Below are 141,175 nucleotides of genomic sequence, written 5' to 3' on the forward strand. Positions count from 1 at the left end.
AAAGGGGAAGCGGACTTGGCCCAGTGGTTAGGGCGTCTGTCTACCACATGGGGAGGTCTGCGGTTCAAACCCCGGGCCTCCTGACCTGTGTGGAGCTGGCCCATGCACAGTGCTGATGCACGCAAGGAGTGCCCTGCCACGTAGGGGTGTCCCCCACGTAAGGGAGCCCCACGCGCAAGGAGTGCGCCCTGTAAGAAGAGCCACCCAGCGCAAAGGAAAGTTCAGCCTGTCCAGGAATGGTGCCGCACACACAGAGAGCTGACAGAACAAGATGACGCAACAAAAAGAAACACAGATTCCCGTGCCGCTGACAACAACAGAAGCGGACAAAGAAGAAGACGCCACAAATAGACACAGAGAACAGACAACTGGTGTGGGGGGGTAGGGGTGAGAAATAAATAAATAAATTAATAAATCTTTAAAAAAAAAAACAAGGACTTAACATAGGTGGTAGGTAGATAAATAATTCCCTTTTACAATAAAGAAGGCTTTTTCAATCCTAAAGTCAGAGATAAAACAATACAAAAAAGGTTTTGGTAAATTAGGAATAAACGTGGACATTTTTAAATGATGTCACCAGTTTCTTAAAACTATAACAATTACCACAAATGGAGAAATTTTAAATGCATTCTTTTTAAGACCAAGAATAAAACAATGGTGTCACTTTTGCCATTTTTATTAACAATGTATCGGAGGGCCTAGCAAATGCATTGCCATGGAAAACAAAAATTAAAGGAATTTTTGAATGAAGAGGAAAAAACTCTCATTATTTGCAGATGATGCCATTGTTTATATCTTTCAAGTTCACAGATAGACGATTAGAAAAAGTAAGGGAACTTAGCAGATGTACATTAAATGTACAGAAATAAATTACATTTTTATACCCTATCAACAAAAAACTAGAACACAATGTATCTTTTTATCCAAGTTACAAGATGAGCATGGGATATCTTGTGATCTCAGAAAATATAAGGAAATGTTCAAAGAATGATGGGGGCATGTCAAAAGGACACAGATGTCAACATTCAAGTGGGTTCCACTGGCTAAGTGGAACAGTAGTAACAGATTATAAGCCAGAGAATAACTAAGAATCAGTGAGCTAATACTGACTAAATAAAGATAAGGTAAAGTACTTCCTTATATTAAGATGTCAACTAATATATGTAGAAGGAATGATTAAATTAGAATATCACCATGGCAAATACCATAGTAATAACTGTTTCAGTTAAAAACCATCCACAACTGTCCATGTGATGGCCAAGCCCTGGGCCTCAGCAAACTTGTGGCTCCTACCCTCTGGTTTCTTGGACTTACCCTGGCCACTGACAGGGAGGTGAAGAGGGTCAACCACCACACCAGGGAGCCAAGAGTGCCTGCAGCTGCAAGCAGGAGAATTGCCTCCAGCATCCATGTAGAATCTAAGTTCCCTCTTGATGTAGACGGGGACTGGACATGACCAACCCAGGGTCCATTGGCTGGAGGAATAAAGTATGGATTAGAGTGGACTTACTGATAGTCTATTCTGGAACTATTGTGATTAGTAAGGGAAGAAATTGTAGTAGTGATGTGGAGAGGGTGGCCACGGTGGCTGCTGACGGTAGGGAGACGGAAGAAGAGATACGGTGGGGGTGCATTTTCAGGATTTGGCATTGTCCTAGGTGGTGCTGCAGGGACGGATGCTGGACGTTGTGTGTCCTCTCGTGGCCCACTGGGTGGCCTGGGGGAGAGTGTGGACTACAATGTGGACCAATGTCCATGTGCTGCAGCGGTGCTCCAGAATGTATTCACCAGGTACAGTGGATGTGCTGCGATGAAGGAAGAGGTTGTTGATGTGGGAGGGGTGGGGGGTATACGGGGACCTCGTATTTTTTTAATGTAACATTTAAAAGAAAATAAAGAAGAAGAAAAAACCATCCACAGATGCCAAAACTAAGTTTTACATAGTCTCAAAATATCTCCCAAAAATAAATAAATAAATAAACAAAAGAAAAACCAATAAAAAAGAATAGAAAAAATAAAAGCAAAGTAAATAAAATTAGAAGGAAAAAAAAAAACACACAAAGAAAAATATCTCCCAAAAAGATACTATTACAAAGAGAAAAACAGTTGCTTTGACCAAGTGATCAAAGTTAACATGACCAATAATGGAGTAAATAGAAATAATGTGCCTACTGATATGATGCATTGAGATAAATATAACATCAATTCCGTGAAATTCTTGCAAAAAAATCATAAACTAAATTAACCGTAAGAAAATATCAAACAAACCAAAATCAAGAGACATCCTATAAAATAAATGGCCTGTATACTTCAAAATGTCACGGTCTTAGAAGATGAAAAAAGATTAAAGACAGTTCCGGATCGAAGAAAACTAATGTAATGCAAAATCCTACATTGGCTACTGTATCAAGAAAAAATAAAAAGGTTTTTTTCTCTTTGCCATTAAGGACATTAGTAGGACTACTTGAAAAATTTGAATGAGATTTAGATTAAATAATAATACTACATCAATGTCAGTATATTTATTTTAGTAATTGTACTATGATTATATTTATTTAAATATAGTCCCTCTTATAACTGAAATTTATTTCTTGATTTGCTATTCTGTTCCATTGCTCTCTTTCTATTTCTACACAAGAACTACACTAGATTAATAACTACACTATATTAATTACTGTCATTTGGTAGTATATTTATTTCTTCCCCCACTCCCCAGTTCAAGATTTCTTTGTTTTGCCTAGATTACTGCAATAGGTTGCAAACGTGACTAACTCCATATTCTTGCCCCTACACCATTCTCCAAGCTGCTACCAGAGCCAGAAAACATGCCCAATGATGCCTCCTGGAGAAGACAGGCAAGACAGTGAGCTGGCCTGATGGGCAGGCACAGCGAGCTGACGCAACAAGATGATGCAACAAGGAGACACAAAGAGGAAGGACAACGAGAGACATGACAAAGCAGGGAACCGAAGTGGCTCAAGTGACTGAGTGCCTCTCTTCTACATGGGAGGCCCCCGATTCTGTTCCCAGTACCCCCTAAAGAAAAGACGAACAGACACAGAGAGCAGACAGCGAGTGCAAACCAAAAGGGAGGGGAAATAAATAAATAAATCTTAGCTAATAAATAATAATTAATTAATTTATAAATTTATTATTTATTAAGTAAATAAATAATAGATAAACAAATGAATAAAAGGTAAAACTAATGAAAAGCAAGGAAGTGATTCCTAGCGAAGTCCGACAGTGGGCCTTTGTGGAGGAGGGCGCGGTTTGGGGTTACTCAGGGGCCTGCAGGGGGCCCTCAGGGGTGCTGGAAAGTTCTGCCTTCTCGACCAGGGTGATGGTTATACAGTTTGCTTTTCAGTAAGTCACCAAGCTATAGATAAGATTTATTCTCCTTAAACCTTTTAGCAACTATTTATTTTAAAAGTTCAAAAACAAAAGCTAGGCACACTTGCACATGGAAAATATTAAAAAGGTAGAAAGCCCACATGTAAAAAGATCATTGCTGGGGCAGAGGGAAAAGGGGGAGGATTCTGGGTATATGGGAGTCCCCTACATTCTCTATGTGACTCTACTGTGACCAAAAACTTTTTCAAAGACATAATTTTTTTTTAAAAAATGATGTGAGACACTGAGGAAGAAATGGAAGAGACTGCCTTGCCACTGTACATACAGGGCAACACCTATTACAGTGATGAAAGGCAAAACGTCTGAAAAAATTTTATGATACTTCTCATTTTTTTAATACCCCAAATAATTTTTCACTTTATTTTAGTTTTTCTAAATTATTATGGATTTTATTTCTAATCTTAAAACCTATTATTACTCTTCCATTTTCCTATTAGTTGAATTTGGCAATATATTAGACATTCTTGAAGAAGTTTTGGATCGCAGAGGGATTCAGCTAAGGCAGAGGAGGAGCCCTGATGTGGGGTGTCACTGATGGGGAATGCATGGGTGGGAGGGAGTTCTCCAGGGCATGCATATAAGGTATACAGGTATTTTCAGATGCTCATTGCATGTTGACATAGTGGGTAGAGTTTCGCACAACTGAGGGAGTACTGAGTTCCCATCCAGAGGAGCTATGTCGTACTCCCCAATGGAACAGCAACAATCCCCCAAGTGCAAAGGCAAGGACCAGCTGAAGAAGGATGGTCCAATGATGGGCCCTTGATACTGATGACAATGCTTATGAGTCTGTGTGATTGAAATTTCAACTTGGCCTAGAGCTGCAGGATGCCTAAGAGTTACCTCCTGAGAGCCTCCATGTTGTTCAAATGTGGCCACTCTCTAATCCAAACTCAGCATGTGAATGCGTTACCTTCCCCCCAGTGCATGACATGACTCCTGGGGATGAGCCTCCCTGGTGCCAAGGGATAACTACCAAGCACCAGCTGGTGGTGCAACTAGAAAAAGACCTTGAATAAAAGAGGGAAACGGTAAAGACAAATGAATTTATTTCGCTAACAGACTTCAAAATGAGTCAGGAGGTCATTAGAGGGGTCGCACTTACACACATCTCAGCAAAATCTCAGAGACAGCCAAAATAAATACATCCCCAGGTAGTGGTGCTCCTGAGGGCTATGGAGACCCCCAGGTCCTATGGCCATGGCAGATGACTGTGGAGTTCAGTGCCTTGCCAGTGGGCCCTACATTGGAATTTGTGCTCCTGAGTGTGATGGAGTTGGACTCAGATGTGACTTCTCTACACATTCCTCTTCTGTTACTTTTACTGGACCTGTGGTTGATGCTGGGGTTGGTATATGCCCAGGAGACTTGAGTCTCTGGACTGTCCATGTGCCAGCTGGACCCTGATCCTCAGCAGAATTGCAGCACCTACTCTCCAGTTCATTAGATTTGCCCAGGTCAGCTAACAAGGAGGTGAGGATGTTCATCCACCACACCAGGGAACGGAGAGTGTCGACAACTGAAAGCAGGAGAATCGCATCCATCAGCCATGTGGGATCTAAGACCCCTCTCAACTTAGGGGTGGAGTGGGCATTGCCATCCCAGGGCCCTCAGGATGGAGGAATAAAATATGGATTAGTGTGGATTTACTGGTATTCTACTATAGAATTGTTGTGACTCTAGCTATGGAAGAAATTGTATCATTGATGTGGAAAGAGTGGCCATGGGAGTTGCTGAAGGCAAGGAGAGGGAAAAAGAAGTGAGACATGGGGGCATTTTCGGGACGTGGAGTTGTCTTGAATGATATTGCAGGGACAGAGGCAGGACATTATATATCCTGCCATAACCCACTGAATGGACTGGGGGAGAGTGTCAACTACAACATAAACTACAATTCACGCAGTGTAGCAATGCTCAAAAATGTACTCATCAAATGCAACGAATGTGCCACACTGATGAAAGATATTGTTGATATGGGAGGAGTGGGGGGTGTGGGGAGTGGGGTATGTGGGAACCTCTTATACTTTTTAATGTAACATTTTGTGTGATTTATGTATCTTTTAAAAAGAGATAACAATAAAAAAATTAAAAGTAAAGCCAATGCTCCTCAAGGAATTATCAAACTAGTGGAAGAGGAAAGAAAACAGGGAATCTCCTTCAACAAGGTCATTCACTGGGGTAGCAGCTGATGCGCATTGCATGTGTTTTCTTAAAGGTAGATGTGATAAAAGAGCACAAGATTCGAGGAAACTGGAGATAAAGGAAGAAGATACAGGGAAGAAAATAATTAAGATTTGTTCCTCCTGTGTTTTTCCCAACAAGTCCTCAGGCGGGATGTTGGGAAGAGTCAGCACAACAAGGAGAAGTTCCTGCCAAAAAGTAGGGGGTCTCACAGATCAGGACACGGTGAGTGGGAAGGGTTGGGTCAATCCCAAATATATTCTGATCTCCAGAAGCGTTTCAGAGCTGCTTTTCCAGAACTGTGCACAGGAAGGAGCTCAGGTGCATTGACAAAACATTAAGGTCATAATCCCCATATTTCCTAATACTTGACTGAACAACTTAAATACTTAGAAAAGGGCAGAGCTCTGGACGGAGACTTGAGAGCTCCAGCACAGCCTGGAGCATGTGCCCTTTCTCTGTGCAAGCCATTCACTTCTCCAAGCCTTGATGTCGCCATCTCTGAAAAAATGACATGGCACCAAGGAGCCCTGGGCTTGTCTGTGGTAGCCCACGCAGGGCAGTCTGCTGGGGACCCACCCCAAGTCTTCCCTCAGCCCCGCCCGACCACTAACCACTCACCTACTTCTAGTCCAAATCCCATCATCTCCTCCTCCCCGGTTCCAATCCACAGCGGGGTTCTCTGCCCTATAAAATTTTTGGAATTCAGAATAAAACTCTATTTTACGTCCATTAAGAAGGCATTTGGAGAGGGGCTGTAAAAGAAAAAGAAGCACAGCTACAGTGTTGAAACTTAATAATACTAATGAGTACTTACATATGCCCAAATTAGTGCATTTCATCTTCAAAATGGCATTTCTCTTGGGAAGTGGATGAGGCTCAAGCAATTGAGCTCCTCCTGCCTACCACACGGGAGGCCCCAGGTTTGGTTCCTGGAGCCTCCTGGAGAAGACAAGCAAGACAGCAAGCTGGTGTGACAGGCTGACATCAACAAGATGATGCAACAAGGAGACACAAAGAGGAAACACAATGAGAGGGACAACAAAGCAGGGAGTGGAGATTACTCATGCAATTGAGCACCGCTCTCCCACATGGGAGGTCCCAGGTTCAGTTCCTGGTGCCTCTTAAAGAAAAGATGAGCAGACGGTGAGTGCAAACAACAAGGGGGAGGTGAGAGAATAAATATATAAAATAAATCTTTTTTTTTAAAATGACATCTCATCTCATCTTCAAAACGACCCTCTTGCAATGCCCTTTTTGAGAAGAGGAAGCTGGTGCTCAGAGGTGCTAAAAAATATATATCAGAGGCAGGTGACTGCAAAGTAGGGCATAACTACTAAAACTATGCTCGACTGCCACATTACAGCCTCAGAATCGTACAGTCCTGGCCATGGGCCACTTGGGTACAAGTCTGCCTCGAGGCGCAGAAGGAAAGCAGCCAGTGTCTTCTCCACCACCACCCAGAGGGAACAGGCCTAAGGGCCCTTCCCCAGAGCTGCGCCCCGACGCGCCCTCAGGAAGCTCAGCACCACTGAAATGGGGGCATCCGACCTTGAACGCAGCCCTGGCCTGGCCCCTTCTGAGAGACCCAGGGCCACGGCCAACCCATCTGCTCCAAAAAGAGAAACTCCGCAGAGCCTCTAAGCTCCCGAGATCCCGGTCCACGTTTCATGATAGGCATTTGGAAAGCAAAGCCAGTCAGTGAGCCTTTCTGGGAAACGGTTCCCCACGGCATCTGCTTTCAGCCAGTGTCAATGTGTCAGCCCAGCCGAGAGAGGAAGCTGTCGCTTCTCCACTGTTGCTGAAACTATCGGTAACTTCTCCACTGTTCCCAAAGCTGTCACTTCTCCACTGTTCCCAAAGCTGTCACTTCTCCACTGTTCCCAAAACTGTCACTTCTCTGTTTCTGAAGCTATTTTTCCACTGTTTCTGAAGCTATCACCTCTCCACTGTTTCTGAACAGTTGTCACCCTTGAGAGCCTTTGCTTTTTGGGCCACTTCAAGCTGTTGTTGCTTACATCCTATTGAAATCTGCCCACCCTGAAGTTAAGCCTCCGCCTTACAGTTTCTCTGGATTCCTGCGCTTTCAGCAAGATTCCCAAGGGAAGGGAAAACAAAGTGGGCTCTTTCCCTGCCCTTGCACGCAAGCCTACATTGGCAGTACAGGGAAAGGGCCGTGGTCTGAGAGTGAGGATGCCCGGTCTTCAGTGCTGTTCTGCCAATGGGAAACTCTTCAGCCTGGCCGGGGCCCTTTGTCTCCCAGAGCCTGCAAGAGAAGAGGCAGCACAGGAGAGCACCCAGGCACCCTGCCCTTCCAGCCAGAGGGAAGCCATCGCCCAGCCCCACCCATGCTTGCCCAGCTCTATAAAGGAGCCTGCCCGGAGCGCCCCAGGCATTCCGGGCTGTCCACCTTCCTCTGTGATGAGGCTCTGTCACCCTGGCTTAGCACTCCTCCTCCTGGTGACCTGGGTGCCTTCAGGTAAGATGATGGACACAGACCTGAACAGGGAAGGGGGCGGGGGGTCTCGTGAGGATGAAGGCCCTTCAAAACCCCTCGGAGTCAAAGCCCCGTGGGGTCACCTCTATCAGATGGGCCAGCAGGCTGGGCACGGAATGCACTTCGGGAGGTCCCAGCCCCTGCCCGCTCACCCATCGCTACGGCTCAAAGCTCGGCGTTCTCTGGCAAAGCTCGAGAAATGGGAGCCGATTTTATGACACGCATGTCCCTGTTGAGTCACACACCTTCCTCTTTCCTCAGATCAACCTTAGACTCAGCCCCTCTCCCTGATGAGGTAGGAGGTGAGGGGCATGGAAGGTCAAGCACAGAAAAAGAAGGGGTTCACCAGGGAGGGGCATTAGGCTTAGGATCCATCCCAACCTACCGAATGCTGATTTTCCTTTTCCCTGTGTGATTTTTTTTCTTTCAGGGAACGCTTTATTTGGAAATGACGGAGTAGAACTCCACACCTGTACTATGTTGGGCGGCAGGTGCTTCTTCGGCTGTAAGCCTGGGTGGGAGTGGGTTGCCTACTGTCATAACGTGTTGTCTTGTTGCGTAGAAATGAAAATTCATAAACCCCCCCAGAGCAAAGAAATATGACCCTCACGTCACGGGTCAAATTAAAGGACATATACACATGACTAAAAGGACAAGAGTCTCAATTTGCAAAGATCGGAGAGCTCATTAACGAGCCACGGAGAGTAAATGGGGCCAGTTTCTGACCATTTGACCGGCATGGTAGTGAAATGCATCTCTGGTTCTTTCTTCTGTCCTCCCATCTCCAACTGCGAATTCTTATTTCAGATTCAAATTCAGTTGACTAATTCAAAGCCCCAGGCCCAAGGGTATAGCATATCCTGAGCACAGTCACAATAGTTTACTATGGGCCAGTCACTTTTTTAAGTGATTCGCATATACAAAATCATGTAGTCCCCACAACCAATCTATTGTTTTTCCCACTTTGCAGATGAATGAACTTTTCCAAAGTCATGCAACTGGTAAGAGTTAGTTACACAAACTGGGTTTGTACCTAGCCAGTCACAATCCAGTGTCTTTATTGCTAAAATGCTACCTCTCAATTATTATGAAGTATAGGAATCTACCTGGAAGCAGGGATTATAGATTCAATGCAGAATCAAGAGTCATCTGGACCCCATGAACTCTCCCCTGGCTTAAAGCTACAATGCTCCTGGTTGCCCACTCACATTGTGGCTCTACCCTGTGGTTCTAAAAGATCAGGACCAGTGTCACCCTGAGATCCCACATACCAGCCATCCCTGTGGCACCAGGAAGTCGTGTGGAAGCAACGGGCCATAGGTACCAAGACCAAACCTCCACCTCTCTGCTAGCAGCCTCGTTCCACCAACACTTCCATGCCACCCACTCCAGCACCACCACCCAGGGGCAGAGATCTTCATCATGACCCTTTTGCTCTCTGCTAAGACCAAAAAACAGCAGCCAGGTTTCAGGAGTTCCTTCTCCCAGGTATGTGCCTAGAGGGGTCACCCTGTACACCTGCCCTGGAATGCTAGACCCCTTTCCCCGACGACCTGCGTTCTCAGACCCCCATGCCTCAAATCCCCAAAAATAAAATATTCCAGCCAAAAGAAGAAATTCCTTTTCCTGATTTCAGAAAGTATCACTCGTTCACAAGGCCAGCCTCCCAGGACATCTACATTTTAGCTAGTCCTTTGGTTAGGTCTAAAGAGGTTCTAGATGGATGGAATACATATACTTGCTCATTTAAACCCAGTCTCTTACCAAAAAAAGAGAGGGGACGATGCAAAAGCTCACAAAAACGATAAATGCGAGGAAATTAATAAAAATTAAAAAACAGAGAGAGAGAACTTGGTGACGGGAGAGAGCAAATATTCCAAGCAACAATTCGGTAGCATTGCTGTGGTTATAAATAAAACCTAGCCCAGAGTTCTCAATCTCCAAAACTAAGAGGAAACTCTGGAAGTGGCATACTCTTTCTGAGAAGAAAGAAAACTCTAGTTCTTTCAGAGAATCCAACTTTTCTTAGCTCAAAAACCATAGACACTTTTCATAAGGGGCAGCACATATGGCACATCCAATCTAAGAGGGAGAATATACTCAATAGCAGCAAATGCTGTAAAAGAACTGATAGAGCTGCTTCTCCTAGCAACCCTTGATAACATTAAAAGCATAACATTGAACACCTGGAACCCAAGGTAGGCTGTGCGCACAGAAAGGAAGTGAACAGAGAAGGACATGAGCCTAGAAATCGTCGTTCTTTTATTTAAGAAGCTTTGAGTATCAATATTGTACCAGCCACTGTTGAAGGGTTGGGGTGACTAGCCCATATTTTATAGGGGTTTACTGTCTTAAAAGGGTAGAATTGTAGAATTTAAGATTTGTAAGGAAGCTCTGAAGAGGATATTTCCATTTAGAGAGCACCCACAGGAAACTGGATGCAGCACTTCCCATGTGTTAACTCACCTCCCCTAGCCCAAACCTTCTGAGATTGTACATGGAACACGCTTACCCCACTCATGAGTAGGGGGAAACCAAGGCGAGAACAAAGATCTCCAGATTCCCAACCCAGTGCCTTTTTGGTAAATTGATACCAATTACTAACAAGTTTTAATTCCAAGATAAGTAAAGGCAATGTGATAAGGAAGTAAGACTGGGAAGGTTGGGTGTTAGCATCCCAATTCTATCTTTATAAGACACTGTGGGGGAAGCGGATTTGGCTCAACAGATAGAGTGTCCACCTACCACATGGAAGGTCCAGGGTTCAAACCCAGGGCCTCCTGACCCACATGGTGAGCTGGCCCATGCACAGTGCTGATGCACGCAAGGAGTGCCACGCAGGTGTGTCCCCCGCATAGGGAAACCCCACGTGCAGGGAGTGCACCCCGTAAGGAGAGCCGCCCAGGGCAAAAAAAGGGCAGCCTGTCCAGGAACGGTGCTGCACACAAGGAGAGCTGATGCAGCAAGATGATGCAACAAAAAGAGACACAGATTACAGGGGCCACTGACAAGAATGCAAGTAGACACAGAAGAACACACAGCGAATGGACACAGAGAGCAGACAACTGCAGGGGGAGAGAAATAAAATTAAAAAAAAAAAATAAGACACTGTGTGCACACTTCTCGTTGTCCCTTCTTCCTAGGGACAAGCCAGTTTATGTTTCAGTCTCCCTCGCCTTAGGTGTGGCCATGCGATTTCGTTCTCTCCAGTGAAAAGTGAGCAGAAGTGGCAGGTACCCCTTCAAGCCTGGCCTGTACAAGCACCCCGTATGTGCTTCTATGTGCTCACACTTGAAAAGACACAAATTGAAGAGGGCACAACCACCACCGACCTGGGTTTCCTAAATCACACTGTGGAAGGCAAATACCCCCACAAGCCTAGAGACTCCCTAGACATTATATGAGTAAAAGTAAACTATTTTGTTGAGTTATTTCATATTTGGGTCTTTTGGTTCCCACAGCCCAATCTACCCTCACATGGAAACTCATATTTTCCTCTAGGAGTAAATACATCATCAGAAAGGCCCGCTATTCCACATTGGGGAATTCACTTTAATTAATCATCCTGATGTTGGAATGCAAATACCTCCTCCATTAGTCACTCAAATCATGATGCCAGTTACATTATTACCATCAACTTGAGAAAGACCAGTTCAGAGCACCTTCTTTAGCGTTGTTTGTTTGTTATTTTGATGTGGTTTGTTGTTGCTGCTTTGTTTTGCTTTCTCACAGCACCTTCTAGCATTAGCAGGGTAGAAGGGGAAAAGAAGAACAACACAGGACTTTATATAATTGAGATCCATCTGAGAGTGAAGAGTTAAGGGAAAACTCGAGCATTTTCCGGGAACCTAGAGGAAGGTGCATGAACTCTCTGTATTTTGCCAGCACTAAAGATGGTTGTCATGGGTGGGGTGGGAGGGGAGAGAAATAAATAAAATAAATCTTTAAAAAATAAAATTAAAAAAACTAAAGATGGTTGTCAGGACCACTGGGAATCTCGGCCTATTCCAGTAAGTGCCATTCTCCTCATTTGAGGTTCTGCATATTCACCTCTCAAAGAAGAATGGCAGGAAGGAAAGACAAAGAGGTTCTAAGGACAAATCCTTCCTTGCCTCTTCTAGTTTCTGGTGGTTTCTAACAATTCTTGGCATTCCTTGGCTAGCAGCTGTATCACTCCAATCTCAATCTCCATCATCACATGACCTTCTTCCCTGTCCATCTCTTTGTCGTCACATGACCTTCTTTTTTCACTATTTTGTTTCGTGTTGTTTTTAAAGGAGGTTTAGATTACATAAATGTTACATTGAAAACACAGGGGATTCCCACATACCACACCCTTTCCCCCTCCCACACTTTCCTCCATTAACAGCATCCTTCACTGGTGTGGTACGTTTATTACAGCCGACGAACAAGCACCAAAGCATTGTTACCAACCAAGGTTTATAGTTTACATTGTGTTTTATACTTTGGACTGCGCAGTTTTATATGTTTTGACAAGGTGCATAATGGTTTGTATTCATCATTGCAATATCATGCAGAACAATTCCAATGTCTCAGAAATGCCCCATGTTACACCTATTCTTCTTCCTCCCTCCCCTCAGAACTTCTGGTGACCACAATCTTCACTTCAATGTTTCAAGTTCTTCCATTACTAGAATAACAGTAAGTCTATTTTACTAAATAGCTGCATTCCCCCGCACCCCTATGTTGTTTGTTCTTCTATCCTGAGGATTTGGGGATGGCGATTCCCACTCTGCTTCCGATTTAGAGAGGGCTTGAATGCCATGGGGCAGATGGATGGAACTGTCTTGCTTACAGTTGCAGATACTCTCTGCTTCTAGGAATAGGCATTGTCCATCATCATCCTTTTGCTAGTTGTCCTGGGTGAGTCTGACAAACTGGAGAATAGGTGTTGGCTCCAACTCTGCTGAGATTCAGGGATCACCAATTCATGAACACCTGGAAGATTAAGTCTATGGGACATATACTTAATGGGTATAGTGCTAATTATAGGTTCAAATAAATGGGGCAGAAAATCATGTGTAGGAAAATTGTAAATATGTCAGACTCTGATATATTAGGGGAGATAGGTTATCATATATTCCAAGGTAAGGCTCACTGATGGGGTACCAATTTCCTGGGGTTGTCTGTCCTGCCTAGAGTGTCTAAATGTCTCTAGATCCCAGGGAACACCCTTACTTGAGGCATGGTTTACTGTGGCAGACAGTGAGATCTTCCTGAGACGTGCATAAGCATAACCTCTGGAATGACTTCCCAAATCACTTTGAAATCTCTTAGTCAAAAAAGTCATTTGCATTTAATATTTCTCCCTTATGGTCTAGGTCTTTCTCCAAATGCATCACTAGTTGACTCTGGGTAATAACCTCTCGGTGCCAGGAAGGCTCATCCCCGGGAGTCATGTCCCACAGTGGGGGTAAGGCAGTGAATTTGTATGCTGACTTTGACTTGGAGAGAGGCCACATTTGAGCAACTAGGAGGCCCTCAGGAGGTAACTCTTAGGCAATATATAATATTAGGCCACGTTTCAAATTCACAAGAACAAGGTTCATAAGTACAAGCAAAAATATCAAGGGCCTGGCTCTATCTTCCTTTGCTAGGCACTGCCCATGTGCTCCTGAGATTCTCACCCCTCTATGAGAGAATGTGGCAGGACTCCCCAGGATGAGAATTCAATTTTCTGTCATGACTTTCTTATAAGAACACCAGTTACTGAACGAATTTAGGACCCACCCTAATCCAGTATGACCTCATCTTAACCAATTACATCTACAAAGATCCTATTTCCAGGTAAGGTCACATTCTGAGGTTGCAGGGGGGCATGAATTTTGAGGAGACATTATTCAACATTTCATTTCCTTTTGGGAGGTAGGATACCATCTTTACCCATATTCTCTTATAAACAATGAGGAGTGTCAAACCCAGGAGAGGATTTTACTATGAAAATCAACATTTTTCTGGTTATTGGGTATTCTCCAGACTCCCACTGGAGCATATGCAAAGAAGGATAAGGTGGCCACTAGGCTCAAGATGTCAGAGATTATTTGGAGAAGTAGACCGATAAATAATCACAACATAATCTGACAAATCTCATAATAGTCCATGAGGCAATCTGCAGGCTGCCCCATGACACAGGAAGTTTCTGAGCTGTGGGGAACATTGAAAATCTTGTATGCTTTGTGTGGAAGCATAGAGAAAATTATAGAAAAACTAGTCCATGGGGAAATAGTAGCCAGCCCAGATGGAATGAAAGCAGAAAGTATATCCACCAACTCTGTGCTCTCACCTGGCCCAGGATCTACACATCACATATAAAAAAATACCATCAGCTGCCAAAAAAAAAAAAAAAATCATAGGGTAATTGCAATCCTTTGTCTCTCCAGTTGCATTAAAGGGATGTAGAAGGAAGCAGATGTGGCTCAACTGATAGAGCATCCATCTACCATATGGAGGGCCCAGGGTTCGATCCCCAGGGCCTCCTGACCCATGTGGTAAGTTGGCCCACATGCAGTGCTGCCGTGTGCAAGGGTGCCATGCCACACAGAGGCACCCCTGCGTAGGGGTGCCCCACGTTCAAGGAGTGCACCCCTCAAGGAGAGCCACCCCATGTGAAAAAAGCGCAACCCGCGCAGGAGTGGTGGCCCACACACAGAGAGCTGACACAGCAAGATGGCACAACAAAAAAGAGACACAGTTTCCCAGTGCTGCTGGATAATGCAAGCAGACACAGAAGAACATACAGCGAATGCACACAGAGAGAAGACTATGGGGCGAAAGGGAGAGAAATAAATAAAATAAATGTTTAAATAAATAAATAAATAAACAGGTGTAGATCTTGAGCCAGTGAAATCCCTCCCCAAAGTCCATTTCCCCACCCTTCAATATTCACCTATGCAGAAGTATCTCAGACTTTGTACACCAAACTTCAGACTCCTCTCTCCAGCCCAATCAACAAAACTTTCTGTCTTCTTGTCTCTCATTCCCATGTAACCGCCCTGAGTCTTCCCTTTGCTTTTCTCACTAGTCAATTCTGAATTTTTCATCTCAAGAGCACCAAAAACCATGCTGGCAAAAGGGGTGAGAGAGGGAAGAAAGTAGAGAATGCTCTTGTATTAAGCACTTCATCAGTGGCATCACACCAGGAACCAGGTCAAGTTTTCTCTGGGCATCAGTCTGCGAGTAACAGGCCTGAGATGAACCATCAGATCACAGAGCCAGATCTCTGCACAAGGAAATAGGTCATCTTGCCTCACCTGAGACTGACCTATGTCCACTATCACTGATATCTCAGGCACTGAAAAAGGAAGAATTCTATTAGCAAGAACACCTGCTCCCTACTCTGAGATGTCCAGAGTTCCATCAAAAGAGCAGAGGTCTCTTACGTTTCCCCAGGGCATCCTTTGGCAAGGAGCACATGTCACATGGCTGCAACACTAGCCCATTGTGCTGGGCATAGGCCCAGCCATCCCAGCAGACAGGGTTTGGCTTGGTATGGCTAGGGGGTCACAAGCAGACCCCAGAGTTCAGGCCCGGCCTGTTGGCAAGCAGGCAGTCCCAACAGTACTGCAGCCTCGCCCACATTCTTTCCCCTCCAGAATTCCTGCAACGGTAGTGAGCTCCACCTGAGGCTGCTGGGCAGAGATGTGTCAGGTCCAGGTGGGGGTCTCATACCCACAAAATCCAGGCAATAGCCCCTGCTGCTCAGGTCTTCTCCACCAGCCACCAGAAGAGAAGTCCTCCTCCATCAGTCAAGAAGTACTCCTGATCAACGTGCTGAAACAATCTGCTGGTCGTTTGATTTGGAGACATGAATGGTTTCTTCCTTACAAAACAGGAACCCCTGGCTCGTCTTGTGGCACCCAGGCATCTGTTTCTAAGGGCAAGGGCAGCTGCACCTTCATTGAGCTGGGGAGGGTAGCAGTTCCTTAGGCTCCCTCCCCAAATGCCCTAGCTCTTAGAGATTTTGCAAGGCAATGCTGAGGCCATATGCCAATGTAACTCAGGCAAGGCCATGGTCAAGACCTCTTACGCAGCCTAGACCCCGAGGGGAACACAAGGAACATTATGACTACCAGATGTCCACAAGGGTCCCCAATCTAGGTTTCTAGGGTTTGTATGTAAACAAGTTTTCCAGTTTTTGTCTCAACTAATACCCAGTCAATTAAGTGACCTAACATTCTAAAATATCTCACAGCCTAAAGTGCAGGTATAGAAAGCACCTTTCCAGAATAGCTCAGAAATTTTCCCAAGACCATATAACAAGTAGGCAAAGCTGGGAATTAAACACTGCTACAGCAGCTGCTCTGCTTCTGGTCTGAAAAATGAAGCCCTTGGGCTGTCTGAGCGCCCCGCTAGCACCGGAAGTGGAGGAGGCCAACCTAGGGATGAGGAGGTAGGGTCAGGCTAGAAGCAGGAGCTCGCGGGAAATCGGCTTCTCATATAAGGTCATGAGGCAGGGACACTCCAGCTCGTAGGCCGAGACTTTGAAAGGCCCTTGCAGTTTGAACCTAGTCCGAGAAGCTCCCATCACCATGTCCAGGGCAGGTGATTTCCCATCTCCTGCTTGACTCTCTCCAGTACCTGCTGCTCCTCAGGCTCATAAGCTAGACAAGAAGGTATCTGAGATGAAAGAGAAATGGAAGAAACTTCCATTAACAGATCTGAGGTTAGGTCATTTCCAGAAGGAGAGTCAAGGTGAAGTGCAGCTGGCCCAGGAACTTTTGTCTGCATCTAACCTCGGTGGGCAGACTGACTCCTGGGTGCCTGGTCAGCTACACCCAGAATCCTGACAAACACTAACAATGTCCTGATGGCACTCAGTGACTCTAAAGAAGAGCAAACAAGAGTGAAAATGTGTCTGATGCCCCAAGGACTATCCAATAGCATTGATCATTCTGTTGAACAAAACTTTTCTTGAGTGAGGAAAGGCATTCATTAGACTTGGCAGAGCATCCCCAGAGAATATACCAATTCTCTTCTACTCTCCCTCTCTATTCAAAGCCCTATCAACTTCATCAAGCAGGAATTCTGCATGGAGTAAATAAATAAATTGCTGTCTGACTTTCCAAGCAGCCATCTTGGGAGATCGGTTACTACAACCTAATTGCTTCTGGAGAAACTGGTCAAATCAACTTTCTGAAGTTCTATTTGCTGGGTTGATTTCACCCCAAATCCTGAGGACATGAACCAAATCCATGGCAACCTATATATAAAAATTCCCTCTGGAGGGGAACAGGTGTAGCTCAGTGGTTGAGTGCCTGCTTCTCGTGTATGAGGTCTCAGGTATAAGGTCCTGGGTTCAATCTTTAGCAACTAAAAAAAAAAAAAAAAGTCCCTCAGGATCACAGCCTAATATTATCTGAACACAGGTCATGGTTTTCTTCACCATCGCTCCAATCTGTGCTGAACCTCTCAGTTCTGCAATTCCCTGCTGCCAGCTCAGAAGCCTTTGTCATTCCAGAAAACAGCAAGAGGTTAATATTAACCCCAAGTCGGTTTATTCTGCTCTCTGTATCCTTTAGGAAGATGGGAAATAACTCAATCCTACAAGAGAAAGAGAATCCTTAACTGAGAGAGAACATTGTTTCTCCTCTCCATCAAAAATGAAGGTCTGGGGAAGTGGATGTGGCACAAGTGATAGGGCTCCCACCTACCACGTGGGAGGACCCGGGTTCCATCCCCAGGGCCTCCTGAGGAAAAAAGAGGAGAAAGTGTGCCTGTGCAGCAAGTCAGTGCCCGTGTGGTGAGCCAGGGCCTGAAAAGCGAGCCAGTGCCCACGTGGAGAGCCGAGTGCCCACACAGTGAGCCAGTGCCTGCACAAGTAAGTCACGCAGCAAAACGGTGACACAACAAAAGAGAGACAAGGGGAGAGTCAAGGTGAATCACGGCAGAGACCAGGAACTGAGGTGGCGCAATTGACAGAGAACCTCTGCCCACATCAGAGGTGCCCAGGATCGAATTCCTGTGAATCCTAGAGGAGAAAAAATGAGAGAAGACCAAAAGAGAAAGAGATACAGAAGATGACACAACAAATGGATATAGACAGCAAAAACAGCAGGGCGGGGGGAAGGGGAGGAGGAGGAGAGAGGAAGGGAGAAAATAAATAAATCTTTATTTAGAAAATGAAGGCCTGTGCTTGCTACGGCAGCACATATACCAAAACTGGAACGGTACAGAGAATATTAGCACAGTCCCTGTGCAAGGATGACACGCAAATTCGTGAAGCATTCCAAATTTTTATACCCAGATTTGGGGAATGAACTATGGACTAAAGTAGACTTCCTGGTATTCTACTATAGGCTTATTGTGATTCTAGCGACGGATGAAATTATATCACTGATATGGAGGCGATGGTCCCTGGAGGTTCTGGGGGCAGGAAGAGGGAAAAGCAGGTGTAATACGAGGGCATTTTAGGGACTTGAGAATTGTCCTGAATGACATTCCAATGACAGGTACAAGCCATTATAAAAGTTGTCATAATCTACAGAATTGTGTGGGAGACAGTGTAAACGACAATGTCAACTTTAATCCGCACTTAGCGGCAATGCTTCAATACGTGTCCATCAACTGCAATGAAGGTACCTCGCTAATGAAGGGTGTTGTCAATGTGGGAGGTATGGGGAGTGGGGTTATGGGAACCCCTATATTTTTTACGTGACATTTGTAGAATCTAAGTATCTTTTTAAAAAATGTAAAAGATAGAATAGAATTTTTTAAAATGAAGGCCCGCTTAAGGTAGTGCCTTCTCTCTCTCTCTCTCTGTCTCTCTCTCTCTCTCTCTGTCTCTCTCTCTCTGCCTCGACTTGATGTTTTCTAAAATGGGGATAAAAAGAAGAGTACTGCAGAGGATTGCTGGGAAGCTTGAGAGAGCTAAATGCGCCTGGCCCCGAGACTGACATACAGTAAGAGCTCGATAAGGACTAGCCGGTGAGCAAGCCCTCAGTGATCAGGAGTCAATGCGGCTGCGGCTACTGCTACCAGCGATGGTGCCACTCAGCCCCGCAGACTCTCGTCAAGTGCTCATCTCACGGCAGCCCAGCGCAGCAAGGGGCCAGGGCGGCCGCCTGCAGAAACCCCTAGGATGCAGGCTCACCGGCAGTGAGAAGGACCTACCCCAGAGAAACCTGCAGCTGGAGAGGACAGGCCTGCGGTCCAGCTGCTGGGGAGATGCCTCTAGACAAAACGTCTCCCCCAACAAGGCCATCCGAGCTCCTTGAGCACCACCCCACCCGCCGGCCGGGAAGCCACGTGGTCCCCAGGCCAAGCCCTGGACCGAGGTCAGAGAGCCGGGGCTGTTGCCCGCTCATCCGCTCACTTTACTGCCTCACTCTGCCCACTTCCTGCTTCGTACCCAGCACAGAAACCAGCATGTGAGGTCCTCAAATCGGCAGAGCAAGCCAACAGAGGGTTCCATCCCTGCCCAGAAGCTTAAGCAACAGACAAGACCTAGCGGAACTATCTTTGTCAAAGCTCCAGAAAACAGGTAAAGGGGCAGTGCCATGTCAAGAAAAAAGCATCTGAAAAGCAGCAGGATATTGTAATGTGCCCCCACCAGCTCAGCACAGAGCCAGCCCACGCTCCCAGTGTGAGTCCCTGGTACCCACTGTGGAGGGAGAAGAGTGACCCTCTTGCACATCCTGAGAGCACACGTGTCTGTGCCAGTCTGATGGCAGCCTAGAAGACTGAGCCAGGACACTCACTGCAGGCTCACTATTCACAGGCTGCAGTACATACAGGGCCCAGAAATGTGAGAAAACAGGTTTCTAGGGAAGAGGCGACAGTCAGATCCATGTAAACAGGAGAAATTCTAGGGCTACCTGCAAATGTCCAAGAAAAGACATACCTGCAGAAAATATCGGGAAGGCCCGACGCTTTGGCCTTGCGCTGTTCCCTAAACGCACTGCATGAATAAGCCCTGAAGGAGAGAAACCACACAGATCAATATGCAAAGACTGAGGGAGGTGTTTTCTATTTTTTCCTTTTATTTATTTTGTTGTTATTGTTGCTGTTAGCATTGAAGAAAATCTCTGTCATAAATCTCAGAGATAATATTAAAATAGGAAAATGTCCTAGTTGCAGCAAAAGATTACAAAACATTTTTTTAAAAAAACAAAACAGGAAATGATGGCTTATGCAAAAGCACAGGATAAAAAATTAGAAACTATTAATGAGGAAAACCAGTGCTTGAACATACCAAACAAAGACTTTAAAATGGTGCTAAAAGTACTTAAAGAGCTAAAGGAAAACATGGACAAAGAACTAGATGAGATCAGGAAAACAATAAACACAAAGAGAGTATTAATAAAGAGAAATCATGAAAAGGAATCAAACTGAGGTGAAGATCACAATAACAGGAATAAAAATGTCCCTAGACGAGTTAAACAGCAGATTGGAAGTATCAAAAGAAAGAATCTATGAACATGAAGAAAAGAAAATTAAGAGAACAGAGTCTGAAAGAACTGTGGGATATCATCAAATGTTCCAGTGTATGCATTATACATTATTGAAGTCCTATAAGAAGAGAAAAAGGCAGAAAGAATATTGAAGAAACAATGGCTGACAACTTTCCAAATTTCCTGAAAGACATAAATACATACATCCAAGAAGCTCAATGAACTTCATAAGGGATAAACCCAAATAGAGCCACAATAAAGACATATAAGAATCAAACTGATAAATGCCAAAGATAGAGAAACCTGAAAGCCACAAAAGAGAAACAATGTGTTGCGTACAAGGGAGCCCCAATAAGACTACATGTCAATTTTTCATAGGAAAGGATAAAGGTAAGAAGGCAGTAGGACAACATATTTAAAGTGACGAAAGCAAAAAATTGCCAACCAAGAATTCTATATGTGGCAAAATTCTTTCAAATATTAGATAGACTACATTAATAGCAGGAGGCTTTAATACACCACTTCCAGTAATGGATAGAGTACCAACACAGAACATCAACAAGGAAACATGAGACTTGAATGACACTCTAAACCCAATTTAGACCGAACAGACATATGTAGAACACACCACCAAAAACCAGCAAAATCCTACTGCATAAGGATCATTCTCCAGGAAAGAGCACAGGTTCAATCACAAAACAAGGATCAATAAATTCAAAAATATTTAAATACAGTGTATCCTTTTCAACCACTATTGAATGATGCTAGAAATCAATAACAGAGAGAAAACTGGAAAATTCACAATATACACTTAAGCAACCATTGGTCAGAGGCAAAATCACAGGGAAATTAAGAAATATCTTGAGGTAAATGAAATAGAAAACACGGCATACCCAAACTTAAGAGATGCAAGGGTAGTGCTGAAAGGACATTTATAGCACTAAGAAAGACCTAAACAATCATGCAAATGGAGGATCTAGAAAAAGAGGAGCAAATTAAACCCAAAGTGGACAGAGGAAAGAAATAACAAAATTTAAAGGGGATGTAAATGAAATAGAGAGTTAAAAAAGGAATAGAGAGAATCAACAAAGCCAAAAGTTGGTACTTTGAAAAAATCAATAAAATTGGCAAACCTATAGCCACACTTACAAAGAAAAAAAGAGGGAAAACACAAATAACTAAAATCAGAAATGAAAGGGGTGACATTGCTACTGGCCCCACAGAAACAAGGATTAGAAGCAGATACAATGAACAACTATAGGGAAACGGATGTGGCTCAACCAACTGGGCTCCCGTCTACCATAGGGGAGGTCCAGGGTTCGATGCCCAGGGCCTCCTGGTGAGGGCAGGCTGGCCCGTGTGGTGAGCTGGCCCACGTGGAATGCCGGCCCACGCAGGAATACCACCCCACGCAGGAGTGCTGCCCTGCATGGGAACACCGCCCAGCATGGGAAAGCCACCCCACGCAGGAGTGCTGGCCGACACAGAGAGCTAGTGCAGCAAGATGACACAACAAGAGACACAGAGGAAAGAAAATAAGAAGATGTAGCAGAACAGGGAGCTGAGGTGGTACAATAGAGTAATCGCCTATCACTCCAGAAGGTCCCAAGATCAGTTCCTGGAGCTGCCTAATGAGAATACAAGCAGACACAGAAGAACACACAGCAAACGGATACAGGGAGCAGACAACAGGGGGAATGGGGAGAATGAGTGAGGGGAGAAATAAATAAAATAAATCTTAAAAAAAAAAATACTATATGCCAGTAAATTAGATAACCTAAATAAAATGGACACATTCCTAGAAATACTAAAACTACCTACACTGACTCAAGAAGAAACAGAACATCTCAGCAGGCCAATAACTAGTAGAGACATTGAGTCAGTCATCAAAACCCTCCCAAGAAGGACCAGATGGTGTCACAGCAAATTTTACCAAATATTCCATGAAGAATTACCAGAAATCCTTCTGAAAGTCTTCCAAAAACTGAGGTTGGGGGAATACCCCCTAACTCATTCTATGAGACCAGCAACATCATCTTACCAAAGACAAACAAAGATACCACAAGGAGAGAAAATGACAAATATCCCTTATGAAAATATATGCAAAAATCCTCAACAAAATAGTAGCAAGCTGAATTCAAGAGCACATCAAAGATTATACATCATGATCAAGTGGGAATTATCCCTGGTATGCAAGGTTGGTTCAACACAAGAAAATCATAGAAAAGGCATTTGACAAAATCCAGCATTGATTTTTTTTTTTATAAAAACACTTTCAAATATAAAAATAGAAGGAAGCTTCTTCAACATAACAAAGAGAATTTATGAAAAACCCACACGTAACAACATTCTCAATGGTGAAAGACTGAAAGCTTTCACTCTAAAATCAGGCACAAGACAAGGATACTCACTATTATCACTGTTATTCAACCTTATACTGGAAGTTACAGCCAGAGCAATTAGACAAGAAAAAGAAATAAAAGCCATCTGAACTGGAAAGGAGGAAGTAAACCTTTCCCTGTCTGCAAATGCCATCATCCTCTATAAAGGAAATCCTGAAAAATACACAAAAAGCTACTAGAACTAATAAGTAAATTCATCAGAGTGGTGGGATACAAGAGCAACATGCAAAAATCACTAGTTTCTCTATGCTAATAAACAATATGAAGAAAAAAAACAAGAAAAAAATTCTATTTACAGTGACAACTAAAAGAATATAATATCTAGGAATGAATATAACCAATGATGCAAAAGACATACACAGAAAACTACAAGAAATTGCTAAAAGAAATCAAGGGAGACCTAAATAAATGGAAAGACATTCCAAATTACCAATTCAATACAATCCCAATCAAAATACCAATAACGTTCTTTGCAGAAATAGAAAAGCCAAGTATCAAAAATATATGGGGGAAGTAGATTTGGCTCAACTGATAGAGCATCCGCCTACCATATGGGAGGTCCAGGGTTCAAACCCAGGGCCTCCTGACCCATGTGGTGAGCTGGCCCATGCACAGTGCTGATGTGCACAAGGAGTGCCGTGCCACACAGGAGTGTCCCCCATGTATGGGAGCCCCACACGCAAGGAGTGCACGCTACAAGGAGAGCTCCCCACACGAAAAAAAGTGCAGCCCACCCAGGAGTGGTACAGCACACACAGAGAGCTGACGCAGCAAGATATGCAACAAAAAGAGACAGATTCCCAGTGCCACTGACAAGAATGAAAGCGGGCACAGAAGAACACATAGCAAATGGACACAGAGAGCAGACAATGGGGGAATGAGGAAGGGGAGAGAAATAAATTAAAAATAAATCTTTAAAATATATATATATATATGGAAGTGTAAATGCCCCTAATAGCAAAGTCACCTTAAAAAAAAGAAGAGCAAATTTGGAAGACTCAAAACTTCCCAATTTTAAAACTTATTACAAAACCACTGTAATCAAAACAACATGGTATTGGCACAAGGACATACATATAGACAAACATAAATGAATTGAGAGTCCAGAAATAAACCCTCTGTCTTTGGCGAACTGATTTTTGACAAGGCTGCCAAGCCCACTCAATGGGGAAAGAATACTATATTCAAAAATGGCACTGGGAGAACTGGATGTCCATTTGCAAAAGAATGATTGTGAACACCAACATGACTCCATAAACAAAAAACAACTCAAAATAGGTCAAAGACCTACATATAAGAATCAGAACTATAAAACTCCTCAAAGAAAACATAGGGAAGCATCTTCAGGACCTTGTGTTAAATGATTTCTTAGACTTTACACCCAAAGCACAACCAAGAAAAGAAAAATTAGATAAATGGAACCTCATTGAAATTAAAAACTTTTGTGCATCAAAAGACTTTATTATAAAAGTGAAAAGAAATATTTATTCCCTACTCAATGAGAGTAAATATTTGGAAACAACATATCCAATATGGGTTTAAAATTCGGAATATATAAAGAATTCTACACTTCAACAACAAAAAGACAAACCAATTTAAAAATGGACAAAAGACTTGAACAGGCATTTCTTCAAAGAGGATATACAAATGAAAAGATGCTCAACATCATTAGCTATTAGGGAAATGTAAATCAAAACAATGAGACACCATTTCATACCATCTAGAATGGTCACTGTTAAAAAAGAAAAGAAAAGAAAATTACAAGTGTTGGAGAGAATGTGGAGAAATAAGAGCACTCATTCATTGCCGGTGAGAATGTAAAATTGTTATAGCCTCTATGGAAGACAGTTTGGCAGTTCCTCAGAAAGCTAAGTACAGACTTGCTATGTGACCCGGCAATCCCATATCTAGGTATATACCCAAAGGAATTGAAACAGGGACTCGAACAGATATTTTTACACCAATGCTCATAACAACATTATTCACAATTGCCAAAAGATGAAAGCAAACCAGATATCTATTTACTGATGAATGGATAAATAAAATGTGGTATATACATACAATGGAATATTATTCAGCTGTAAAAAGGAATGAAGTTCTGATACATGTGACAACATAGATGAACCCTGAAGACATAATATTGAGAGAAGTAGCCAGACACAAAAGGACAAACATTGTATGATCTTGCTGATATCTAATAATTAGAATAAGCAAATTCATAGAGTCAGAAGCTAGAATACAGATTACCAGGGACCAGAGTGGGGCTAGAGAATGAGGGTAAGGCTTAAATTGCACAATTTCTATCTGGGGTGATGGAGTTTTGGTAACAGATGGTGGTGGTGGCAGCACAACATTGAGAACATAATTACAGAACTGAATTACATATTTGAATGAGGTTAAAAGGGGACATTTTACGTTGTAAATATGTTACCAGAATGAAAATGTTAATAAAAGCATAGAACTGTGCAACACAAATAGTGAACCCTAATGTAAACCATGGACTAGAGTTAATAGTACAATTTAATAATAGTATTTTTTCATCAATTCTAATGAATGTACACTAATGTGAGGTGTTAATAATGGGAGAGGGGGAGTTTTACGGGAAGTTTGTATTATTTGCATGATTTTTCTGTACATCTACAACTTCTCTAAAAAAAATTAAAATTTTTAAATTTTAAACTAATCCTGGGGAAATGGATGTGGCTCAACCAATTGGGCTCCTGTCTACCATATAGGAGGCCCGGGGCCTCCTGGTGAGGGCGAGTTGGCCCACGCGGAGTGCTGGTCCACATGGGAAGGTTGCCCCACACAAGAGTGCCGCCCTGCATGGGAATGCCACCCAGTAGGGGAAATCTGCCCCATGCAGGAGTGCCAGCTGAGGCGGAGAGCTGGCACAGCAAGATGACGCAAAAAGAGACACAGAGGAGAGAAAATAAGAAGACATAGCAGAACAGGGAACTGAGGTGGTGCAAGAGAGTAATCGCCTCTCTCCCCCTCCAAAAGGTCCAGAATCTGTTCCTGGAGCTGCCTAATGAGAATACCAGCAGACAACAGAAGAACACAGTGAATGGACACAGAGGGCAGACAATGGGGAGAATGAGGGGGGAGATAAATAAAATAAATCTTTAAAAAAAAATACTCATCCTGGGGGAGTGGATATAGCTCAGGTGGCTGAGCACCTGACCTGCTTCCCATGTACAAGGTCTTGGGTTCAATCCCCAGTACCTCCTTAAAAAAAAAAACTAATCAGCCTCTTTTTTTAAATAACCATTAAATAAATAGCCATAAACTGTTACATAGTCCACGTTTAAATAGATTATGGAGCAGAAGGAAATCAATTTATATGAATGCAAAAAAAAAAAAAAAACAACTTCCATTTATTCAAAATTCCTACTGTTCCACGTGCCGGACCAGTCTTTTCTTGCCAGCTCTTCTTGACATTTCTGTTTCTCTCCTGCCAATTCCGCCCCCCCCCCCCGCCCCTTTTTTTTTTTTTGTGAGCAGGGCACAAAACATTCTTTGTGGATTATGGCTCCTCCCTGCCACCAGAGGGCAGACTTTGCCTGGCTTGCTACTTTTATGCAGCCTTAGCACAGCTGCTCAGGATTTAAGAGGCACAAGATTGCAAAGCCCAGTGTGTTTTCCAAATCCCTGCTCAACAGTCAATTACCTCCTTTTCTTTCTTTCTTTCTTTCTTTTTTTTTTTTTGATGTACCAGGGCAGGGATTGAACTCTGGGGGAAGCCGGCATTCCACCACTGAGCCACATCCGCTCCCCTCCTTTTTGTAGAGGTCCCTTTGGCCGGCACATTTAATGTATTCAATTTTTTAAAAACAATGATTAATAAAGTCGGAGCCCCTTCGTGCCGCAATTTCTCCACAACACCGTCCGCTCTCCAGAATGCTCTGTAACCGGAATTGCAGCACGTGAGCATGCACTAAAATAAAAGCACCGAGGTTGAAGCAGTGGCTGTAATCCTACAGCAGGGGGGAGTCGGGGTCCACATAAAGACTCACGCCACAGGGCACAGCACGCAGCGTCCTGCAGACGGGGCAGAAGGGCGCGCAGAGCAGAGGAAGGCCGAGCCAAGAGCTGGGTCTGACCCGGGAAAGCAGCTCCCAGGGTGCGCGGCGAGGCAGCGGCAAGGAGCACTGCCCCACCGCGGCCTCCTCGGCGGCAAGCAGCGGCGCGCGCAGCGCTCACGACCGGATCCCAGGAATCGTCTCTGCAGAGAAGGAAATCCAGGCTCCTGCAGGGAAAGGGACTGGCCCAGACTGATGCTACTAGACTAGGCTGAGAGGCCACAGGGCTCCACGCCACGTGTATCTAGGGCAGGAAGCCAGCGAAGCTCGCGGGCCACCATTAAAAATCAAAGTTCATTTTTCGTCCTTGCCTATTTTGGAAAATGGACACATGCCGGCTGGTGTAGGAGTAGAAGGAAATTGGACCAGAATTAAATGCAATCCAAAGGTGACCCAGCAGGAACTCAGTCACTGACAATCTTCCCGGAGGGTAAGGAAGGCTGTGAGAGCGCTGGGTCTAGCTCGGCCTGGCTTTTCAGGGGTTTCTTCAGCGTTGCCTAAAGCAGAGCCTGCAGGTGGGATGCCCGGGGAGGCAGGGGTAATGGACCGGGAGGCCAAGTCCAAATCCCCGCGGTCAAGTCTGGTTGCTACAGTTCCTGGTCCCGCCACCAGGGGCCGCAGCCCGTCCTTTTCTCTGCCCCGGCAGGCTGCGCTCAGGTTCTGCGACTCCAGCCCGAGGCAAGAAAAGTAAATAAACGGCGTCCAAGTTGGAAAGGAAGAAGTAAAACGTTAACTATTTGCAAAGGACACGTGCCTATATACTGAAAGTCCTGAAAATTTTAAAAGAAAGCACTAGAGCCAATAAATGAATTCAGCAAAGTGAGAGGATACAAGATCAACAGGCAAAAATCACAAGTGTTTCTACACACCAGTAATGAGCAAGCTGAGGAGAAGGGGGGGGGCGATTCCATTTATGGTAGCAACTAAAATATCAAATATCTCAGAATAAGTTTAACCAAGGATGTAAAAGACCTTTACACGAAAAACTACCAAACTTTGCTAAAAGAAATCAAAAATGATTCAAGTAAATGGAAGGACATTCCATGCTCATGGCTTGCAAAGCTAAATATTGTTAAAAAGTCAATTCTACCCAAATATCTACAGATTCGATGCAAACGCGATCAAAACTCCAACAGCCTTCTTTGCACAAACAGAAAAGCCAATGTTCAAATTTATATGAGGAAACCGGATGTGGCTCAAGCCATTCCCAGATTTGGTTCCCGGTGCCTCACGCAGCACACAACGAACAGACAGAACAAAGGCAAACAACGAGGGGGTGGGGAGAAATAAATAAATTAATTAAGTAACCCTTTATTTTTATTTTATATGAAAGGCCAGCGCTCCTCCCCTGCGGGTCCAGGCTGGCCCCTCACTGTCCCTGTGCGCACCCTCCAGTCTGGCCTGGTGGAGGCGCAGCCACCCGCTGGCCTGCAGTTCCTGGCCGCGGGAAGCTCCCCCCGCGCAAAGGGCGCGTGCCAAGCTTGTCGGTGCTGGGCCCGGATCCCGCTGCCGTGGGAGGCGTGCGTGCCGGCCCGTGAGCGCTGCGTGCCCGCGGGACAGAAGCCCGGCGAGGGGGCCGCTCCTCCCGGGGGCCTGGATTTGCGCGAGTTTGGAGCCCCCGAGGCCGGGTTTGCATTCCCCGTAGGGAAGGCGGGTGAAAACGCGCGCCCGGGCCCTGCGGGGGAGGCCCCGCCGCCGGGAGCCAGGGGCCGCGGTGTTTGCGGCGTGGCCGTGGGCTTGCGAGGACGGCAGGCGTCCTCCCGGGGAGCGATGGGTGACCTACGATCCTCCTCTCCCCGTGGGGCGAGGCGGGGCGCCAGGGACCCCGGGGCCGCGGCGCTCGGAAGGAGGCCCAGGACGCGGGCTGCTCGCGGCGTCTCCCCCGAAGAGGGCGTGCGCCAGCCGGCAGGAGCGCCGGGCAGTGTCGGGGCGCCGCCGGGGTGACCCCGAGTTACCCGAGGGCAGGGCCTGAGCGGGCCTGGCAGCCCCGGCGGGCTGAGTGCGGGCTGCGCGCGGGCCTGCCCCGCCGCCTGGACGCCCCGAGCGCGCGCCGAGGCCTCGGGGTGCAGCTCACTGCCGAGCGCGCCAGAGCCTGGACGCGCGCCGCGCCCCGTCGCGCACCGGACGCGGGAGGCCGCCCGCCAGAGCGCGGGCCTGCGGGGCCCCAGCTGGCCGCGGGAAGCCCTCCGGGCGGAGCAGGCCGGGGGCGCACACCAGGCCCCGCGGGAGACGATGGCCTTCCCCCAGGCCAGAACCCCTGGGGCGGCCTTGCTGCGTCCGCGGGTCCAAGCTGCGCCCCGAGGGCACCCCCACGGGAGCAGCGAGGGCCCGAGCCCCCTGCGTGGGCCACCCCCGAAGACCCCCACGGGGGCGAGCCCTGCGAGAGCACGAGTGCCGGAGACCCGGCCTGCACGACCCCCGCCCGCGCCGCACCGCGGCTGCTCCCCCGCCCGAAGCGCGGGGCGCAGGGGCGGCAGAGCAGAAAACCGCACCAAGGAGAAGGCCTTCCAATGCCGACTGTGGCCAGGCTTGTCCTCGAGTTACACCCTCGAGGAGCGCGAGCGAGCGGCGCCCGAGAGTCGAGAGTCCGGCAGGGCCTGAGCCGGAAAGTACAAAGCCGGAGGCGCTCTCCCCTGCCGTGGCATCCCGGCAGAGACTCCAAGGAGAGCCCACCCCCGGCAGAAAGCCCTCAGCCACGTGCGTGGCTGCCGAGTGGGATTTCACCCTGCACGGAGGCCCGGCGTGTGGCTCAGGAGGGGTGAGAAATGGCGCAGGGGGTCCCCGCTGTTGGTAGCAGTGGTCAGGAGGCCTGAGGGAAGGGTGACGGGGAGTACAGCCCAGAGCCTGTCTCCATCCCAGGCCCCCGGGGAGCACAGCGGATTCTAAACGCAGCTGAGCCTCCTGGAGGCGCACACGGGGGCTCCAGACACACCGCTGGGCAGACTGGTGGGTTTCATTCTCTGTTTTTCACTCATCTGTTTTCCAAATACGTGCCTGTGGTGTTTTGTTGTTGCATCCATTTGTTGGTTTGTTTTAAAAAATATTTTTTATTTATTTTTAAAAGATGCATAGATCACACATTTGTTGGTTTTTAAGATTGTCCAAGATCGGACCCTGTCTGAAAGGGGGGAGGAATTGAAGTGCAAACCGTTTTGAGTGCAGCTCCCCACTGGGGAGGGGGAGAGGCGGGGGGTAGGGGGCTCTGCAGCCTGTAGGTCGTGAGAGGGCAGGGGAGGTAGGAGGTCCCAGTGGTTTGTGAAGGAACCGGGGCATGCTGTGGTGGCCCCGGGAATGGCTAAGAACAGCACCTCAGGAGGGACTTGCTCTCCCCTGGGACCAGCCTCCCCACATGCCCCCAGCTCTCCTCGCTCGAGACCAGAAAGGGGGCTGAGAGTCCAGCTTCCCGGGAGCTCAGCCGAGCAAGCCCCGAGGCTGGGGAGGTGGGTGGGGGAGAAGACTGGCTCCCCCGCACCCTGTGGGGAGAAGCCCCAGGGGCCCGCTGGTGAGCCAGGAAGTCTTAGTGAGCCCCCCCTTACCATCAGAACTTCCCTCTTTCTGGCAACCCAGAAACACTGAAAGATTCTGCTGCAGCTCAAGTTTCCTAGGAAACTTATGCCAGAAAGGAAGTGGCTGGTCTGTAGCCAAGGGTCAGGCCTGCAAATGTTTATTTTTAAATAAGTGAGTTTTTCCTCTAAGTAGATTATTGTTAACAATTATAAATGTCTCCATTTTAAAATTGTTATACATTAATCTTTAAAAATCCCTTTATCCTATTCTCCAGAGATAGCTGTTGTTGATGTTTGGATGTATTTTCTTAGTCTCTTTCTAATATATGTGTATACATATTTATTTTACAGAAGGAGGTTTATACACTGCTTAGAAGTTTGTACCTTATGATTGGATAGCAAGCCATTTTATTTGTGACTGACCCCATTGCGGACGCTGTACACTCACCCTATCATGTAGGTTACCTGGGCTGCAAGGGGGTTCAATCCCCAGTGCCTCCTAAAAGAAAATTAATTTTTTTAAAAAAGAAGGAGAGCCAGTGCAGCTCAGTGGTTGAGCACCTGCTTCACCTGTACGAGGTAACAAGTTTAATCTCCAGTACCTCCTAAAAAAAATTAAAAATTTTTTTAAATAAAAAAGAGGGAGCAGATGTGGCTTAAGATCTGGGTTTGATCTCCTGTGCCTCCTGAAAACAAAAACAAACAAGCAGCAAACAAATGAAACAACCAACTCAGGGGAGCCGCTGTGGCTTAGTGGTTGAGCACTGGCTTCCCACATATGAGGTCCTGGGTTCAATCCCAGCCCTGGTACGTCCGAAAAAAAACAAAAGAACTCGAGGGTAGTGCTTTTAATCATTTCATTAATCATGAAAAATCACCAGGTTGTCTCAATTGGTATTTCTTGACCCTTTGGCAAGTGAATTACCTGTAAGTGTACTGTGCCCATTTTTACTGAGTTTGTAAGACCTCTTTATAAGTTAAGGATTCCAATCTCATTTCTCTAATATCTATTTCCTCAATTGTGATATGAATCACAGGCTTTGGGGGTGGAGGGTAGAAAAGAAACTGCATCTTGGAATTGAGGAAATTATATTTTACAAATATTTTCCCTTTTTTTCCTGTGCTTTTCATTATGAATTTGAAGGAATTTTCTTGTAAGCAGTTTCATTGAGATATATGCACATACCATACAATCCATCCAAAGTTACAATCAATGGCTTTTAGTTTATCACAGAATTATTCATTTATCACCACTCATTATGGAATTTTTATTTAAAAAAATTAATTCCCCCTGTCCTGACATGATTAGGAAGGCCTCCTTCACCCCAAGATTTTATAAAACACATGTTCTTGAACTTTGTTTAAAATATTGAAGTAATGCATATTGATGGTACAACAGGCAAACCCTCAAACAATATAGAAATAGGAAATAAAAGCCGCCTCCCTTCTTTCCTTGCCCCGCTCTGACATAACCCTTACTAACACTTTGGGAGCACATCATTCCAGATCTTTTCCTCTACATTTACAAACTCATTAAATATATGTGTGTCTGTATGGGCAGGGTTTTCCTCTGTGTTTGTGACGGCTTTTGATTGTTCACACTGCTTGGCTGAGCTTTCTCCATGTTTCGCATCAGGTGGGCAAAAGAGAGATTCTCTCACAGGAGCTGGAGGAAGGGAGGGAGGCAGGCGCCCCTTTGTAGCAGACATACCTTCTCCCACTTATTCAAACACTAACCTAAGTTTTGTGTGAAGGGGGCTTACAGTTGTGGTGAAGTTTTAATTTTTAAAAAATATATATGGAAGGGTAAGGGACCCCAAATAGCTCAAACCATCTTGAAAAGGAAGAACAAAGTTGGAGGACTCACCTTTTCTGACTTTAAAACTTATTACAAGCTGCAGTGATCAAAACAGCATGATGGGAGGCGGACCTGGCCCAGAGGTTAGGGCATCCATCTACCACATGGCAGGTTCGCGGTTCAAACCCCGGGCCTCCTTGACCCGTGTGCAGCTGGCCCATGCACAGTGCTGATGTGCGCAAGGAGCAAGGAGTGCCCTGCCACGCAGGGGTGTCTCCCGCATAGGGGAGCCCCACACGCAAGGAGTGCTCCCCATAAGGAGAGCCGCCCAGCGCAAAAGAAGGTGCAGCCTGCCCAGGAATGGTGCTGCACACACGGAGAGCTGACACAGCAAGATGACGCAACAAAAAGAGACACAGATTCCCGTGCCAATGACAACAACAGAAGTGGACAAAGAAGATGCAGCAAATGGACACAGAGAACAGACAACTGGGTAGGGGGGTAGAAGGGGAGATAAATAAATAAATAATTCTTTAAAAAAAAAAAACAGCATGATGTTGGCACAAGGATAGACATGTATACCAATGGGATCAAACTGAGAGTTTAGAAATAGACCCTCCCGTCTATGGCCAACTGGTTTTTGACAAGGCTGCCAAGTCCACTCAACAGGGAAAGAATAGTCTCTTCAATAAATGGCGCTGGGAGAACTGAATCAAAGGGGACCCCTCCCTCACACCATATACAAAAATTACCTAGAAATTGATCGACCAGGACTATAAAACTCCTAGAAGAAAGCATAGGGACAACATCTTCAGGACCTTGTGTCAAGCAGTGGATTCTTAGACTTTACCCCCAAAGCACAAGCAACAAATGAAAAAAATTATGGTCTTATCAAAATTTAAAACTTTTGTGCATGAAAGGACTTTATCATGAAAGTGAAAAGACAACCTACTATCCAGAATATATAAAGAAGTCCTGCAACTCAACAATAAAAAGACAACCCATTTTTAAAATGGACAAAAGACTTGAATAGATATTTCTCCAAAGAGGATCTACAAATGGCCAAAAAGCACATGAAAAGATGCTCAACATCATTAGGTACTAGGGAAATGCAAATCAAAGCCACAGTGAGATATCATTTCATACCCACAAGAAGGGCTACTATTTGAAAAAAAAAACAGAAAATTACAAGTGGTGAAATAGGAATACGCATCCATTGTTAGGAATGTAAAATGGTGCAGCTGCCATGGAAAAGTTTGGCAGTTCCTCATAAAGTTAAGTATAGGATTTTCGTACAAGGTGGTAGTCACACTTCTAGGTATATACTTCAAAGAATTGAAAGCAGGGACTAAAATAGATATTTGCACACCAATGTTCATGGCAGCCTTATTCACAGTTGCCAAAAGGTGATAGCAACCCGTGTCCATCAACTAATGAATAGATAAATAAAATGTGGCATATACGTATAAAGGAATATTATTCAGCCATAAAAAGGAATGAAGTTCTGATACATGTAACAACGTGGATGAACCCTGAAGACATCAGCCAGACACAAAAAGATAAATACTGTATGATCTTACTGATATGAAATAATCAGAATAAACAAACTCATAGTGTCAGAATCTAGACTATAGGTTACTAGACACTGGGTTGAAGGTAGGGGAACAGGGAGTTAATGCTTAAATTGTACAGTGTTTCCTTTTGGGTTGGTTGTAAAGTTTCAGTAATGGATGGTGGCAATAGTAGCCCAACCCTGTGAATGTAACTAACAGAACTGAATTATATATGTGAATGGAGGTAGAGGGAGAAAATTTAGGTTTTATATATGTTGAAAACAACTTTTAAAAAAACAGGCTTGTACAACAGAACAGTGAATCCTATTGTAAACGATGGACTACAGTTAATGGTACAACTATAAAAATGTTCTTTCATTGTTACAAATGTTGCACTCTAATGCAAGGTGTTAATACTAGATATCCATATGCACACCGGCTGTCTCACCTTGGGCATGTCTCTGTTGCATAATTTGCATAATTTGGGGCAGGAAGGAACAACTTCCATGGTGATTCCTCAGGACCATCCTTTCTGCTCTAGGAGATGAGAATTGGACCAGAACCTGCCAGCAGCTTAGCTTCCTGCTGCCATTACACTCCAATTCCTGTATCAATTCACCCCGTGTCAAGGGATTGGAATAGTATATGCAAAAAAAAAAAGGTTTTTAAAATATTGAAGGAGTTGAAAACTGATGACCACACAAAAGCGTGCACACTTAAATTTATGCAGCTTCATTCATAATTGCCAAAAATTGGAAGCAACCAAGATGCCCTTCAAAGGGTAAACCAACTGTGGGCATGCATACAGTGGAATATTATTGAGTGACCAAAAGAAATAAGCAATGAAGCCAGAAAAAGACATGGCAGAATCTTAAATGCATATTGCTAAGTGAAAAAAACAATGAAGCCACAAAAAGACATGGCAGAATCTTAAATGCATATTGCTAAGTGAAAAAAGCAAGTTTGCAAAGGCTACATGCTGTGTGATTCCAACGATATGATATTCTGGAACAGGCAAAGTTATGGGGACAGTAAAAAGATCAGATCAGTGATTGCCCGGAATTTGGGGGAGGAGAAAGGGATGACTAGTGTTACACAGGGAGTTTTTAGGGCAAGGAAAATTTGTTCAGGATGATGCCTTAATGATGGATATATGACATAGTGCATTTGTCAAAACAATGTGTACAACACAGAGGATCCTGGTATAAACTATAGACTTTAGTTACCAATATGTATCAATACTGGTCCATCAATTGTAACAAACATACCACACTATGCAAGATGTTAATAATAGGGGAAAGTATGGGAACTCTGTACCTTCTGAGCAATTTTTCCATAAACTTAAAATTGCTCTAAAATATAAAGCCATTTTTTTTTTTGAAGACATTAAATGGAAAACAGATGAAAAGAAAACTCAGAGTCTGTCATGTTTGGGGAAGGGTTTTGCCGTTTGTGCCAAAAGCTTGACCAATCTCTAGCCTTGGAAATGTCCTCACTTCCGAGCATTGAGCAGCCTTTAAACTAAAATGCAGTCACTTCTTAAGAATTCCTCCCCCCCTCCCCCAAAGAACCCCTTTCTTCCCGCTCTTCTCCTCCTCCATCTACCTGTGAGTGGGATTCTGAGCTTGGAATCCTAATGCTGGATAAGAAAACTCCTGCAGTTTGTAGACTTTCCCTTTGCCTCTTTTTCCTTAGTGCCTTTTAAAAATGTTGGTCTATGAATACACTGGTATTTTTTTTTAAATAGACTATTTTCACAGCTATTTGCTGTAACAAGTATTTTTTAAAAGTCTAGTACACAAAGAAAATTTAAATCATCTAAATTTAAAAGCAACACGTGGAAATGAGACGATCAAATGGCCAGTGATGCCCACCTCCATTAGTCCTCAGAAAATGCAAACTCAGTCCTCAGTGAGATGCCATTTCACAGCTACAGAGTGGCTAAAGTGGAGAGCACTGGCCGTAAGGGCCAAGTCTTGGTGAGGATGAGGAGGCGCTGGAATTCTCATACAATGTTGGAAGAAGTGCAAACGGGTTTTGTAAAAATCGAAAAACTGACAGGATCTCCTACAGCTAAATATCCAGCTCCCCTAGTGCAGGCGCTTCCACGCTGAGGCATTTACCAGCGGCAAGGGGCGCAGATGTCCGCCGAAGCCCGGGCACGTGGATATCCATAGCCGCTTCGTTCTTAACAGCCAAGCCTGGAAATGCCCGCCGAGTGATGAACAGACAAACAACTGTGGGATATTCGTACAGTGGAAATAGCAGCACAAAAGATGATCAAGTGTTGCCACTTACAACAATATGGGTGAATCACGCGGACGTCATGATGAGGAACAGAAGCCAAACACAAGAGAGAGCTGAGTAGTTCCATTTCTATGAAGTTCAAGAGCCAGGGACGCGGCGGCAGCAGAGGGGTGGGCGCCTCTGCGGGTGGGTGAGTAACGCTGGGGCAGGAGTGCAAAAGAGACGCCTCTTCACTGGAGCGGGGCTCCTTACACAGGCAGCACATTTGCAGAAGGATGATGATTTGTGCACTTAAAATCTGTGTACGGCCTGTTATACTTGAACTTTTTTATAAAGTAAGTGACACTGGGAAGCGCGCCCCCATCTCTCTTCATAAAACTGACTTCTGAAACCCAAGCTCTGTTGAGAAAACTTGCAAACTGCATGGGAACCCCTGAAAAACTGAGGAATGGCAGCGCCTGCAGAGCAACGCTGGGCTTCGGTTTGCATGAGGTCCCGGTTCTTTTCTTCTGCTAGCAGCGCAGCACCAGAGAGGGCGATGGCGTCCTTGGTGGGCGCCCAGCGCAGAGCTCCCTCTGCAGTAGACGGCCGCGGCCCCCGCGCTGGCGTCGCCGCCCGGCCCCGGGTCCCCTCCCCACCTCCTAACAAAGCGCAGGCCTCCCGGCCCGACCCTGCCCCGGGCCCGCTCCCGCCCGTCCCCCAGCGGCGGCCGCTCCCAGATAAAGGCGCCGGCGTCGCCCGGTGGCGCCGACCCGGCAGCGCAGACGGCCCGGCCCGCGCCCCCGCCCCGCGCGCCCCCGCAGCCGCGCCCGCCCTGGCACCCGCACGGATGACCTCACGCGGGCGGCGCCCACCGGCCGCGGCCCCCGAACGCGCGGGGCCGGCGCTGGCCCGCCTCGGCCCCCCCGGAGAAGCCCCCCGCGGGGTCGCCCTGCAGCCCCTGCCCGGCCCCGCGCCCTCCCCAGCGGGCCCCAGCCGTGCTCGCTGCTCCTGCTGGGACCCCGCAGCGCCCCCAGGCGCCCCCCGAGGGCCCCGTCTTGGCCCGAGACCCGCGCTGCCAACAGAAAAAAAAGTGGACTCTGTCCAGGCTGGTCACCCCCGTCCAGCTGAGGACAGGTCTTACTCCAGCGCAGGAACTGCTCAGGCACTGTCGCGCTCCAGGGGTCCATTTCCGGTCTCCCGCGGCCCCGAATAGGGAGGGACCCGTGCGTGAGGCCCCGTCTAGTCACCTGTACGTGAGGCCCCGTGTAGTCACCTGTGCCTGAGGCCCCCGTGTAGTCAGTCACCTGTGCGTGAGGCCCCCGTGTACTCACCTGTGCGTGAGGCCCCCGTGTACTCACCTGTGCGTGAGGCCCTGTGTAGTCACCTGTGCCTCAGGCCCCCGTGTAGTCACCTGTGCGTGAGGCCCCGTCTACTTACCTGTGCGTGAGGCCCCGTCTAGTCACCTGTGCGTGAGGCCCGTCCCGGGACCCTGCGTGGCGCGGGGAGCCGTGCGCAGCCCGTCGGGGCTCGGCCCTGGGGATCGCCCGCATGGCCCCGCGCAGGAGGGCAGCGGGTTCCGGCCCCAGGAAGGGGGACTCGCGCTGCCGACCCCGAGGGGCTGCGGGACGGCTCCTGGCCCCGCTGCCGCTGCCCTTGGTGGCCGTCAGCAGCGCCCCTGCCTGCTCTGTGCTCCTGGGCTGCTCGCTGTGCGCCGGGGGAGCCGTCCCCTAGGGGAGGCCTTGGGGCGCGGGTAAGCTCCGCGGCCAGCCTTCAGCAGGAAGCAGCGCCGTAACGGGAGGTGCTGTGCGCCCTGCGCCCCGGCCCGCCTGCCCGCTGGCTAAGTGCGCTTGCGAGGCCGCGGCGGCGGCCGCACCACCTCGGGGTGGACGGGCTGTGGCTGCGACCCCACGGCAGCCCTGGCTCCCCTGCTGGGTGCCAGGCTGTGCTGCCGCCCCCTGCTCCCGTCCTCCCCCCCCACCCTGCCGCCCCCTGCTCCCGTCCTCCCCCCCCCTGCACCCTGCCGCCCCCTGCTCCCGTCCTCCCCCCCTGCACCCTGCCGCCCCCTGCTCCCATCCTCCCCCCCCACCCTGCCGCCCCCTGCTCCCATCCTCCCCCTCCTGCGCCCTGCCCGCCCCCTGCTCCCGTCCTCCCCCCGTCCTGCACCCTGCCGCCCCCTGCTCCCATTCTCCCCCTCCTGCACCCTGCCCGCACCCTGCTCCCATCCCCCCCTCCTGCGCCCTGCCCGCCCCCTGCTCCCATCCTCCCCCCCCCCCCGCCGCCCCCTGCTCTCGTTCTCCCCCCCTCCTGCGCCCTGCCCGCCCCCGCTCCCGTCCTCCCCCCTCCGGATCCTGCCGCCCCCCTGCTCCCATCCTCCCCCCCCCCCCGCCGCCCCCTGCTCTCGTTCTCCCCCCCTCCTGCGCCCTGCCCGCCCCCTGCTCCCGTCCTCCCCCTCCTGCGCAGGGCTCCCTGCCCTTCCCTTGTTCCCAGGGGACTCCACCAGCCTCCTGACCCAAACCGCCAGATGGAGAAGCTCCTGCCCGTCAAGCAGGCATTTGCCACACATTGGGGGTCTGCCCTGTGCCTCTCCCCACCGTGGAGGGCACGGGGCGGAACATGTGCTGCCCCGCAAGCTCCCCAGATGCCCTCCCCTGGACCGCTGCCCACCTCCCAGCTCACTTCCAGAACTTTCTGGAAAGACCGCCAGGCCAGTTTACCCTTCTGTAGACTCAGAGGGTCTCTCGCAGGTTCAAGGTGAGTAGCTGAAGAAGGCCACCTGCAAGGTAGGACCTGCCCCTCTCCCTCAGGGCTTCGACGTGGGGGAGCTGAGGGCAGCAAGCCCAGCGCCCACCCCCGTGCCACCCATGCCCCCTCCCACTCAACACCCCTGCAAGCGCCCTGCATTTCCATAGGTCCTTCTCTATCAGGACCTGGCATACCCTCTCCCTCTAGCTCACACCCTGGAAGGGAGCCTCTATGTCCCCATGGAAGGCGGAGCCACAGGGAAGCAGCTGTGGCTCAATCAACTGGCTCCCGCCTACCACATGGGAGGCCCCGGGTTCGCGTCCCGGGGCCTCCTTGTGAAGGCAGGCTCACCCACACACCGCAGAGAGCTGACGCAGCAAGATGGCACAACAAAGGAGACAAGCAGACACAGAAGAACGCGCAGCGCATGGGCAAAGAGAGCAGACAGCAAGCAAGCCGCAAGAGGGGGCGATAAATAAATAAATCTTTAAAAAGGAAAAAAGGGGGAGCCACCGACTTGCCCCGTAGCTCGTTCTGAGCAAGCTCCAGACCCTCTGCTTCGGCTCTGCAGGCAGGCCCCGTGTCTGGCACGGCACAGTGGGGGGCTCCCCCTCAGTCCCCCCTCTCTCTGCTCAGGGCCTGGGAGCCCACCGCGGGGGGTGACGCGCAGAGAGCCGCCAAACCTCCTGAGCATCTGCCGGACCCGGCGCCCCTCCAGGGAGGCCCAGCACTCAGGGGCCGCGCTTTGTAGATGAGAATAACGGGCCTGCGTGAGAGGGCAGGGCGGCAGGAAGTGCCACTTCCCGGGAACGGTGGAACCCGAAGCTACCTTTGTGGAAGGCAGTTGAGATCCTCGGTTCAAAAATGCTGTAAAGGCGAGCCCCAAGGCCCAGCTTGACCCCGCGCCCCCTCTTTCAGATCTCACATCGGGCTACAACATTTCCTTGACCCAGTTCCAACTCCCCGGTGCCACGCTGCTACTTGGCTGTCACCTCCAGCATGCTTGCTCCAGTTGGTTTCCCCACACAGGACTTTGAACCCTAAATTTCTCTTACAAAATCATCACTTGGAATGGGCCCATCGCTCTGACTCGTCCCAGTCCAGTCAGACCCTGGGATCGCACCCCTGAGCTCACAGCCCCTCAGAGCTGAGCAGATGGCGGCATGCTGGTGGCTGTTACTTCATTAGGGTGTCAGCCAGTCAGTAAATAAGTAAAATGAGGGAAGTGGACTTAGCTCAATGATAGAGCGTCTGCCTACCACATGGGAGGTCCAAGGTTCAAACCCAGGCCCTCCTGACCCGTGTGGAGCTGGCCCCCGCGCAGTGCTGATGTGCACAAGGAGTGCCCTGCCACGCAGGGGATCCCCATGCGCAAGGAGTGTGCCCCATAAGGAGAGCCGCCCTGCACAAAAAAAAGCACAGCCTGCCTGGGAGTGGCACCACATACGTGGAGAGCTGACACAGCAAGATGATGCTGCAAACAGATTCCCAGTGCCACAGTGAAGAATGCGAGCAGACACGGAAGAACACACAGTGAATGGACACAGAGAGCAGACAACTGGGGGGGGGGGGGGGGCGGGGGGCAGGGGAGAAAAAAATAAAAAATAAATCTTAAAAAAAAAAAAAGAGCAGCCTGGGTCAGCAGAGCCAAGACCAGAAGTGCCAGGCAGCCTCGTGGCCTAGAACTGCAGTCCCCGGGGAGAGGCCGGGCATGGCACGGGACAAGACGGGCACGGGGACCGAGTGTTCCCTGCACTCCCCAGGACGCGTGGAATACCTGGCTCTAAATAAGTACTGGCTAAATTATGCTGGAAGGAATGCCACAGGGTGAAGGAAAGGAGGGCCACCACGGCATGAGAAGGAGGGACACGCCGGAGGGCAAGGGCAGTCCTGTCGTCGGGCCCATCCCGCCCGCAGTGCCTCGGCAAGGCAGAGCAACAGGACAGAGGTCTGCACTGGCCCTGGTCAGGCTGAGCTCCTCCGCCATCCTCTCTGGCCCACCTAGGGTCCCTCCAGCCTCGTTTGCTGCCACCACCGATTCTGGGCACTTGCCAGCTCCAGCAGGTTCTCAGAGGTGCCGTCCTCGTTCATAAACCTCCTTGCAGGCCCCCCATGGCCCCCGTGCTCGCTGTCCACCCTTCTGGCCGGCCCGGGGCCGGGCGCCTCGCCTGGGCGCTGCCCCCAGCACAGCCGCGATAACCGAGGCTCCCGGGCAGGGGCAGGGAAGGGCGGGGAGAAGCTGTCAGGCGGGCGGGTCCGCGTGTTACTGTCCAGACGTGCGAGGCCACTTATCTGAGCCGCCCACCACGGGAAGTGAGAAAGTCCTGGCAGCGCTTTTCCCACTGACGCTCTTATCTTGCCTGGAAAGAAAACGGTGCTGTGTGTTTAGACATGCACGCGGGGCTTTAGCAGCTCTTGTACGTCTGCGAGGGTGTTTTTGATTCCGTGACTTCTGGCCATACGGGTGGGTGTCTGTGTCGTTTTTAATGTGTTCACTGGAGCAGCGGTAGATTGGCAGGAAACTCCAGCAGAAGTGTTGGTGTAATTTTATGACTTGAATACAAACCTGAATCTATGTCGTGCATCTGTGTGTGATTGTCGGAGGAGATGGAAATGCCCAGAAGAGAGACAAGCAGTAGGAGATACTAAGGGAAAGAAAGCAGCACCCAGAAGGCCCAACGTGAGAAAGATTGCAGACCGTTTTGGTGAAAGGGTGGACGAAACGGGTCTTTTCAGACATTGATTATGAAAAGAGAGCAAGCCCTTTTGGAGAGCAGTGTCCCAGGCTCAAATGTGGAAATGTGGAGTGTGCTTCTCGTCGATATTAAGTCCCCTTTCCACGTTAGGGGTTCCTCGGGCTGCCTGAACAAATGACCACAGCACAGCGTGAATCTGGTGGCTTGACACAGAAGGCCAGCCTCATAGCCCTGGAGACTGGAAGCCCCCAACCGAGGCGAAAGGGGCGCAGCAATCCTGGGTGCTCTGGTTCGGATCGTTCCAGTGTGCCTCCATCTCCATGTGGCCTCCTTTGTGTCTCTGCCAAATCTCCCACCCATTTTTCTTAGAAAGGTGTCAGTCCTTGGATTTAGCCTAAGGATGATTTCAGCTCAAGAGTCTTAATTCATGTCCCTGCAAAGACCTCAAGTCCAAGTGAGGGCTCGTTCTGAGGTTCCGGTGGACATGACAGGGTGGCTAGTCAACCCATTATACATATCTCCCCAACCGAAATATTTGCATATCTACACAGAGGGCTATGTGCGAGAATGTTCACTGCGGAATTATATGTAGGAGCAAAAAATACAATTAAATGTCAGGTGGGGGCGAGGTTAAATTTATTATACAGTGTACCAAAACCCTGGAATGCTATGCCTCAGTCAGAAAGAACTTTGTGCAAAGAGGGGAATACCTACCAAGTATGTAAGTAAAGAAAAACAAATTGCAGAATGTGTATGTGTTACACCATAAAAAAAGGGCTGTCTATATTTGAAAAAGTAGAGGGGATGATCTGGAGGCCCACACACCCAAAGGACAACGGTGCTTCTCTCTAGAGAAGGGGGCTAGAATTAAAGATGCAAAAGGACAGCGAGCGAAACTTTTTCTTCATGTGTATTATCTGAATTGTCTACAATGGAAGTAAATTTCTGTTACTTACATAATTCTTTTTAATTGTTTAAAGAAAACAGCAGCACTAGAACCCACTCACTCAGTTCCACAGACCCTACGGCCTAAGCAAGAGCAGGGAAAGAAAACAAATGTCCTACTTTCTGTGGCTAGGCTGCGGCTGAAGCTGATTCTCATTCTCCTGGTGAGGTGGGAAGGGAGCAGGAGCAGGCTGTAAGAAAGACACCTAGGTCACAAGACCCGCTGGCCTAACCAGCATCACAGAGGAGGAGGAGTGTGTCTACCTATGTTTTGTTCTGGAAAGTAGCTACCAGTGCAGAGGAACCCAGAAGAGTGGCTTTTCCCAGAGACTTAGATCCAGAAAAAAAAAGGTTCCATCTAGGCCTATCTTCTTTTTCTTTTTCATTTATAGATTGGGAACCTGAGGCCAGGTGAGACAAAGTGACACACACAAATTAAAAGCTAACCCCCCTAAGCCTACAATTACTTCTCCTTCTCTCTCTGGGCACTGGTGGAGAAGACAGATGTCCCACTGCAGACAGCAGTGAAGGTATTCACTCCTCCAGCCCGCGAGTCAGTCAGGCTCTTCAACTCGGCACACGCACAGACACTGCTTGTGTAATCCTAGATCTAACGTCAAGAGTGGGAGAGGGGGAAGTGGATGTGGCTCCAAGTGATTGGGCCCCTGCCTACCACATGGGATGTCCCTGGTTCGGTTCCCAGTGCCTCCTAAAGAGGACAGTGAGCTGGCGCAATGGGCAGGTGTGGCAAGCTGATGCGACAAGCTGATGCAACAAGAGACACAAGAAGAAAACACATAATGAGAGGCTCAACAAAGCAGAGAGCAGAGGTTCCCAGTGCCTCTGAAAGAGGACAAGCAGAACTACAAGCTGATGTGACAAGATGATGGAAGAAGAGAAATGAGGAAAAACTTAACAAGTGACACAACAAAGCAGGAAACGGAGGTGGCTTAAGTGATTAGGCACTTCCCTCCCATATTGGAGGTCCTGGGTTCACTTCCTGGTGCCTACTAAAGAAACAAGGAAGATGAAAAGACACAGCAAGTGCAAAAAATGAGGAGGTAGGGAGAAGTAAATAAATAAAGTAAATCTTTAAAATATAAAGTATAGGGAGAGGATGAGGAACCTATATCCAGAAGGTGAAGACTAAAGCTCTCAGGCTTTACTAACCCTCCCCCGCAAAATCTTTGCCCAAGATGGCACCTCTACTTACAAGGGGAGTACCAAGGCCAAGCAAAGCTACCAAAGAAGAAACCCCACCACCACCCTCCATCTCAGGTCCAAAGCAAATCATCAGAGGGTCCCTGCAGGATGTGAGACTGAACTTTGTTCTTGTGGCTTGTAGAAATGGCATCAATGGGAACATAATATAGTAGTTCTTTCAACAGGTGTCTGAAAATGGGCACACTCTGTCTTGATCTGAATATGTTTTAATTTTGTCCATACTCTTGAGCCAGTGTTTAGCTCAGTATAAAATTCTAGGCCACCCATCATTTTCCTTCAGCACCTTATTCCCGTGCCTTGTGGCTTTGAAGAGTCTGCTGCCAGGCTAATCGCCACACATGGATATAATAATCCATATTTGCACTCTGGTTGCTCAAGAACTGTTTCTCCTTATCTTTGAGGTTCTACAATGTGTCTGGGGGTGGACTTTTTTTAAATCCTGTTTAGGATTTGTTTATTGAATCTAAGGATACTTACCTTCACTAATCCTGGAAAATTCTCTGATTTTCTCTCTTCAAATATTGCCTCTCCTCAATCTTTGCATTTCCTCCTGTTGTCTTAGGTCAAATTCCCCTGAAAGCAAATCCTGAGGCTTAGGGGGGTTAGCTTTTAATCCAGAAATGATGGAGTGGGAAAAGAAAGCCAATAACGTTTTCATTTGTAAGCTGGTTAGCTAAATCGAGCTCAATCCTGCAGAATATTCTATGAGAGCATTACAGAGCATGCCATGGACTGTTTCCATGAAGGACAATTGAGTGAGACATTTGTCTACTTGCTCTTGTCCCCCATTGGTTGAGGGCTGCTGGAAGTGTTAACACCCTCAGACTTTGAACTATGCTTACACGTAAACCGAATTGGTTTTTGCAGTGTTGATGAAAACGGAGTCAGAAGACAAGTGGCAAGTGGTTGAGGAGGGACATTGACATTGTGTATGGAATTATCCATCACAGATGTACTCAATCAGGTGGGTCAAGGGGCTGTAGCACAGGGCACCTCATACATCTTCAGATGCATATTGAAACTTCTCATTCTGTCCTTCATATCTTTGAACCTCATTTTTATATTTCCCAGCTCTTTACTGCTCTGGGCCGCATTCATGGCCATTTCCTCAGACCTATATTCTCATTTGTTAAGTTTCTCTTTAGCTGTATCTAAACTGGATTCTTTTGCTTAATGTTATGCCTGCATGGTCTTTAGTTCTTTCATCTCTCATGTACTTACTTCTTTTCAGATTGTCCCATTATCTCAATCTTTTGGATCCTAATGCTCTTCTTGTCTGTTGAAAAGGCTATTTTCCTGTGTGCTTTGCAGTTTGCCACTGTGAACTTCAGCAAGCAAGGACTCCCCAACCCACCATCTCCCTATCATTCTGTGGGAACCCCATGCACTCTGGGAAGAGGACTATTCTTCCAGCTTTTTTCTTGTTTCTGCCAGACACTCATGGATATCATAAACTTGGGGCCGGTTTTTAAGTTGATTTCTCAGCTGGAGTTTTGGTCTGTCATGGACAATGTTTTTCCCACCTAGAGTCCAGGCAAATAACATCTCCCTCATCAATGGACAGGGGTTTTCTAATTGCCCTTTCACTGAACATGCAGCTTTTCAAGGCTCTAACATGGAACTCCCCTTTCTTACAGCCCTAAGTCCCCACCTCCTGTTAAAACCCAAGCCTCCAGCCAATAATATCTATTTCCTTGTTCTATAGCTCTTCCTCAGAATTTCCCCACCCCCATCCAGACTCCATGGGCCCCACAGCATCAACTCTCACACTTCCTACTCTGACTTTCAATTTCCTCTTCATTCCTAGTACCTGGGAATTCCCCTTATCTTGCTTTGAAGAAGTGATTTTTGAACTTGGCTCATATTAAAATCACCTGGAGGGAGGCGGCTGTGACTCCCACCTACCACATGGGAGGCCACTGGTTCTGATTCCGGTGCCTCCTAAAGAAGACAGCAAGCTGGTACAATGGGCAGACGTAGCAAGCTGACACAAAAAGAGACACAGGAAGAAAAAACATAACAAGAGACACAACAAAGCAGGTGGCTCAAGCAATTAGGCACTCCATCCCACATTGGAGTTCCCTGGTTCAGCTCCCGGTGTTTCCTAAAAGAAACAAGGAAGACAACAGGCACAGCAAGTGAAAAACAACAATAAGGGGGTGGAGAGAAATTAATTAATTAAATAAATCTTTTTAAAAAATCACCTGGGGAAATTTTTTAAACCCCAGGAACTATCCCATACCAATTACATTCAGATCTCTGGTAATAAAAAGTGAGTTTATTTAAATACAAATACAGTATGTAAATAACAGCACAAGCGGTACACGAATGTGTAAAAAGGCAGGGCGGCATCCTCCGATTGCCAACACGCAGGAGCCTCGTGGTGCTCTCTGCTGCCTTTGCTGGGTGGCTTCTGGACCATCGTCCCAACGGTGGAAGGTCGTGGTCTGTGATCATTTCCAGGCTGAAATCAAAATCTGGAAATAATAGTCACTGTCAATTTCAACTACCTCCTTTAGCCTCCTCCATGGGCTCTTCCTTGCAAAGCCCAGATTTGGTGGCATTAGCATTCTGATGTCCCAAGCCACATCCTCCCCGGGGAATAGACTGCCTTTCAAAAGCCGCGAATAAGTTTGCCTGTTTAGTAACAAACTAGCAAACACACTTATCACCTTGCTCTTCAGCTACTGGCATTAAACATACTAATGATGACAACAGCCAACGAGTAATAACTTGGCTCCATGTCAGACCTTGGCTAAGAGATTTACATGTATCGTCTCTCTTAACCCTCACAGCAAGCCCACGTGAAATCAATATGCTTGGATTGTCCCTGGGGTTAAGGTTGTACTCAAGTCATAGGAAAAGCTAGAAGAAACTTTAGCATCACCTAGCTCAAGATGCTTCTTTACGAAGAGAGGAGGCGGCTTGCTGGAGGTCACTGACAGGTGGCAGACCCGGAACTAGAGCCCAAATTTCCAGAACTTTTGCCAGAACCATTCACACCATTAAACGACCATCAGAACCAAGAACTTGAATCCACAGATTTTATATTTTCATTTTTATTGTCTTTACATAAGTGTAAAGGTTAGATAAATAACATATAATCCATGCTATATAATAAATATGTACTCTATAATAATATTAAAATTACTATTATAATAAACTATTTTAAGCATAGATATACAGAAAAATAAACCCCAGTATGACAAGGTCCAAGATTTCATAGACATTAACGCTCAGTTGTACTGGCTTTAGGTCTCTTTTGAAGAACACCATGGCCCTGTCCCACCCCTCCCCAGAGGTAAACGCTGTCTTGAACTTATGATTATCATTTGCGTGCATATTTTACGCTTTTTCTGCATGTGTCTATATTCATAGCTACTATCTATAATTGCATACGTCTGAAGTTTTTACATAAACTAAGGAGGGAATACTGAGCGGTCAGCACGCGTACGTGCAGTCTCCGCACCTCCCAGCAGGTGGCAGCAGCGTCCCAGGCACCAGGGAATAAAGGTTTTGCTGTTCTCAGATTGCAATTCCCTTCTGGAGAAAGGAGACAACATTTGCAGTTTGGGACTGTACATGCGAGACAAAAAGAGTTTTGTTTTTCCCATATTCAATTCCAAGTACCTCCTTAAAAAAAAAAAAAAAAAAAAAAAAAAACCACAACCAACCCTGGAAGCAACAAATACCGAAAACTCCAGCATTTGCTGAAGGGAAGGCTCGGGAGCTCGGGGGTATGCAGGAGGAGCCTAAGCAGAACCGGGGCAGCCGTGCTCCAGGCCCCGCTCCCGCGCACCGTGAGCCGAGGCCAGCCGGCGTGCCTCGTGCCCTCACTCCCCGCATCTGAGATCAGGGAGCGAGACCCCTCAGGGCGAGGGGAAGCCGGAGCCCCGCGTCAGCTCTGTTCTCTGAGAGGGGCTCCCCGCAGCCTGCGCCGAGCGGAGAAGCCGAGCTCCCGCCCCGGGCACGCGCGGGCACCGGCGCCCTGGCGCGTGGGTCCCGGGAGGTGACCTCTGGAACGCCGCCAGCCCTAAACCCACGCCCTGCCCCCTGGCCGGGCAGCAGCCCCCGAGGTGAACGGCCTCGGGCCATCGTCCCCTCTCGGTCACACACAGATTTCACGACTTCTGAAAATGGGGCTGGCTTATTTTAAGTCCCAGGAAGGCTCCGCGGGGTGGCGGGCGGCCGCTCGGGGCGGAACGCGTCCAGGGGTCCCCGTGTGCCCTTTGCCCTCCGCTCGGGCCTTGGCTCTTCCTGCTTGAACCGGCCTTGCAGATCAACCGCGCCCCGGGTCACAGCAAGGACCCCTAAGCACACACGGGCCCCGCTTCCCCGCGCACCAAAACGTGCCAAAGATACGGCAAATTGGGTGAAACAAGAAAAAAAGGAGGCAAGGCAGGGCGGACAGCTGGCTGTTTCTCCAGGGGCGGATTCTGCGCCTGCGCTTTAGCCTAACCGGCGCTGGGCCGGGAGGCGGGGCGAGCACAAGGCGGCTCCGGGCGGTTCCCGGCGGTTCCCGGGGTCTCCCCAGCACCGCCCAGGGCGCGGCCCCGCCCCCGGCCCCGCCCCCTGGCCCCTCCCTGACCTGCCCCCCGGCCCCGCCCCCGGCCCCGGCCCCGGCCCCGCCCCCCGGCCCCGCCCCCGGCCCCGGCCCCGGCCCCGCCCCCCGGCCCCGCCCTGGCCTGCCCTCTCTCTGGCCCCGGCCCCGGGAGGCCTGAAGAGGCTCCGGGAGCTCAGCCGCCATTATCCGGCCCTTATCGCCACAGCGTCCAGGCCGACGGCGGGCCTCCTTCGCTCCGCGACGAGGAGCCGACCCGGGGTCACCCTGACTCCAGAGAGCCGCGCTATCTCCGTGACCTGCGGAAGCCCCGGCTGAGCTCACGCCTTCTGACGCAGAGCGGACCCCGCGCGGCCGCCCTGCCCTGCCCCGGCGTCGGCCCGGGCTCCACCGTTACTCCCTGAAATAGCAACGCTGATAACTGCCGCGGACAGAAGCGCAGTGATGGATTTCCATTCAGAAAAGCACCTCTTCCCACCCTCCCCTGTCTCCACAGACGCCCTCTCAGGCGGACGCGCGCCATCAGGGCGTCTCTCGGGCACAGCCCCAGCCGCCACTGTCCCTCAGCCCCCACGACAGTAGGTGTCTGTAAACCCCCAGAAGTCTGTTTCCAGGTAATTCACACCAAAACAGACGTTATCCTCATTCAGGAAAAAAAGCTTTTAGGATAGAGGTCTTATTTCATTCATCTGTGCATTTAAAGATCCAAACACCACCTTACAAACAGCAGGCTGCGCAGTGTAAACAGACTAGACGGAGTTGGATTGGGTAGGGTTGGCAAAGCACAGAACCAGCAAACGGATCCCCTGGGTGGCTGACCCTGCACTCTGAACAACCCTGGGCAGGTTATTTTCCTTTCTCTGGTCCACGTAGTTACTTTAATCTTTGTCTTTTAACAGGAGCATTTAGTACATTTATATGTAATGTGATTACTGATATATCTGGGTTTAAATCTACCATTGTTGTTGTGATTTTCTGTTTTTCCCACCAGGTCTGTGTTTGTTTCTCTCTACTTACCGTCTCTTCATTTGACTAATTTTATCATTCCATTTTTTCCTCCTACTAATTTGGAATTTGTAAGCTCTACTTTTAAAATGACTGCCCTAAAAATTTTCCAGGATGAAGAATTATTTTTTATTAGAGTCCAAAGTTTAACAATGTGTTTATCCTATTCCAAGACAATAGAACACTATAACACTTTGATTTTACTTATCCCTTCAGCTTATGTACTATTTCGGTTTTTCCAGTTTTTCTTTCAAACCCCACAAAATATTATTGTTGTTTTATACAGTGTATGTTCATTTAAATTCATCCATGTATTTACTCACTTTCTTTAATTTTTGTTTATTCTTGCATTTCAGGCCTTCTATCTGGAATTGTTTTATGGTCTGCCTTCAGTACATCCTATAGAATTCCCTTAGCACAGGTCTAATATGAGAAGATTCCTTATTTTTATTTATCTGAAATGTCTTTACTTTCTCCTTAATCTAAAGAGAAATATTTTTCCACTGTACTTTCCAGTAATTTGGCAGGTAGCTTCTTTTAGCATCTTGAAAATACTTAATTAACTTCTGCATTCCAGAAAGGTTATCTCTTTTTTTCCTCTAGCTACTTTCTTTTTAAGTTTATATACTTTTATTAATCCTCTGGTGAAAAATCTGCACAATCACTGATCAAGTTGCTGAAGAATCTTTACTCCTTTTTGCCAGCAACAACATTGGTCTTTGCAGTCACTCTGGCTTTTTTCATTCCTTTCTCTGTTTTATTGAGGTCTTCTCATACAGGCCATGTCTCTCAAGTCTGTGTTTGAGTTCATTTTTCTTTGCATAATCCAAGGAATCATAAATCATGGCAAAGCCAGTTGTCTTGCCACCATCCAAATGGGTTCTGAGTCCAAATAACAATTATTTATCTGGTGTGGTCTTATATATTTTGGCTAGATTTTCCTGAATATCTGTCTTAGGTACTGTTGCCGTCCCTGGGTGAAGGACTTCAATGACCATATGTTTCCACCGAAGTGGTCTGTTGGTCGTGAGCTTCTCAGTCATTCATGATGACAGTTGATCATCAGGCAGCCAAGAAGGAGAAGTCCTCTAGCTACTTTTAAGATTTTCTTTGCTTTTGGTTTTCTGCCATTTTCCTAAGATGTGACTCATATGGGTACTTTTTTTTTTCTTTTTTCAACTAGAGATTTATTCTATTATACTTGATTTTATAAATTGGGGGTCTCTTAGCTGTAATTTTTTCAAATATAGTTTGTGCTTGATTTCTCTCTCACCTCCTTCTGGGACTCCAATTAAACACATATTTGTGTTCCCTCTATATCTCTTATTCTCTCTACTTTTCATTGTGTTATCTTTTTTACATGACAATTTCTTTTTTCTTGTTCACTATCTCTTTCTTTAATTATGTCTAATCTGCTCTTAAACCCATCCATTGAGCTTTTAAATCTTGTTTTCTATATTTTTCATTTGTAGAAGTTCTTTTTGGTTCCTGTCTGAATCTTCAGTGTCACTTTTGAAACTTGCCAGCAGATACTTTCAAGCTTCTCTCTTATTTTTCAAACATAGTAAGTGTACTTTTTGTGGCATCTTTCTAATTATTCCACTTGTCAGTGTTTGCAGGTCTGCTTCTGTCTGTTCTTTCTCCTGTTTCTCCTCCTGGTACTTGTTTTCGTTCAGTGCCAGGTTATCTGTGTGCTGCTAATTATACTTGAAGAAAATATTTTAGCAATAAATTGGGTCTTGGGGTTAAACAAGCTTTCTCCAAATCATTTTGTTTTTGTTTTTGTTTTTGTTTTTTGATTTTTGCTTGCTTCTGTCTGGTGCCTGTGGACGCGACACCTCTAGAGCCATGTCAAGCCAAGTTCAAGGCTCAAGGTTTCTTGGACCACCCAGGTCATGTGAACCGAGCCGCTAACCCACAGCAGAGCTGACGTACCCTGGGCCACCTTTCCTATAGGGAGGAACCCTTTGTCTCCCCAGAATACTGTGACAGAAATCTTCCACTAGACTGCCCAGCTTTTGAGAGCTTGGAATTTTATTTCTTTCCCCCTCAAAGGGATGTCCAGATTTGCCAGGATTAGTAAATGTCCTCAAGGAAAAAGTAATTTCCAAGTTTTATTTACATTTCTAATTATCTGTGTACACTTAAGTTTGGGCCTGATAATTTGGTGCTGTATGTCCACATTTAGACACTTTTAGAGCTTTTTTAATTCTAGAATTTGTTATTGTGGAGTTTGGTCTGAATAACCTACTTACCACAGCCTGACCTCTTAAACCTATTTAGCATTTATTCAGCCAATGACTTAGTTGTTTCCCTAAACCAAAGAACTTTCTGTCTTAGAGGAGTTTTTAAAGACAGATACTACTTCCAGCTTGTAAAGACAGTTTTTGTGACTTCTATCAAGATGTTTAAAATTATTGTGTCGTAGTCTTTAAATTTTCTGAAAAATGTAACTCCTAGTTTGTCATGTCATTTGATACACATTTGTATTGGTTACCTATTGCTACATAAAAACTACCACAAACAGAAAGGCTTCAAACAACACATATTTATTCTCTTACAGTTTCTGGGAGTCAGGAATCCACCCCCGGCTCAGCTGAGCCACCTACTGCAGTCCCTCACGAGGCTGCGACCTAGATTCAGCCAGATAGCCGTGGGGCAGCAGTGCTCCAAAACGTGTTCCCCGAGGGCGACGAGCGTGCCACAACGTGGGGGGGGAGGTTGCTGGTGTGGGAGGAGTGGGGTGGGGGCTGGGGGGATGGGAACCTCTTTTATTTTATATTGTAACTTTTTTGTGTGTGATGTATATATCTTCAAAAATATACAGCTTACAGAAATGATGGGGTGGGCGGCTGGGGAGCAGGGTATATGGGAACCTCTTAGGTTTTTATGCTTTTTAAATGTTTTTTGATTAACCTTCTTTGTGATCTATTAACTTTAATTTTAAAAGTGTAAAAATAAGATTCAGCCGGGCTGCCGTCTCATCCAAAAACATGTGCGCAGAAGGGTCCACTTCGAGCTCACTCACGTGGTTGTGGAAGGATTCGGTTCCCTTTGGGCAGCTGGAGTGGGGGGCTCAGTGTCTGCCTGGCCGTTGCCCAGAGGCTGCTCTCCTTCCTTGCCAGGTGGGCTTCCCCGACTTGCTTCATCCAAGCCGACAAGGGAGAGAGTCTGCTAGCAAGGCAATCGGAATATTTTATAATCTAATCATCCCCTCATGTTGAGTATTCAAATGAGAGAACAAGTTACCCAAGGGCAGGTGATAGCACAGGGTGTGAACATCAGGCAGTGGCTACAAAAACATCCTTAGGTGGACTTGCCAGAGCAGACACAGGCACCGCCCCTGACAAGAGCTCTGAGTGCCGCCCCCTCCATCCAGGGAGACGGCTTCACGCCCACACGTCAAAGTCAACCAGGCAGGGGAGCCGACAGGCCTCAAGCGGCTGAGTGTGCCCCTCCCACATGGGAGGTCCCAGGTTCTGTCCCTCGTGCCTCCTGAAGAAACAAAGACAAACAACAAGCAAACGAACAGGCCAGCTCTGTGGTTGAGCTCTGGCCTCCCACACACAAGGTCCCGGGTCCAATCCCTGGCTGCCAGTACGTCTGGGAGAAAAACGTCAACCAGGCAAGAGGGTGTCCTGGCCCTAGGTGATTTAACTTCTGAATGCCACCTTTTCCTCATTTGTAAAGCGATGATGAAAGTAGTTCTACTTCCTAGTGGTTTTGTGAGGATGAAATGAGTGAATATGCGTAGAACGCTTAGAACAGGGCCTGCACACATTAAGCACATAGTCAGCGTTAGCAACGCAGTGTTATTGTCGGGGATTGAACCGTGTCCCTCGCAAAAGGCGTGTTGGAGTCCCAGCCCTGGTCCCGGGGCGTGAACCCGTTTGTCAATGAGACCTTAAAAGATGTTACTCATTCAGCTGTGCCCAAACTGAAGCAGGATGGGCCTGAGTCCAAGGACGGCAAAGTCCTTCAGAAGCAGAGAGGAAGTCAACGCGACATTGACAGGACCTGCAGAGAAAGGAGACCCGCCAAGTCCACTGCTCTGCGACGGAAGAGCCAGTGAACCCCAAAGACGCCAGCCGGCCCGAAGACAGCGCCGCCCGCGCTGTGAGTCCGGCCCCACCTTGTCCCTGCGACCAGCAGCGTGCGTCCTCCAGAACCTCCCGTGAGGACAGTCTTAGGAGCTCAGTGGATAAACAAAGGGCCCAGTTTGTTTTGAAGTGAAAGGGAAGCCTGAAACTGTAACTGAAAGTTAAGAACCAGCAAGTAATTATGATTACAAAATCATTACATAGATGCCTTTACTTTATAAAATAGCAAAATGCTAAAATCTGAAATTCTGAAACGAGCTGGAGTTAGCCTAGCCCTGCTGTTGTGATGGCCGTTCTAAGAAGTCTCACCCCTGTTGATGGCGACTCTAGACGTAGCTTCCCCCTAGTGTCTACTCACTGCTGTGATGACTGTTCTAAACTGGCTCTTACCTGTGCTGGTGGTGCTTTCAGGACGAGGCTCACCCTCGCGTCTCCTTGCCGTTGCGATGATACCACTCCACGCTGCCCTGTCTGAGGCCATAAAAAACTCCTGCACCCCCAGCTTGGGGAAGGGGAATTCGAGACCCCCCCCTCCTGTCCTCCTGCTGGCGTTAATAAACCTGCTTCTCTCGCAGGACCATCCCCGTGTGGACTCCTCCTCATCTGCTCCAGGCAAGAACCCCGAGCGACCCCCGCAGCTTTCCCCGTCCTGACCCTGGGAGGGGCCAAGTCTTCCGGCCTCGGAAACCGAGAGCCATACAGTCCTGCCGTCACTCTAACCCTGTGGGGCCTTGGGTTCAGCAGCTGGGAAGATAAAACAGCTATCGCTATTAAATAAATAACCCAAAGAAGTATTTAGACTGTGTAACTGCCTGGTGGTAAATATTAATTAGGCCTCAACTACTCATCTGCCAAGTAGGAATAAAAATATCTACCTCAAAATGTATAAGAAGCCACCTCTCTCTGCCTAGAGGGCCCGCACCAAATCCTGGTGTATATTTCTGTCTCTCTTCCACTTCTCAGCAACCACTGTTCTTCCCTCATTTCCCAAATAAATTCTTTTTCCTGGCCTAATTTTTAAAAAAGTATAAGAAAATGCTTTATGAAATGCAAATGGAAGCAACTTCATTTCACCTCCATGTCTCACTGCACCAGCAACTCTCTCTTCCTCCCTGTGATGCCAGAATGATGAGGGCAGCTCCGGAGCTGGAGGCTGGTCAAGAAAGAGGTCAGCAGGCGGAGGACGGTGGAGAAGGGGCCAATTGGCCTCCCGACCCCTCCCCGCAGACCGCGGGCTCTTCAGGGGAGCCACTCTAGGGGCAGAGCTGAAAAGGATGTCTTTAAAAAGTCCCTCGGGAAGCGGATTTGGCTCAACAGATAGAGCACCTGCCTACCACATGGGAGGTCCAGGGTTCAAACCCCAGACCTCCTTGACCCGTGTGGAGCTGGCCCATGTGCAGTGCTGATGTGTGCAAGGAGTGCCCTGCAGGAGTGTCCCCCGCGTATGGGAACCCCACGTGCAAGGAGTGCGCCCCGCAAGGAGAGCCGCCCAGCACAAAAGAAAGTGCAGCCTGCCCAGGAATGGAGCCACACACACGGAGAGCTGACACAGCAAGATGACACAACAAAGAGAGACACAGATTCCTGGTGCCACTGACAAGAAAGCAAGTGGACACAGAAGAACACACAGAGAATGGACAGACAACGGTGGGGGGGGCAATAAATAAAAAAATAAAAAATAAATAAGTCCCTCAAGAGCCCAAAGGGCTCCAGCAGGACTGGGAGAGAACGTGACGGACCCCTGGCCCAAGCCCCAACTCGGGCAGGCGAGGGCTCTGACCGCAGCAGGCAGGGGGCTGGCCTGGGCACACAGGCGCCCTCTGCTGGCCTCGAAGGGCACGGCTTGCCCTGGGCGTCCCCGGCTCGGGCTGGGTGGCTAATCCTCGATGGCAGCGCCAAGAGAGCCCGGGTCCTGAGCTAACAGGTCGGTCTTGGCTGTGCCTTTAACCCCAGGGACAGCTCGGGCACGTCACTGCGCTGAGCCTCAGTTTCTCCGTTTGTAACGGGCAGAGGTCCCTGCCCTGCCTCCCTCACCAGTGCTCTCTACAGTCGTTCACAGAGGAGGGCGCCGCCCTCCCCAGACCCCTTCCTTCCTCTGCTCCCCCTGCCTGCGGGGCGGCGGCTCCCCTGGCCGAGCGTGCAGAAGGGGCCAGAGTCCACTCCCGCCTGCCCGCGCCCGCTGGCCGCCCCTCTCGCCGCGTCCCCTCCACCACTAGGTCCCTGCTGGGCGTTCTAAGCTGTCTGGAGGGAATGTTTCGGGGTCTGCTTCCTAAACTGAGGAATTAGCTGGGCGTCAACTGGGGCCTCACAGGCAGGCGGAGCTCTGGGGACAAAGGCTAAGCCAGGGCCTCAGCCTCTAAGAAGCCTCAATCCTGCAGGGAAGGAAAACCACTCTCCAGACCCGGGGTCCAGGCAGCAAAGCAAAGAAGCCTGGAGGCTCTAGGGCCCGGGGGTGGGTAGCAGCCAGGCAGGGCCCAGGAGGGGCAGCCAGGCAGGGCCCGGGAGGGGGCAGCCGGCCCAGGCAGGGCCCGGGAGGGGACAGCCAGGCAGGGCCCGGGAGGGAGCAGCCAGGCAGGGCCCAGGGGTGGGCAGCAGCCCAGGCAGGGCCCAGGAGGGGGCAGCTGGTCCAGGCAGGGCCCCGGAGGGGGCAGCCAGGCAGGGCCCGGGAGGGGCAGCCGGCCCAGGCAGGGCGGGGGGAGGGCAGCAGCCAGGCAGGGCGGGGGGAGGGCAGCAGCCAGGCAGGGCCCGGGAGGGGGCAGCTGGCCCAGGCAGGCCCGGGAGGGGGCAGCCAGGCAGGGCCGGGGGAGGAGAGCAGCCAGGCAGGGCCCGGGAGGGGGCAGCCGGCCCAGGCAGGGGCGGCCAGGCCCCGAGGGAGGCCGGCTGCGCTGCAGGAGGTGACAGGGCACGCGGTGGGCGCAACGAGGAGCTGTCTCCACACGCAGGCCTGGGCGCAGCCCTCCCACCAGGGAGCACCTTTGCCTCCAGGAGCAGAACCGAAGCTTCACGGGTCAGCGCCCAGAGGAGCCGCCAGGTGAACACCTGAGGCTCGTCCCGGGTGTCAGCTCAGGGCTCCCAGAAGGGATAAAACAAAACCTCGGCGCCTGCCCCTGAACATAGAGCCCCGCTTGTTTCTCCCTATCCAGCCAAACACCGGGGCCGGTTCCCCTGGCTGAGACCTGCCAGGGCACGACTCTGGCTTCCAGGTCCTTCCTTCCTCTCGCCTGAGCTCGCCGCCACCCCCCCTGCACCATCCCCGTCCCCACATCCGCCAGGCCGGGTGCTCTGAGAGCGGCGAGGCCGAGCTGGGCCCGCAGGCGGCAGTGAGGGCAGACGGCAGTGAGGGCAGACGGCAGGGGCGCCAATGGTGCCGCCGAGAGGAAAACAGAAGGAGGGCAGCGATAAGGAGACAACGTCCCGGGACCTGGGACTCAAGGGCTGGGGAAATCCTGGCCTGGGGAGAAAGCAGCCCCCGAATCAGGATCAGGGCTAGGCTGGCCCAGGGATTCCCTTGGGCACAGGATGACGTGCTCGTGTGGTGCTGGGAGGAGCTCCTCGAGGAGGCTGGCCCGTTTACTCAGCCAGACGTTCACGACAGGCCTGTGTGTGTGTGTTGCGTGGCCGCGCAGACTGGCAGGCGGCTCTAGGCGCAGGTGTCTGGGAGCAGCCAGGTTTGCGTGTTCTGACCGTGCGGGCCCGCTGCCACCTCGGGGCCTTTGCACGGGCTTTGTCCTCTGTGTGGGTCGCTAGTGCCCAGGTGTGCACATCACTCCCTTCGGGTCTTTAATAAAATGCCACCTTCTCGGCCATGCCTACCTGCCCGTCCCACCTAAAATGACAGTGGTACCTCCACCTCTAAGAGTCCTACCCCTTTCCAGACCTGTTCCCAACATTTGTGGAGCCCATTAACAAGAGTTAATGGTGGCCCCCAAAATGCAGCCTACCCCCTTGGCCTCCCACCCCCACTTCCACCCTGCACCCCGCTCCGTGCCCAGCAAACAGCTGCCGCTTGCCCACACCGGGCTTGGGGTGCTCACAGCTGCCGCCCATCCTACCCTCTCAAGATCAGGCTGGGGGGAGCCTCAGGAACCTGACTGTGCTCAAAGACGGAAAGCAGGAGCCCTGGGGGTCCCCGGGAGCATGTCCCCTGCCTGGCAGAGCCTCACCTGGAAGAGGGCCCTCTCGAGAGCACCCGGGGCAGGGGTGCCCCTTCCGCAGGTCGGCCCCGTCTCTTTGCGCCTGGGTTTTTCTCCACACACCCTCAGCATCTGGTCTACCGTATATTTTCCTTGGTGATTGTTTCTTGTGTGACACCTTCCAATGGAAGGGAAGCCCCAGGACAGTCAGGGGCGTGGTCTGCTTTGTTCACGGCTCTGTCCCCTCTGCTTTCAACAGTGCCTGGAGCACAGCAGGTGCTCAGTCAGTATCTGCTGAACAAATAACGGATTGGGGATTCAGAATATCAGGATAGAAGCCGGGCGAGGGAACCCCTTGTCTCCTAAAAGCTGCTGTGTTCTGCGGAGCGCCTCTGGCAGGAAAAGGCACACAGGCCCGGTACAAGCCTCCTTTTCCAGCCTACAAAACCCCAGGGAGGAGACTGTGAGAGTTTTGCTCTTTTAGAAGAGAACTAAAAAAGACGAGCCGTGAATTTTAATTTTGTGTATCCTATTTATTTCAATACACAAACACTCAGCAAATGTTTATTGGGAAGGCAAAAAATCTTTAGCGTTTCACTCAACAAGAAGACCAACAGCCGCAATTCAGAGATTCAAATAAACGCTGTCCACGGGATGATCTATGACTGGCCAATAGGCACATGAAAAGATGCTCGACCTCATTAGTCAGGAGGAAAATGCAAATTAAAAGCATAATGAGATACCACTGCACACCCACCAGAAGAATTACCTTTAAAAGACTGACCCCGCTGAGGTAAGCCCGGATACGCAACAACTGGAAGGCTCAGGCACTGCTGGTGGGAAAGCACCGCAGAAACCGGTTTTGCAGTTCCTTGAAAAGTTAAGCCTACACCTACGTATGAGCCAGTCATTCCACTTTGAGTGTTTATGGGAGAGAAATAAAAACAAATGCCTGAACAAAGACTTGCCCTCCAATGTTCACAGCAGCTTTATAATAGCCAAGAAATTGAAACACTCCAAATTTCCATCGTCAGGTGAACGGTTAAACTAAATCGTGCTCGATCTATACAATGGAAAGCTACTCAGCAACGTTTCTTTTAAGGAACTGTTGATACATGCCACAACATGGATGAACTTCAAAATGAGAAGCCAGACTAAGAGGAGTGCGTAGTAGATCATGCCATTTCTATAAAGTTCTAGAAAATGCAAACAAATCTATAGTGATTGCAAGAAGATGAGCAGGACAGAGGGGATCACAAGGGGGCACCATAAAACTTTTGGGGGTGACGGATGTGTTCATTCTCTTGATTGTAGTAATGGCCTCACAGTGTATACAAGGGGTGAAAGTCATCGCATAGTACACTTCAAATACACGCGGTGTATTTCATGTTAATTATACCTCACCAAAGCTTTTAAAAACTGAATTTTTAAACAAGGAACAAACTGTCAATTCACATAACAACAAGGATGATTGTGAAAATCATTATGTCACTTGGGAGCCAGAAATAAAAGAAAATACACCGTAAGCTCCACTTTATACGAAATTCTTGAAAATGAAAACTAATGCTTAGTGACAGAGACATATATCCTTGCCTGGGGATAAGGGTGGAAGTAGAGCTGGATGACAAACGGTCATAAGGAAACTTTTGTGGGTGATGAAAATATTCACTATCTTTATTTTGGTGATGGTTTCATGGGTTTATATGTATGTAAAAACTCACCAAATTGTACACTTTATATATGTCTAGTTTACCATAAGTTCATTAGATCTCAATAAAGCTGTTTTAAAATGCATCAGAACATCAAAAAATTATGATTGCAGTTGTTTGAAACACAATGAATCAATAAAAATACACATTTCCATAATGCTACTCAGAGAAGATGATTCCAGGAGAGGAAGAAAATAAAAACCTATTACTCTTTGAGGTCACTGAAAAACTTACTCCTTTCTTTGAAAATTAGTAATTTGAAGGGAATGAATTAGCATTCATTCTACTTTTCCAATAGGAACTACATTTTTAGGGGCTGAGTAAAAACCCTACCTTAGAGAAAAATGCTAGCTAATAAATGCAAAATAATTAATAGAGTTAGAAAAACCATTATTTTCCAGTCCTTAATAAAATTACTGATACCATCAAGGATTATCTTTTAATAGTGAAACCATAAAGTGAATTGTAAATGGGCAACTGTACATTCATACAATGCCAAAGTGACACCCAGCTATTACCAAAGCTGGGAAAGTTGGCGATGGTGGATTCCGCTAGGTCCTTGGCTGTGTGACGTAAAAGAATCTGAGGACATGCCAGTTTAGTTAGGCCAGTGGTTTATTGAGAAATGGGAGAAGAGAACAGGCTTATGCCCCTGAACCTGCAGATGTGAACTGCTCTGGGCAGAGAGAGCGTTAGGGTCTTGTGGGGCTCTTTATTAACCTATTATTTACTCCTTTTCCTAATGTTGGGGGCGGGGCCCCAGCTGTTTGCTGTTCTGATTGGTTGCCTTGCCTGTCAGTTCCCCACGGGGCCAATGGTGAGGCCCCTTGAGGGTATCCAGAGGTTTCCCTTGACGTGAAACAGGATCTTGTTCCAATCTCGTTCCAAATGGGGTTCTCGCTGCCGGGCTCTCGTGGGGTCCTGCCAGCAGCCTTCTTTTTTTTTTTTTTTTTTAATTTCTCTCCACTCTCCGCCCTCCACCCCCCAGCCCGAGCTGTTGTCTGCTCTCTGTGTCCATTTGCCATGTGTTCTTCTGTGTCTGCTTGGATTCTCATTAGGCAGCTCTGGGAACTGATCCTGGGACCTTCTGGAGTGGGAGAGAGGTGATCATTCTCTTGCGCCACCTCAGCTCCTTGATCTGCCGTGTCTCTTATTGTCTCTCCTCTGTGTCTCCTTTTGTTGCATCATCTTGCTGCACCAGCTCTCCATGTGGGCCAGCACTTTTGCACAGGGCAGCACTCCTGCGTGGGGCAGCTCACCACATGGGCCAGCTCGCCTCCACCAGGAGGCCCTGGGCATCGAACCCTGGACTTCCTATATGGTAGACGGGAGCCCCATTGCTTGAACCACATCTGCTTCCCTGCCTCATTACTTTCTAGCCATAATGGGGAAAACAGAGCTGTCCAATGGGGAAATCAAATTTTCACCTCCTAGTCCAGGCATCATTCTAACCAGCTCTAATGAAGGCACAACCAGAACTTATGTCTGTTGATATGCAGATATATGAAGTACATCCCCCATGACGTATTAGAGATAAAAACATTAACAATCTATCAAGCTTTTTGATCCAACTTCCAGTTCATAGGAAATTCAGGAGATAGAGAAACAAGCTCAGTGACACAGGGCAATTAAACAAGCCCAGAAAGGGGGCATTCTACAGAGCCATTTGCTCAGGATCTTCCCAAGTCAGGGCTGTGATAAAAGGGACTAATCTAGATTTAAAGAAATTTTGCATGGTTCCGTACAAACCAAACGAAAAGGATATTTGCAGACTACTTAAATTGGATATTAGGTGATATGAAGGAATTAATATTTTTAAGTATGGTAATATTAATTTGGCTGTATTGGAAAATGTTCTTTTCTAAAATGTAATGAATGTTTAAACAAACTAATTCATCAGTTATCTCAAAACAAAAATCCTACCTATGTTTGTGTTAATCCTTTCCAGTATTTACATTATTGGTCGACAAAAGCCCTTCAATCTAGTTTTTACTATAAAATCATGGAAGCCTGAAGGTTTCATGCTACCAGATTCTGAACCCAGTTGTATTAGTCAGCCAGAGGAGTGCCAATGCCAAGTACCAGAAATTTGTTGGCTTTTATAAAGGGTGTTTATTTGGGGTAGGAGCTTGCAGTTACCAGGCCGTAAAGCGTAAGTTCCTTCCTCACGAAAGCCTTTTGCCACGTGTTGCAGCAAGATGGCTGCCGACGTCTGCCAGGGCTCAGGCTTCCTCTTCCTCTTAAGGCTCCGTGGCCCCTGCTTCTTCCAGTCTCAGCTGGAGGCTGGGATAAGGCGCGTCTCTCATGGGGCTCGCTGCTCTCTGGCTTAGCTGCTCTGCGCTCTCCACAAGGCCAGCTGTGAACTGTGAGGTGAGCGGCTCATCTCTCTTTCCAGGGCCTCTGCCATGTCTAATGGAGCCTTCCCTCTTTCCTCACATATCTGCTTCTCTGTGTATTTACTTCCCAGGGCTCCAGCTTTCTCCTCTGCCATGTCATTTTCTCTGTGTCCACTGACATGGCCCAATGAAAGCCTTAATCGTTATTTAATCAAATAAGAGTAAAACCTCTGAATCCAGTCCAATCTAATGTACCCAGAGGAACAGACCAGTTCAGAAACATAATCCAATTTCTATTTCTGGAATTCACAAACTGTAACAAACTGCTACACCAGTGAACACAAAGAAAACACTATCACTTGACATTCCGCACTGGGTGGCAACACGAGTAGTATTGAATCAGCCCCCAAGCTGCCTTCCCACCATCCTGGGAGGTACTCTCCCACACTGAATAGGGCTCGGCACCAATGGGCTATTGCAGAAACCACAGCGTGTGACTTCTGAGTCAAGCTCATAAAAGACATGCGGCTTCTGCCTTGCTCTCTCCTGATCTCCTCATTCTGGAAGGAGCTGTCCTATAACAAGGACACTCAAGAAGCCCAGGTAGAGAGAAACTGAGGCCTCTTGCCAACAGCCAGCACTAGCCTGCCAGCATGTGTGGGAGGCCTGTGGATGCAGATCCTCCAGCCCTGGCCAAGCAGGTCCTCCAGCCCTGGCCAAGCAGATCCTCCAGCCCTGGCCAAGCAGGTCCTCCAGCCCTGGCCAAGCAGATCCTCCAGCCCTGGCCAAGCAGGTCCTCCAGCCCTGGCCAAGCAGATCCTCAGCCCTAGCCAAGCATCAGCTGACTGCTGTCCTGACTGTCATCTAGTCTCAGGTACCACGAGACACTGGGAGCCAGACCAGCCCAATTGCTAGGAGCTGTGACTAAGAAATGGTTGCTGTTTTAAACCACAAAGTCTAAGCATAATTTGTTGCACAACAAAAGATAACTAAAATATGTAGTGATGGGCAAAAGCAGGAAACACGAGACAAAGTGCTGAGTTTGAGTTTCTGCTCTCACTCACTGCTGTGTCACTGGACATTCGTCTTTGAGACTCAGTTGTCTAATTTTAAAAAAAAAGGAGTGAAAATATTACTCATCCCACAAGTTTATTTAAAGGTTGAAACGTATATTAAGTAATTAGTGCAGTTCTAAGCTCATGGGAGATACCTAATAAATACTGGTTCTTGTCCCTTAACAGACTTTTCTCACCCTAACTCCCCACTTAAAGATGGATCTTCTCTGTAAAATGGCCTTGAAAATAGTTACCGAAAGGACTGTTTTAAGGGTCAAATAGGAGTCTGTGCTTGGAGGTGCTTTGTAAATCCTAAAGTACTAACCAGATGCTCCTAAAAGAATTGAAGGGACTGTGCCAGGAGCTTCTGCAGAGCGGGGCTTCCTCTGCTGGGGGCTAAAACCAGAAGGTCAGTGTCACCACAGCCAATCCCATAGACATTAAAAGGATAATAAAGAAATATTATGAACAACCCTATGACCACAAATCTGATAACTTAGATGAATTGGACCAATTACTTGAAATGCACGGTGTTCTAAAACTCACACAAGAAGAAATAGATAATCTGAATAGACCTATATCGATAAAAGAAATTGAATCAACAATTAATAGCCTTTCAAACCAGAAAGCACAAGGCTCAGATGGTCTCACTGGTGATTTTTACCAAACATTAAAGAAGAAATTATACCAAATTCTCTACAAACTCTACTAGAAAACAGTAGTAGAGCAAACCCATCCTAACTCATTCTGTGGGACAGGCATTCCCCTAATACCAAAATCAGATAAAGACATCACTACGAAGGAAAATTACTGACCAATGTATCTCATGAAAATAATGCAAAAATCCTCAAAAATATATTGGCAAATCAAACTCAACAATGTATAAAAATAATTATACACCATAAAATTTATGCCAGGTATGCAAGGTTGGTTTGACATTCAAAAATCAACTAATGCAATCTATCATATCAACAGGCTCAGGGGGAAAAAATCACATCATCATATCCATAGATGCAAGGAAGTCACTTGACAAAAACCAATACCCATTCATGGTTAAATGAATAACTAAATAAATAAAACTCTACACAAACTAGATATAGAAGTGAACATCCTCCACTTGATAAAGAACAATTGTAAATAAAACCTACAACTAACATCATACCTAATGGTGAGAACTGGGTATTTCCCCCTAAGATTGGGAACAAAGCAAGGAGATCCCCTCTCACCATTCCTGTTCAACATCATACTGAAGTTTGAACTAATGCAACAAGGCAAGGAAAAAAAATAAAAAGGTACACAGACTGGGAAGGAAGAAAGTAAACTGCCTTTGCTCTAAGATATAAATACTCTGAAAAAAATACCTCCTAAAAAAAGAGAGAGCTAGCAAGCTACAAAAAGAAATGCAAGAAGCTTAAATACATATTGCTGAATGAAGGAAGTCAGTCTGAAAAAGCTACATGCTGTATGATTTCAACCACATGCTTCTAAGCCAAAACTATAAAGACGGTAAAAAATCAGTGGTTGCCAGAGATTCAGGAAAGGGAGTTCAGCAGCTGGAGCATGAGGACGATTTAGGGCAGTGAGACTCTTCTGTAAGATACTATAATTATAGATATATGACATGACACATTTGTCAAAACCCATAGAGAGGAGCTCAGTGGTGGAGCGCCCGCTTGCCATGTACAAAGTCCAGGGTTCAATCCCCACTACCTTCTAAAATAAGCAAAAAACATAGAATGGCCAACACAAAGAATGAACTCTGATGTGAACCATGGACTGCAGTCAATAATAATGTACAGGTGTTGTATCAATTTGTACCACACTAATGTAAGATGTTCTTAACAGGGGAAATCATGGGGCAGCGAGGGAGAGAGGTATGTGGGAATTCTCTGCACTTCCAGCACAACTTTTCTGTACACCTAAGATGGCTCTAAAAAATAGTATATTGAAACATTAAATTTTAAAAAAGAGGTAAAAAGTGCCAAAAGCAAAATGGACCAAAACTGTGACCAGATAATTCATGGAAGACATTAAAATGACTCAATTTTTTTTTTAAATAAGAGGCTCCACCAGGATTCTGTTTGCCCCAGCAAGACCCCTTCCTCTTCCCTGCCTGTTTATCATCTCCTGCCAGAGTCGAGGCAGGGTTGACTTTGGAAAGCTCAAACAACAATTTCCAAGAAGATAAGGGCATGTGACTCCAGGTCAGAAGACCTTGAGGTCACTGGGGGGGCAACAGAGAGGAAGTAAAATTACCAAAAATAAAAGCTCCTTGGTAAGGGCTCTGAAGACACCAGCCCGGTTGCTTAGCACGTGGGATGGGCGCTCTCTCCCGCCTCGGCGTGGACTAGGCCCGTGTCACAGCTGGCTCTCTTTAGTCCCACCCCAGCCCTTCACTCTGCCCTTAGGTCCCCCTGGGACCAGAACTGGCCTGTGCGCCCGGAGCAGACTAAGCCAGCAGCCCTCCTCCGTCAGGTCCCAGAGGCAGCCAAGGAAAACAGCAAACTCAGGGAGGAAAGAGAACGCGGAAACCACCAGTTCCCTTCCCTAAACCATGGCTTTGTCAAATTGTGCTTGAAAGTTCCTATTTGCAAAAAAACATTTGCTTCAAAATCTGGATTTCCTTTATTCAGTTTTATGATCAATCTTTCCATAGAAGTGACTATAAACTCACTAAAGAAATTCTGAGAGGTAGTCACGCCGCCCTGTTTGTGTCTGAGCTCGTAGCCTTCCTTTCCCCCTGGTTTTCTTTTTCCCTAGCTATGATCGTCCCGTCCACACTTCTGCTTTGTGTTGTGTGGTAAGCAGTGCTCCAAATTGCCTAAAATCTCCAAGGCCATCCTCCTTGGGCTCCTGCTCCAGTTCCCCCTCGCGTCTCCGTGCTGGACTTCAGGCCACAGTTGGACCCCACGGCTTTAGGGACAGCCACACCCTGGCGTCCCGCGAATCTGGGCCCACGTTTGGGTGTCCTGGGCCGCAGACGCAGCTCTCCCCTCGGCGTGACGCCCGGGCAGGGCAGGGCCGGCCGAGCGGGCCCGGGGAGGAGCAGCCCACCACCCGCCCCTCGGCCTGCCCGGTTTTGTGCCTTAGTCCTGAGAGCCACAAAGCCGGCAGAGCAGGGCCGAGAATCAGCTTCGAAAGGGCGAGCGCGCCACACCGCAAGGACCCACAGGGGCCCAGGGAAGAGCGGCCTTTGCCCCTGGCCGACCTGGTGCCTGGGGAGAAAGGGAGAGAGGGGAGGGCACTGGCGCGGCAGAGCATTCGCGGCCTTGCTGCCAGTTCCTCAGACGCAGGCCGCGCTGGCACGTTCCCAGGCCTCCTTTCCTCCACCGCCCCCACGGCCTCCAGGCTGGCCGCGGACGTGCCAGGCCTCGTCCCTCCTCCCAAAACGCTGTTCATCCTGTTTCTCTCCTGTGCCTCAGTTTCCTCATCTCTAGAACAGTCACCTTCTTAGAATGGCATAGTGCACTGAAGTCGCTGTTGACTGTTAGTTTATATTTGTTTGTTATTTGTATATAACATATATTTTAAAATCTATTCTTGGGAAGGAGAATTGGCTCAATGGATAGGGCATCTGCCTACCACATGGGAGGTCCAGGATTCAGTACCCGGGGCCTCCTTGACCCGTGTGGAGCTGGCCCATGCACAGTGCTGATGCGCGCAAGGAGTGCCCTGCCACACAGGGGTGTCCCCCGCATAGGGGAGCCCCACACGCAAGGAGTGCACCCGTAAGGAGAGCCGCCCAGCGTGAAAGAAAGTGCGTCCTGCCCATGAGTGGCGCCGCACACACCGAGAGCTGACGCAGCAAGATGATGCAACAAAAAGAGACACAGATTCCCATGCCGCCGACAAGAATGCAAGCGGACACAGAAGAACAAACAAGGAATGGACACAGAGAGCAGACAACTGGGAGGGGAGAGGAGAAAAATAAACAAAAAATAAATCTTAAAAAAAAATAAAATAAAATCTATTCTTGGAAAAATTCCAAAGCCCTTTGCCCTCTGAGGCAGAAATAAGAATTCGCTGTGACGACTACAGCAAGCGAGATTGGCTTGCCCTTGCGCCCACAGCCATCTGGGACCGTTCTGGAAAGGAAGAGGCATACCAGCTCAAATGGCAGGTCAGCCTTTCAAAACTCCACCGACTATTTACTGCAGGGCTTTTAGCCACGCCAGGCGTAATGGCAGCCGGTCAACATTTTTTATCAACTTCCGGCTGAATCATATTCTCCTTTAATTTCTTTTCTTTCATGAACAGAAACCGTATGGGGAACCCGGAGGCCCAAGTCTCGGCCTGAGGGCACCCACCTGCGCCCGCGGAGCTCCCAGTTTTGGTGGAGTGACTCAGCGAGCGGCCTCCCCTCCGCCCCCACCGCCTCCTCCACGGCCGGGCAGTTTCGAAAGAGCAGCCACAGGGTTTCCAGCTGCTTCTCGGAAGACAGACCAGGTTCTGAGCAGGGCGTTCGGCAGCCTGCAGGCCTCAGGCTGGCGGCGCCCGGGGGGGCGATGGAAGGCTCAGAGGCCAAGCTCTGGTCCCAGTGGGGCGGCCCATTCGAAAGCCAAACCTGGGTCGTGCCGAGGGGCCAGTGGGGAAGCCCCTTCTGGAAGGCCTGAGGTAAATCCCTGCCCTCACCTGAGGTAAATCCCAGCCCTGGCCTCAGGTAAAGCCCGGCCCTGGCCTGAGGTAAATCCCTGCCCTCACCTGAGGTAAATCCCAGCCCTGGCCTCAGGTAAAGCCCGGCCCTGGCCTGAGGTAAATCCCAGCCCTGGCCTCAGGTAAAGCCCGGCCCTGGCCTGAGGTAAATCCCAGCCCTGGCCTCAGGTAAAGCCCGGCCCTGGCCTGAGGTAAATCCCAGCCCTGGCCTCAGGTAAAGCCCGGCCCTCGCCTGAGGTAAATCCCCGCCCTGGCCTGAGGTAAATCCCCGCCCTCGCCTGAGGTAAATCCCGGCCCTCGCCTGAGGTAAAGCCCGGCCCTGGCCTGAGGTAAATCCCGGCCCTGGCCTCAGGTAAATCCCGGCCCTGGCCTCAGGTAAAGCCCGGCCCTGGCCTGAGGTAAATCCCCGCCCTGGCCTGAGGTAAATCCCAGTCCTGGCCTGAGGTAAAGTCCGGCCCTGGCCTGAGGTAAAGCCCGGCCCTGGCCTGAGGTAAATCCCCGGCCTGGCCTGAGGTAAAGCCCGGCCCTGGCCTGAGGTAAAGCCCGGCCCTGGCCTGAGGTAAATCTCCGGCCTGGCCTGAGGTAAATCCCAGTCCTGGCCTGAGATAAATCCCGGCCCTCGCCTGAGGTAAATCCCGGCCCTCGCCTGAGGTAAATCCCCGCCCTGGCCTCAGGTAAATCCCGGCCCTGGCCTCAGGTAAATCCCGGCCCTGGCCTGAGGTAAAGCCCGGCCCTGGCCTGAGGTAAAGCCCGGCCCTCGCCTGAGGTAAAGCCCGGCCCTGGCCTGAGGTAAATCCCCACCCTGGCCTGAGGTAAATCCCCGCCCTGGCCTCAGGTAAATCCCGGCCCTGGCCTCAGGTAAATCCCGGCCCTGGCCTGAGGTAAAGCCCGGCCCTGGCCTGAGGTAAAGCCCGGCCCTCGCCTGAGGTAAATCCCGGCCCTGGCCTCAGGTAAATCCCGGCCCTGGCCTGAGGTAAATCCCAGTCCTGGCCTGAGGTAAATCCCGGCCCTGGCCTGAGGTAAAGCCCGGCCCTGGCCTGAGGTAAAGCCCGGCCCTGGCCTGAGGTAAATCCCGGCCCTGGCCTGAGGTAAATCCCCGCCCTCACCTGAGGTAAATCCCCGCCCTCACCTGAGGTAAATCCCTGCCCTCACCTGAGGTAAATCCCCGCCCTGGCCTGAGGTAAATCCCGGCCCTGGCCTGAGGTAAAGCCCGGCCCTGGCCTCAGGTAAATCCCGGCCCTGGCCTGAGGTAAATCCCGGCCCTGGCCTGAGGTAAATCCCCGCCCTCACCTGAGGTAAATCCCCGCCCTGGCCTGAGGTAAAGCCCGGCCCTGGCCTGAGGTAAATCCCGGCCCAGGGTCCTGCAGGCCTTCGTGGAAGGAGGGGCTCTCTCTAAAGAGGGATCTGAGGCCCAAGGAAACGCAGCGAGCCGGAGTCCTGGGCGCTGCTCCGACTCAGCCTCGGCTTGTACCCCTTCTCCCCCTCACCCCTCTTCCCCGCTGCTTCTCGTCCTCTCCCCTCCTCTCTGCCCCAAGGAGCTCAGGTGACCTGACACTGATGGCTGTCCCTCAGTAACGCCATTTCACCAGAGTCAGAGTGCAGACCAGCGGAGGAAGGGGACGCGCCGGGCCTGGCACGGACACACTCGCAGGCTCGGGGACAGCCGGGGCTGAGAGGCCCGGTTCCAAAGCCTGGCCGGGCCCAGGGCCAACCGGAAGGGCTTCAGCAAGTGATTTCATGGCTCAAGAGCCTCAGTTTCCCTCTCCACAAAAGGCGGTCAACGCAGGGCAGTGCCTCGGGGCCGAGGCAGGGGCCGCCCTGGAGGGTCGGAGGAGAGAGTCCAGGCGAGCTGGACCTCCGAGAGCGGGATCCGGAGAGACCCAGGCAGGGCCCGGAGGAGGCCGGCTGGGACCGAGAGGCGGGACCCGAGTGACGGGGGGCACGCGGGGCCGCGGCGAGGGCGCGGCGGGTGGCAGGGACATGGCGCCCTCTCCCCCGCCCGGGGCTGAGCCGGCCCCCGCGCAGGGCCCCCGCGAGGACGGCCGTGGCCCAGGGCCGGCTCCTCTCGCTGCTCCTCCCTCTGCGCCCCGTCCTTCCTTCACACCGCTTGGGGTGTCCCGGGCCCCTCTCCCGCTCCTCCTGCGCCTCTCCCTGATGTCTTTGCCGCTGTCCCAAACGCTGTCCCTGTCCGTCCTGGCCACAGGGAACAATAGAAAGGGCCGTGGCTATCAGACGCGGGCTGGAGTCTGACGGCCGCTCGCGCACTAGCTGCGTGGCCTGAGCTGAACCCTTAACCTCTCTGGGCTGCGGCTTCTTCACCTAGAGAACGAGGAGATTAGCTCTTTTTTTTTTAAAAGATTTATTTATTTATTTATTTCCCCCCCTTCCCCTCCTCCCATCATGCTGTTTTTTGCTGTATTGTCTTATCATTTTCTCTCCTCTAGGATTTGCCGAGATGGATCCCGGGGACCTCTGATGTGGAGAGAGGCTCCCTGTCAATTGCACCACATCAATTCCTTGTTTCTGCTGCGCTTCACCTTGACTCTCCTTGTCTCTCCTCTGATGTGTCATCATCTTCCTGCGTCACTCACACAGGCACTGGCTCACCACGCGGGCACGCTTTCTCTTCTTTTTCACCAGGAGGCCCCAGGGATGGAACCCAGGTCCTCCCATGTGGTAGGTGGAAGCTCTATCACTTGAGCCACATCCGCTTCCCGAGATTAGCTCTGATTTCCTTAAGACTCGTGAGAAGGAGGCAGACGGTATGGCGGGAGCCTCGCGTCACGTGGCACCTTATGTAAGTGTTACGGTCACTAGGGTTTTCACTCATCATGCTCAAGGCGGCGAGAGACCCGCGGCACCACGTCGCCCACGTGGAGAGAAGCGGGGCGTCGAGTGGCGCAGTGAAGAGTCTGGACCTCAGAAATGTCAAGAAAACAGCTCTTGCCTTCTTTTGAGTGCCACTGAGCCGGTTGCTCGCCGAGGGAGCGGCACCCATGCCTTCATGGGGACCGCTGCACCCTCTCCCCAGGCCGCCGTCCTCTCTCTGGGTCCAGGGGTGGGTCCACCCTGGAGGCTGGACTTTTAAGAAATGATGACAAGGCTGCATCCGTCTACCACATGGGAGGTCCGCGGTTCAAACCCCAGGCCTCCTTGACCCGTGTGGAGCTGGCCCATGCGCAGTGCTGATGCGCGCAAGGAGTGCCGTGCCACGCAGGGGTGTCCCCCGCGTAGGGGAGCCCCACGCGCAAGGAGTGCGCCCCGTAAGGAGAGCCGCCCAGCGCGAAAGAAAGTGCAGCCTGCCCGGGAATGGCGCTGCACACACGAAGAACTGACACAGCAAGATGACACAACAAAAAGAAACACAGATTCCCATGCCGCTGACAACAACAGAAGCGGACAAAGAAGAAAATGCAGCAAATAGACACAGAGAACAGACAACCGGGGTGAGGCGGGGGAGGGGGGGGAGAAATAAACAAATTTTTAAAATCTTTAAAAAGAAAAAAAAAAGAAAAAAGAAATAATGACAAAATGGCTAGAAGCCGGGCCAGGGTGAGGGCAGATCTGGGAACGGCACCCCGTGAGCGTGGAGCAGGCACGCGGGGCCAGCCGCCAGGAAGGATGCGGCAGGAAGCTGCAGCAGAATCGGGGAGAGCGAAGAGGGGAGAGGGAGGCAGAGCTCCAGCTCCGTGTCAGGAGGCTCCGAGCGGCCTGGGGGACAAGGACCCCGCGCTACTCACGGGGAGGGCATGGCCACCGGCCGGGGTGTCATCGCAGTGGGGACTGACGCTCCGCCAGCCTTGCGAGAACGGACTTTACAGGACGCTGCAGGCCGACCTCTGTGGGGGCAGAGCCTGCAGGCGCTCCCCCAGGTCTCCAGCCAGGCACAGCTCCTGCCACTCGAAAGGCCCTCGGCCGGGCTGTTTGGTTTGCTTAGTTGGTTTTTTGGTTTTTTATTTTATTTTTAAAGAAGCTTTAGATTCCATAAATGATACATTGAAAATACAGGGTAGGGGGAAGCAAATATGCCTCAAGCAATTGAGCTCCTGCCTACCACACGGGGGCCCCCGGTTCAATTCCCCATGCCTCCTAAAGAAGACAGCAAGTTGGCACGACGGGCAGGCGTGGCCAGCTGGCACAGCACGATGACACAACAAGACACACAGGAAGATAAAAACATAATGAGAGACACAACAAAAGCGGGGAACAGAGGAGGCTCAAGCGATCAGGCACCTCCCTCCCTTATCAGAGGTTCTAAAGAAACAAGGAAGATGAAAAGATATAGCAAGGGCAAACAACAAGGGGGTGGGAAGAGGTAAATAAATAAAATGAATCTTTAAAGAAAAAAATAGAGATTCCCATATAGCCCACCTCCGCCCCCTCCCACACTTCCACATTTCACAACGTCCTTCATTAGCGGGGCACATTTGCTACAATTGGTGAACACATATTGAAGCGTCGCTACTAACCATGGCCTGTAGTTTACATTATAGGTTACAATTTGCACCATACATTTTTATAGGTTTTGACAAAAGGTATGATGGCCTGTATCTCATTGCAACGTCACACAGAACAATTCCAGTGTCCCCAAACGCCCCGTGTTCCACCTATTCCTCCCTGTCCCTCCCCTCAGAGCCTCTGGCGACCACTGTCTTTTTATCAATGTTACAAGTTCTTCCACTGCTAGAATAGTAATAAGTCTACTTTAGTCCACAGTTGCATTTCCCCCTTATGTATGTTCATTCCTCCATCTTAAGAATTTTAGGATGGTGATGCCCCCTGTTTCTGTCAATCATGTTTTAAAATCCCAATTTTAAGATTATTTAGACTCTTTCGAGGACTAAAATAATAATAGCAAGACTGAGAAAGACTCCATTCACGTGGAAAGAAAACCTTTCTTCACTCCTGCAGCCAACCGTGCACTGAGAAGTGGGTTATGAAAACGGCCTGGTTTTCACCTGGTTGCAGCCCATTTTCTGCACATTCCAGCACCATCAAACACTTTCTCAGTAATACTTGCCGAAGAAAAGTACCCGGGGGTAGGTAGGCTCTTTGCTTACAGAGGAACGTTGAGCAGGCTTTTTGTGTTTGTCTCTTCCTGCCAGGAATTTGCTTTTACCATTTCAATCCTTGAAAAATATCACCATCAACCCCTGCCCAAGAACCAACTCCCACACCCCAAACCCCCCCCTGAACTAGCAGAAGGGAGGAAGAGGCAGGAGAGAGAAGAAATTCTCCAATGACGAGAATAACCCCGAGGCCCATGCGTGCCCTCGCTGTCTCACCTCACCCTTCCAACTACTCCATGATTATCTTCCCTGTTGTCAGAGAAACCAAGGCTGGGAGAAGTCAGGTGCGTTCTCCAGGTTCTCGCGGCAGGTGAAACCGGGTTGGTGGGGCTGCTAAACCTCGCTCTTACTCCCACACCGAGGCGCCTGGCTTGGCATAAGGAACGTTTTCCTGACAGGTGCTAGAGCCCATCTCTGCAGGGCCAAGGTCGGATACTGCAGTGGATCTCTTGCCAATGCCGCGGGGAGACTGCGCTGTGCTCGGCCGAGTGACGGGGGCTGAGTGACGGGGGCTTGGTCCCCTCCCGATGCACCGCCGCCTGGCCCTGAGCCCACTCGGGTCTGCTGGGAGGTGAGTGTGCCAGGAAGGCCCCGTGCTCTTCAGCCGCAGAGTTCAAGCAGGACCTGGCAGGAAGGAGTCGGGGGAAGAGCGGGCACTATCTGCAGTCTCAGCAGCGACGCTGCTACGCCAGCCCTCCTCTCCGCCCCTGTCCTCGTGGCCACCAGGCTAGTGGGACCCTGTGTTGGTTTCCCGGCTGCCGGAACGAAGCCCGTGCAGTGGGTTGGCTCAGCAACAGCAAGTGGTGGGCTCGGGGCTCCGGAGGCTGGAAGCCTGAGCTCCCGGGGTCGGGGTCCCCTGGCTGGCGGGCGGTCGGGGGGTCCTCGGCTCTCCCATCACGTGCCAGGCACATGGCGCGGCGCCTCTCTCCCTGGTCCCGTCGGCTCCCAGCTTCGCTGCTCCCCGAGGCATCTCTCTCTGTCCGCCTTTCACGCTGCTCCTACAGGACGTCAGGAGTCCGCACTTCGCGCCAGCCCGGCTCAGGTGGGCCACACCTCAGCCAAAGTAACATCTCCAAGACGTCGCACTTACCGGGGCCCACACCCACCCGAGCGGGGACCAAGACCAAAGCCACGGCCCCATCCGCCCTGAGAGACACAACTCAATCTACCACCCTGCCTCACCCGTGATAGGAATTACGACTGCTCACGTCGCCGACAAATTAATGCCCCCTCCAACCCAGCAAGCGCTATGCTGGGTACTTTACAGATGTCGTTTCTAACCTTCCTATCCACTTTGTGTGGTAACTACTCTCCCCATCCTAGAGATGATGCAGATGACGATGCTGAAGCTCGGAAAACCTGAGTGAGGGAGCAGATGTAGCGCTGTGGTTGAGCACATGCCTCCCACATACAAGGTCCCGGGTTCGATCCCTGGCCCCTCCTGAAAAGCAAACAAGTAAACAAATAAAAACCCAACTCTTATTGGGGAGTGGATGTAGCTCAGTGGTTGAGCAGCTCCTTCCCATGGATGAGATCCTGGGTTCCATCCCCGGTACGTCCTAAAAAAATAAACAACACCCTGAGTGACTTGTCAGAGGACACACCGAGTAGGAAGCCACGGAGGCAAAACTCAAGCTCTTATCTGTTGGACTCCAAACCTGTTCTCCTTCCTCTGTACCCCCGCCTCACACGGAGGAATCACAGGACACTGAGTCACATCCGTGCAGCCGGCTTCCTAGTGCTGCACCCAAAGACCCCCAGGAAGCAGCTTCAAGAGGAGCCCCTGCAGGAGCGGAGGGCTCCCAGGAGGCGCTCTTGCCGTCACCTAATTCAAAGTGGCACGCCATCCTGCCACGCCATCCACCCGCTCCTCACCTGCCGTGCCTCGGGCCGTGCCGTCCCCCGGTCGGCCGGGGAGCTGGACGGCGGCCAGCATCAACACGAGGACCTTGGCGGTGGTTAGCGCTGGCCCCAGACGTAGAGGGTGATGCTGCTGTCCCATGAGGTGAATTCCAGTGTCATCTTTGTTGACATCTACTCCAAGAGCTGCTCTGGGTCATCTGGGAATGCCTCAGAGGACGGGTGGCGTGGACCGGTGAATTAAGACTCTGGTGGTTAAGCAGGGACCTGGGTGCTAGTTGGCTCTGAGATGACGTTAACTCTGTGACTTAACTGAGATCATCGCCCTGCCCCTCGGAAAGTTCAAGCCCTTCCCAGCTCTTTTTAGATAACTCACCAGCTCGCCCACGTGTCCCCTGATGACTGATCCACTACTTCCACAGGCACGCACGGACGAAATGCTTAACAACCAAAAAATGCTTTAGATCTACAGCCCCAGGCACCCATGCCCGGGAAGAGGAGGTCCCTTGCCGACACAGAACCCCAGATACACAAGCAAGGGTGAAAAGCTCAGACAGGTACACATCGGGGGGAAACAAAGGATTTTAGGTCTCAATGTTCATTTACAGCATCTGAAAACATCTTCAAGCAAAAGCCAAATTCATGAAAACTAAAACTACTGCTCCCAAGGCCAGTTAATTTTTGAAAATCAGTTATTTGCCATCTACAGCAAAGACGCCAATGTTCTGAAATCGCTAGGGAAATTAAACCATTCCCCAAGGCCGGTCTCACTGGTATCTAAAACGAGGTAGAGCAATGCTGACACGTTTGAGTGGGAAGAGTGACTCTTCAGCTTCCCTTAGCAGAAACAGAACTTCATACTAAAAGAGTTTATGTGCAGGCCCGTGGTAATGAACCTTCTCTCCCATGTGGACTGTGCGCTGGTATAAAAATGACTTGCCGCTTCCCACGGGCAGCCACCCAGCAGCGACCACAGCCCCTGTGCCTGCCCGGGGGCTGTATTCCAACTGATCAAAACGATGGTGGGATTGTATCTTTATAAATAGGGAATGGAAATAATTTAGCAGTGTACAATATAGAACGTTAATATTTAAGCCACATGTTTATGTAATGGATTTTAAAATTTTTAAAAATCCTTTACAAATGCATTGTCCTTCTCTTTGAGGATATAAACAGTTACATTCAGTTATCAAAATCAGCAACATCCAATTTATGGTAAGATATTCCGTTGAAAAGTTTGCTGTAGTGCAGGAAAACGTAAATATTTTTCGCAGTTTCTATCAATGTGAAATAAAATTTACTTCTGGAGGAAAAAAAAAAGATTCAGAAATCTAAAATTAGGGTACTTCCCTATTGCCATTCCTGCTTTGGCACCCAAGCAGATTCACATGTCTGGAAGCTGAACCGAAAGTTCTGCTCAGCTGTCATGTGATTTTCACTGCTGAGAGCAGAGAATCTTTTCACGGAAACCTCAGTCAGTAGGTCTGTCGCTACAGGAAATGTAATACCTTGGTCAAAAATACTCTGGAACATTCCATGAGACCCCCAAGTATGGGGTCTGGAGTGGACGCCCCCAATCTCCATCACCCAGACCCTCTCAGCGAGCTTCTCGGCAGCCTTGGAGCAGGGCCAGCGAACTGCGTCATCCCAAAGTGCTCTCGGCCAAAGGGACAGGAAAAGCACCGGACCGCGTCAGGAGCGCCCTGTGCTCCTTCACCGCCTTGTGACCCGCCAATTACCAGCCTCTCCTGAGCCGTTTCAGCTGTAAAATGCCTACCACGCAGGGCGGCTAAAAGGCTCAAATTAGTGCAGGTCATGAGAATGCTCTGTGAACTGCAAGGAGCTAAACGGGTGTAAACATTCCTGTGCCTTGGAGCAAGGCCTAATAACAGCAAATGTGCGTGGAGCGTTCACATGCGTTAACTCCCTTCACCTCACCACACCTCTAAGAGACCAGGACTATCCACCACGCTTGTAGAAGTTTGGAAAAAACAGCACGGAGAGTTTAGTGACGTTACCAAAGGCCACTGGGAGGCAGCTAGAGCCACTTAAACCGTTCCCTCTTCCTGGGCACTCAGCTAAAGTGGACGCTGCAGCCTGTTCCATCCGGAGTTTTCATCAATGGGCGGTAGGAGGAGGCGAGGGGTAGACATCCCTTGCAGGTTAGGGCAGTTAAGAGTAGACAGGAGTTTTCCACGTCTCTCCTCCTCTTTGCAGGGACCTTGGAGTCTGTGTGTAGATGCTACAACAAGGTGGAAGAAGCCTGAGTTCCTCAATGACAAGATGGAGCAGAGCACCTTCCCTGGTCTCCAACTTGAATAAAAAATAGACTTTTATTGTGGTAAGTCTCAGATGTTTTAGGCCTGTTTGTTACAGCAGCTAGCATTGTTCGTCCTGACTCATACAGTCCCCAAGCAGTACAGTTCTAGGGTCTCTCTTAACAGGGACGATTGAACCTTCTCTTGACCATAGCTATGAAAGCAAGTAGGTACTGCCACTGAGGATGCTTTGGCAGTATAAAATTAGTCCCAGACACCAAGTATTAGCAAGGTAACTAAACCAGTGTTATATATAAAAGAAGGATGAAGCTATCTATTGGCAATCTAAAAAACTGAATTAATACCACCTCTAATTATAAGCCTGAAAACAATGCAAAGATATTTAACATTTTATTTTGAAATAATTTCAAACTTACAGGAAAATTACAAAAATAATGCAAAACAATACATAGATTTTTAAAAAGAATACAGCCAAGATCATTTGCTATTGCACTCACATTAAAGCGAAACTGCGTTGATAACTTGCCTATTCATATGTGTTTTTCAGCAAAGTTCCCGTTCAACTTCCAGAACTTAGCACAGCGCCCGTCACATGATGATTTCCAATCAACGTTGGTTGAGGAAATCACTGGCGGTGGCTCCTCATTGTTCTCTGCCCACTCCTTTGCCGGGACACACCCGTCAGGAAGGAACGTTCCCTCGGCTTTTCCCTCTGGGGTCCCAGTGGCCTGGCCGTCGGGGAGTCCTGCAGCAGCCCTGCCCCCAGGACGGGGCGTCCTCCCCCGTGCTTGCTGCAGGCCTCCCTCCGCTCGCTTCCCTGAAGCGGGTCTTGCACATTTTCCAGAGAAGTTCCCCCTGGCCTGCTCCCCACAGCCTCCAAGTCCCGTGAGCAGGTCTGGGGGAAGCATCCCCCTTGGGTCCTGGGGACCCCGGGGTCTGCAGCCCCCTCCCCACCGCGGGCTCAGGCCAGGGAGCGTGGTATTCCACCTCTGAGCCTCGGGGAGGGGACGGTACCACTGCACGCTGTCGCCAAGACCGGCCGAGACTGAGGACGCCCGGCGCAGCGCCTTCCCCGAGCGGCAGCTGCCCGCCTCGTCCTGGACGGCCTCTCCGGGCGAGGGTGCCTCCACCCAGGGAGACTTAGAACGCAGTGCTAGCCACGGGAGCCGGGGCGTCTTCAGCGTCTCTGAGGCCCTGGGCAGGCTCCTGCACCCCCGCTTCTGGAATCACATCGCCCAAGATGATGGCTGGCACACCGTGGGGCGGCCTCGACAGCAGGCAGGCGCACCCGGCCCCGGGCAGCCCAGCACTGCTGTTGTCCCTCTGTCAAGAGCAGCCCTTGCCGAGTGACCTCACAGCTGCTGGGGAAGGCTTTCCTCCCAGACAGACGGGCAGCCCAGGGCGCTCGGGCCAGCGGGGGTGACCCCTGGGCTGACCAGGTGCTCAGCGTCAGTGGGAGTGACCCCTGGGCTGACCAAGTGCTCAGCGTCAGAGGGGGTGACCCCTGGGCTGACCAGGTGCTCGGCATCAGAGGGGGTGACCCCTGGGCTGACCAGGTGCTCGGGGTCAGCGGGAATGACTCCTGGGGCAGCCCAGGGCTCTTGGGTCAGTGGTGGTGACCCCTGGGCTGACCAGGGCACTCGGGTCAGCCAGTGGTGACCTCTGAGCTGACCAGGTGCTTGGGGTCAGCGGGGGGTGACCCCTGGGGCTGACCAGGTGCTCGGGGTCAGCGGGGGGGTGACCTCTGGGGCTGACCAGGTGCTCGGGGTCAGTGGGGGGTGACCCCTGGGGCTGGCTGGCCAGGCATGGCCCTCGTTTCTCCTCAGCGCACCTGCCCCGTCCCCGGCCCCTGCCGAGCGCCCCCTGCCCTGGTAGCAAAGAGGCCTGTGTGAGAACCGGGCCCGGCGAGTCGTGCTCCCCTCGCGGGCCGTCCCCAGCAGGCCAGCCCGGAGCCGCCGCGGGCCTGGACGTCCAGCTAAGTCCCCCCTACGCCCTCCCAGAAGAGCCACCGCCCGCCAGGGCATCGGAACCGCCCTGAGGGCTCTTGTTTTTAGAGGCTCCTGGGCCTGCCTGGGAATCCGTTTTAAAAAGCTTTTCAGAATCAAATTGTTAAAAGTTGTGAAAACAAAATTTAAAAATTAAAAAAAAAAAGTCGTGAGAACAAGAACCAGAGGCATGCGGACATTGTTTAAAGCTGCAAGGGCAACTTGAAGCACCTGAGTGGAGTGATCCAGTCATGCCGTGAGGAAGGCGGTGAGGACAGAAGCTGGTGAAAGAGAACGGGCTGAATCCTCCTCTCCCGTTGTGAGGAGCCGCGTGGGTTGCGATGGCTAATTTTGTGCAACTTAGCGAGGCCAGGGTATCCAGTTGCTTGGGGTTTTCGTTTTGTTTTGTTTTAAAAGACTTTTTTTTTCTCTCCCCTCCCCCCTTGTCTGCTCTCTGTGTCCATTCGCTGTGTGTTCTTCCGTGTCCACTTGCATTCTTGTCAGCAGTGCCCGGAATCTGTGTCTCTTTCTGTTGTGTCATCTTGCTGTGTAGCTCTCGGTGTGTGCGGCGCCACTCCTGGGAAGGCTGCACTTTCTTTCGCGCTGGGCGGCTTTCCTCACAGGCACACTCCTTGCGCGTGGGGCTCCCCTACACGGGGACACCCCTGCGTGGCACGGCACTCCTTGCGCACATCAGCACTGCGCGTGGGCCAGCTCCACACGGGTCAAGGAGGCCCAGGGCTTGAACCATGGACCTCCCACGGTCTGTCAGTTGAGCCAAACCCACTTCCCTCCAGTTATTTGTTCAAACACTAGCCTAGATGTTGCCGGGAAGGAGTTTCATGGATGGGTTAGCAGCCACAGTCAGTTGAATTTAAGTCAAGGAGATTATCTTCCAGAACGCAGGGCCCTATCCAATTACTTGTAGGACTTAATAGCCAACGCCTGAGATTTCTCTGAGAAGAAATTCTGCCTTAAGACTACATCAACTCTTTTTTTAAATCATTTGATAGGAGAGCAGTAATATACCCTACAGTCCATAGTTTGGCTTGGTTGTATTTTTGCCCAAATATCACCCTATTATAATCATATTTTTTTTGTTTATTTTATTTATCTCTCCCCACCCCCTCGTTGTTTGCACTTGCTGTGTCTCTTTGTCTTCTTTGTTTCTTTAGGAGGCACCAGGAACTAAACCCAGGACTTCTGATGTGGGAGGGAGGCGCCTAATTGCTTAAGCCACCTCTGCTCCTGCTTTGTTGTGTCTCGTTATGTTTTTCCCCTTGTCTCTTGTTGCATCATCTTGTGTCAGCTCGCCACCCCTGTCTGTTGCATCAGCTCACTGTCTTCTTTAGGAGGCACCGGAAACCAAACCAGGGAGCTCGTGTGTGGTAGGCAGGTGCCCAATCGCTTGAGCCACATCCACTTCCCAACTACATCAACTCTTAACTGAGTTTCCAGCCTGCCAGCCCCCACAACTGTGAGGGCCAGTTCCTTAAAATAGATAAATGGCCGGCTAGCTAGCCAGATAGGTAGACAGATAGATGGATAATGGATGGATGGATAGATGGATGGATAAGTAGGTAGATAGATAGGTAGTAGAGAGAATGATGATAGATAAATAGATCCTGTTTCTACACAGGTTCCGTTTCTGTGTGGAACACTGACTGATACAAGGGTTAAAGAGGCCCCAGTGTAAACAGACGTGGCTTAAAGTTGCAGCTTCTGGGCAGCAAAGCGGAAGAGGCTGCAGGCATTTGCTCACGCCTCTGACTGCACACTTTCCTTCAAGCCTAAAAAGCCCATGTGAGGGCCGAGGCCCTGAGCCTGGACCAAACCATCTCATTTGGTTTTGACAAAACTGCACTCAAACTAGAATAAGCCACCAAGGTGACAACGGTAGGAGGACAAAGAGGTATGTTTTAGAAGCCAATAGAAAAAAAGACCAAACTGTCAGGACTCATGAGGGACTGTAACAGGACTTGAGATGTTTTCCAGAACCATTCTCATTTTTCCCCTCTCTGGCGACTGTCACACCAAAGAAAGGAAGCTGTTGGTAGAAAGAAGAAGGCGACTGAATGCACAGCACCTTGCTGCGGAGGGACAGGGAGGAGTAAACGAAAGTAACAGAAGAGGAGAGAAAAGAGAAATACAAATGAGCAAGATGATGCCCTCCCCAGCACCAACGCACAGTTTGGATGGGAAATGAAAACATATTTATTTTTTTATGTTTTTTTTTTTGGTTTTTAAATTGTTTTTATTTTATTTTCTTATTTAAAATATAGTTCTACTAATATTGAAAACAATTATCAACCCAGGGATCCAACTCATTTAGGCACCTGGGGCATTAAAGGACAATTTGAAAACAAAGTAAAATCATGACCCTTATGTAGGTACAAATATGAGTGTGAAAAGATGTTATTTAATTCATTCATGAGGAAACTGGTAAGGTGCTGCAGTAGTTCAAAGGCGAGTCCAAAGAACAAGATCAGGAACAGTGAAAGGAGAGCGCAAACGGAGGGCAAAGCAGCCTCGGCCACAGCGGGGCAGGAGGTCAGTTGAGCCTCTACCAGAAAGAATTTACTCGTCTAAAGGCAAGACTTATTTTGCATTGCTCTTAGTTATTTACACGTTATGGATTTGTAACAGCGTTTCCATAAAATCTGAATCAGGTAGCTGGGGGGCTGTGCTCTATCCTAGAAAGTGGATCCTGGTGCCTGGTCTCCAGGAGCTTACAGAGGAGTGGGGAAATCGATTCTTGCTACTTGATGGCGGTGGTGATAATGGTAACAATGGCATACATGTGGAGAGCACTTACTGTGCGCCTGGCACTAAATAATTGTGTAATGCCACGTGTCCACTATTGCAGTATCAGATAGAATAGTTTCACTGCCCTAAAAATGCCCTGGGGTCCACCTGTTTATCCCTCCCCAACCCCCAAGCCCCTGGCAACTACAGATCTCTATAGTTTTGCCTTTTCCAGAATGCCATGCTATTGGATTCATGCAGTATGTAATCCTTTCAGACTGGCTTCTTTCACTTAACAAGATGCTTTTAATTTTCCCCTGTGTCTTTCCATGGCTCGATAGCTCCCCTCTTTCAACTGCTCTATAGTACTCCATTCTATGGATATACCACAGTTTCTTTTTTCATTCAGCTTTGAAGGACAACTTGCTTGCTTCCAATTTTTGGTAATGATGACTAAAGCTACAATAAATATCTACGTGCAAGATTTTGTGTGTACACAAGTTTCAATTCATTTGGGTAAATACCAAGGAGCTCAATTGCTGGATTGCATGGTCAACCTATGTTCAGCTTTGTGAGAAACTGCCAGGCTGTTTTCCAATGTGGCTGTACCATTTTGCATTCTCACCAGTAATGAAGGCCACTTCCTACAGCCCCACATCCTCACCAGCATTTGACTCAGTGTTTTGGATTTGACCTATTCCAACTGGTGTGTTGTAGTAGGTCATTGTTGTAAACCATCATTTTTTTTTAAAGATTTATTTTTTATTTCTTTCTCTTCCCGCCCCCCCCCATTGTCTGCTCTCTGTGTCCATTCATCGTGTGTTCTGTGTCCGCTTGTATTCTTGTCAGCGGTACCAGGAATCTGTGTCACTTTTTGTTGCGTCATCTTGCTCGTCAGCTCTCTGTGTGTGCAGCACCACTCCTGGGCAGGTTGCACTTCTTTCACACTGGGCGGCTCTCCTTACAGGGCGCACTCCTTACGGGGTGCACTCCTTGTGCGTGGGGCTCCCCTTCGCAGGGGACACCCCTGCATGGCACGGCACTCCTTGCGCACAATCAGCACTGTGCTGCGCCAGCTCATCACATGGGTCAGGAGGCCCTGGGTTTGAACCCTGGACCTCCCATGTGGTAGGCAGATGCTCTATCCATTGAGCCAAATCACTTCCCTACACTATCATTTTTAATGCATTTCAAAGTAAATTGTAGCTATCTGTAACTTCCTCTTTCATCATCTATACCATTAATTAGAGTCCAAAATTTGTTCAATGTTTTCTTTTGATGTAAAATTTATATACAAGAACAAAATGCACAAATCTTAAGTGTATGTTCTTTGAGTATTGACAAGTACCATACCTATGTAAGCCAAAGTCCTATCAAGACGTAGAATATAATCGTCATTGCAGAAAGTTCTCTTAGGCCATTTACCATTCAATTCCCAGCCCCACCATCCCCAGAGGTGATCACTGTTGTGGTTTTTGTTCCACCATAGATTAGCTTTGCCTGTTCAGAACCTCATATAATTGGATCATATAGTATGTACTTTTTTTTTAAATTTAAATTATTTATTTATTTTTAAAAATTACATTCAAAAAATAAGAGGTCCCATTCAACCCCACCGCCCCCACCCCCCACTCCCCCCACAGCAATACTCTCTCCCCTCATCGTGACACATCCATTGCACCTGGTAAGTACATCTCTGAGTATCACTGCACCCTAGTCAATGGTCCACATCATAGCCCACACTCTCCCATGTTCCATCCAGTAGGCCCTGGGGGGCTCTACAATGTCCCGTAATTGTCCGTGAAGCACCACCCAGGACAACTCCTCGTCCCGAAAACGCCTCCACATCTCATCTCTTCCTCCTTTTCTATGTGAGTTTTCTTTCACTCAACATAATACTTTTGAGACTCATCCATGCTGTTTTGTCTAACAGGAATTTTTTTAAAAAGATTTATTTATTTATTTCTCTCCCCTTCCCCCCTCCCCCAGTTGTCTGTTCTCTGTGTCCATTCATTATGTGTTCTTCTGCGACTGCTTGCATTATCAGGCGACACCGGGAAACTGCATCTCTTTTTATTGCATTATCTTGCTGCATCAACTCTCCATGTGCAAGGCGCCACTTCTGAGAGGGCTGTGCTTTTTTCATGCAGGGTGGCTCTCCTTGCGGGGCACACTCCTTGCGCATGGGGCACCCCTGCCCGGGGGTGCCCCTGTGTGGCACATCACTCCTTGCACGCAGCAGCACTGCACGTGGTCCAGCTTACCACACGGGTCAGGAGGCCCTGGGTATCGAACCCTGTACCCTCCATATGGTAGGCGGACACTCTATCAGTTGAGCCACATCTTGAGCTAACAGGAATTTGATCTTTCTTTGTGCCGGGCATTGTTGTTGAGTAACCACCACACTCTCTCATCCATTCTCCAAGAGATGGACACCTGGCCTCTTCCCCAGTTTTTGGCTTTTATGAATAACAATGCTGTGAACATTCTCATACATGTCTTTTTGTGAGAAATGAAATGTTTTCATTTCTCTTGGGTAAATACATAAGAATGGTCATAGGGTAAGACTATATTTTTCATTTTTGGTTTTTTTAAAGAAACTGCCTGAGTATTTCTTTTAATTAAAAAAAAAAAAGGCTGCCCATTGTACTCTTCCACCAATGATATGTGAGAATCCTCATTGCTCCACATCTTTGACAATTTTTTATGTGTGGGTCATAGAAAATAGAAGGATATTTACCAGTACTAAGAACTGCATTTGGTGCTTTTTGTGGACTCTTAATTTACAGGAGTCCCCAGAACGCCTGTGAGGTGGGGTCTCCCTCTGTTTAAAGGATGAGAGAAATGCAGTAGCTGTGGCAATGGCTGCACTTTGGTTTTTTCCACACCAGCGAGGACTAGTGAAAGAAGAGGGCATTGAGAAGGGGAGCTCTGTACAAGGAAGAGTTGTCGACTTTTTGCATCGATTAAAGCCCTGCTGGAACCGACGAGATTTTGGTTCAAGGTGGAATCTGGGGTGTCTGACCCTATGGGCGTGGATGAATTCAGACAGAGGATTGTGAGGGAGCAAAAGAAATCTTCTTCCCACACACACTTCCTTTGTAGAGGTCCCAGGAGTTCACTCTCTCGGTCTCCTAAAAGGCCTGAAGGAAGAATGAGGAGCCTAAGGGGTCTTTCCTAGGCTTACCAGCTGCCCGAAGCCTCCAAGGGAAGGTAGCCTCTGGAATCAAATGGTGCTGAACTGAACTAATTACAGTTATGCTTGGCTTCAGAAATACCTCCAAAATGGGCTGCACTAGTGTATGACTCAATGGAAGAACACTTTGGTCCTGGGAAGCACCCAGATTTATTGGAAGGATTGTGTTCAGTGCTGGGGGATTGGATACAACTAGAGAGGAAACAGGGAATGCAGCACCCATCTCTTTCATCCTTATAACATTCTTTGAGGTAAATACAGTAATATTCATTATGCTGACAAGGAATCTGAAGGACAGTGGGTTAAGTAATTTATCCACAATCACACAGTGTACATGTGACAGAATGACAGAATCCATTCTTCTACCACCTTGTGGAAGAGATCAAAACAGGGGCTGCAACATCACCAAAGTGGAGCCAGTGTGCTACCACCAGAGGGGAGAATTCCACTCCAAAGCAATTCTCAGCACAGCAGTCTCAGCTGAATCTTGCCCACCTGAATCAAGAAACTCAGTCACACTCCCCAATGGAGCTGCAACAATCCCCCAAGTACAAGGGCAAAGACCAGTGAAGAAGGATGGTCCAGTGACAGGCCCTGGATACTAATGACTATGCTTATGAGCCTGTGCGCTTGCAATTTCAACTAGGCCTAGAGCTGCAGGGTGCCTAAGAGTTCCCTCCTGAGAGTCTTCATGTTGCTCAAATGTGGCCACTCTCTAAGTCAAACTCAGCATGTAAAATGAATTACCTTCCCCCTAGTGTGGGACATGACTCCTGGGGATGAACCTCCCTGGTACCAAGGGATTACTACCAAGCACCAGCTGGTGATGCAACTAGAAAAAGACCCTATGGTTGGGGTGTTCCTCAGGGCTATGGAGGAGACACCCAGGTCCTACAGTCATCACAGATGGCTCTGGAGTTCAGTGTCTTGTCAGTGGGACCTACTTTAGAATTTGTGCTCCTGAGTGTGACAGAATGGGACTCAAATGTGACCTCTCTATGCAAGCCTCTTTTACTGAGCCTGTGGTTGGTGCTGGGGTTGGTGTATGCCCAGAAGCCTTGACTCTCTGGACTGTCCATATACTACCTGGGCCCTAAGCCTCGGCAGAGTTTCAACACCTACTCTCTAGTTCATTGGACTTACCCAGCTAACAGGGAGGTGAGGATGGTCAACCACCACACCAGGGAACCAAGAGAGTCTACAGCTGCAAGCAGGACAATACCATCTGTCAGCCATGTGGGATCTAAGCCCTCTCTTGATTTAGGGGTGGAGTGTACATTGCCAGGGTCCTCAGGATGGATGAATAAAATAATGAATTAGAGTGGACTTACTGGTAGTTGTGATTCTAGCAATGGAAGAAATTGTGTCATTGATGTGGAGACAGGGGCCACAGGAGTTGCTGAAGAGGGAGAGGGAAAAAGAGGTGTGACATGGGGGCATTTTTGGGACTTGCAGTTGTCCTCAACGATATTGCAGGGATGGATGCAGGACATTTTATATCCAGCCATAACCCACTGAATGGACTGGGAGAGAGTGTAAACTACAACAGAAACTATAATCCCTGCTGTGTAGCAATAATCATCAAATGCAATAAATGTACCACACTAATGAAAGAAGTTGTTGACGTGGGAGGAGTGGGTTGTGTGGGGAGTGGGGTATATGGGAACCTCTTACATTTTTTAATGTAACATTTTGTGTGATCTCTGTATCTTTAAAAAAAAAAAGATAATAAAAAGAAGAAGAAAAAAGACTCCACCTCTAAAGAAAATGCTAACGCGCACAGAGCCTGAGGAGCTGGGGGCGGGTTCAGAGGCGAACTTGACCAGCTGACCCTGAGCAAAGGTCGAGAGTAACAGTCAGTAGAAAATGCACCCAAGGGCCGGATGCTGTGTCTCCAGGTTACGCGTTTTATAATGGCAGGATCCTCAGGACAAAATACCTTGAACAGATAAAATGTCACTCTGTGTCACTTCCTAAAACCCCATCACAGGCTCTGTGGCCCACAGCATTCAAGAGTGAGGTCTGGGGAGTGGATATAGCTCAAGTGGCTGAGCACCTGCTGCCCACCTATGAGGTCCCGGGTTCGATTTCTGGTACCTCCTAAAAAAAATGAGACCTTTTCTATGCAGCAATTCCTATTGCTTGATGAAGCAGGGCTTCAAATTCACTCTGCCTTGTTATAAATGTCCTGATAATCTGGGCTAAAGAAGGATTTGTTAGAAGTTCTCTAAATTCCTTTTTCTCCAACTGCAAAAAGGGGAGAACTTTCCCATGTCACAGCGTTGTTGAGAATTTTCTTAAGAGCTAACTGGACTTTATTACATAATAGACGATCAAGAATTATTCTTTTCATTCTCCTTCCCTCCTGTCTTTGGCCAAATATATGGTTAAAAGGAAAGGTTGTTCTGTCCTGTTGAATACCGCCGAGGCGCGCTTTGGCGGGGTGGAAGCGTGTTCTCGCTGCCGCCGTCTTGCCGTGGGCGGCCCTGCCCATCTTCCTTCCTGCTGCCCGCAACTGGAGCCAGCTCGAGCGAGGGGGCTGGCCTGAGCGTGAGGGATCCTTACAACTCTGAGCCTGAAGGTAAATTCAGATTCCTGGACTCAGGCATTTCACTGGAAGGAAAGACAAGGGTGCGAGAGAATTCACTCTATCAGGGCACGCCCTTTTGGGTAATGATACGGCAGGAGAATGGTCCCACACCAAAACCAATCAGCCTCCGTGGTCAACTATCAAATAACCCACGGCATATCAACCATCAATTAAAAGCGGTTCAACCGAAGAAGGAAACTCCCTGGGACTTAGAAGCTGGAAGAGAGCAGTCAAAGGATACCCCATTTACAAGAATTTTGTAAAATAAGGCATCTCTTCAGAAAAGTGACCCTTAAAGGTCAGGGAAAAAAAAAAGGATTGTTTCTATTTTCTACTATCCTTTTCCAGGACTTCCCTAATCAGCTATTTTTGGGGGTAACAGCTTTATTGAGAAATAATTCACATATCATATAATCCACCCACTTAAAGTGTGCAAATCACATGGTTTTAGTATATTCACCGAGTTGGGCATCCATCACCACAATCGACTTTAGGACATTTTCATCACTTTAGCTATCATTCCCTACACCCCACCACCAACCTGCCCCCGCTCCCTCAGCCCGAGACCACCACTAACCTACAGATTTGCCTGTTCCGGGCATTTCGTGTAAATGGAATATTACAACGTCTGGCCTTTGGACTGACTTTTTCACTTAATATTTTTTTTTCAAGTTTCACCCTCTTTGTAGATGTATCAGTACCTGTCCCTTTTTACAGCCAGATAATGTTCCATCACATAGAGAGCATCAGAAGGTGGACCTCTGGGTCGTTTCCAGCTTTGGGCCACTCTAAAGAGTGCTGCTGTGGGCATTCGTGTGCCTGTTTCTCTGGGGACGAGGGCCCTTGCTTCTTTTGGATATACCCCCAGGCCTCCGGTCCTCACACACCAGCCAAGGCCCCCCGCAGTTCCCAGGCACCCCCTTGAATCCTCGAGCCCAATCCTGACAAGTGAAGCCAGAATTCTAGTCCACCTATAAATATTGATTCAATCTCTACAAGGTGCCCGGCTGTGCTAAGGACATGGCAGAGAACAACAAAGGCAAAAATTCTTGCCTTCGTGGAGCTTAAGATCTAAGGAGGGCAGGAAGGAAAGCATTTTTCTGATATGCTTCATTCCTTGATGTGCCAAGAATGATTAAATTTTACCCTACAAGTACTTATTTATTTGGTGGGTTGGTTTTCTTTCATTTTCAAAAATGTTTTTCGCCTCTATAACAACATATGCAAGATTCCATAAAATTGAGAGAAGGCAGGTCAAGAACGCAACACGCTTGCTGGTCAGGGAATAAAGATGATCTCGAGAGCGAGATTTATCATGTCTGCGTCCCCCACTCGCGCCTCCTTGTATGAGCCACGCCTGGAGTTCTGAGATGATTGGCACCAGGATGGACGGTGACACAGCAAATCCCCCAGCTGCAATCCGCAGATCCTGGCTCTAAGGACATGACAGAGGGAAGCAGGCGGCAGGGAGACCTGGATTTCAATTCTCCCCCTGTTGCCACAGGGTCCACAGGCCATCCCCCCCAGTGGGGGCTCAGGAAACGCACTTGGCTCTAGAGATTTTTTTTTTTGCCTCCCACTCCTATCCTTAAGTGGAGTCTGAAGGGGTGGGGGCAGGGGGAGGGGAGGGACCGGGTTCACACAGCTCGTGTGCGGCCGGGCTGGTCCCCTGATGTGCACTGGCAGCAGAGCTGACCGCGGGCCCCGGGGCGCAGCCAGACCTGCAGCTTCCTTCCGCTGAAGACCGTGGATAAAATGCCAACCCTTTTGAGCCTCCTGAATAAAACGGGTATATCTACCTTGCAAGGTTGTCATGAGGATGGCAGGCTGAGTTCTGGGCCGCTCTGTCCCTCTCTGTGGCCTCTCCGAGCCACTGCTCCGAATGAGCTCCCGGTAAACAAGGCGCAGAGCCCCGAAAGCTCCCAGGGCCTCTCCTGTCCCCTCTCCTGTCCCCTCCCCTCTCCCGACCCGGCTGCAGCCCCCAGGCCCTCCTGCTCCGGGGGAGGTTGGCACTTGGCTCCAGCAGCCCTGCTTTTTGCTATTACTTCATGCTCGAGCATCTTCCAGACACGGTCTCGGCAGGTTCCGGGGACAGGCCGCCCTTACAGCGCCCGGCGGGGGCTCCCGAGCCCGCTGTCCCCGCACCGCGCCCCCGGCCGCGGCGGGGGTGGCTCCGCTCGGCCGCAGGCGGCTGCGCGGGGCGCCGGGCCCGGGGGCTCTCCGGGCGCGCGGGGGCCTCCCGACCCGCTGCCAGGCTCGCGGCCCCCGGCGGGAGCGGGGCTGGGCGCTGGGAGGGGGCGGCCAGGGGCGCGGGGTGGGGGAGCGGGGGGGCCCGGCCCGGGACAGCCGGGGGGCCGGAGCTCGCGAGTCACGTGGGGCGAGTCACCCGCGCGGGGCGGGGCCGGGGCCGGGATAAAGCGCGCCCGGCGGGCGGCGCCGGAACCCGCGCTCCCGTGCTCCCAGGCTGCGGCGTGAGTGCGGGCGGGGCGGGGGCCTGCGGGCCGGGGGGCTGCGTGGCGGGGACCCGCGTGGCGAGGGGCCTGCGGGTCCGGAGTCTGGGCCGGGGGCGTGGGCCGGGCGAGCGGCGAGCTCCCCTCTGCGGGCCCGCGCGGGGCTGGCTGTGCGCGCGGCCGCGGCGGAAGTGACCTTGGAGCGGGCCGGGGGCCCTCGCGTCCCTGCGCGGGGCCCGGGCGCGGTCCCGCTGCGTCCTTGGGCGATGGCGGGGGTGGGGGTCGCGGCGAGCGGGGGGCGGTGGGGGGGGCCGCGCCCTGCGGGGGGGCAGCGGGAGGGGAAAAGCGAAGCAAACGCCCGGCCCCCGCCCCGCCACCCCTGAGCCGCCCAGAGCCAGGCTCGCGGCCCGGAGGTGGCCCGCGGCCAGCTGGGGAGCTCGTGGGGGCAGCCCGAGGGGCTCCTGCGGGGAAGAGTGGCGCCGTCCCGGGGGCCTTGGGCGACTCTGACTCCCACCCGGGCGCGGCCGTGGGCGGCTGGACCTCGTTCACTTCTGGGCCTTGCGTTCCTCAGGGCAGGGTGCTGAGACACAAGACTCTACCTGCATGGTTTTAGCTCTTCTCCAGAGTATGCCTGTGCACCTTTCTGCGCAATCCCATGACTTCCAGGACCCCAGAGGTCGTGCGGCCCCTTACAAACCGGGACCTGGGACTGGAAGGAGTAGGGAGGATCCCCGGTTAGGAGATAAACCCCTACACGGAGGCGAGGAAGGACGCAGCGCTGATAGAGAGAGCCGGGTCAGGAGCCTGGGGACCTCGACCTGCCTCCTCTGGGGACAGGAGGATGCCACTGCGGAGGGGTGACGGGTCATCAGGCACAGAGGCCCGTGGGGGACCCTTGGCAGGGCTGAGCCCCTCACCCCCTCAGCTAAGGTCCTGGGGGCCGGGGAGAGGGACTGTCCAGAAAACAGCGGGGTGACTGCAGGCAGAGGGCGGGTGTGGACTGACCGGGCCTCCGGGAAGGGCTGGCTCAGCTCCCCCCCCACCGCCCCCGCCGGGCCTGGACACAGGAGGGCTGCGGGCCTCCTCCCCGCGGCAGGGAGGCCGTGGGGTGCACGGGGAGGCTAGCACCTTTCCATCCCGTGGAAAAACCGCTCCAGTGTCCCCGCCTGAGGAGGGCACAGCCGAGATGCACCCATCAGTCTGCAGCCTGAGGCACCTGTAGATTCAGAAAATCGGGGGAGGCCCAGCCTGCTCTCTAATCTCCTGCCTCATTGGAGAACGATTCGGGGCGTCGCTGGTGACTATGACCCAGAGCCCTGGAGCCTTGGGAGCAAAGGTCTGCCCACCTGCCCCGGGTGGCTTTCCCCGAGAGAGGTGGACGTCCCTTGGAGGAAAGCGGCTTCTACTCCAACCTCGCGTGGCCCAGAGCCGCAGGCCCTACCAGGTGGGGGGTGCAGCTGGGTGCTCCGCAGGCCGCCAGAGGCCGCGGGCCGCACGGCCTGGCTCTGGGACCCCCCACCTTGAGGCCGTCAGGACTGGTCAGGGGAAGGCAGGGAGCTGCCCGGCTGGTGGTGGCTCTGCAGTGCTGGCAGGGCCCTGGTCCTCGTAAGAGGCCCTGCCTCCCCCTGCCGGGCTGCCGACCTGGGGGTTGGATGAGAAGCTGTAGGGGGCTCGGGTACAGGAGAGGGGGTAGACGTCAGCGCTGTGCTGAGCCGCGCACGGGGGACCTCGTTTCAGGGGAGCCTTGGGTCCCTAAACCGTCTCCAGTGCAGAAGGCTGGGCGTCCTTTCCTGGCCAGGTAACTGCGGGGTCCGCTGTCTTTGGGGTTAGTCATGGACTCCCCAGGACAACTGGCGTGAGGCCCCCCCAAAAAACGGGCTGGCGAGAGCGGCGCAGAGCCCTAGCAGCACAACCTTTTGGGGCTTCATGTGGTGGTGAAGCTGGGGAAGTGCTGGATTCCTCTAGGTTCTTGGTTCTGTCGCTTAAAAGAATTTAAGAGCAAGCCAGCTTAGTCAGGCAACTAAAAAGAATTTGAGAAATGGGGGAAAGAACAGAGCTTGCTGAGAAATGGGAGAGAAGGATGGAAATGCGCACCGAGATTTGATGCGGCTCCTCTAGGCAGACGGGGCGGTTTGGCCTGCGTGGTTGCCTTTATTAAGCTATTAATTACTCCTCCCCTTGCTAAGCGCAGAGGAGGGGTCTCTCTGTTACGGGTTACCCCACCAGTGGTGGGGGCCAGCGGTGAGGCCTTTTGGGTGGGGTCATCTGGGGCCTCCCCTTGGCCCTGGAGAGAGCCCAACCGGGACGTCAAGGCCAAGGCCTCGGCGCATTCTTATCGCCGTGCTGCCCTTCTGGCCGTGCTGCCCGTTCATTGGGCCGTGCTGCCCGTTCATTGGGCCGTGCTGCCCATTCATTTGGTCATGCTGCCCCTTTGGTCATGCTGCCCCTTTGGTCATGCTGCCCCTTGGCCATGCTGCCCATTTGGCCATGCCGTCCATTTGGCCATGCCGTCCATTTGGCCATGCCGCCCATTTGGCCATGCTGCCCCTTGGCCATGCTGCCCATTTGGCCTGTTGTGGTTTCTCTCCTCGTTCCCTGCCTCAGTGGTAGAGTGAGAATAAAACCTGTACAAATGGAATATGGATAAGCAAAATCTCATCTCATTTTGAGAAGCTGAGGAGAGTTTTTACCAAAATGCTACGTGCATTCAGAGCCAGGAAACGGGTTGCTCACGGTTGTCTTGACCTCATATCCCAGATGTGTGGACATCATAGTCCTGGAAGGGAAAGGAGAAGAGGGGTTACAAGGTGGGTGGCAAAGTGAGGAAATAACTATGTTTTCTCCAGCTTTGCCCGCTAATAGGGTCTAGAACCGTAGTTGCCCCAGGAGCAGCGACCAGAGGTAGCACCCGGATCTCGGATTCTGAACACCGTTTCCCACTAAAAGGAATTTGAGCTCCTTGAAGGAAAGGCTGATCCCAGGTCTGCAGCAGGGAGATTATAAGGTGAACCTGGAAAATGTTGGGCCACAAAGCAAGAAATTCTTGGAGTCTAATAGGGTCCTGTCCAAGGCTATAAGAGCCAGCTTTAAGGACCTTCCACTGATAAATAAACATGTTTGTTTTTAAGATGAGGCAATCAAGAATAATAACAGTAATAGATTCTAACACATTGAAATTCTTTCAAATGAGTTTATAGCGAAACTGAAATTGAGAAAAAGAGGAGGGGGAGAAGTTTTTTTAGAATGTCAGCTAAAATGTGGAAAGAATGATCGAGTTGTAAGTTAACTATTTCAAAATGCATGGTGGTAATTACATCCTCAAGGGTGCTGCTTAGTCATTCCTGAATCATAAGTGGCTTCTAAAGATACTGGGTGAAAGGTCATTGCCGAGGGGGATAGTCGCAGTATGAAACTGAGGTATCATCCATAGATTAGGTAAAAATTACAAAAAAGAAAAAATTAGCATTGCAATGAAGATGCCTGGTAGTTACAGCCTTAAACAAGAGGTCACGCCTGGCCTCACCGACAGTGGGAAGCCCTGACCTTCTGAGCCTTCTCGGGAGGTGCGGTCAGTGGCCGGTGCAGTCTGTTGCCTCGCCTCACCTGTGGGGTGGTCTTGCCAAAAAGGGTTGACTGTACTTTTCCATGAGGATATAGTTCAGTGAATCGGATGTAGGGCATTCTGCTGCAAAACGCTGAGAGCAGTCAGGACCCCGGGGGGCGGGCGGGGTGCCTGTCATAAGTGGGTTCTTCTCTCCCCATGCGTCCTTCAAGCCAATTCCTGAGACCCTGGGGTTTCAAAGAAAGAGTTTATTTGGTTGTGCAAGCAAAGGAGCACAGTGGACCTCTTGGCCCAAAACTGCCTCTTGATTTGCAGAAATGAATAACATCAGGTGCTAATGAGTAATTGGGGTGGAGTTTGCACAGGTTCTTTTATTAATAAACATTAAGGGACTGAGGCAGGACGGGGGAGGGTCCCAACTGGGGGTAAGTTACAAAGTAACTTTATCAGAGGGGGGAATGCCGAAAACGAAGAGTCAGCCACAAGTTTTTCATATGGATGTCGGGGGAAGATGGGGGAAGATGGCGGCTCTCGCTCTCAGTAGAAGCCTCTGGAGCAGTCACTGTGCAGGTGCAGGTGGCCATAAACCAGTAAGATCCAGCTGGAATAATCTCCAATGGCAGGGTTTAGTCGGAAATGGCCTCCTACAAAGGGTGGAGGCAGTCTAGCCAGTTTCAGGAACTTCGGGTATTAACCCTTTTGACTCACTTAACAAGCATCTCTGTAATGTTTCCATCATCATAGTTATCTTAATTCTTACCCTTGGGATACAGAGATAAGGAGGGAAGAGAGCTAGACTGGTGCAGGGTGGGGAAGCTGGCAAAGAGAAGTGTGAGCATGACTGTCCCCTGGGGAGGCTTAACTGCCTGCACGGGGTCACGAGAAGGGGTGCGTGTTTTAACCTAAAATACAGATTCTGGTTCAGAAGCTCTTGGCTGGGGTCCAGGATTCTGCATTTTTAACATGCACCCAGGTGCCCTCCACTTTCGGAATAGAAAGGCTGTCGAGGAGGGGGCTGGGAGTGCTGGTGATTTGAGTCTGGACTCTCTGTGCTGTGACTTTCTTAAATGCAGTAATGACCTTGTGGTTGTGTAGAATATTCTTGCTGCTGGGAGGTATGATGAAATATTTAGACAGGAGGAGTCACAGTACCTTCCTATTTTTGACAGTTTGGCATAAGGAAAATGTTAGAAATCGATGAGATGGAACTCTGTGGAACTGGCGTTTTTGTAGGTTGAACGGATCGGAGCCTGGCACTTCCCCGGCTCGGCCTCGTGTGTTGGGCGGTGGTGGGTTTGGCAATAACCGGGTGGACCCAGGCGTCCCGCACGCGGATGTCATTGCACTCAGTGGACAGTGGGAAGCTGTCGGAGGCTCCGGACCCTGTGTCGTCTTCTCGTGTTTTGCAGAAGGCACAGTCCAGGAGCTGCTGGAAGAATGGTGAGGCCTCCAGGCTCCAGGCCTTGCCTGGCTGCTGAGGTCTGTACCCACCTGGTTTGGGTGGAAGGAGAGCGAGGCCCCAGACCTCCCTGCACGGTCACGCTTTCCACCGGCCCTGCCACGTTCCCCTTGAGTCCCACCCTCCCCGGTCCACGCCAGCTGGCGCCTCCTGGTGGAGTGGGCTTCATGGGGTGACGGTCACTCCTCATCGGGGCGTCCCTCCGCAAATGTGGGACTTCAGCGTCCTCGGTTCTGCCAAGGCAGGAGCTGCCCCGGGCCTGCCCCGGGTCTGCCCAAGGAGCTTGGCTATGGCCTGCCTGTCTTCTGTCTGTCTAACTCCCCTGTGTGTTTTTGTACTTCGATTACTTTGTATTTATCCATAAACATTGTTGTTTTGTGTATCTTAAACTCTTCTATAATTTGACTCATACTGCCTGTATCCTTTTTCCCCTTTTCTGAGGTGTACTGATACATATAGATCTAGTTCATCTTAATATGCACAGTGCCTTTGTCTGGAAGGACAGTTTGTTTCTTCTCCTTTTTCACCTTTCCCTCCCTGCTGCAGTGAGTATCCTTGTGGCCTCACCGTACTTGCAAGAGTTTCTCTAGGGGGGAAGCAGAAGTAGAGTGAGTTGCTGGATCCTAGAGGTGCTTCCATCCTCCATTGAGGTTGTACCCGTTTCTCTCCCACAAACGTATGCGTTCCTGTCCCTCGTAGTGACCAGCACGAGGTAGCATCAGATTCAGTTTTTGCTGTTCTGATGGGTTTGCAATAGTATACCCCTTAGTTTTCATTTCATGATTAGGAGTTGAATTTCATCCTTCGTCCTGGGAAATCACTGCCACGCGATGTTTCTGTTTTTCATGTTGATCTATGATTGTTGTTTGTTGGTTTCAGTGGATTTGTGGGTGGGTGTGTTGTAGAAGTTGAGAGAAGTTCAATTATTTGCGTATAGAAAGGCCAGGACTCAGGAATGATTTTGAGAAGGGAAAATGGTTTATTGACTGCCGGCTGGACTCGGGAGCTTTCTGTTTCTAACCCGGCCCAGAACAAGATTTTCAAGTTCCTTTTATAGAATGGGGAGTCAAATGGTGCTTTTATCAAAGAAAACTACTTTCTTTGTTAGTTGAGTCTTTGCCTGAGTACGGGGGTAGGTTTTGAATTAACATATCGGCCACACCTCAGGTGAGCTTGCATTAGCATCTTGCCACATTCCTTCTGGATGCAACCTTGAGTACACACTCAGTCTTACATCCTTTCTGAACATTCAAAACCCCTATCACTTAACTGGATTTCTAGAGACTAGGCGCACTTGGATACAGAATTAGATGGTTTTGAATTTATGCACAGGCTATGTTGTATTTCCCATTTGAGGCCAAGTCCAAGTTCCCTTAAGCTTCGGCATCACCACCATCAGTTTGCCTGGACTGACTGGTATGCATATAGAGTTTGCATTGCTAAACTGTTTCCTGGGACTGGAGTCGTTGCCATGGTCACCGAGGGCAGGCTGCAGCCTCTCACCATCCCACACCCACAAGTCACAGACAGCTTAGCTTAAGGTTATCTCTGAAGAGACAAAGAGCCTCCCACCCACAGCCCACATCAGGTAGAACTTATTAATCCTTTAGACCCTAATCTAGATGTCTGTACTTCTCAGCAATTGTATAAGGTTAAGAGTTATTAACTCTCGGGAACTCTCCTGAGATCCAGGTACCGGCAGTCTCCATCTTCCACTTTACAGATGAGGAAACCAAGAGACCTGCAAGTCTGTGATGTGGTTGAAGTCACTCGGAAAATTTTGGTGGAATTTCTCCTAAAATTTGATCTCTGATGGGTTACCGCCCCTAACTAGGCTCACCCATTTAGAGCTTCCTCTCGGTCTTCTTCAGTTTACTGTAAAACAAAACATCACACAGGACTCCAGAGGCTCCCCCCTCGTGTTTGCCTCCTCGGTGGCAGAAGGACACGTGGCCTGCAGTCTTGGTGTGTTATCTGGCTCTTCCAGGCCAGTAGCTCCTCTGGTCTTGTTACCACGATAACTCAGCTACCTGCAAGCCTGGGGCAGGCGGAGGGGACAAACAAACCCCAGACAGTCAACTGAGCAGGAGAGTCCTGGATGGCAGTTACGGTCCTCCGTGGCCTTACCCGCCTCCGCTCCGTGCCCTCTGGCCTTGAACAGGACACGCCCACATTGGTCCAGGGCCTGGGGGGGAGCGGTGCCAGCCGAGGGCTCTGCCCCCGAGCGTCTGAGGCCCCTGTCCAGCCACGGCAGGCTGCCGAGCAGCCCCACGGCCACGCGGCGCCACTGCCCTCAGGAGTCCAGGGGATGCCCTGGGCAGAGAAGAGAGGCTGGACTGTCCCCCGAGGACTTGCTGCTGAGCGCAGGGTGATGCTAGGCGTTCTCGAGAAGGAGTCAGCGTTCTGGGGGCGGCGAGGTGAGCTGGTACGGGCAGACGACTGCTGGCCCACCCTCGGCTAAGTGGGGAGCTCGTGCCCTGGCACGCTGGGGTCACAGCGCCGCCAGCTCCGCGTCAGAGGAGGGCACTTTGAGAAAGCATCCCGCCCCTCCTCCAGCAGCCTCAGTCCTCTGGGAGCGAGCTGGAGAGGCGAGCCTGTGCGCCGACGCCATGGCTGCCCGTCCAGGCGGGCAGGGACGTCCCCAAGCCTCAGGTGACCCGGGGCGCCGGGCTCCTGCAGGCTGCAGCGCAGTGAAGCCGTGATCCCGTCCGGATGCCAGGTCTCTTAGAGTTTTGGTAAAGGAGGCCCGAGGTCCGCTGGGAACCAGGCAGTGCGCCCGTTTCCAGAACCGCGAGGTCCAGCCGGGCTGCAGGCCTCCAGTGAGTCTCAGGCCCCATGGCAGGAGCCTCCAGAGTGGGCTGGCCTGTCCCCACCACCGGTCCGGCGCCTGTCACCTCCAAGGGCCTGCCGAGGGCCCAGGGGAGCCCGAGGTCGCCGCTCTGCTCTGTCCGTAGGAGGGCGCGGCGTGGCCGCCGCGGAGGCAGTGTGCACGTGGGCGGCGCGGCCACAGTCTCCGGGCGCGGTGGGAGGGCAGCTGGAGGCCGTCCCCGGTGAGCCGGGCCAAGCGGGTACTTCGTCGGAGGCTGCGGTGGCAGCGGGGCAGCCCCGTGGCCCGGCTGCAGGGCTCGGCTTGGGGGCCGGCCCGAGGCCTGCTTCCCGTGGAGCGGGGGCCCGGGTGGGCTACGCCGGGCCCTGCCTTTCCCGGGCCACCCGGCGCGCTCGGCTGCAGGAGCGTGGCTTCCAGGGCAGGTAGCCGGCTGGTACCTGGTCACCCCCGTAGCGTCGAGGAGGCGATGGGTGCAGAGCTGTGAGAGCCCTTCTCGTCTTGTAATCTGAAGATGAGCAACTTGGTTTATTGCAAAAGCAATTGAAGAAGATGCAGGTAAAGGCAGAGCTTATCCCTGTGCCACCAAGTTCAGCCAAGAAGCAGTTGAACACTTGCGCTAGGGGCAGAGACCCCATCGGGGCTGTGACTTGCCCTCAGAAGCCGGGGGCTCTCGGCTCGCGCAGGGCGGCCCGAGCATTGGAGGGCAGGCCTTGCGCCAGGTGCTGCTGCATCGCGGAGGTTTACCTGGGCAGGTACACCTGGGACACCAAGGTCTGCCTATCCCTGGGTGGACTTAAGTGATTGAAAAGTTCATGGCAGCAAGAGGCTAGGGCCGTCTGTCTGGAAGAGAATAAACGACAAGTTCTCTACCCAGGTCCACTGTGTGCACACACCCCACCTTCCCACCTTTCTTCTGATCCAAAAATACTTTTTGGTGCAGTCTTACCTTTGGCTGCTGGCAAAGCGCACTCTCCCTCTTGTGAGTCTCGGGAGCCGAGAGTGAAAGCAGTGGGCGTGAAAGCAGTGGGCGGAGTGTTAATAGGCAGTGGGCGAGGACGAGCACAGTATCCGACAAAAGAGCCTGTGGGCGTGCGGGCGTGCGTTCCTCTTCTCTGTACTGGCCAGGAGACTGCACCTGCCTTCCTTGGAGATCTCAGGAATATATGTCCTGTCTCCCGAAATCCCTTACAGATTTGGGACTTGGGCCACCTGAGGGCCATGTCAGGAAGCTTTCTTTGGCCCGGTGGTGGCCAAACAGACCCGGCGTCATTATGGGTGCGTGGACACAAAGCGTCCTGCAGATTTGGCAGCTGCTCACCCGTGCTTGCTCTGTCCTCTTCGTTTGGCTCTCCAGGGAACCTGCGAGAAGGTTCTTCTGTGAGGGGAGGATCCTTTGGTTGATAATGTTACCCGGTCGCAGATCCTTTTTCTTAGTGTGACTGTTTTAGGTACCTTTTTCTTAGTGTGAGTGCGATTGAACCTGGGACCCCGTGTCTGGGAAGCCAGCACTCAGCCTCCAAGCCACATGGGCTCCCCTGAGTTGGTTTTTTCATTTGTTCGGCATGGTTTTTGTTTGTTTAAGGAGGTGCTGGACCGAACCCGGACCTCCCATGTGGAAAGCCGGTGCTCAACCGCCGAGCCCCACCCGCTCCTGCGGGGGGGGGGGGGGGGGGGGGGCAAGTCTGCCCCCAGCTGGCCCCTCCCCACCCCCCCCAGAGCTGGGGCCTCCGGTCTCTCGCCCTGCTGGGCCCTTTCGCTCCTGAAATGAGGAACTTTCCATTCATTCTCTCCCCTGCTTAAAAAACAAAAAGCCCAGAACTGAGAAAAAAGGGAAGTGCTCCCCAAACAGGGGAAGCGAGAGCTGTGGCTGTTGCGTGTGGAGACCCGGAACCCGTGACTCACTTGCGGATCCACAGCAACTAGACCCTCTGCCCGCGGGTGCCCCAGGCACTCGTGCTCCGTGTGGGTGAGGAAGGAAAAGGAAGAGCCCGCTAGAGCCCGCTGGAATGAGAGTCACCCGGCGGGGGGCGGGGTTTGGCTTGATGGTCCTTGGGCTCTCGACAGTCTCGGGACCCTAAGCCACGGGAGCCTTTGGGGACTTTGAACTGAGGTTAAAACTGGTTTGTTTTTTTGTTTTTTAAAAAGATTTATTTATTTCTATCCCCTTCCCCCCCTCCCCAGTTGTCTGCTCTCTGTGTCCATTCGTTGTGTGTTCCTTTGTGTCTGCTTGTATTCTTGTCAGCGCCATGGGAATCTGTGTCTCTTGTTGCGTCATCTTGCTGTGTCAGCTCCCCATGTGTGCGGTGCCATTCCTGGGCAGGCTGCACTTTCTTTCGCGCTGGGCAGCTCTCCTTATGGGGTGCACTCCTTGCACATGGGGCTCCCCTACACGGGGGACACCCTGCGTGGCAGGGTACTCCTTGCGCGCATCAGCCCTGCGCGTGGGCCAGCTCCACACGGGTCAGAGAGGCCCGGAGTTTGAACCTTGGACCTCCCATGTGGTAGGCGGATGCCCTATCCGTGGGCCAAGTCCACTTCCCTAAAGCTTGTTTTAATTCAGGCTTTTCCTTATGGTGCAGCGGCATCGGGACTAGGTTTGCAGTAGGTGGGAATTGTCTGGCTGAAGGGGAGGAAGGCACGCCAGGAGGGGGCAGGGTCTGGCTGGAACCGAGCCCCGTTGCCGCCTGCCCACCGCCGGGCATGTGCCAGGCGCCTCTGCCCCTCTCGCTGCAGTCTTGCCTCCCGCCCAGAGGAATGGCTCCCGTGGCCCCGTCTCCACTGAGAAGCCGGGGCTCGGGGTGCAGGTGGAGCTCCCGGGCGAGAGCTAGGGGCAGGTGCCACTCCACGGTGCTCCTTTCTGCAAGGGCTGGGGTTGGCCGGTGGCCCCTGGACCCCAGCCCCGGAGCTACCAGAAGAAGCTGGGGCTCCCTGTGTGGGGTGACGAGAGGAGATCCCCTGAGTCCTCGGCCTGGTGGCAGGGGCTGCTTGATACCGGGCTGCAGCTGGCACGGGCCATGTGCCAAGCCCTGGCGCCCTGAGCCAGCGTATGAGAGGGGGGGGCAAGCAGGAGGGCCGGAGCCCAAGCTGGCAGCGGGTGCACGGGCAGCGGGCCGGGCGCCACGGAGACCCCTCAGGGCTGACAGCCTTTGGGACGGGGGGGGGGCTGCACACTGCCCCCCCCAGAACCCCAAAGTGTGCTGAGACCCTCCCGGGCCGTGGAAGTCCTCGTCCTCCACGCTGTGACGCCCCGTGGCAGGTGGAGGGGTCCATGGGACTGCGGGGGGCTCCTCCTCAGCTCTGTGCAGCGGCCTGGCACCCCCCACCCTCTGCAGCCACCCCCTGCCAGCCGCGGGGAGGACAGCCCGGGGTGCCCTGCCCACTGTGCGCGTGGCGGGAGGATGGCAGGTGGCGCCTCCCAGGTTCTCCCAGACTCGTGAAATCGCTGCACAGCACTGAAAATACCGACCCTCTCTGTGGCTTCTTGCCCCCAGACCTGCTTACTCAGGCCTGGGGAGCCCGGCTCAGCCAACACAGGGACGCGGGCACTCCTGGCGAGACCCCAGCCTCGCTGATGGCAGGAAGAGATCGGCAGTGAAATTGGGGGGTAGTGAGACGAATGTGGTTTATTGAATCGGTGGCTTGCGTGGCCTTGGCTGGCGTGCTTTCTGAGAAACACAAGACTTTGAGATGTAGTAACCAGTTCATTGCTTTTACAAAAAGGGTATGAAGTGGAAAAATGAATCCTCCTGCCCCCGTTACTTACTCCTTCAAATATTTCCCTTGATGTTCTGTAAGCGGCGACAGGAATTGAGCCCCACGCGGAGAAGGCTTCATAGTGCTCAGAGGCTTAACCTGCAAATTGTTTCTTCTGCCCTTGGCAGGATTCCCTGGACATTTTTACCAGCGCAGTGTGACTTCCCACAACGTCTTTTTTAAATGGCTGCACTTCACTCTGTTGTCTAACCACTTACCATAATGTAACGATGGCTCCGTTATTAGTCTTGGGGTTCATTTCCAGGCATTTGCTAAGATGATGATGTGTTAGTGGCTGATGGAAAAGTTTTGGTAATGGTTGGTGGTGATGGGCATAGTGAATGGCACTGAATTATTTATTATAATGTGGTTGAAAGGGAAAATTTTAGATTGTGTATAGGTTACGAGAATAAAATGTTTTTGTTTTTTCAGGCAGTGCTGGCAATTGAATCTAGGACCTCGTACATGTGAAGCATGTGCTCAACCACTGAGCTACACCTGCTCCACTAGAATAAAAATTAAAACAAACATAGGGCTACACAGCACCGTGAACACTATTGTAAATGATGGACTATTGTTAATAATACAATTACAAAAATGTTCTTTTTTTTTTTAAAGATTTACTATTCTCTCCTCTCGCTCCATTGTCTGCTCTCTATGTCCATTCGCTGTGTGTTCTTCTGTGTCTGCTTGTGTTCTCATTAGGCGGCTCCGAGAACTGATCCTGGGACCTTCCGGAGTGGGAGAGAAGCGATCATTCTCTTGTGCCACCTCAGCTCCCTGGTCTGCTGTGTCTCCTATTATTTCTTCTCTGTGTCTCTTTTTGTTGCATCCTCTTGCTGCGTCAGCTCTCTGCGTGGGCCAGCAGTCCTGTGTGGTCCAGCACTCTGTGCAGGCCGGCACTCCACGTGGGCCAGCTCGCCACACGGGCCAGCTTGCCCTCACCAGGAGGCCCTGGGTATCGAACCCTGGACCTCCCACATGGTAGGCAGGAGCCCACTTGTTGGAGCCGCATCCATTTCCCACAAAAACGTTCTTTCGTGCATTGTAGCAAATGCTCATGCCCCATGCTAATGCAGGGTGTTAACCATAGGACGGCACATGGGAACCCTACTTAATACGTGGCTTTCCTATAAACCTACAACTTCAAAAAAAAATTAGGAACATAGTGGTGAATATCCTTGCACTATGTCTTTGCATTTGGGGGCCATTATATCTGTAGGATAAATTTCTAAATATGAAATTGCTGAGTCAGAGGGCTTAAATATTTTAAAAATGGGTAGAGGTTGTCAATCAGCATCAGTGCCCGGCACATTGTTTTCCCTGCATCCTCACCAGCTCACGGAATTATCAAACGGGCCAGCCTTTGCCAGCCTGTCTTGAGATGAATATCTGCTGGTTTTTATCAGCACTTCCCTGAGGTGGAACATCATTTTCTATCTGTGATGGCCATTTGTAGTTCTTTTCTGTAAACTCTATGTCCTTTTGCCATTTTTCTATTATGCTGTTTCTCTTTTTCTGAATTTTGAGAATGCTTTGTATATTGGTACATTTTTTTGGGGGGGACAGCATGGGGGGAGGCATCAGGGATTGAACCCGGGACCTCGTACATGGGAGGCAGGCACTCAACCACTGAGCTGTTGTACATCTACTCCCAATAGTAAATCTTAAAACCATGCTACTATTTTGTCAGTTTGTCATTTCTTTTTAATTTAATTTTTCAAGAGAAGGCTTTTATTTTGATGCACTTGAGCATTTTTCATGTTTTTACATAAGGTCTTGGGTCCATGTGGTACTCTCTGCGTGCGATGAGTCAAGTGTAAAGAGTCGGCCTTATTTTTTTGCACGATGGATGGCCAGCTGTCCCAAGCACCCTCTGCTGAACAGCGCCACCTCCTCGCTCGCCTTCACGACTTCGCTCAGGATAACCTCTGAGCCTTCCGGAAGCGTCGCCACCCTGGGTTCTTTCCACCAGTCTGCGCTCCCTGGGCTCAGGCCCCCGCGGATGCTCTTTTCCGGAATCTTCTTGCCGTCCTCACACACGCATTCCTCCCAGGGGAAGAGCTCCTCCGCCTTCTGTTTAAATCCCCCGTGTCCTCGCCGCGGGGCGGTGTACCCGGGCCTCCCGGCCCACCCCGCGGGGGTGGCCCCCCTGCCCAGGCCCAGGTGTGAGCACCTGCAGGGCAGGGGCCGGGCCCGTCCCCCCTTCTCCACGCCCCCCCTCCAGCTTTTGTCAGGGCGGTTTGCCCAGGAGGGTGAGTCAGAGCCCAGCTGGAAATGACCAGTCCCTGCCTGGCCCGGGAGGCAAGTTCAAGACCAACGGGCGGTGCTGCGGGGGCGGCCGCCAGCCTGGCCAGCTGGTCTCCACGCCCCAGACAGAGCCTCAGCTGACCGGAAGACGAGGGGCGCTCGTGGGAGCCTGCGCCGCTCGTGGGAGCCTGCGCCGCGGGGCAGACCAGCCCGGCCCCTCCAGCCTGCCTGTGGCTACACAGGAGGAGTTCAGGTTTGACTTGTGTGGGAACCGTGGTCCACGATTTGCTTGTGAAATGACTTCGTGCTCAGCTCAACCCGGTCCCTGCCACCGACTAAATCTTTTGGAGCACTAACTTGGGAAGGGCCCTAACTTTGCTTCACAGGTCCCTGGAGAGGCAGAATAAAAGGGAGAGACGGGGGAAGCGCTGTGGCTCAACCAGATGTGCTCCCGTCCGCCGTACGGGAGGCCCTGGGTTCGCGTCCCGGGGCCTCCTTGTGAAGGGGGGCTCGCCCCCACGCCGTCAAGTGCCACCTGCCCCACCGGCGCCAGAGAGCTGACTCAGCAAGGTGACGCAACAAAAGGGAGACAAGTGAAAACACGGAAGAGAACGCAGCGAATGGACATAGAGCAGACAGCAAGCAAGCTGCAAGTGGGGGAGAAATAAATAAAAATAAATACAGACACAGAAGAACGCACAGCGAATGGACACAGAGAGCAGGCAGCACGCACAAAAAGCCATAGGGGGAGGGGGATAAAAAAAAATGAGAAGGGAGCAGTCGAGTGCCTGCCTTCCGTGGACGAGGGTTCAGTCCCTGGTACCTCCCCCACCCCCCCAAAAAAAGTGAAGGTCTCGGTTCATTCGTCCATTTGGGGGGGGGGGTGTTGACAGCTGGCAGGTGGCCTGTCCTCAGTGCAAAGGTGGGGACAAGCCAGCAGTGCACACCAGGGTTTCAGAAACTGTCTGGCCCCAGCTTTACCACAGTCGACTCGCACCTGTGGGCAAATTACTTTACCTCCAAGTTGCAAGCACTCTCGAAAAATGGAAGTGATAATAATTAACAATAATAAAATTATTTTTTTAAAAGATTTATTTTTTATTTCTCTCCCCTTTCCCACTCTCCCTGCGTTGTCTGCTCTCTGTGTACATTCACTGTGTGTTCTTCTGTGTTCACTTGGATTCTTGTCAGTGGCCGGGAATCTGTGTTCCTTTTTGTTGAATCATCTTGTTGTTGTGTCAGCTCTCTGTGTGTGCAGCACCATTCCTGGGCAGGCTGCACTTTCTTCCACGCTGGGCGGCTCTCCTTACAGGGCACATTCCTTGCACGTGGGGCTCCCCTATGCGGGGGACACCCCTGCGTGGCACGGCACTCCTTGCGCACATCAGCACTGCGCATGGGCCAGCTCCACACGGGTCAAGGAGGCCCGGGGTTTGAACCACAGACCTCCCATGTGGTAGACGGACGCTCTAGCCGTCGAGCCAAATCCACTTCCCAACAATAATAAAATTTTAATAGAAAATTCGGAGTTGTTGCAAGAAATACTATCACCTGTGAGGTCGCAACACTTAGTATAGCCCTGAGTATGCTGGGAGCCCTGGGCCAGGGCTTCTCATCAGCCGGGGCTCTCAGGCAAGCCTTTCTTTTTACTGTTCACATCTTAGGGAAATCACAGGCTCCTGGTCCCCTCCCCCAAATTATTTTTTCCATTTTTAAGATTTATTTTTAAAGAAACTTTATTCTGTAATAACTGCTAACTTACAGGGAAGCCACAAAATGATACAAACCCCATATGGAGAATTCCAGCGTAGCCTCACCCACATACCCAGATCCAGCCACGTTGTAACATTTGCCGCATCATCCTGTCCATCCATCCATGTGTCTTTCTGTTTTACCTAGTTTCTCAACATTTGTGAGTAGGTCGTAAACATTGCGTGCTTAAACACAGCACACTTCCACGTGCGTTTCCTAAGAACAAGGATGTCCGCTGAGGTAACCACTGCAATGCAGGCACAAGGCCAGGCGCAGAGTGCTGCGGGAGGCTGGCGGCCTCTGCCGCGGGTGCATATTCCCGTCTGTCCGGTGCCGCCCTTTCCTGGCCTTGCGGCACCTGCAGGAGGTGAACGTGGCTCGCCGGTGCACCCCGTCCTGAGCCTTTTTTGCAGGGCCTGGATTTCTTGTCTTGAGCACCAGAACCATCGCTCCTCACGCTGCGCCGAGTTCCCTGCGGGGAAGTGGGCTCGTCCTCCTGCCCGGCGCGCGGCCCGTGGCTGGACGGCCGTGACAGGGCTGGGCGCTGCCCGCGTGGCGCCCGCAGCCCCGCAGTGCCCGCCGAGCCTCTGCTCTTACCGGGCTTGTCCCCTCTGAGGCGAGGGTGACAGCACCGCCCAGGAGATGGCGGGTTATGGGGGGCCGTGGTAGGTGCTGCCTGGCTGGTGCCCGGTGCCCAGCGGCCGTAAGGAGCTGTCCCGCCGTCCTCGGACTGCGTCAACCGCCAGGAGCCTCGGCGGATTTGCTGACGTGAGGGCCATCCTGAGGAGGCCATTCTGGAGGAGGTGGTCTCCTGGGGCAGAAGGGCAGGCGGCCTGAGGGCATTTGGTGTGGAGCCAGGGCCCGGAGGGTCCAGTCTGCTGCTGGCCAGCCTGGCTGGAGGGACCAGAGGCTTGTGCCATGGGCCGGCCCCCGCCTCTCCGTGTGGCCTGGGCAGGCTCCTCCTCTCGTCCCCTCCCCTCCTGCCCGGTGAGGGAGTGCCCTGGTGGCCTCGGCTCCATGGCACCTGCGTGCCAAGTGCCCTGGCAGGGCCCAGGGGAAGGCTCCCATGGAGGGGGGACACCGTGTGCCCCCGGGAGTGTCGCCGTGTGCCCCCAGAGGAGGACACTGTGTGCCCACAGGGGAGGGGGGGTCACCGTGTGCCCACAGGGAGCGGGTCACCGTGTGCCCACAGGGGGTGTCGCCGTGTGCCCACAGGGGAGGGCGCCGTGCGCTGCGCGGCACACAGGGCAGCCCTGCCGGGACGCCCAGGCCAACCCTGCCTCTGGAGGGGGCTGCAGGGGGCCCAGCTTGGGCCCCGGGAGCAGCTGCCCCTGTGGCCTCGGCCTGGCGGCAGTCTGCGCTCTGCTGAGGCCTGTCTTTGCGCCGACGTCTGGAAACGGAAGGAGGAAATCCCCCCCAGGGGGCACCCAAGACAGGCCCACGAGGAGCCCTCCCGGGGCTGTCACCCAGCCTCGGGTGGGGGAGCTGCTGGCCCCGCGCTCTCCAGAAATAAGGGGTGCTCAGCCCATCGGTGCCCGTGTGGCCCCATGCTCCCCCCTTTCTTCTCTGTTCTCCTGCAGCGCTGGGGTCCTGGGTGAGAAACTCGCCCCACGCATCCTTGTTTTTGCTCCTTCCTTGTGGACTTTGCCATCGGGGCCCCTGGAGGGCCGGGGACAGTTCAGGGTGAAGAGTGTCCCCGGCCTGGGGCGGCCGAGGCCAGGAGGGCCCGCGGCAGGGCTGCCCCCTCCTGCGGCCCCCGCCCCGCTCCCCGCTCCCCGCTCGTTGGCACACGTGGCCTGTTCCTGGGGCCAGGTTCCGGCAGGTGTGTGACCCGAGTGAGCTGCCCTGGTCAGCGGGCCCGGTCAAAGCCAGGTGCCCCCGTCCCTGGCCGGGCCTGAGCGACTGCTGGGAAGACAAGCGCGCCGGTATGGCCCGAGCTCACGGAGTGACTTCACAGAAGCGCGAAGTCCACGATCGCGGGGGGCCCGTGGCTAGCCCTGGAGGCGGCGGCCCCCACCGTGGCAGTTTCCCGGAGGAGCTCCTGTGGGGTGGAGAGCCAGGAGGCCACCGCGGTCAGCCCCCAGGCGGGGCCCTGTGGGGGAGGTGGGCCTGGGGCACGGCAGCCCTGCCCCTCGGGGGTCTCAGCCCCAGAGTTAGGGGCGGGGTCCCTGAGCCCGCAACGGTTCCTGATGGGCGTCCCCAGGAGAAATGCCAGGTGCGCTGGCAGCCGGGGAGGGTGGGGTGGGCGCTGCTGCCTGCCCAGCCTGGGGAGGCCGCCCCCCGGGCCTGCGCCCCCCACGTGCCGCCTGCCGTGGCCCTCGCAGCGCCTGCTGGTTTCCAGCCGCCTGGGGGACGGTCGGCTGAGCCTCGAGCGCAGGGCCGGTGGCCTGAGTGGGACCCCGGCTCGGGGCGCTCCCCCGGCCGCCGGCTGTCGTAGTGGAGGGGGCGGCCGCATGCGGGCACAGGTGGGGACCTGCGGACCTGGCGGGTGCCGTGGGCGCCTGGGGCCCTCGAGCGCTCTCTGCCGTCCCCTGGATTTTCAGAAAAGGAAACTGAGGCACAGGGGGCTAACAGACCACATCAGGGCGAGCAGCAGAGTCTGGTACGCGGGTCGCGGGATTGCGCCCCGAGGTGGGGCCCTGACGTGCCCCCCCTCCTAGGTCACCGCGGGACCTGACGTGCGCCATGCGGCCGCCCCTGGCCACCCTCTGCTGCCTGGCCGTGCTGGCCGGGGCCTGGAGCCGGCCGTCCTTCGCGCCCCTCTCGGATGAGCTGGTCACCTACATCAACACGCGCAACACGACCTGGAAGGTGGGTGGCCGGCCCGGCCGCGGGCGGCTGGCCCTCCGATCCCGAGTGGGCGGCCGCGGGACCCCCCTTCCCAGAGGCGGGAGAACGCACCGCGCAGCCCGGGGGCGCGGGAGGTGCCGGGCCAGGGGTCCCCACACTGCAGGATCCACCGCCCACACGTGGGGGCTCTTCGGAGCCTCCTCCCTGAGGCCTGGGGCTGGGGGGCCGGGGACCTTAGCCGGGTGGGTGGGACCCCCATCCCCCACTGAGTCGGGTCTCGGGGGGCGGCCCCCCTCCCGGCGGCTGACCAGTTGCCACCCCCCCGCCAGGCTGGACACAACTTCCGCAACGTGGACATGAGCTACGTGAAGAGGCTGTGCGGGACCTTCCTGGACGGCCCCAGGCTGCCCCAGAGGTGAGCGCCTGCCCGCCTGGGGAGGCGGGGAGAGACCCCCGAGCCGCAGCGCCTCCCGGCCGCGCTGGCCTGCGCTGCCGCCCCGTCCCCCGGGCTCCTCGGGGACGTCAGCGCCCAGGCGTGCGGGGGGCCTGCGCGCCCAAGACCTGGACGGGCTCAGTCTTGAGGCGGTGACGAAGCCTAGTGACCTGTCACCAGTGTCGTCTTGACAGACAGCTCGCTAAGGGAGCTTTTCCTGCAGCCTAAATACGTCTAGAGAGAAGTGTGCGCTAAGTTGCATTGAGCAGTAAATTTGTGTGTTTTTTAAGATTTATTTTTTATTTATGTTTCTCCCCTGCACTCCCTTCCCCCGTGGTCTGCTCTCTGTGTCCATTCGCTGTGTGTTCTTCTGTGTCCACTTGCATTCTTGTCAGCGGCACCGGGAATCTGTGTCTCTTTTTGCTGCATCATCTTGCTGTCAGATCTCGTGTGTGCAGCGCTACTCCTAGGTGGGCTGTGCTTTTTTTTTTTCACGTGGGCGGCTCTCCTTACGGGGCGCACTCCTTGCGTGCATCAGCGCTGCACGTGGGCCAGCTCCACACGGGTCAGGAGGCCCGGGGTTGGAACCGCGGACCTCCCATGTGGTAGGCGGACGCCCTATCAGTTGAGCTATGACAGCTTCCCTATAAATTAGGTTTTGTTTCCTGAAAACCCCCTGCCATGTGTCTTCTCTTGACTCGCACTCCCTGCCCCTGGTGGTCCAGGCCAGCTGCCCTTGAACTAGGAGGCCCTGGCAGGGAGGGGCGGGGGAGGGGGCAGGTGGGGTAACGACGCCTTCCTTTGGGTTATTCCAGAGTTCGGTTGGCCGAGGAAATGGATCTGCCCGAAAACTTCGACTCCCGGGAGCAGTGGCCAAACTGCCCGACCATCAGAGAGATCCGAGACCAGGGCTCCTGCGGCTCTTGCTGGGTGCGGCCCGCTGGCCGAGGAGGGGGCCGGAGGGGCCGGGGGCCGCGGGGCCGGCCACGACGGGGCAGCTCCGGTCGCCGTTGAGGCCGCTTCCACGGGGGGGAGAAATAACCGCGCTCCCCGCGGTCACGAGGGCGTGGCGGCGGGGCGGGACCACGGAGGGGAGCAGCGTCCTGTCCACGGAGAGAACGGGGGCCAGCGTCAGCCCGGCCCCTGCGCCGCGCCAGTGGCATCGACGTCCTGTGCCAAAACGGAACAAAAGCCGCCCTGCTCGTTCAGAAATGCAGCGAGGGCGGGGGCGCGCGGCGTGGGGGGCGGCCCGGGTCCTCTGCGGCGCTGGCCGGAGGGCGCCGGCCGCTGACCCGCGCTCGCTCCCGCAGGCCTTCGGCGCCGTGGAGGCCATCTCCGACCGCGTCTGCATCCACACCAACGGCAAGGTCAACGTGGAGGTGTCCGCGGAGGACTTGCTCAGCTGCTGCGGCATGGCCTGCGGGGACGGGTGAGCGGGGCCCCCCCAGGGTCCCGGAGAGGCCGGGAGGTGAGGGGGGGGCGGGCTGCTTCCCTTCGAGAACCCAACGGCCCCTCCCACCCGGAAACTGCGCCCTTTGCTGAGACTTAGGGGCTAGAAACAGACCCCAGAGGGGCGGCTGTTCATGTCCCGCCTTGGTTCTAGAACAGGGGTGCTCAACCTTGCCCACAGAGTAGGAACACCTGGAGAGGTCAAAAAATATGTATATATTTAAAAAATAGCGCTAGATCACTTAAAATTTTTGATGGAGAAGTCACTGGATGAAGTTACTGTCTGGCTAATCACCTTCTTATCCTTGATTATATAATTCATATTTGGTAAAGTTTTAAGGAAGTGAAAAATTAAGGTCATGGGCTCAGAACCACATTTTTAGAGAAGAATATAAATTAGTTTCTAACTATTAACCTCTCCCATTAAAATGTTGCTGTTAACTCTTGTTAAAATGAGTTTTAGTTCTCTGAGTAGAAAAATGTACTTTTATCTTATGGGCCATTTTTGCCATAATTAATCTTGCTTTAAATTGCTAATGGGTGTCAGTTGATCCCACAGATTATTGTGATGGCTGTAGTAGCTGAAAGCAGAAGGTAGGATTTGACACCTGGCTGTAGAGCTGGCAGCACGGCCTCAGCCATAAGCTGGCAATCAGGCATGAGAAAAGGGTAGGCAGGATCTTCTAAATTCACCTTTATATGACCAATCTTTTGTGGAGTTTATTTTCTTTCTCCTTAATTTTGTTAATGAAATGGAAATTTTCTATCTATGTTGTTTTTATTTTGGATTTTTGTCATTTTCAAATGAAAAATATATGTATATTTATACACACACACGCAGGCACGCTGGTTAGGGTCTCTCCACCCAGACCACTTGCACCACAGCCACTGGTGGCTTTTTAAGCAGCCCGGGGAGTCCTGCGTGGCCTGGTTGGGGACTGCTCTCCTAGACGGGCGGCCCGCGCGCTGGCGGGTGGCACAGGCGTCTGTCTTCTCGAGACCGGAGGGGAGCCCGGGAGGCCGTCCCGGTGGTCTGGGGGGATCTGGGGTGCGCTGGGCCGTGGCCGAAGGCGCCCGGTGAGCAGCCAGCGGCCCCTCGTCGCTCCTCTTTCCCCAGCTGTAACGGGGGCTTTCCCGCCGCCGCCTGGAACTTCTGGACCAAGAAGGGCCTGGTCTCCGGAGGCCTCTACAACTCCCACGTCGGTGAGTGTCGCCCCGCGGCCCGCCCGGCCGCCCGGCCTGCCCACGCCGCGGCTCAGGCAGGCTCATGTCTGTCAAAGCTGCCCAGGCCACGGGGGCCGCGCTGGCCGGACACCGTGCGGGGGACTGAGGCCCCCTCGGAGGGCTCTGGCCGCCCCGCCTGGTCTGGGGCCAACCCCTGCCCCCCTGCCCCCTCTCTGCCTGCCCCGGGGGCTGACCCCCTGCCCCCCTGCCCCCTCTCCGCCTGCCCCGGGAGCTGACCCCCTGCCCCCCTGCCTTGCCTGGGGGCTGACCCCTGCCCCCCTGCCTGCCCCAGGGACCGACCTCCTGCACCCCCCCCACACCTGGCCCGGGGGCCGACCCCCTGCCCCCGCCCCCTGCCTGGCCCAGGGGCTGACCCCCTGCCCTCCGCCTGGCCCGGGGCCGACCCCTGCCCCTTCTGCTTGGCCGCAGGCTGCAGGCCCTACTCCATCCCTCCGTGTGAGCACCACGTCAACGGCTCCCGGCCCCCCTGCACGGGGGAGGAGGGGGACACCCCCGAGTGCAGCAAGACCTGCGAGCCCGGCTACAGCCCGTCCTACAAGGAGGACAAGCACTACGGTGAGGGGCCCCCCGCCGCCCGTCGTCGCGCCAGGGCAAGCCCGGGCTGCTCAGGGCTCCGCACGGAAGGGCCGTGCCGGGGCCGCGCGCTCCTCTGCCGCCCCCACCGCCCGGCCCGGGGCCTGGGGCTGAGTGCCGCAGGCTTCAGAGCGCGGCCTCTGCTCCTAGCGGCGTGGCCGTCCCAGCCCCCCGCCGCGGGCCCTGACGCCCCTCCCCGCGCACATCCCCTGATCCCTCCGTCCTCCGCATCGTCCATCCCCCGGGCGCCCTCCCCAGGTCCCTGGGTGGGTGGATGACCGCGGACAGGGAACGCCTCGGGTTCACTGTCATTGACCTTCCAGGCTACAGCTCCTATGGCGTCCCCTCCAGCGAGGAGGAGATCATGGCCGAGATCTACAAAAACGGCCCGGTGGAGGGAGCCTTCACCGTGTACGAGGACTTCCTGGCCTACAAGTCGGGTACGCAGTGGTGAGCGGTGGCCCCTGGCCGCGCGGCTCTGGGCCTGGCCGCTAGACCAGATCGGGCTGACCGACGGGAACTCGGGCCCTTTCTTTGGGGGGTCGGGGCCAGGAAAGGGCAGTTTCCGACGCCACACCCGGCTCTGCTCACCTCGTTGCGCTTCGGCCAGCGCCTGGCCCGACGCCGGCGTCACTGCCCGCAGCTGGCCGGCCGCTGTCCCCTCCCGCTCCCGTCGTCGTCTGTGTCCGTGACGTCCCAGACGAGCTCGCCCTCCTCCCCCGCGCCGCCCCGCTCAGGGGTCAGCTCCGAGCCTCTCCTGGCCGCGCTGGCCGCCAGCACTGCTGCCTCTGCCCGCTTGACCTTCTGGGCACGTCACCGTGACCCCGTAGGTTTTTATGCGTCTGGGCTGAGCGACCCTTTTTACCCGTCTTTGTCGCCGGCCACCAGTGTCACACCTCCCACACGGAGCGCCCCGCCGTGCGCCGTGCTGTGAAGAGGCAACCCCTGTGTCCCTGGGGCCCTCTCGGCAGTTCCTTATGCCACACGGTGCTTTTCGCTGTTTTTATCCACTTATAGTCGGCTAGATCGAAAAATCCAAAGCTATCGGCCCTTACAGAGCAAGGGTTAGATAAAGAGGATAATTCTGACAGGATAGAAGTGCACTCTGACAGTGCCCTCTGGCAGGGCTCGTCAGGGGAGAAGGCAGTTGACCGGCTCTGGCACGTGAGCAGCGTCTGTCCCTGTCATCTGCTGTTGGCGGCTGCCAGCCTAGACTTGGTCCTGCTTCATTTCTCCAGTGTGAGCCCTTGAGCCCTCGTTTAAAAGCTTCTTAAGCTGTCAAATGCTTTCTTTAAAGATTTATGTATTTACTTTATTTTGTTCATGTACTCCCCCACACACATGCACGGTTCTCTCATCTGTCTGCGCATCGTCTGCTCGCCTTCTCCAGGAGGCACTGGGAACTGAACCCAGGACCTCCCCGATGGGGGGCGAGTGCCCAATGGCCCAAGCCACACGCACTCCCCGCAGGTTGCAGCGCATTGCAGTGGGGGTGGCGTCTGGCTCATTCGGTGGGAAAGGCATCTGCTTGTCTTTTTAGGAGGCAATAGGTCCCAAACTCGGGACCTCCCATGTGGTAGGCGGGCACCCAACTGGATGAGCCACATCCACTTCCCTTTTTTCTTTTTTTAAAGATTAATTATTTATTTATTTCTCTCCCCCACCCCATTGTCTGTTCTCCGTGTCCATTTGCTGTGTGTCCTTCTGTGTCCACTTGCATTCTTGTCAGCGGCACTGGGAATCTGTGTCTCGTTTTGTTGCGTCATCTTGCTGCGTCAGCTCTCTGTGTGTGCGGTGCCACTCCTGGGCAGGCTGCGCTTTTTTCACTTGGGGCGGCTCTCCTTAAGGGATGCACTCCTTGTGCATGGGGCTCCCCTATGCAGGGGACACCCCTGCATGGCACGGCACTCCTTGCGCGCATCAGCACTGCACATGGGCCAGCTCCACACGGGTCAGGGAGGCCCAGGGTTTGAACCGTGGACCTCCCATGTAGTAGATGGATACTCTTATTAGTTGAGCGGAATCAGTTTCCCTGTCAAATGCTTTTGACATATAAAATCTCACATGGAATCCCAGTATATAAAACAGATCATTGGCAATTTATTAATAATGACATTTTTATAATATTTTAATTTATTTATAAATACCGAGGCCAGGATTGAACCTGGGATCTCATGTGAGAGGCCGGCACTCAACCACGTGAGCCACACCTGCTCCGTATATCTATTGAACTTCCTTTTAATATTTCCTTTGCGTGTTTTGGGCTTTTAGAAAGCGATTGGAACAGTAGCGACGCGCTCCCTGGCGCCCTCTCAGGGAGCTCCGGGGTTCTTCGGAGCTCTCTTCACGACGGTGGTCTGGTGCTTGTCCCGCCCGAGGCCCTTCCTTCCGGGCACCCGGCCAGGAGGGCGGACGGCTGAGTGGAGGGCGCTGCGGGCGCCGCCGCGTGGCTCGGGCTGAGCCCCGTTGTTCCTTTCAGGCGTGTACCAGCACGAAACCGGGCTGATGGTGGGCGGCCACGCCATCCGCGTCCTGGGCTGGGGCGTGGACAACGGCACCCCCTACTGGCTGGCCGCCAACTCCTGGAACACCGACTGGGGCGACAATGGTGAGCGCCCCTTCCCGCCCCTTCCCCCTCCTTCCCGCCCCTTCCCGCTCCGAGGAGCCTGTCTCGCCCTTCCTGGGGCCTGTGAGCCCGGCGCGGTGCCCACCTCGGCCTCCCCTGCTCTCCCCGCTGCCCAACTCCAGACCCTGCGCCGAGTGCCGAGACGTGACCCCCGAGAGCAGGGCTGTCCCTTCTTCACCAGGGGGTCTCTGGTCTTGGAAAGGCTGGCGTGGAGCCAGGCCCACGCCGAGCAGCCCGTGCCCATAGCCGGCCTCCCCTGGGCGAGCCCATGGCCACGCAGGGTGACGCGGGGAAGGGGCCGCCGCGTGGCCGCCTCGGGGGCCTCGTGACGTCGAGGGCCGGCCTGTGGGTGAGCAGAGAAGCTGGCCGGTCCTTGGGGCCGGGACCCACCTACCTGACCCCCCGTCTGTAGGGGACAGCCTGCCTCTGTCGGCAGGGGTACGCTCGGCTCACCTGGCCTTCCCTTCCAGGCTTCTTCAAAATCCTCCGGGGGAAGGACCACTGTGGCATCGAGTCGAGCATCGTGGCTGGGATCCCCCGCACCCAGCAGTACTGGCAGAAGATGTAACGCGTGGCCCTGCCCGGCCGGCCCCGGGGAGTTCTCCCCTAAGTGTAGCCAAGCGGGGATGGGGGTGGAGGGTCCTTTAGTTGAGCTCAGGCAGGCCTGGCCTGACCGAGCCTGGGGTCTGCGGTCAGAGCCGCCCTGTGCTGGCGCCGGCAGCGCCGTCTTCCACGGGGGCGAGCCTGCGTCCTGGCTGCCCCCCAGCCGTCACAGCGCAAAGACCACGGGCGCCGCGCGGCCGGCAGGGAGCTCTTCCCCAGAGGCTAGGACGGACGGGGCGCCCGCTGCCCACTCCCGGGCGTCAGCGCCCGTCAGGGCACCTGCAGGGAGGTCTGCGGCTAGGCTCTCTGGGGAATGGCAGTGGCCTTCCTAGCCAGACCTAAATCTCCACCTCGAAGCAAGGAGCTCCCCAGACCGGCTGAGGGGGGGCGGCCCTCGGAAGAAAGCCTCCTTGGCCGGGGCCCCTGTGTCCGCTGGCTCTGCAGGGCCGCAGCCCCTCTCCCGTCTTTCCCGTGGCATGACACTTTTTTAGTAGAAGTCCTCTTTGTAATGCCCCTCGGCCGATCACGTGAACGATGACGTTGGACGCGCTGTGCTGGCTTTGCACACTCGGTGGCGTGGCTTACCACGAACCTGGGTGGGCACGACTGACCCACCGACCCCCGAAACCATGCGCGGCGCAAACAGCTCGCCGATTTTCTCCCTTAAAATGTGCCCCTCTACCTGATCAGTTTAACAAGGAAAGGAATAACTGCCAATAAAAGGTTTCTCCATCACTTTGAAGTCTGTTCTGATGGGATGTGAAAAGAACTCGTCACTGCCTGAAGGCTTGGAGCTGCTGTTATCTGGTGTATTCCCAGGAGCATGCTCTCTCGGATTCCCAGGGGCATCTTCCCACAATTGGGTAGAACTGAGTGGGTACTTAATCGTAACTTCTCACTGCCTCAACCGTGTTTTCAAACCGTGGCTTCTCCCGTCTTAGTTCCCTGCCGTTCTCATTAGCCCTTCTCTGTAAGCCTGTTCCCTGATTGTGCCCCAAGCCTGAACTGTCCCTGCTTATTTTAAAAAGCTAAGGACATGGCTGTGTTCCTCTCTTGCCCCTCACAGGCCAGCAGCCCTAGGAGCACCCTGGCGCAGTGTACCAGTATCTTCTGGGCAGCCAAGATGTCCTACTAGAGGACACGTTTCCCACTCAGATGTCGGTTTGGGGTGGAACCAGCGTGGACACAGCATTTTGAGTTCCCTGTCACTGACTACCACTGCTGGTGTTTCAAGTAGTGAAGTGCACTGGTTCTTAACTGGAGGGACTAGAGGAGACAAAAACAAGCAGCCCTTGCTCCGCTGCCTGTAAGGTCCCCAAACAAGAAGGTCCAGAGTTGGGCTGGTTCTTCCAAAGGCAAGTAGGACTTTTAATGTGACACACACGCTTCTTCAAATAAGCTCTAAAGTCCTGCTGAATATTTTTAGGAGAAATTTGTGAAATCCATCACACTACTTATGGAATGCTTAATGATTAACAAAAGGCTGCAGATTTGCAGGCTTTCTTCTTACAGTTGTCAAGTTAGACTATTCCTCGCCCCAGTGAAGTTCTGAGAGTTCTACCCACACCCGGAAATGAGTTGACTGATCCCAGTTCCGTACAGCCTTCCCCATCTCTGGTGTGGGTTTGCCTAAGTACCAAAATGAGTCGTTCGGCATCTTCCCGCTTGGCTTAAAGCCACCCTGGTGAGAAAAACCTGCCTTGCAATGTTTTAATCGGGATCTTATTAATATTTTAATAAACCTAATTGGTCTCCCAAGGTCTCATCATCCAGATGATTTGAGACTCCTGATGACTGTCCCCAGCAGGAGGACAAAGTGGCGTGACAATGTCACCTTCTTACCCAGGGAGCTCGGTGTATTCTGAGATGCACAAGTCTCCGAGTTTGACCAGATGGGCAGTCGAACTTGGACCATCATCTAACATACTGGAGAGCAGGGGTTCTTACCGGGGCCATGGCAAGATTCCAGGGGGTCCGTGAGCTTGAATTGAAGAAGCCAGCTTACTACCTCTGTTTTCCCTGACCTCAAGCTGAAATCTAGCACTTACTTCTCTCGTGAATGTGGTAGTCATTTCACCCGACTGGCAGAGGGTCCGTGGAACAAAAAGGTTAGGCTCCCCTGTCCAGGAGCTGGTTTGAAACGCAGACTTAGGAGTCTGTACCTGCAATTTTAGACTGGTGGTTTCCTCGTGAAGTCAGCAGGGTTCTCAAACTAGTGTCCCCAGCTGTTTGCAGCTGAAACGTGTTAGAAATGCAAGTTCTCGGGCACCACCCCAGGCTCAATTAGAAACAAGACCCCAGCAGTCTAAGGCCTGAGTCTAACAGTCAAGAACCAAGCCCAAGTGCTGTTTCCAAAACGTCACAATAACCTAGCATGCTCATTTCAAAAGGCAGGCCTCTCCCACTGCCGCAGCCTGGAAAAGGGCTCATCTAACGACGGGAACTGGCTAGATTCAAGCCCTCCAGGGGACGCAGGCAAGCTCTATTTAACGAAATCTCATGCTACAGGACTTGCTACTTGCTCCAGATTCTTACACAAAGGGAGAGGCGCTAGTTAGCTCTCCAGGCGCTGCCCAGCTGGGGAGGTGGAGGTCCGGCTCTTGCTCCCATCTGTTGTGAAACCCTAGATTCAGGCCAGCCAGATACTACTGAGGAAAACCTAACATAATCCAAGTAGCAATCAAACAGACTGTAGGCAGGAGATGCTATTAAAATTAAGTGAATATTTCAGGTAAGTAATCTTTAGCACATGATTTAGTAGAATTACCTGAAATTCAAATGTAACTGGGCATCCTGTATATCTTACCGAGCAACCCTAGCAGGCAGGTACAGAGAAGGAAGGCAATCTTTAAACGGCTTGGGAGAGGGGGACAGGGCTAAGGGCACGAGGCAGTGGGAATGAAAACAGCACGGCTAGAGGGCCCGAAGCGGTCACCTGGTCCCAGCGCGCTCGCGGAAGTGGAGGCAGGACCAGGGCTCTCCCCCAGGTGCTGCCCTAAGTGAACGTCAGCAGCGCTGACCTTGTATTTGAACACATGTCGATAACCCTCCTTGACATTTCAAGGAATTTGAATGCTTAAACTAAACTTTGAAAAAAACCAGCGCCGAGTGGGTGGCTTGCTGCGCTCTGGCCAGTGCCCGTGACCGGCCCAGGCGTGCTCACAAGTTTGCCCAGCACTGACCACTTCCATGGACGCAAACACTGCCCGGTGTCGCCGAGGGCGTCAGTGGCCCCAGGAGATCAGTTTGTGTGTGACCCTGCAAGTCCACCATGGCTTGCTGGAAAAAACTCGAGTTTCATGGTTAAGACACTGTGCACACCCAAGGCCTGCAGCAGCAAAGCAGCATGTGCGATCACACCCGTGACAGACGTGCAGTAACTACACGCTAAAGCACGAAGGACTTCCGAAGGCATTTTCCCGTCCTCAGCTTGCGGGGCCTTTCGAGTTACCCCTGGGGAGCACGCCACAAGCCTCTGCTGGTACCGATTTTGTCCAGGTTCTTGGCTCTGCTGCAGGGATGAATTTCAAGAGCACGCTGGGGGAGTTAGGCCAGGGATTTATTCAGGTAGGGAGGGAAGAGAAATGGGAGAAAGCAACAGAGCAGGGGTCCCAGGTGAGAGGAAGGGCTGGAAAGGGGTGAAGGGAGTGGATTTACAAGCTACAATCCCCATTACAGGTTATAAACCCGCAGGTGTTACTTGCGTGGCCACGTGGCCGGGGACGCACGGCGAGCGCGGTGCGCAGCGGGCAGGGGGCCCAGAGGCGAGGGGCGAGCGCTCGGCCGGCCTGGCTTAAGCCAGTCCTTATTCTGCCCCTCCGCTGATGGCGGGGCAGGGGTTCCAGCTGCTTGCTGTTTGGACTGAGAACCCCACCCACCAGTTCCGGGGCTTCTCCTGGCTTGCAGGAGTCTCTGTTCTGAGTGGCAGACTCCCGGGGGGGTCTCCCAGCAGCCAACCTGGGGGCATCGACGTCCACGTGCACTTCTTAGCAGGTTCCAGATCCGGCTACTGATGCCCTGTCCCGCTCACTGGCTTCAGCTGTGCTGGAGTAAAAGGACGTGGAGGCCTGAACAGGAGAAGAGGGCTCAGTACCTTCTGGCTTTTAAGCCCATCACTTGAAAACATTGTTTTGTTTTATTTTGTTGGGGGGGGGGGCTGGTAAATTTTTAAAATCTGAAGGAAACCTTACAAGTTTAGAATACAACTAAGAGAATTAGCCAGAAGAGAGCATCTGAGGGCAGTTAGGGTCCCGGCCTGAGGCGGCGGCCGGCTGGGGGGGGGGAGGGGGCGCCTCGTGGCCAGCAGGCTTGGGGGGGGCAGCAGGCCGCCACCTTTTCTGTCCTTCAGTCCTTCAGTTCCGTGTTTCTCATGGCCACTGGGACCTTCACGAGAGCCACCTCACAAACGCAGAGCAGTTACCTGTACGAACCTTCAGAAACGGAAGCTCTCGGGGTCACCACCAACGGCCAGCCGTTCTCTCAGAAAGCCAAACTCTTTCAGAAAGAACATGCTACCAGACTTTAACCCCCGCGTTCCCAGGAGACGGTCTGCCTTCTTGAGGAGAAGGAAACACTTCCTCCAGCGAGAGAGCCCGGAGCCGCTCCCTTCAGCCCAGTTAGACGCGAGGCCACAGAGAACGACGGGAGCGGAGGGCAACGCGCGTCACTGTCACTCAGGGAGCTTCAAATTAAGTACGTTTAATGATAACTCGAGCCGGGGTTCACACTAAAGGAGACCACGTCCGCACGCCGCCGTGTGACCTCAGCGGCTGCGGCGCGGCTGAGAGGCAGAGGCCACCAGCGGCCACCACGGCCGCGCCCGGCTGCAGAGGGCGGGTCCCGCCTTCCCGTGTGAGGTCAGCCGCATTTCCGGTCCTGGAGGCCCAGGCGCAGGGGTCCTTTTGGGGTGGGGTGGGGAGGGGAGGCTCCGTGTCCGTGCAGGAAGGCGAGTCCCGCCGCGGGGACCGCCCGTCAGTGCTCCCCCGCCTGCACGTAGTCCTCCGTGACCTGGGAGAGCGTGCTCAGGCACTGCCAGCTCAGGGCGGCCAGCAGCATGACGAACGGCAGGTACAAGGGCGAGTAGTGGCTCCGCGCGACCAGCTGGCAGCTGGGGAGGTTCTGGGTCCTGATGGTGGAGAGGATCTGCCGGGTTTTACCAGAAGACGGGTCTGAGTTGGGGATCCTGTGATAAATCTGTTCAAGAAAGGAAAAAACGATAAGTACTACTTACTGCGTAAGAGACACTTCATCAACGTTCTTCTTGTTTATTAACTTCTTGGAACTTCCCTAAACAGAAAGCATTTATGTGCCCATTTTGCCATTGAGGAAACTGAGGCTCGGAGCGGCTGGAGCTCATCCTGAGCCGCTCTGCGGAGCGCAGGGCCAGCCCCGGTCCATCTAATCACGAAGTCGGCGCAGGCGGGGAGGCAGGGGGAGAGCTGGCAGCGCCCCGGCCGGCGCGGGCGGTGCTGGTGGCAGGGCCGTGGGGGAGGCTGGCCGGGCACCCAGCTTCCCCGACAGCCCCCACACCCTGCGCCGTCCTCAGCACCCACTGGGCGCGGCCCTGCCTCGGCATGCCTGCCATCCCCACGCCGCGCCGAGCTGCCTTCCCTGAACGAGCTGCTCGGGCACTGATGCCCGAAGACCCGCTCCGCAGTCCCTGCGCTGCCGCCAAAGCCCTGCTCGGCATCTCGGGGCTCCCTTCCGGGGCCTGGGCCCAGGGGACCCCCGGCATCGCCGCCTTCGTCCGGGCCCCTTGCGTGGACAGCGAGCGGCCCAGGGTGGCCTCACGCCCAGGGCGCCCCCCTGCGCCTCCGCGCCTCCGCCCGGCCCCCTGCCTGGAACGCCTGCGCGCCTCTCCCCCGGCCCTGCCCGCCCGTCTCAGCGCAGGGCCCGGCCCTCCCGGAGAGGCTGCGCGGGCGCCAGGGCGGGCTCCTTCCTCCCCCGCCGCTCGTGGGGAAGTGACGCGACCGCGGCTGCCAGGCACCATGCCGCCCCGTCCCTGCTCCCGCCGGCATGCGCCTGGCGCTCAGTAGGCCCTCGGCAGATGCCCACCGAGCTGAACCGACGAGCGGTGAAGAGGCTGTGGAGGCGGAAGTGACGACAAGGCAAGGAGGAAGACGACACAACAGCCGTGACCAGCCCCAGCTGTTCGCTGTGCGAGGGGCTCTTCTCCAGGAACATCTTAAATTCTTGTCGCACTGCCCACGCCACCCCCCCAAAAAAACCCAGCTGCCATTTACCTTAACAAGAAAATAAGAGAATACACCCGCAGGAGTATGCCAACGATATGTGCTATTATGCCACAAAGGACAGCTATAAAGAGAAAAACAGATGTGGGATGAAAGTACAATTTCTTCTTTAATTTCTTTAAAAAAATAAGTAAAAAGTAAAAACTCCTTCATACTACTTTCCCTGAGCCACAGGCTGGAGTGGTTCTTTTGAACTCTCGCTATGCTCATATAACCTACACACACATCTGTACCAATATGTAAAATGTTACATATACATAACACGTATAATTACAATGTATAAATGTGTGGATCTATATATTATGTATAAAAATATACATAATAAACTCTTATTTTGAAAATACATTATAACTATATTCTGTAATTTTTCCAATTTCTTACGGACATTTCCTAAAGTCAGAACCTACAAAATGGCCCTGTTAAAACATAAGCTGCATAGTGTGAATGTGCTATAATTTAATAAATTGCCTATCGGTGAGGACTGAAGACAAAAACAAACAAGTATCCTTGAGCGTTTCAGGGCTACGCCTGTGGGATAAGCCCTGGCTCTGCTGGATCAGAAGGGACAGGCACATCCTGGGGCGGGAAAGCACCGATCAGAGCCGCGGACGAGACGCAGCCTGGAGCCTAGAGAGCATCAGTGTTAGAGAGGACTCCAGAAACGTTCCCAGGGCCATCCGGACTCCACGATTAGGGGATGGTAATGCCAGTAAGGAAAAAAAAGGAGGGGAGTGGGGGTGGGATACAGAAATAGTTTTGTTTTGTCTTGATTCGGCTGAGGGGTGGGTCGGGAACTTGTCCAGGCGGACGTCTGGAGGGCTCCAGAGACACCGGCTGGAAGCTGAGGCCCAGCTGGGCGGGGCAGCGGCACCAGGAGTGACCGAGCACAGGGGCAGGGAGGCCGCGGACACGCGGGTGGCACCCAGGGCGGGGGAAGGCCACGGAGGGGCGAGGCCACGGACACGCGGGGCAGCACCCAGGGAGCACCCGTGTGACGAGAAGAAATGAAAACCAAGAGGGAACTCTAGGAAAACACCAGCACTTAGGGGCAGAGGAAGAAAAGGAGCCCGACTGGCGAGGGAGCAAAAGGTGAGGGGCCCCCGGGGAGAAGAGGACACAGAAGTCCCGAGAGAAGACAGCTCCAAGGAGAGGAGGCGGCACAGGGTCGGAGGACGCGGCGGAGCCAAGGATGGAAAGACGAGTTACTACTCAAATTAAAAGACGGGTTATTACTCAAATGAGGAGGCCATCGAATCAATTCAGTAAGAAAAGTTCTCACGGCAGGGCTAAGAACCACCAGAATGAAGCGGGCTGTGGGAAGAATAAACCACAGTGCGTGGACACGTCCACTCTCCTGGACAAGCGACGAGCGGGGAGAAGGGCTAAAGCTGAGGAGCCGCGCGCAGAGGCAGACGACCCACGGAAGGGACGGGGCTTGGTGACGAGAGGAGGGCAGGGCGAGGCGTCGGCGCTCAGGGAGACGGGCAGGAGGGCGCAGGTGCAGGGTGGGCGCACGGGCGAGGCGAGCGCTCAGGGCAGACCCTCTGCCCCTCACACGGCGGAAAGGAAAGTCCTCCGGGAGTGAGGACGACGCTGACCGAGCAACACTCAGGCGTCATGCGCGCGGGCATCGCTGGGGACGCGACAGGCTCGAGGGGGCCGAGGGTGGTGCCCAGCAGGCCCAGGCGATGCGGACGCTGGCGCCCAAGGGCCACCCCTGAGCCGCAAGGACAGGCGGGCCTGGAAGAGCACGGTGACGGCGGAATTAACCGCAGCGGGCACCGAAAACAGGACGTTTCCGGGCCGTGAGAAAGATGGCCCTCGCCGAGGAATCCAGGCTGGCAGCGCGGAGAGGAACAGCTTCCAGCTGGCCTGAGCATTTATTTGCGCCTGACTCGGCGGCTGACCACTGGCGCCAGGCCGGGTTGCCCCAGGGAGCAGGGCCCTCGGCAGCGCCACGGCCCTCTAGCCGCAGAGCCGCAGAGCGCGACGTCATCCCAAAGCCCCCCGGCGCGTGGCTGCCTCAACCCGCACGCCCAGAGGCTTGGCGGAGCAACCGCATCTGTGTCTTCCCACAAGAGAAGAACCAGCCAGGAAGTGGAGGCCACGGAGGAGGGGCACCGGCCTGCACGGCCCAAGGCTGCGGACGACTCCCTGGTTAAGACACGAAGAGGCTCTCCAGAGCTCTCCGTCACCCACCTGGAGTGGTAACGTTTCCTCCAAAGGAAGTGGACTTCGGTAAGAGTAAATCGGTATATGGGAATCTCATGTTTTTTAACTAACATTTTGTGTGATCTATTTATCTTTTTAAAAAAAAGAAAACTAAAAAAAGAATAAAAAAGAAAAAGAGTAAATCAGAGGACCTAAACCAAAGGTTGGCAAACTTTTCCTAAAGGGCCAGAAAATACTTTGTTTTGTGGGTCCCCCTCTACTGTGGTACTCAGCTCGGCCACTGCAGTGCCACAGAAGTCACGCCCGATGCACAAATGGGCGGGGCTTCCAATAAAACTTTATTTATAGAAACAGCCAGCTTGGCGGCCATAGTTTGCTGACCCCTGCCCTAACTCAGCCAGTGAAAGAAACTAGGATTTAATTTCACTAATCAAGTAACCACCCAATAAAATCAAAATTTTAGTATAGTAATGGAACTGCCCACAGTCTAAAATGGTTTTGTGAAATTACTCATCAAAACAGAACTGCGGAACCCAAAGGTCTTTCTCTCGTCTCTATAGAATGGAGACACAGAGCTTGGCGTGCACGACTCGGATGAGAGGTGGTGGCAGCACAGGCTCCGGGGGCACCCGAGGGGCGCCTCTGACCTCGGCCAGCCCCGGGCTGCGGCCGCACGCGTCCTTGACGCCAGCAGCGCCGCCTCTCGGGCGGCTTTGCCAGGCCCGGCTCAGCGCAGGTGCTGGCTCCACCGCAGCCCAGTCCCAAGAGTCCAGCTGGGAGCGCTTTTCTGGCCAATGGCAGAATTTGTTTATCTAGTCACTACAAAAATGTTAGGACATTTCAAAAAGAACTGGTCTTCTCTTAGACCCTCTCCAGGTGCCTCTGGTAGAAACGCTGTTGTCTGAGACTCGTCAAATGCAAGGGAGGGAAGGGACTACAGAGCAAATATGCGACATGCAGGAGAAGTCGGGGGAAGCAACGGTTTCTGCTCTGTGCAGCTCTGGTGAGAGGAAAGCACTGAACGCACGACGAGGGCCTGGGGTACATGGAGAACATGGACGGTGGTTCTCGCCGGGTAGAGGGCGCAGGTGAGAGGACGAGGCGGGGAGCGGATAGAGCCCGGCCGCTGGGCACCTGCTCCCCTCGGACCTCCCAGAGCAAAAGCGGGGCGGGAGGGGGGTCTTCCCCGCTTCCTCCCTCTCCTGGCCTTTGTCTTCCACATCGAGAACCCCAAAAGACCGCAGGGGCACCCTCCACCCCAGATGCTCTGCTCGTAGCAATCCCCACCTCCCCCCGCCCAAGCAATGACAAGACATTTGCCAAATGTCCCCAAGAGGGGACAAAATCACCTGTTTGACAACAAATGCTCCAAGGCCTGGAAATTAGAGTCCTAGCCTCTAAGGAAAAGTTCTTTTGAACCTGGTCACATGCTCTACCCTCCAAAACGGAGATCTGCCCCTCGGGCATGATTGTTTTCAGGATGCTTGTGACATCTGCAGAGAGATTTGGAAAACTAGAAACAATTGCAGCCTGATGGTTTTCCTTTGCTGAGGCCTGTGGCATAAGGCAAAGCCCTGCACTGGTGCCAGGAAGGTGACTGTGGCCCTAGAGCCACTCACAGCCGTGGCAGCAGACATTCCTCACCCACACAGCTAGGAGCCTGCTTGGCCTCCAACGTTACCTTCTGGCTCAAAAAAAATACGATTCTATTCATCAGCACTTCTCGCGTCCTTGCTTTGCCTACCGCCTCTCATCAAGATGCTGCGCAGCCTGAACCATCGGTGCTTGTGCAGCTATTCTGCTGCTGGTAAAGCAGGCCAGCTCCTGCCTCTTTATGCCGTGCTGAAGTGTTAGAATCCGCTAACGTCCACACAAGGATGTTGCAATAGTGACGTTACTTAAACCCTGTGAAAGCAGGGAGTTCTACAAAAGCCTACCTCCTCCATGTACTGGTATATCATCGCTTTGACAGCTGGCATGTTGGTGGCGTCCATCATCAGCGTCACTGCTTGTCCCTTCCGAATCTTCACCACCCCTTTGAACACCTGTTGGTTATTATAACAGGCAGCCAAGGTCGCGATGGCCATTACCTGAGGACAACAAGGAGAGAGAGAGAAAAGCCAAAATTCACTTCATTTCATGAAAACAAAAGGAAGACATTGAGCTGCAAGCAATCATGATGAAATGGTAAGAAAATCTCCTACAGAATGAGAAGTTGCCAATTACATCTCAGCTAGTCAAGCAAAAAATAACCATGAAGGAAGTATCACTATGTCAAGACTTTTCTCTTCTCCACTCCTCCCTTTCTCAGTAAGCAGAATCAGGTGGTCTTTCCAATCTTAAATGATTCTGCAGTTTGAACACTGAAGTTTCATTTTATTGGGGGAAAAACAAGCAAATCCAGCATTTTCCCTGTTGGAGCGGGGAGTTCTTGGATTCGAGGATCACCGGAAGTCTAAGGCAGGCACCCAGATTTCAGTTCCAACCACCACTCACTGGGTCATTAGGACAAGACCAGGCCAAGCCTCCAAGCCAGGTGAGGCCTAGGCTTTTCGCCAGCTGTGGGCTAAAGACTGAAATGGCCGGGAAGAGCAGTTAGAGGCGGGCACGCTCCGGGACCCAGGGCCTGGGCACAGGACCAGGTTTTCTGGCCCTGCCTTCAGGAGGCGGGCAACTGGGTGCCTGAGGAAGACTTTTCAATAACCTCTGGGTCCACCCAGGGCTCCCCGTACACCAAGGCCGAAGCCCTAGACCCAAGTGTGAGGACGAGGCTCTAACTAGCTTAGAACTGAATGGAGGGGGGGTGGGGAGCACGTCGCCAGGGCTGGAAAGCAGCCGGCTTGGTCTTGCAGCTGAGCTGAGGACGGTGGCTGGGGGGCCAAGGGCAGGTTTGTGGAATGCTGCGGCCGCTCAAGAGAAGAACTGGAGCCATCTCCTTAGGGACTCGCGTCCCTGAATTCGGCAGGTAAAGGAGTGAAGGCGCGGCGCCCTCCTGCCCGCGAGCACGCCCGCCCCGCACCTGTGGGATGGCACAGAAGTTGAACACGCTCTGGTTCCTCAGCCTGGAGAGGTAGGTGATGACGTCGGGGATGTGGCGCAGCGCGTTGGTGATGAGCTCGTTCAGGCACTGCACGGCCACGTCCACGTGCTCGGGCTTGGCCAGGTCCGACAGCTTCTTGACGTACCTGCTCCAGACCTGGAGAGACACCGCGGAGGAGGCACGGGTCGGCTCGCAGGCAGGGAGGGCTCCGAGAGAAGGCCGGCCCGCCGCGGCCGTTCCTGGCGCTGACCATCGCTCAGCCCGGCCTGAGCTCTAGGCAACGGCGACCCGTGATCCCCAGGGGGTCCATCACAGCCCAGCGATAAGGGGGGCGCCTGGAAACCGCGGAGGCCCTCAGGGAGCATACTGCGGGGCCCCCCGAGTAACACCCTCGTGACCTCGGGCCCCAGGGCCCCTGCAGTTCAGGAGGCACTGGTCCACCCAACAAGTACCCAGCTATCTACAAAACCAGCTGCAGAAGCAGGGCAGGCTACACATTAACCACTCAACACGGCCAGGCCTCAAATCATTAATGATTAACGCAACACTCCCAGTTCTGATGAGAACGCTGAACCGGCAGATCAGGGGAAAGGGGTTTTTTTTTTTTTTTAAGGATTTATTTATTTTTATTATTTCTGCTCTCTGTGTCGATTTGCTGTTGTTCTTGTGTCTCCTTAGGCAGCTCCAGGAACTGATCCTGGGACCTTCTGGAGGGGGAGAGAGGTGACTGCTCTCTTGCGCCACCTCAGCTCCCTGTTCTGCTGTGTCTCTCATTGTCTCTCCTGTGTCTCTCGTTGCGTCAGCTCTCCACGCCGGCTGGCACTCCTGCGCGGGGCCGCCTTCCCGCGTGGGCCCGCTCGCCCTCACCAGGGGCCCTGGGCATGGACCCTGGACCTCCTGTGTGGCAGGCGGGAGCCCCATTGTTGAGCCACAGCCGCTTCCCAGGAAGTGGGGGCTTTCCTGTAGGAACATCACCTTGCTGGAGCTTAAAAACGTGAAAAGTAAGCAACGTCCTCAACTCCAAAAAGGGGATGTTTGCTGATCTTTAATTATTTAGACGTTTTTCTGAAGCCAATGAATAATTTGCTCTCATTCTTGGGTAATTCTTAAGCTTCCTAATTGTTAATGAACCTCTACACATGCCTGATCCAGCTTCAATCATTATTGCTACATGGGCAATCCTGTTCCATCTATACCCCCCAAACTTGGATTAAAGGAAATTCTTGATTTCATCATTTTATCCATAAATACTTCTTTATGAACTTCTAATGATAAGGAATCTTTCATTTAGACATAAAAATTACACCTAGAAATTAACAGGACATTTTTTTCCTTGTCAGATTTGGGGATCAGGGTCATGGTAAGCTCCTAAAAAAATGTGAGAAGCCTAAATCTTTTTCCTGTTCTTCTGGAAGAAAAACTTGTAAATTCCTATAAGAGTTTTTGTATTAATGGAATTACTTTTTTTCTCTGAATTTTCAATATAATTCACTGATAAAGCCATCTGGTGCTGGAGTTTGTTTTGTGAGAAGATTTTTTTTGGTAACATACATACAACACAAAATTTCCCATTATCACTCTTTTCAAGTACACAAATAAAATTTAATTACATTCATAATATCACCATTGAACCTATCCATTATAAAAATTTTCCATCACCCCCAACAGAAACTCAGTGCCAATTAGGCATTAACTCCCCACTCCCCACCCCTGCCCTGGTAACCTGTAATTAAATTGCTGACTCTATGAATTTGCATGTTCTAATTATTTCATGTAAGTGTCATCATACAATATTCTTCTTTTTATGCCTGGCTTATTTCACTCACCATGGTGTCTTCCACGTTGCACATGTATCAAAACTTCTTCACTTTTTATGTGTATGTCGCCTTTTGTTTATCCATTCACCCGTTGGTAAGACACTTGGGTTGCTTCCACCTTTTGGCAATTTTGAATAATGCCGCCATGAGCACTGATGTGCAAATACCTGTTTGGGTCCCTACTTTCAACTCTTTGGGGTATATGCCTATAAGTGGGGTTGCGGGGTCAAACAACTGCCAATGTCCTCCCCAGCAACTGCATCCTTTTACATTCCCGCCGGCAATGGGTGAAGGCTCCTTTTTATCGACATCCTCTCCCATACTTGGAATTTTCTGCTTTTCCCATAATAGCCATTCTAGTGGGTATGAAATGGTATCCCATTGTGGTTTTGATTTGTATTTCCCTAGTGGCTAATGACGCTAAGCAACTTTTCAAGTTCTTACTGGCCATTTTTATATCTATTTTAGAGCAACATCTATTCAAATACTTTGCCCTTTTTTAAAATTCAGTTATCTTTCTGTTGTTGAGTTGTAGCAGTTCTTGATATATTCTGGATATTAAACCCTTATGAGATATACAGTTTCCAAATATTTTCTCCCATTCTATAGGTTGTCTTTTTATTTTCTTGATAATGTCCTTTGATGTACAAAAGTTTTAAGTTTGGATGAAGATCCAATTCATCTGTTTTTTGTTTCTCATACTTTTGGTGTAAAGTCTAAGAATCCATTGCCTAATGCAGAGTCCTAAAGATGTCACCCATGTTTTCTTCTAAGAGTTTTATAGTTTTAGTTCTTAAATTTAGGTCTTTAATACATTCTGAGATAATTTTTGTACATGGTACAAAGAGGGGTCTACCTTCATACTTTTGCATGTGAATATCCAGTTTTCCCAGGACCATTTGTTCAAGAGACTATTCTGTCTCCATTAAGTGGACTTGGTACTCTTGTCAAAAATCAATTGGTCATAGATGTGAAGGTTTACTTCTGAGCAGTTTGATTCCACTGGTTATATGACTGTCCTTGCGCCAGTACCACAGTTTTGATTACTGTAGCTTTGTGGTTTTAAAATAGGGAGGTGAAGGTCCTCTAAATTTGTTCTTTTTCTCTGTTGTTTTTCTTTTCAGGACCCCTTTACCCTTCCATAAGAATTCAGTGACTGGCTTTTCCATTTCTCCAAAGAAGGCTACTGGAATTTTGATTGGGGTGACACTGAATCTGTAAATCACTTTGGGTAGAATTGACATCTTAACAATATTTAGTCTTTCAGCCCATAAAGAAAAACTAAATGTCCTTCCATCTATTTAGGTCTTATTTAATTTCTTTCAGCAATGTTTTGTAGTTTTCAGTGTATAAGTCCTACAGATCTCTGGTTACATCCTTTAGCTGACCAAAAAGGGGAATTTATTTCCAGATATTTAATTCTTTTAATTGCTATTGTAAATGGAATTGTGTTCTTGATTTCCTTTTCAGATTGTTCATCACTAGTGTATAGAAATACCACTGATTTTGCAATGATTTTTTAATAAAAATTCTAGTAGTGTTTAAATTGTCCCACTGTCTCAATATTTTTTGCTGCTTGGTTTGTTCAATTCTGGATCTAAACAAGATCACAGCTGATATGATTTAGGTTGCTTTTAATTTACAGGTTTCCCCCCCCTCTTTTTCTGACCATTTATTTGTTGAAGAAAAAAGGTATTCTTTCCTAACAAATCTCCTATATTCTAGATTTTGCTGATTGCTTCGCTCATTTCTCCCCTTTTGTCCTGTAAAGTGAGAGTTACAACCAGAAGCCTGCTCTTATTCAGGTTTAATTTTCTTTCTGGTAAGAATACTGCTTAGGGGATGCTGCATACTCTTCCTGAACTTTGCCTCCTTTGAAAAATCATGGACCAGAAAGATTTCCTCCTGCTACAGACTCACTCTTCCGTTATTATCGAGTTGTGCTGCCCAATACAGCAGCCACTAGCAACATATGGCCACTTAAATTTAAAGTCAAATAATATGAAAAGTTCAGTTCCTCGGCTGCACTGGTCACATTTCAAGAGTTCACATGTACCTACGGCTACCATACTGGACAGCACACTGGAACCTTCATAACTGCAGAAAGTTCTATCGTACAGCATAGTGCAGTTGGCTTTCTGAGATTCCCCTGCCTCACCTTTACCTGGGCCTTCTTCTCCCTTCACGTGGGTCTTCCCTCTGCTACTCAGTTTGCATTCTGCTCCTCAGCGGGGGCCGCTCCTGGCAGAGGACCCAGGTGGCTCCTCCGAGGGCTCACAGGCAGTTCCGCTCCAGCCCCTGCAGCACCCCCTGGACTCACCAGTGGAGCAGGAAGGCCTCCCCCGAGCTCACCTGCAACTCACTTCCCAGTGCACACCCGCCGGCTGCCCTGGGGCTCCCCTGCCCCCATGTGCGGCCTGCCAGGGCAGGACAGCCCCCTCTGCTCCTCCTGCAGTCGAGAACAGCAGGTTTTGTTCTCGGTGCTGGTGTTTTGTCCCTGGGATGTGGGGGGATGTCACATGAGTTTCTGTCCATGAGCTTGTTTTGGTTGTCTCTTGGTCTCCTTTTTCCATCTCTTTTCATGTGAGAATTTGGGGAAATCCACAAGCTAGGTTGCTGCCACCACTACCAGCTTAATTCCAGCCAACAGGTGCAGAAAGAATGCCAGCCTAGGACCACTCTGTAACCTCTGATGGTAACGGATCTGGACAGTGATCAGCAAGGGAAAATAATCCTTTCGGCACCAAGGCAAAAAGAGCCCATGACTTTTAAATAAAATAAAATTAGCTTATCACTAGATTTTCAGCAGCCATTCTTCATGAAAAGAAAAAGGAGTAATACATATAAAATACTCAAAAATGTGAGCTACAGATTTTACATCCAGAAAAACTGACCTTCGAATACAAAGGACACAGGCAAACTATTAAAAATACGTGAGAACTTAGGGACTTGGTTCTCATGAGTCTTTCCTATCTCCCAGAGCACAGACTTGAGACAAAATGACTGGAGAGAACTCAACATAAAAACAGTGGTGCGCCTACAACGGCCTCCATGGTAACTAAGAGTTACCATGGCGAGGTCTGAGCAGCTGATCGCTGTTTGAGCTGGCAATTTAGACATAAAAACAACCGTAAAAAAATTGAGGATGAGGCAAGCAAAGGCAAAAACATACCCAGGTTGTTTCCAGGAACCCCAAGTGGAAATGGGAGGGTGGGCATTGCTACTCGGAGACTCCGGAGGTCACAAGGGAAGAGCCACAAGGGACCAGCGGGTACTGCAGTTCCCTCAGCCCGGTGACCCGAGGGCAGAGCTAGCGATGTCATGTGGAGAGACAGACCACGCTGCGACCCTACAGTCCCTAGGGGGAATTATCCATAAGCACAGGCGAACAACGACTGTTCAAAAGCAACGAGCCGCCCTGGCGCCCAGACTGTGGTCTTGAAATACCATTTCCCATTCAAAGAAATCTCATCTCTAGCAAAAAAGTGTACCAATTGAGTTTAGAACGTCTTACCATAACAAACGGCAAGGAAGCCGCTAGAGACTCCAGGGTCCGTCAAGGGGCTCAGAGGCCAACTTGAAGAACCTCTCCTGACCGAAAAGGCGACAATTTGAGCTTCAATAATAAGAACTCTAATGAATAAACCCCATCAAATATGTTTTAATCCAGGAGTTTATAATGATAATAAAAAGTACCTAATTGGTCACTTTCTGAAGATGAGAGAGAAACAATTCATCTTAAAAGCTGGAAAAATAAAAGGAAAGACTCAAACAGTTATACTGCCTTCCCTGGGGAAATGTACCACTCAGGAGTCCAATATATGAGGAGGAACATCTTATAAAATTAGTCCAGGTATTAAATGAAAACAAAATTACAGAATTAAAATATCATTTTATGGCATAAAGTTGAACTCCAGAAATAAATTTTCACAATTAGAGTTAACTAATTTTCAACAAGGATATCAAGACAATTCAGTGGGGGGAAGAATAGTTTTTTCAACATATGGTGCTGGGACAACTGGAAATACCATGCAAAAATATGAAGTTGGACCTCTACCTCAGAATATATTCCTACCTTGTCATATACAAAATCAACTCAAAATGGATCAAAGACATAGACGTAAGAGCTAAAATTACAAAACTATTAGAAGAAAATAGGCATGAATCTTTGTGACCTTAGCAATGAGTCAAAAGCAGGAGCAACAAAAGAAAAAATAGATAATTTGGACTTCATCAAAATTTTAAACTTTTGTGCTTCACAGGACCATCAATTAAATGAAAAGACAACCAAAAGGAGGCGGAGAAATATTTGCCAATCATGTATCTGATAAAGGACTTTTATATAAGGCATGCAAAGATTCTTCAACTCCATAATAAAATGACGAATAACCTTATTTTAAAAATGGGCAAGGGATATGACTAGACATTTCTCCAAAGAAGGCAGACAAATGACCAACGAGCACATGAAACGAATTTCCACATCGTTAGCCATCAGGGAACAGCAAAGCAAAGCCACAATGAGATACCATTTCACACTCGCTAGGATGGCTATCATCAAAAAAGAAAGATACGTGTTGGCGAGGACGTGGGGAACCTGGACCCTCACGGGCTGCTGGGAGGAAGGAAAATGGCCCGGCCACTCTGGAAAGAGCCCGACAGCTCCTTCGGCAGGTAAGCATCGAGTGACCCCGTGACTAGCAGTTCCACTTCCAGGTGTCTGTGCTCAAGAGAAATGAAAACACACGTCCTCACAGAGACCTGTACCCCGGCGTTCACAGCAGCGTTATTCACAGCAGCCAGAAAGCAGAAACAAACCAAATGCCTGTCAACTGAGGGACGGATAAATAAAATCCACACAACAGGTTACTATTCAGCAATGAAAAAGAAAAGAAGTGCTGATACACACACACCGCGGGTGAACCTTGTGAACACTGTGCTAAGCGGAGGAAGCAGTCACAAAATCCCACCAACTGTATGCGGCCATTTATCTGAAATGTCCAGGGCGGGCAGCAGAAGAGGAAAGGGGGAGCATCTGCTACTGGGGAAGGAGATGGTCGGGGGGTGGTGACAGCGTTCCAAATTGACCGTGGTAATTAAAGGTTGTACAACTCAGTGAACATACTGAAAACCGCTGAACTGAACGGTATGTGAATTACATCTCAATAAAGATATGAGAAAAAATATTACCATTCTGCAACTCCAAAAAGTGAATGGAACTAGGCAGCAGTGACTGCTAACATTAAAAATAAGCAGAATAAGGCAGTATGAACCTCTTAATAAAAGAACACACCACTGCCTCTTTCATCAAGAGGTACATAATTTTTTTTTTAGGAGGTACCAGGGACTGAACCCAGGACCTCATAAATGGGAAGCAGACGCTCAATCCTCGAGCTGCATCCACTCCCCAGTGGGAGCTGAGGTTGGTTGTTTTTCGTTTCTTTTTGGGAAGTACCAGGGACTGAACCAGGACCTCACACATGGGAAGCAGGTGCTCCACCACCGAGCTGCACCCACTCCCATCCTTCTTCATTTGGATTTAAGCATATCTGGCGTGTTTAATCCACTGCAGTCTTTATTCTCTTTAGTGCTGACACTGTTCCATTTGTGGCCAGTAAAAGCCTTTCCAACTGGCCCCTGTACTTTTTGGCACGGCCTCAGTAGTCTAACTTTCTGGTATGAAAATATGTTCAAAGCTCATCTTGCATATTTCCTGCCTCTGCCATCCCTCTAAAAAAGGTGTTTCCTGTTATATGTGGTATTACAAGACCATAATCTGGACACTAGAGGTACTGGGTTGGTCATTATTTCTACACCTTTTCAATAGACAGAGCTGGGAAATCAGTTTGTGTGTGTGTGTTTTAAGAGGAACTACATCATGAGTTCACACTGATATTTCCAATTTGGTTTAGGATTACAGGGGTCTTAATTGTTGTATATTTGTATATCTTCTTTTACATCTATTATTTTGTCCCTAATGATAAGAACACAATTATTTATTTGCTTAAACCCACAAAGTTCATATAATAGCTTCAGCATATCAATACCAGTACTGTTATCCACAATGATTCCTCCCAATAGAAAAGTAGTATCCTGGGAGCCAGTGTGGCCTGGCAGCTGAGCACCGGCCTCCCACACAAGAGGTTCCAGGTTCAATCCCCAGTACCTAAAAAAAAAAAGCAGTGTGCTGCACAGTAAGTGTAGCTCAGTGGCTAAGCGCCTGCTTCTCATGTATGGAGTCCTGGGTTCAAGGCCCGGTACTTCCTTAAAAAAAAAATAGTAGTATACTATACACACTGCCCTGCACCCTTGCTTTCTTCACATAATACAACCTGGAGATCATTCCGTAGTACTATAGAGGTTCTTTTGTGACGACGTAGTATTCAGCTGTGTGACTAAATCACAGTTCACTCCATCAATCCTTTATGGGGGGCATTTGTCTCTAAATTTTAGGTATTCACAGAGCTCCTGCTCACAGACCACACCTGGCTGAAACACTTACCTGTGGGGCAGCCTAATACCAGGCAGACGCCCTGGCCCGGGAGCCAGGCAGCCTCGGCTCCGCTCCCAGGACCGCCACCACTCCCTGGGTCCTCAGCCAGCCCCGTCCTGCCTCTGAACCCCGGGGCCACCGCAGGGGCGGGAGACAGCTGTGTCTCACCCACACTCACATCAGGGCCACCTGGGGGCTTGAAAACTACGCCGCCGGAGCCCAGGGCGGGCTTGCGCGCCTCCCCGAGAGGACCCCCTCACCTGCCCGCCTGCTGCTCCCGCCCCCGGTGCGCCTGCCGAGCTTGCTCGCTGCCCGCCCACCGTGTCTGCTCTGCTCGTCACGTCCACGCGCCTTGACGAGGCTCCGGCAACCGAACCTGCACGTGTGTGCACAGACTTAAAAACACCCACAGAAGGCGTCGCACGGCGCGCTCTGGCTGACGGGAATGCAATAATGTTTCATCTTTATTTTTTTTATTTAAATTGTCTAAATGTCTACAATGCACATGTAGTGCTTCTATAATAATAAGGTATTATTTAAATAAAACACTAGCGTGCCTGAAGCAAATAAAGCTTGGCCTGACCTCTTTTATCGCCTAAGGCTTGCAACCAAAGGGGCTTCATGCTTTGTTTTCAGGAAGCGCCTAACCTTCGATTTCCCCCCAAGCCCGTGACTCTGTTACCTCTTGGGGCCAAAACTCTCTTCCTTCTTGCTGGTCTTCCAGGTAGTCGCGGATGATGTTCGTCTTCTGCAGAAACAGGCCCATGGAGTTGGCGAGCTCCGCGTCCTCGCCGACCACGCTGTCCTCCAGCTCCGAGGCCGAGAAGAGGCGCGAGAGGCCGATGCCCACCAGCCCCGCGACGTAGTGGCAGTACTGCAAAAGCCAGGGTAAAGCGCTGTAACAGCGAGGACTTCACGAGAACGGAAATGCTAGACGCCAGAGCTACAAAACGGGTTCCAAACAGAACGGACGCAACCTCGTTTTTATTTTTTTTTTTAAATACACATAATGTACACGTATATGTACAGATTTTAAAACATCCACAGAAGGTTTAATGCGGTGCTCTCTGGCTGATGGGAATGTAATGTTTTACTTTTACATTTTTTACTTAAATTTTCTAAATTTCTACAATGCACATGTAGTGCTTCTATAATGATAAAGAATTATTTAAATAAAACACTAGTACGGTACACTTTGTGATACCCAAAATTGGAAGTGGGGAGCAATGAGGAAAGAAGGAATATTCTGATTAATAGTAACTTAAGCAACCTAGGTATAGTTTACTCTTTCTTTGACCCATTAGAAGACTTGCTTTCAAGATCGTGGGGAGTGGGGTAGCTCAGTGGTTGAGCACCTGCTTCCCATGTACAAGGTCCCAGGTTCAATCCCTGGTACCTCCTGAAAAAAAAAAAAAGCTCGTGTGGTGCCTCCAAATCATTATTATGTAGAAAAACCAAGCATCACTGTTGCCACCACTGTGTTCTTGGTACTGACTTCGGTGTCCTGCACATTCAGTTCTCACAGGCACCCCGGGAGCCAGGTCTTCTTATCACCCCCGTTTGCAGGTGAGGGCGCTCCGCACGAAGGGCCCCTTAGCTTGCCCAGGCCACTCGTCGGGAAGCCCAGGCGGGCGCCGGCCCCGCGGCCGGCTCTGGGGCCCGGGCTTCAGCCACGGCACCAGAGCTCCCTCTCAGAGTTTGCCAAAGCTATTACTCTCCCCTGAAGATAATGCAGTTATAAAATTAAAGCTGTAACTATAAAGCAAATGCCCGCTGGACAGCTTAGGAAGTGAAGAGCAGTGGGAGAAGGTACGGCCTGGGGCAAACATCAGGAAGGGCAAGACCGAGGCACAGAAAGACCGGAGTCACCAGCCAGCCAGCTCTGAGCGGAGCTCACACAAGGCCGGGGCTAAGAGGGAGGCAAACGAGACGGTAAGAGAAAGCACGAGAACTGTGTTCCAGGTCAGGAAGAGTCTGGAAAGAGTAAAGACGCACCGCAATGAGGTGCAGAGAGATTACGTGTGCACAGCAACAAGACATCTAAAAAGAATTACTAGAAATTGAAAAACATTAGTACACCCACAGCACAGTGCACGAGGAAGTATATTTTATACCAACAAAGGTCAGTTCTTTGGATAGAAGTACAACTAGAATGAAGACCTATAAATTTCATCGCCCTTCAAAACTTCAGGGAAAATAATTATTCAAAGTACTCTATTTTATCTATCCGAACTTCTATTCAACAACCTACACTTACGTTTCCTGAATAGATCTGCACAGCAGAAAAGCCATTGAGACAACCAGCTGTGGTTCTTTTAACGTAAACGTCTGTCTGGGCGGCATAAACTGCATCCCAGAGAGGTTGCCATCACGTTTTGAAGCTTGAGAGACGGACAAACCGAGCCTCGGTCCTGGGTGACTCAGCGTCTCTTTTGAGACGTTAACCTAAACGCTGTTTCAGATCAAAGCAGGTCAACCAGTCAGCAGTTTGAAACTTCTCTGCTTCCACAGGGATGATGGCTAAGTATCACCAATGCCATTCCTAGCGAAAACGGGCACGACTCTAAAGTGCATTTTCATGTGTCATTTGTCCCCACAGCCAGTTCTGTTACTTTCTCTAGTGAGACTTTTCCCCGCCTCGGCACCTGCACAGCTGCTGCTCAGGAGGGAACTCCGGCAAGGGAAAGCCACGGCGCTTCGGCCTCACGTCTGCCCTCGTCGCTTTCCAGCACAGCTGCCCGTTTCCCGAGGAGACACACCTCACCCGCCTCTGCCGACCACAGCCCACCCCCACACAGGCTTCTCCAGAATCACCCACAAAATTGGGGGACAGGGGAGAAGCTTGGAACGACCTCGTGTTGTCACTGCTGCAGGGAGACGATGGGCAAGGAAGAAGTGAGGCGGGGGAGCGCTCGTTCCTCGGCACAGCACGCCTGGGGTCTACCTCGGGTTTCCACGACCCGCCCTTACGTGCTTCTAAGGAACAGACCGACAGTGCAAAGGACGCCTGCTTCTCAGAAGCCAGCGGGGCCAGGCCGGCCCTGGCTCAGATACCCGGGGACGGGGTCACCAGCATACTTGGTAATGGAAAAGAAGAAAATTACAAAAGACATTTTAAAATTTGCAAACTACTGATATTATATAAAATAATTTGACCATAGCAAGTCAGAATCGATTTTATAAGCTTTATGTTTTACCTCTGAGACCAATTATACCTATTTTGGACTAATAGTAAGTTCTCCAGGGCACGCACAATTTCACTGATGGATTTATAAGCTTTGAGCCCATACAATGACACCCGCACCTACACAAAGGAGCTGGAAGACCAGAACACCCAGAACGGGCGGCACGCGCGCCTCACGGCGGGTTCCCACGAGCGCTGCCAGCTCGTCTCGGGAGCCGCCAGCCCTGCCGGCACTGACCTTGTCCCACTCCTGCTCGGACGTCACGTGCTTATCTAAGTACTCAGCCATCCCAAATCCCATTTTCCGGCAAATGTCCACGATCACTGTTTGGTATTTCTCAGCCAGGTTTCTAAACTCGAGGGAGATCTGAAATGGAGACCAAAGGAAACAGAAAAGATGAAGCATGCATCTGTACTCTAAAAACAACATGGTTCCTAAAATCACAAAGCAAAGCAATGGGATTAATTATGGCTCCCAAATGATTCATATATAAGCCTGGCATCGGGTTATGCTAGTTTCCTACGTATTTGAATAATAAGATCAATTTTATAAATATAGAAATAGAAATGCTAAATGCTGGAAAGAAGATACTGAGCCTCATTATACACTCATATTTCCAATATAAAGTAAATGGGATGCTTCAACATAAACCGGGCAAAGAGTAAGAATTTTAGAAAGGAAAGTGACTCAATTCAAATAAACCTCATGACAGCAAGCAATCACTCATTTGAACACTCACTGAGCACCTCCTAAGCACCAGGCAAGGCTCTGGGCACGGGAGACAGAGAGCAGTGAGAGACTCGCATCCCTTCTCAGGGCGTATTTACAGTGTGGTGAGGAGATCAGCCAAAAATTTTGCATCATCAGTTCCCAAATTTACACGAAGGTATGGCATCATCCCCACGACGAAGGACACAATGAATTCCTTAAACAACTCAGCGTAGCTCAGTATGAGGCAAGCTACTTTTTTTTTTCTTTTCATGGTCCAAACTCTAATGAAAATCAACATGGCTGTTTTTAAATTTATTGCTACTGCACAAATATTTAAGTGCAAAAAAAGGGTGCATGGGTTATCAAACTGTAACAGAAAAACACCATGAAACCTCTTAAATAAAATGTTGTAAATAGTAATAGAGCCAACACTAAACGCCGGAAGCAGTGCCGAGACAGCTGTTAAAGACCCCAAGTTGAGATATCTTTGGTCTGTTCACAGAAAAGCCAGAAAACGTCCTCAGGAGACATTTAAATTTAAGGACCTGAGGGAGTAAAAGCTGGCTGCATGGCACCATAGGGACTCAAAAGCCTTAGGTATTTTAGCATTAAATCAACTGTTAAATCCAAAGAAAACCATGAAAACAATCCAGTCTTTCCAGAACTCTTCAGTGACAGTGGCTCCAAGCCAAAGCCAAAAGGCAGTTGTATCACGGATTGAAACAAACTAGCAAGTCTGCCAAAGGTTATTTGAGTCCCAGAATCTTCCTAAACCCTGTTCTGCAACTGCTCCCTGGGCAGAACAGTTCTAGTCACAAGGAGGAAAAGCAATGAGGGTGAGGGAGAGGTTAAAATCTAACGCTCGAAAATAAACTTTCTGAACTGAAACGACCCCTTCAGCAACTCCCCCTCCGCCCACGACTCTCTGTTTGCTCATTGTCTCTGCTCGTTGGTTGACTGCTCGTTGTGTCTGCTCATCTTCATTAGGAGGCACCAGGAACCAAACCCAGGACCTCCCATGTGGGAGGAGGGTGCCCGAGCGCTTGAGCCACAGCCACTCCACTCCTGCAACAACTTTTTGATATTTAGTAGAATTCAAAAAATGAAACCAAAATTATCCAGGAAAGAATGACAATGAAGAGCTCTGTTTTTTCTCAGAAACTCTGGTGGGGGGGGGGCAGGTACAACAAAAGTAGCCTTTGAATGTGTGTTTTCTCCACACTCGGCGCCCAGCTTCCTATATTCTCTAGGGACAAAACAAGCTCTTCCAAATGAAGTAGCCTGTAGGACACACAGATATATTTTTATATCCAAGTAATTATATTCCACAACTACAGCAGGTTTTTCGGTCCTCAGGCACCGCTCCCATTCTAAGAACATGAAGGAGTCCACTAGTGCAACCCAGAAAAGCCACACCCCAACTTGTGAATAAAAATTCCCCTCCCGACTCACCTTAGACAGACACTCAAATGCTGAGTGATTCCACCGCCGCCTACAGATAAGAGCGTTCCGGTTTGCTTTGTTTTTTCGTGTGTTACCACTTGTCAAGAGGCAATAAAGCACGCCAGGCACGAAGCCTAACGGCTCTGCAGACAGACCTGCGGGTCTGAACCCTGGGTCTGCCTCTTAACCGGGCGTGACCTGGGCAGGGTCCCGAAGCTCTGGGGGCCTCGGCTTCCTTATCGATACAAACTGCGTGTCAACAGCACCCCAGGTGCCGGGTGGCCTGGCTGTTAAAAAACTAATAAAATTTAAAAACAACAAACTAATACAGGAAATACATTTAATGACTGCATCATAATAAATTGCTCAATAAATGTTTGCTGTTATTCCTAATGACCCTTGTTCCTCAAGCTATGTTTAGAGGTAGAGCTCTAAGACTTCTTTCTAGCTGTCCACTACTGGCACCCAAAAAAAGATACGCTCTACTCTATAATACGCAGTGAGATTTCCAGAAAGCCCGACTCTTAATATCAACTAATGATCAAGTATAAAACACCAGGTACAGTCTCAATGCCCATCTGGTCACCGCTCGTCTGGTTCAAATACTCAGTCTAGACGTCTCCCTGAATTCTATGGGGTCTGGACAAAACCGTACACGGTGGCTGCCCTGGCCAGCGTTCTCCAGGGAGGCAGGCCGGCTCTGTAAACAGCAGGAGAGTTTTATAAGCTTGTCTCAGGCGGCTGTGAGGACGAGCAAGGCCACATTCCACAGGGCAGGGCACGAGCTGGGGGCTCCGGCGGAGGTTTCCCCGGGAGCAGCAGGTGGCTGAAGCAGAGATGGAAATTCTCTTTTCTGAGAGCTGGAAGCATCACTTCTTCTTTTGTTCTTTTAAAGATTTCTCTCCCCTCCCCCACCCACTGTCTGCTCTCTGTGTCCATTCACTCTGTGTTCTTCTGTGTCCGCCTGCATTCTTGTCACGCGGCACTGGAAAACTGTCGCTTTTTGCTGCTGTTGCATCATCTTGCTGTCACCTCTCCATGTGTGCGGCACCACACAGGGGCAGGCTGTGCTTTCTTAGTGCAGGGCGCATTCCTTGTGCGTGAGACTCCTTGCACACATCAGCACTGAGCACGAGCCAGCTCCACACCGGTCAAGGAGGCCAGGGGTTTGACGCCCTATCTGTTGAGCCACAACCGCTTCCCCCCATTTCTTTTAATGCCTCCAACTGACTGGTGACTGAAATCCACAAAATATCCTCACAGTGACCGTCAGGCCAGTGCTTGCCTGGCCAGACGCCCGGGCACCATCATCTGGCCAGGCAGCCGGGAGCTCGGCCACTGC

At 51.3% G+C, this 141,175-nt stretch overlaps 2 protein-coding genes, 4 long non-coding RNA genes and 1 other non-coding gene across 11 annotated transcripts in view; 4 read left to right on the forward strand and 3 right to left on the reverse strand.

Moving 5' to 3' along the window:
• Positions 1-18,238: 18,238 nt before the first annotated feature.
• LOC111759218 (U6 spliceosomal RNA) lies at positions 18,239-18,345 on the forward strand. Its single transcript, XR_002793288.1, has one exon. It is a non-coding gene; the product is annotated as a U6 spliceosomal RNA (small nuclear RNA).
• Positions 18,346-48,387: 30,042 nt separating this feature from the next.
• LOC139437578 (uncharacterized) lies at positions 48,388-51,949 on the forward strand. The gene is made up of 2 exons (XR_011647414.1): positions 48,388-48,851; positions 51,806-51,949. It is a non-coding gene; the product is annotated as an uncharacterized lncRNA (long non-coding RNA).
• A 14,527-nt stretch (positions 51,950-66,476) lies between these two features.
• LOC131276020 (uncharacterized) lies at positions 66,477-71,562 on the forward strand. The gene is made up of 3 exons (XR_009183498.2): positions 66,477-66,695; positions 66,833-67,021; positions 69,673-71,562. It is a non-coding gene; the product is annotated as an uncharacterized lncRNA (long non-coding RNA).
• A 1,689-nt stretch (positions 71,563-73,251) lies between these two features.
• On the reverse strand, positions 73,252-74,642 carry LOC139437579 (uncharacterized). The gene is made up of 2 exons (XR_011647415.1): positions 74,173-74,642; positions 73,252-73,738 (listed from the first exon to the last, which is right to left on the reverse strand). It is a non-coding gene; the product is annotated as an uncharacterized lncRNA (long non-coding RNA).
• A 7,792-nt stretch (positions 74,643-82,434) lies between these two features.
• On the reverse strand, positions 82,435-89,266 carry LOC131276021 (uncharacterized). The gene is made up of 2 exons (XR_009183505.2): positions 88,752-89,266; positions 82,435-86,975 (listed from the first exon to the last, which is right to left on the reverse strand). It is a non-coding gene; the product is annotated as an uncharacterized lncRNA (long non-coding RNA).
• Positions 89,267-89,357: 91 nt separating this feature from the next.
• CTSB (cathepsin B) lies at positions 89,358-115,459 on the forward strand. 2 transcript variants are annotated; one of them, XM_058288025.2, is made up of 10 exons: positions 89,358-89,423; positions 107,666-107,816; positions 108,125-108,210; positions 109,044-109,158; positions 109,539-109,657; positions 110,795-110,880; positions 111,331-111,477; positions 111,819-111,935; positions 113,975-114,103; positions 114,592-115,459. In XM_058288025.2, the coding sequence occupies exons 2-10, from the start codon at positions 107,691-107,693 to the stop codon at positions 114,687-114,689; spliced, it is 1,023 nt and encodes a 340-aa protein (XP_058144008.1). In that variant the 5' UTR covers positions 89,358-89,423; positions 107,666-107,690; the 3' UTR covers positions 114,690-115,459. The 2 variants fall into 2 exon arrangements, with proteins under 2 accessions (XP_058144008.1, XP_071067957.1); XM_071211856.1 differs by lacking the exon at positions 89,358-89,423 and adding an exon at positions 107,444-107,607.
• Positions 115,460-118,267: 2,808 nt separating this feature from the next.
• FDFT1 (farnesyl-diphosphate farnesyltransferase 1) overlaps positions 118,268-141,175 on the reverse strand; it is a 32,276-nt gene continuing 9,368 nt past the window's right edge. For 2 of the 4 annotated variants that reach the window (XR_009183500.2, XR_009183499.2), the window contains 6 exons: positions 137,917-138,045; positions 135,177-135,368; positions 126,167-126,343; positions 125,085-125,237; positions 119,155-119,917; positions 118,268-118,791 (listed from right to left, as the gene is read on the reverse strand). Coding sequence is in view for 2 of the 4 variants with exons in the window: in XM_058288023.2 (XP_058144006.1) it covers positions 119,696-119,917; positions 125,085-125,237; positions 126,167-126,343; positions 135,177-135,368; positions 137,917-138,045 (873 nt within the window). In the remaining 2 variants the exon portion in view is untranslated. Of the gene's footprint in view, positions 119,918-125,084; positions 125,238-126,166; positions 126,344-135,176; positions 135,369-137,916; positions 138,046-141,175 lie in introns of all 4 variants that reach the window. The other 2 variants (XM_058288023.2, XM_004449050.5) reach the window with 1 other exon arrangement.

The sequence above is a fragment of the Dasypus novemcinctus genome, chromosome 25, assembly GCF_030445035.2.
Source record: "Dasypus novemcinctus isolate mDasNov1 chromosome 25, mDasNov1.1.hap2, whole genome shotgun sequence".
Lineage (NCBI taxonomy): Eukaryota > Metazoa > Chordata > Mammalia > Cingulata > Dasypodidae > Dasypus > Dasypus novemcinctus.

Excerpts from the sequence above, each read along its gene's own strand:
- CTSB (XM_071211856.1), top strand. The coding sequence starts at position 107,459 with ATGCGGGCACAGGTGGGGACCTGCGGACCTGGCGGGTGCCGTGGGCGC. Across the intron at positions 107,608-107,665 it reads AGGGCGAGCAGCAGAGTCTG|GTCACCGCGGGACCTGACGT; the intron begins GTACGCGGGTCG and ends CCCCCCTCCTAG. Across the intron at positions 107,817-108,124 it reads CGCGCAACACGACCTGGAAG|GCTGGACACAACTTCCGCAA; the intron begins GTGGGTGGCCGG and ends CCCCCCCGCCAG.